The sequence below is a fragment of the Mesoplodon mirus genome (genome assembly GCF_964341445.2).
Source record: "Mesoplodon mirus genome assembly, chromosome: 19".
In the NCBI taxonomy this organism is placed as follows: domain Eukaryota; kingdom Metazoa; phylum Chordata; class Mammalia; order Artiodactyla; family Ziphiidae; genus Mesoplodon; species Mesoplodon mirus.
Window position 1 is genome coordinate 57397793 of NC_138995.1, and position 114857 is coordinate 57512649.

Genomic DNA, 114857 nt, shown 5'->3' on the forward strand with positions numbered 1-114857 from the left:
ACATCTCCTTCATGACGTCATTGGCAGGTGAGAAGGCAGCCTCTGATCCCAGCAGGTGACACGTGTACTCACTTCCTTCTGCAAAGGCTTGGGGCTTTGATGGGGGCAATGCAGACCCAGAGGTGTGGGTAGGAGGGGAATGGTGGATAGACTGAGTCACAGCAAGCCCCCGAGTAGTGGATACCTTTTCTTCAGTCGAAGGAGGCTGGAGATGTAGGATGGGCAGAGAGGATGGAGGGAGGAGCTCATGGGTGGCCAAAGGGATCCCATGCTACAGGATGATGGAACAAAGATCCGTGAACAGTTGTGCTCCACTCAGGGAAGGCTGCGGGGGGGGCAGGGTAGGAGAGGTGGATGAGGATGGGCAGACTAAAGGATCCTGGACTGACTGAGGTGGAGGGAAAGACCTACAAATGCCCAAAGCAGTGGAAAGATATGTAGATATGATGGGGCAGAGGGGAGCCTGGGCTACCAAAGGTCTTTGCTGAGGCACAGTGGTGGAAGTAAAGATCTGTGAAACAGGGACCTCCATCCCAGAAAGAGAAGAGTTCACGGATGAGGGGCTGGCTGCTGCCTGAGGGCAGAACCAGAGATCTGTGAACAGTTCAGCTTCAACTTGCAGGTGGAACCCATGAAAAGCTCAGCCATCAACACTCTCCCCCGTATTCTGCTTTATTTTTCTTCACTGTTCTTACCACTCCCTGATACTTTAATGTATTGAATGTATACTTTCTAATGGCCTGTCTTTCCCATGAGAATGTCAGCTGCATTGGGGCAGGGACTTTTACGTCTTTCGTTTACTGCTGGTCTCCATTGCCCAGATTCGTTTCTGGCACATAGAAGACACACAATAAATGCTATTATTATAGAAAACCATGGGAGACTTGCACATCAGTTAACATAACGAAACATACTGTAAACCTATAATTCTTGAAAGAGTGTGGTATTACAGAACTACTGTGTAGTACAGAACTACAAGTACATAAAGAATTTCGTGGTCCCATGAGAGCACAGAAGTTACCTATCTTCTTTACTGTTCTCTGTCGAGCCCCTTAAAAAGGCATCTGTCAGATGGATAAACAACAAGGTCTTACTGTATAGCACGGGGAACTATATACAATATCCTGTGATAAGCCATAATGGAAAAGAATATGAAAAAGAATGTGTATATATATATATATATATAACTGAGTCACTTTGCTGTACAGCAGAAATGAACACAACATTGCAAATCAACTACATTTCAATAAAAATTTTTAAAAAAGCATCTGGCACCTAGTAGGCGTGCAGTAGGAGTTGCTGAACAAGATCACAGTTCTGCTCAAAGAGGGGTGAGGAGAGGGACTGGGGCAGTGAGACACAGGAGGGTGCAAAGAGTGCGTAGCTTTATGGTGAAACCAAAGACCCAAAGACAATTTGGACACTGTCCTCTTATCCCACTTCATTTTCCCCCATCACCTGACGTTTTTATACGTTTCATAGTTTATAACCTTATTGCAACTTGAGGGTAGGGACCTTAGCTGTCTTGTTCACCGGGGTATACACCTGGCATATAGTAGGTGCTCAATAAACATTTTTACTTTAATTGGTGTGTGGGAGGATACTTGTTCTACCGGGTATGATACATATAATGGAGCTATAATAACACAGTGGAGTGTCAAGCACAAGAATGCACAGGTAGAGCATGGACATGGGAGGAGCAGCCTGTGGTGGATGGACAGCCACCGCTGTCTGCCTTGTCCAGCAGCGTTTGCCAAATGCCTAGAACAGTGCCTGGTACAAAGTAAACTCTCAAGAGTGAATGAATGAATGAATAAATGAATACTGCAGGTCTGCCCATAGCAAAGTAAGGATGGGCGCCAGAGGTAGCCAGGAGACTGGGGAGCCTGGAGGCCACTGGATGGTGGAACCTATGACCTTCGAACAGCCAGCCCTCCCTGCCCACCCACCCCAGGCGGGCCGGGGAGCGCTGCCCGGGACCCACCTGTACTCATAGTCGGAGCCGGCCTTGGCGGAGCCGTCCTCCGTGCGGTAGTCCACGTAGAAGGTGCTGTTGCCCTCGCCGCCTTGGCAGGTGACGGACAGCAGCACGGAGCCACAGTTCTCCAGGCAGTGGTAGAGGCTGGGCTCAAAGAAGATGAGGCTGGCGCCGTCGTCCTCGTCCTCGCCGGGGCCCTCGGCCGGGCTGGCCCTGCGCGAAGCGTCCACCGCGTGTCGCCGCAGCACGTTGCCCGCGCCCGTCATTAGCCGCGTGGCCTGGATGCGGTAGAAGGCGCGGCTCTTCTGCTGGTGCAGCAGCGCGTAGTAGTTGGCGATGCCCACCAGCTGCTCCAGGTCCTTGTCCGGGTGTTTCTGCTTGAGGTCCTTGAGGATCTGGATGACCTCGCGGCGGCTGGCGTCCAGCTCGCGGGCCTCGGCGGGCGCCGGGCCCAGGCCGCCCACCTCGCCCGGCGCCTCGGCGCCCAAGAACGTGCCGTCCAGCTCGATGCTCTTGGGGGGGTCGCCCTCGGCGCCGATGATGATGCCGCTGCGCGGGTCGGTGCGGTAGCGCTTGTACACGTACTTGTAGAAGAGCAGCCGCTTGTCAGCCATCCAGGCGAACACCACGCACACCGGGAAGAAGACGAGGGTCAGCAGCGCCTCCCACACCTGCGGGCGGCCCCGCGGGTCAGGACCGCCGCGCCGGGAGGGGGCGCGCTCGCAGCCGGCCCGCCGCCTCCCGGCACCCCTCTTCCCAGAGCCCCGTCCCGGCCACCACCCGGCGCTCCCCGCGTCCTTCTCTCCTGCGTCTGTCCCCATCTGGCTTTCTGTCTCTGCTTCTCTCCTGTCTCTCTTCATCTCTGACTCTCCCCCTTTCTCTTCGTGTCTCTGTCTCTCCCCTTTTCCCTTATCTCCCTCCATCTTTGTCTCTGTCTCTCTCTCTGGCTCTTGTCTCTGCTCCTCCCTGCCTCTCCCCATATCTCGCTCTCTGTTTCTCTAGGTCGTTGTCTCTTTCTCTTTCTGCCTCTGTCTCATCCTCTCTGTCAGTTGGTTTTTTATCTTTCTCCCTCTGTGTCTTCCTGTCTTGTTGCCGCTGAATCCTTGTCTCTCTTTCATATCTTTTGTAGATACCTACCTCTCTCTCTCATGAAATTCTTCACAGTTTCCCACCCCACCCTTCTTCTCTCTTTATGTCCCCCCCCCTTCCCCCGCCTTTCCTGTCTCTCTCCTGGTCTCATCCATCCATCCATCCATCCATCCATCCATCCACCTTTTGTCACACTGAGAGCCACACTTAGCTACCCCAGTGCCGGGAACCCAGACATCCTATCCCCAGACATACTAAGCCATCACCAAGCCAGAGACACGTCCCCACCGTGTGGTCCCAGCCCCTGTCCAGGGGCAGAGCTGGTGTCACTTCTTGCCTCTCCATCTTTTCTCTCCCTGCTCCATTTCCCCTCTGCCCCTCCTCACCCGGGATGCCTCCACTTCTCCAAAGCCTACCCATCACCCAGGGTCTGCCCTCTGTTCACCTCCCCAAACTGTCGTATTCCCTCCCCCCCACCCCCCCCACCAGTGCATACAGCCCTTGCCAGATTCTCCTTCCTTAGGATTTGTTTGGCCCTTAGGGACAGGACTCTGACTCTAAAAGAAGCCCACGTTTGGCTCGTTGTCTGACAGCCTCATAAAGCGAGTTCCCATATTTACATGCTACCGCCCCAGAGAGACAAGGCAATGCTGAGTTTAGATCCTGGTTCTAGAAGAGGAATGCCTGGCCCAGCCTCTTGTCTGTAAAATGGGGACATCCCCAAGATTGAATGAGCTTATGTACCCCTAGCACTTAGCCTTGTTGGTTATTGACACATGGCAAATACACAGAACATGAAATGACCATTACCATTATTATTATTACTAGCGCTATTATCTTGGGCTCATTGAGGTCTGGGACTCAGTCTGCCTGTGGTCTGGCACAGGCCCAGGCATGTGCAGGAAACATCCACCAACACCTGACAGTTCGCCTTGAAATATTCATGTAAAGACTCATATGTTACCTTTCTCATTAAAGATAAGGAAGAAAAGGTTAAAGAGTATTTACAAATCAGATGGCCCCAGAGGTATATTTAAAATGAGCCTGGTAGGGGAACGATCTTTAAGCTCCGACTGCCACAGGCCCTTGTCGCTGTGTTTACTGATGGTTCAGAGGAAAAGCAGGACTTGGAAATAGTACCACACAAAGCCACCAAGCAGGTTTGTGAAAAGAAACTGAATTTTCCACGCAAGCTGTAAAATGAACTCTTGCCTTGTGCTCATTGAACTGGCCACTGTATATGCTGTGGGCGATTCTCTCTTAATCAGAAGAGAGATCTCAAACGCCTGAGATCGGCTTTCTTCCCTGCAGGTAAACAAAAGGTGATTCTGATAGATTCACATCTGCTTTCTAGGGCATCCCCTGCAAATGGGCTCACGGGCTTGCCCACCCTGGGAGGGGAGCGAGACACACCTTCAGGTCTCAGTGGATAGAACGCCCCCAAGAAGGGTTGTCACAGATCTAGGGATATTTATGGGTTGCCACCATAATTGGGGAGGGGGATATGGTCCCAGCCTGGTGACATCCAGCGACTCATGGGACAGTCCCACACAATGCAGAATTGTCCCACGTCCTGCCTGACTTCAGAACCTCCCACTGGACGTTCACGTCGGCGAAAACCCTGCTTATGATCATTGGAGTCTACACTCCATTCTGTTTTATGTCTCTATGAAGTATTTTCCTGTGTGGTTTAATGTACGCTGAATATGCCTGATTTCAATCTCATGGCTACCCGCTCCTCTGCTGGTCTCTGTGCCTGGGAATGGTTTCTGATTTTTTTTTTCTCTTAAACCCCAACTTGTTCATTATATGTAAGTAGATGCCACCATCTGGCTCTTCGTCATGCCTTTGAAGGTAGTCATGCCCAAGCGTTTACATGTAGAAATGCAGATTGTTCTATTAGATATTACTTTCCTTTATATCACGGTCTGGGCATTATACTGACTTCTGGGAAGCCAACCAGTGTAGGGAAGTTTGTTAACGGGAAGACGAGCTCACATTTACCCTGTCCCAGGCTCGCTGCTCTAAGCCCTTCCACATGTAGCAATTCAACTGATCCTCATGCAGCCCTCTGAAGCTGGTACTAGGATGATTACAGGTGGGGAAACTGAGGCACAGAGCAGGTAAGGAACCTGCCCAAGGTCATACAGCTAGGAAACAACAGAGACGGGATTTGAACCCAGGCCTCGGGTTCCAGAGTCCAGGCACCAAACTCTGAGGCTAGAAAACCTCTCTCCTATTAGCTAAGAATTTCACACCAGCAGAATAAAGGGGATATAAAAAATTTGTTATAAAAAGGGAGGATTGGATATGAAGGGTCAGGAACCAATGGTCTACTTCAACCCCTTCTATGGTCCAGATGTGTAAACGGAGGTCCAGAGGGTACAGGCTTTGCCTGACGTCACAGAGCATTCCCGGAGAAAACCCAGAGCCAGACCCATCTCTCACTACTCCAGTTCATCACTTCTAGGAGGGACTGGCATCATCTTTAGCTCATGCTCGTTCTTTTGATTATGTCATGAAAACATCCCATAAGTTTGGCCATTTCATGAAAACATCCCAAAAGTCTGGTCTCCATTTACTCCTGAAGGGATCCTCCATAGCCACTTCTCTACCCAGAGCTGCGGCATTTTACACTGTCTTCCCTATGTCTGAGCCAGCTCCTTCTCAGGGGAAATCTCTCCCTCTCCCTATCCCATCCCTATCTCACCTCCCACCCATGGTGTCTAAAATTCCTTTCACAGTTTCGGTGTAAATCCTTGTCAGGGACCACTTTGAAAACCTAAGTCAGAATAGCAACCTTTTTTTTTTTTTTTTTTTGTGGTACGCGGGCCTCTCACTGCTGTGGCCTCTCCCGTTGCGGAGCACAGGCTCCGGACACGCAGGCTCCGGACGCGCAGGCTCCGGACACGCAGGCTCAGCGGCCATGGCTCACGGGCCACATCGCTCCGCGGCACGTGGGATCCTCCCAGACCGGGGCACGAACCCGCGTCCCCTGCATCAGCAGGCGGACTCTCAATCACTGCGCCACCAGGGAAGCCCTAGCATCCTTTTTTAATAGTGCCTGAGAACCGTGTGAAGCATCGTTCTGTACTTTTTGCCATGGCAGCCAGGAAACTCAGCATTACAGTAGTGAGTCAATCACATAACTGTCTCATCCCTGTTTTCTGGTGCTACCATCTCCCCTTTTCCTCACTGTGGCTTCTAATCCCTCGGATCTGCCTTGATATCATCTGCAAAGAATTTTTATAGCTCCAGCTTTAGATCCTTCCTGGAAAGAAACTATAACTGGCAAAACATGACAGATATGGATGAGTATATTATACGCATGTGTGAAGGAATCCTGGTTAGGCTCAAATAAATTATGCACGTGTGTGAATTAAGCCAGGCCCATGAATACATTATGCAAATGTAGGTGGTGGTCGTGGGGGCTGTGGGAAATAAATTGGGCAAATGTTTTAAAGGAAGACTAAGCAGTATGCCCGTTAAGACACTGGATAAATGAGAGGCAAATGATTATGTGAATGTGGGTGTAAATTATGCAGCTGTGGGTCTAAATTTTGTCTCACTATTGGACTAAATTATGCAAAGTGGTCTTTGCAGTGGGCTGGGTTTATACCTAGGTTGGATTGGATGTGAGTATGAATTACAGTGAAGTGGCATAAATTATCCTAACATCAGAAATCAATTATTAATAATGAATGAATTATGCAAACCACGACTGCATATCTGGCAAATACAGAGCTAGATTACGCAGATGTGGGCATGGATCTATGCAAAGTCCATGGGTAAACTACGCAAATTGCACCAAGTTACACCAAGTTACCCAAGTTAGCACTGTCAGAAGACACAAGGCTGGATTATGCAAGTGCAAGGCGAATTATGCAAATGGGGGATGTCTTACTGCCAGAGTGGAAATAAATTATGCAAAAGGCAGGGAGTATAGGAAAACATGTGTGACCATACCTGGCAAATACCTGGCTAGACTGTCGTATGCATTACACAGATCACTAGGGCTCTGTTAGCACATATGGCCCCCTTGTGAGAGTTCTGGATGGGCATATTGCAAAATGGCACCCCATACTGCGCAGGTGAGCCCTTTCCAGGACCTGCAGTGCCATCCAGACCTGGCTTGGGGGCACCCACTGGACTCCAGTCCCAACTTGCCCTCTCTGGCCCAATGCCTTTGTGCAGTGCGTGACCCGCACAACCATACCTGGCGGCCCTCTCAGATGTGAGCATGCATTTCTGCAAATACAGGCATTGACTCTCCAAGCCTGGGGAGCCACCCCTCTGGATTTTGCTGACATACATGCACCAAGGAGATGTCTGTGGGTCCTTGCTCACCTGGACCACACCCGGGGAAAAGACGGCAAGGATGAGATAGAGCCAGACGTAGGCGAAGATACTCCAAGAAGCGGTGACAAAGAAGACTCTCAGGTGCTTGATCTTGCGGCTCTCACCAGCTGGGATGACGTAGATGCACACGGCAATGACCACAAACATGTTGAAGGCAGCGCTGCCCACGATGGTGCCCGGGCCCAGCTCGCCCGCCTGGAAGTTGTGGCCGCAGACCTCAATAACAGACAGCAGGATCTCAGGGGCCGAGGAGCCCAGGGCCATGAGTGTGAGGTTGGACACGGTCTCGTTCCAGATGCGGACGGTGCCCACGCTGGTCTCGCCATTGGACTTAGTGATAGTGATCTCTTTCTCCTTGGACGTGATGACCTCGATGGATGCCATGAAGCGGTCGGCAATGATGGATACACCCAGGAACATGTAGACCATGGCCACAAAGTAGACCACAGCCCGCGCTGCTTTGTCCCCCAGCGACGGGTCATCAGGCTCCCAAACGGGCAGCAGGACCCCTGGCTGGCAGCGGTTGGAGCCCTGGCAGCCCTCCACGCTGCTGGCATCGCTGTCGTTGGCTGGGGGAGGTGGCAGGGAGGGGGTCGGGGTGGCTGCCCCTGAGCATGGGGGAGTCCCCAGGAGGAGTGCAAACCCCACCAAGGCCAGGGGAGCCATGGAGGGGGTCAGGTCCTGTGGGGGAGGAGGAAGTCTGGGTGAGGGGAGCAAACCCCTCCCTGTTGCTCAGGAGTCAAGGTTCATTGGGGTCGGAGAATGGGGGAGAAGCTGAGGACTAACAGAGGGAGGAGAGAGACTGGGGGAGCCAAAGAGAGACAGTGATTCAAAGAGACAGGGTCACAAAGAGACATAGAGAGCGCCAGGCAGAGACCAAGAGAGAAAGACACAGAAAGATAAAGACGTCATGCACTGCTGATGGGAGTCAAACCACTGCAGGAAACTATAGCTGAACATCAAGCATCCTAGGACTCAGCAATTCCACTCCCAGGTATGTACCCAAGAAAAATAAGTCAAGTGTTCGTCAAAAGACACATACACAAATGTTCACAGCAGCTTCATTTATAATGGCTCCCCTCTTGAAACAACCCAGATGCCTATCAGCAAGAACATGGAGAAGTACATGGTGGAATAGTCATGCAGTGGAATATTATACAGCACTGAAAAGGGAGCGGGCAACTGATACACCCAACAGTGCAGTTGAATCTCACAGACATGCCATGGAAGAGTGAAGTCAGGTGCAAAAGAACACAGACTGAATAAGTTAGTGGGAGAGGCAAGGGGCTGGGGGGCCCTCAACTCATTTTGTGATTCCTATGGTTTCCAACTTGGCGTCGGAGGGCTCCTGCTTGGGATTTGGGCTGTGGCAGGTGCTGGGGTGTTTGTCTGTTTGTCTCAGGTAGGGCTGGGGAGGGGCTGCTGGAGGGTCTCTCACTCACATCCTTCCCCGCAATGCTGGCAGGTGTCTCTCTCCAGCATCCCCGGGTCTCTGGCAGGTGCAGGATTCCTTAGAAGCTGAGACATGAGGTCCTAGGCTGGGCTTTTGGACCCCACACTGTGGGTGTGGGGTGAATACTTCTCTTCCTGCCTCTGGTCCTGCGTTCGAGTGGCTATTTCTGTATCTAGGTCTCCTTTAAAAATGCCAATCAGTTCACATCCTCCCCTCTGATCAGAACCTTCCATGGCTCTGGTCTCACTCAGAACATCAAAGTCCCCTCCCCGCTTCATAAGGTCTCGCACAATCTGGCCCCCTCATTCCCTCTCTGGCCTCATCTCTCTCTCTCTCTCCCCCTCCCTCACTTGGCCCCAGCTACACCACCTCCTTGCTGTTCCTCGGGCAAGTTCTTGCTTCAGGGCCTTTGCACCTGCTGTTCCCCTTTCCTGGGACACTCTTCCCCACATATCCGCTCCCTCTTCTCCTTCAGCTCTCCACTCAGATGTCACCTTCCGTGGCCACTCTGTTTGAAATGACACCATCCCACTTTGGGGAGTCCCCAGCCATTTCACAGATGAGAAGACTAAGGCTCAGAGAGGCTAAATAACTTGCCCAACGTTCCCCAGCACCCATTCTGCAGCTCCCAGTTTTTCTCTCCAAGAGTGGTCCTGACTTGCAGCTCCTCTGCCCCACCCTTGTGTTGTCATGGTAACCCCGTAGCCTATAAAATGGGACTGAGAGAGGAAGGCAGGAGTCCTCAGCGCCTCCACCCTCCCCGACCCCTCTCCTGGCCACCAGCCTCAGTTCTCCCGGTAACGTCCATTTCTGTCTGAAAAGTTCTTCTCACGGTCTAACCCACAGCCTGCCCCCAACATACACCCATGTCCTCACGGATTGGGAGCTGGCTCCTTTGGGGTATGGAGGCAAAATGTTGGCAGAACTTCCCTGAAGAGTGTGTGTGTGTGTGTGTAGGGGGGCAGGGGGCGGGGGTGATTCTTAAAGGGCCACCGCACAATTAGCCCCCTCGGCAAGGCCCCTAATGATACATCTAATTAGCAGCCCCCTAATTAGCAACGACTTAGGCATAATTACAAACCCACCAGGATCCAAGGCAAAGACTCACGCTCTCTTCTCCCTCCCTCCCCTCCCCCCAACTTTCAGGAGAAACCAGGTCCACCTGGGAGTCAAGAATTCATCTATAGCATCTCACTCCCTCTCTCAGGGAAGGGCCATGGCCTGGGAAGTCCTCCCTCAAGTCCAACCACCTGTCCCTCCCGCCTCAGTCCTCAAGCCTGGTTCAATGCCTTTTCCTGCAAAACCTGGTTTCCTCTCCCTGGGGCCTTAGGGAAGAAGGAGTCAGGGAGAGAAAGCACTAGATAAATATCTGTTAAATGAACCACCAAGAGGTCTGAGCCCTGTCACTGGGACAGCTGGGTTCCCTCTTCTTGAGGCTCCTGCCTCTGCCTCTCTCGCTCCATGAGCAGCCCTGAAACCTAATCTGGGTTTAGAATCCAGGGGCAAAAGCATCAGGTGGAGGCCAGGGTGGGACTCTGGAGGGCAGATGGCGGGCCCCATCTCCTGGGGCCATCTCTCCCCTCCCCCGTGGGCCGGTGGCCAGCTGGGTCAGTGGTGAGTGACCCAGTTCTGCCTCACCCACCTCTCGGGGCCTCGGAGACCTCAACTGTAGGGCGGGACTGCAAGCTTGAGCGGGGTGGGGCAGTCAGTCTGGCAGGCCAGGTGGGACCCCCCTCCTTCAAGTCTCTCATATCGGTAAGGGGGGTGATGGTTCCTGACTGCGCTCAGGCTGGGCGCAGGGGGTGCCTGCTGCCTGCTGTCGGTGGGGACACGGCCTTCTAAACATGCACGCTTACTGCTCCAGGGTAAGCCAGGCTCTCCCGCCTGCACACAATGTCCCAGCCTGGGGATCACACACAGACACACACAGTCTCAGTGTTCAGGCTATGGTACGCTGATGGGTAAACTGAGGTCTGGAGGGGCAAAGAGCTTGGCCAAGTCATGCAACTTCAAGTCAGGGGCAGAGAAGAGATGGAACTCAAGGTGTGGGGCTCCTAAGCTGGTGCTTCTTTTAACCCACCTGGAATCCCACGTGGGCGCTCGAGGACCTCACCCCATCACAGTGTGGGCTACATGCTCAGCCCCACACCTCTCATCTCTCCCGCCTTCTCTGGGGCCCCCTTCCCAACAGAAAAGAAGAGGATGTATCGGCCAGGGAACTCTAGACTCAGAAGGGCCCTCTCAGAGCCCCCAGGGGGCGGTGGAGAAGCTTTTGAGCTCCAGCCCCACTGGGAGACAGGTCTGGGGCTGGCACACCATGAGACGATGGAGGCGAGACTGCAGGAAGGACTGGCCTGGCCCAGTACCTAGAGCTGTGCCTGGAGCAGGAAAGGTGCTCAGTACTTGTCAAAAGAATGAATGAGTCAAGAAATGGACAAACGGCAAAAGAGGTATGGAAGTTAGACTGCAGCAGGGACTGGTCCAGTCAATATGAAGAGGAATGGGAGGTTAGATTGCAGACAGGACCGGTTCAGTCTCCTCTACAAAGGGTACAGGTTAGACTGCAAGAAGGACTGGCCTCAGGACGCCAGAGATAAGGCAGGGGAGAGCAGAGGAGCTCTGTCCTCAGGGGAGGGACGGGCGGACGCCAGCCGGGAGGATGCGGGGAGCTCGGCTGAGGAAGGAAGAGGAGTCTGGGGGACCCCCTGCCTCCTGGGGGAGCCCACTCTGCGGCGGCGGCAGGGGGCGGGGCGGGTCTTCTTCCCCCAGGTCTCCCCTTGCCAGGGGCGGAGACAAATGTGTGTAGGAGGCAGTTAACCAGGGAGAGGAAGCGGAGAGGAAAGAGAGAGAGAAACAGAGACCAGGTCCTAGAGACGGAGATGGAGATGAGAAGCAGGGAAGATTGAGGAAGATACACGGGGAGATGGACAGAGACAGAGACACGGGAAAGCTGAGACAGTAGAGACAGAGACAGAGGGACACACACAGAGACGGCGAAAGAGGAAAGCAGAGAGGAACCAGGACTTAGAGACAGAAAGCCGCAACAGACCCAGGCACAGAGAGAGACGGAGACAAGAGTGAGACTGAGGGAGACAGGGAAAGGGACTCGGAGAGGCGTCCAGACTCCGCAGGACAGAGACCCCTGAGAGATGTGGAGACACAGAAAGACGAGACCCAGACACAGGAAAGCGGGGGCGGAGAACTGGAGTGCGGGTGCTGCCCCAGACAGGGTGGGGTGTTCTCACCCCCTCAGTGCCCAGGAGGCACCCCCTCCCCAGCCCGCCATGCTCCCTGAAGCGCAGGAGGGGTTGAGGATGTTGACTGCTGGTGGCGCCCCTACCGCACGTTAGGGCCCTGGTACCCGCGCCCGGGATAGGCAGCCCCCCATCCCCTATAACGGAGCTCAGGGAGAAGCGGCTCCGGGCTCCTCAAATGCCCCCCTGCACCCACCTGGGGTAACACCATCCTTCCCCCAAGCCCCTCCTAACTGGGGGTCTCTTACCTGCAGCTACAGCCTAGAACAGGTTCCCTCAGCACTGTATTGGCAGTGGTGGGCGACTCCGCCCGACAGAGGGAGAGAGGGAGAGAGAGGGAGGGATGAGCTGGGGACTGAGAGGGAGAGCTAGGGAGGAGGGGAGGGAGAGGGGATAGAGGGAGGAGAGGAGAGGAGGAGGGGGGAGGGATTCGGGGGAGGGGGAGTCGGCTAGAGAGGGAGGAGGGGAGGCCGGCGCGGGGAGCCGGGGCGGGGCCTGGAGAGAGGAGGGACGGGGGGTGGGGTGGGGGGAGACGAAGCAGCCCAAGCCTCCCACCCACCCTCTGGGTTCAGCACCACAGGTAAGGGACAGCGGCGGAGGGCGCGCACGCGCGCGCGCGCGCACACACACACACACACACACACACACACACACACTCGCTGATCCATACAAGGGCCAACGAGACAAAACAGCTACAAATAGTCACAGGCTCCCAGAACTGGGGGGAGGGCAAGAATGTTTTTAGCCAGAGTCAGATCCAAATTCACATGCTGTGCCTGCTGACAAAGCCAGCCAGAAACAACCACAAAGGCACCCATTAATAATAATAACAACAGCTGCTATTCACAAGGGGCTTCCAGCCCTTACCACGTGCCAGGCATTGTTATAAACATTTTTAATAAGTGCTTGACACATGTTGGCACAACTGACCCTCCTAAAAACCCTGTGAGGTAAATGCTACTGGCCCCATTTTACAGATGGGGAAACTGAGGCACAGAGTGGTGAAGTGTGGCTTCAGGTTCTACCCTTAACTGCTACACTACACACTGTCCCAGACTGAGGGGCTGGCAAGAAGTTAGGCAGCGAGCTGCGAAGGACCGGGCAGGCGCCGGGAACACAAACTCATGAGTCCTGAAATGGTGAACACACACACACGTGCACACACTTCACAGACCCAGAACATCACTACTTAAATGCCCCAAATCCCACCCTAGGGTCCCACTCCTGCCCAGGACAGGAGGTGATGGAGCACTCAGCCTCTGCAGACGGGCAGCAGGAAGGAGACCCTGATGTTGCCAATGGCCCATGCCCACTGCCAGGAGAGGAGGGAGACGACCCAGCTCCGGCTCCCTGCGATTTCCCACGCTTGGGTTCTGGGAGGTGAGGTGAAGACACGGGTGGCCAAGAATTGGTGGGCTCCAGGCTCCTGAAGACCCACTGTGGGGCACTGGCAGCTCAGTCTTCACTGTTGGTGCAGATGGTCAGACTGACAGGTGGGCTTCCATGGCAGGAGGTAGACAGATGGCTAGAACGACCATGGTGCCTGCCCCTCCCCCCCAGGAAGCAGGGGTCCCACCCAAACCCTGCAGCAGCAAGGAAGGAACTCCCTCCCACAACCAGCCTGGACCCCGCTCAGGAATTGCTCCCCCACCCTCCCGACCCGATTCTATTCCTGGCAAGATTTCTTCTGTTGTCCCCGCCCTCCACTGGTCCCTGTGATGTAGGCCTCAATTCCTTCTCCTGGTGCCACGGAAGTGGCCACAGGAGGGGTGATCGCTACAGCCACAGGGCAGGGAATTAGCCTTGTCTCCCACTTCCTGGTCCCCCAATCCCCTGGGCTTTTCAACTAGGCCCACCCTTAGCCCTTTCCAGGACAGTGTAGCCTGGGGCTCATCTCAGGACCCCCCAGTTGAGATCTAAATTGATCACTTCTGCTGGGTGTTAACCTTGGCTCTTGGCACAAGGTGTAACCATAGTAATTTTTGCTAGGGTCCAACTTCAGTATTACTCACAGGGGGTCTGGCCTCAGACCCCCTGCTACAATTTGACCATGGCTTCCCGACAGTCCTTTCCACCCACATCCTCTCCTCTGAGGCTCAATTTCCTTGTTTTCCCACTGAGCCCTGACCTCAGATCTAGAGCTTTCCACTGGGGTCTAACCTCAGTTCACTTGCGGAGGTCTAACCCTGCAGACCTTTCCCTTCTATTCTACAGTCTTTCCTGTGGAGGTTTAACTTCCTGGAGTGCCTAACCTCCCTTCTTTCCTCTGAAATCTACACTACGATCCCACTTCAGTCCGCGGCTGGGTCTGACCTTGGATCCCCCGTCCCTAAAGTCCCCTCCCTCCATGCTTCCGGGTGAGTCCGGCTTCCGGGTGAGTCCGGCGCCCCACACAGAGCCTGGCAACAGTTGTTCCTCATCAGACGTGTGCCGAACAAAAGAATGGAGACAAGTGCAAGTTTGGTTCCTCTGGACACAGAAATAATCACCACTGACCGAGTCTCAAGGGGATAGAGGCGGGGTGGGGTGGGATCATCCCATTTTCAAATGGGGACACTGAGGCACAGAGAGGGGAGTGGGGGTCACAGGGCACGCTGGGGTGGAGCCAGAGCAGGACCCACTGCTCCACCACCCTGGGGTGTCTGGGGAGACCAGTGCCTCCTTCAGGATGCACCCACCCGCCATGAAGAGCTGGAGGCAGGCACCCCAAGGAACTGTGGCAGGCCTGGGGTGGGCAGCGGGTGGGCGCTCAGGAGGCCGGGGTCTCAGCAGGCCCAGCACCCACCCTGTCCCCCAGCCTCTGTGGCTGACGTCTCCTCTGCTCGACTTGGTGCCGAAGCCGGGTCAGAACCAGCTCCGAGGCCTGGATCAGGCTGTGCTGTGGGGAACGAGAGAGGAGGGCAGAGCTGAGGCAGCTGGAAGGTGCAGGTTACACGCCCCCCGCCCCAACCCCCAGAGGCTGAGAGCGCAGCCACGGTGGGAGGTCTGCGTGCGGGGTTAGAATGGGTCTCTGTGACGGGGTGAAGGTCAGACCCAGGGGGACGGGCTTCAGTGAATTTCTGGTGGAAGGGACAAAGCCCAGCCCCAGATGTGTGGGTCTGAGGTTAGAACTCGGTGGAGGAGACGGGGATGGATCAAAACATAACGGAGATAACACAACAGTGTAAAACAACTATACCCCAACAAACAAACAGAAAAACATAAAAGAGAGCTCGCATTATATGGGGGTGAGGCTTGACTACCCGAGAGAGGCTGAGGTTAGTCCACAGCAGGGGGAACAAAGGTGAGGTCCTGGCAGAAAAGGTTAGGCCCACAAGACAGAGAAGGAGCAAACCAAAGTGGAAAAGAGAGGAATATGTCACCACACAAGGGATGGAGCCAGACCCTGGCTGGAGGGTCTGAAGTTAGCCCCTGAGAGAAGGGACGGAAGGGAGATCACAGTGGAATGGCTTGACAGAGATGACAATGAGGGATGCTGGGAGGCTGAAACCACAGCAGAAGGGAAGCCCCTTCTCCCACAGATGGACCACAGCCCTGTCCACTGCGGTCTAACCTCAGACCTCTCCTCATTCCGTTTTACTCGAGGGTCTAACTTTTGTCCCACGTACTGTGGTTCAACCTCAGACTTTTCCACTGGGGTCCAACCTCTATCTCTATGAAGTCTAACCTGGACCATTCTGCTGATGACTAGACTGAAGGAAAAGGCCCCAGCAAAGCCTGCAGCGGAGACAGTAAGGTTAGACTCCAGGAGAAAGAACCCAGGTTAGACCACATGGGAAAGGGGCCTAGAGTCACACCAGAGGGAAGGGGTGGGCAAACACCAGATCAGGAAACAGAGGTACATCATAGCTGAAGGGCTGGGGCCGGGCCGTAGTGAAAAGGTCAGAGGTCAGACATATTAGTTGGAGGTTAAACAGCAACGGAAGGTTCCAGGCTGGATGCTGGGCCATTGGAATGGTTGGATATTAAACCGTAAGGGGCGGTTAAGCTGCTGTCGGAGGGTGAGAGGTCAAAGTACAGGAGAAGGCTGGACATGAGACCACAGGTCACGGGCGTGACCACAGTAGAAAGTTCAGTGGTTAGACCAAAGGAGAAGGGTTTGAGGTTAGACTATGGCAGAAAGCTGGAGAAGGAGGCTGAAGGTTAGACCACAGGCAGAATGAAGCCGGTCCCACAGGTGGAAGAAAGGGTGGATGCAGTAGGAGGGCCAAGGTTAGGGTGCAGTGGAAGAGTGCAGGCCAGGTCCCGGGGGCAGATCCAGGCTGGGCTACAGGGAAGGGACACGGTCAAAGCAGGCGGAACAAAGTAGAGACGTTTGGGAGGCTGAGGGAGGCCAGGGGGCTGGGGGTGACGGATGTTGCGGCTGAGCCCCCTTCACCCCTGGCTGTGAGTGCCCCCAGCACCTCCCTTCTCCTTGACCAACAGGAACCGCCTGCCTCCCCGAAGAGAGGGCCTGCAGCCAATGATCCCCTTGCCCGAAGGGGGGCCCAGGCTCCAGTTTCCAGAGGGATCGGGCCGAGGCCTGACTGCCCCTCTCCCGTGAGAACGTGCCCTCAATAAGGCGGGTGTTAAGGCCCCGTCTCAGGGGCCCCTGTCTACCTGCAGGATGTGCACGCCCTTCAGGGAGACCACAGCAAGCTCGCGCAGCCCATCCCTGGTCAGGTCCACGTGCGCCATGGCCAGCAGGGGGCTAGAGAAGCTCCGCTGCCACAGCAAGCGGAAGCCACGCTGGGCCCCAGGGAGCCCGCGCTCTGGGCTGCAGTACTTGTAACAGAGCAGCTCCTGCAGGGGCAGGGGATTGGGGTCACACGGGGAGAGGCAGGAGGCAGAGGACACAGGCCACGGCAGCCCCATCCCCCTGGTCCCACCTGTCCGTAGGTGGCCACCAGGACCTCCGGCCGCCCATCCAAATCGATGTCAGTGACCAGGCCACAGAGGACGCTGTCAAACTGGTCGCTGCCAGGCAGGAGAAGCTGGTCCTCGAGGCCCCGGCTCAGCAGGTCCCTGAGGGTCAGACCACGGCGGGGAGACTGAGGTCGACCGCGGTGCCTGCCACCCTTAGCACCGGACCCTCACGGGTCAGGTCTGGACGTGCTGTTCCTCCTAAAGCCTGGACACCCTCGTTTCCAAGTTAGACATCCTCATATCCACCAAGGGGAGCTCAAACTGTCTCTGATCTGGACACCCACACCGTCCCCTGGAGGTGGGACCGTCTCGCTCCCAAATGGAAACCCACACCGTTCCTTCTGGTGACCCCCTTGTCTCTAGTCTGGACACCCACGAGGCCCCCTGAAGCCTGAGAGCTCAGCCCCAGCCCGGACACCTTCACCGCCCACCAGCTGTGCACAGCTGGCTCACACTGGCTCACGGGAGCCGATTGGGAAATTTTCAGAAACTTTGTGAGCGGCTTGGCATCACATTGGTGGCTCAAAATCCACTGAGGTGGGAGTGCTGACACCACGGAAACGGGCAGATCCTATAAACCAGGGCTTTCTCCCACATGGAGCCTGTGGTTAAACACTTGCCAACATGCTCCGTCCACCTACCCCAGGGGGACTGGACATCTCGGTTCCCACCCGAGGCCTCAGCACATGCCCTACAAGTTCTAGACTTAAACACTCATGCTCCTCTCCCTGGGACACCTTTACCTGCCCAGCCCTGAACCACTGCACCCAAAGCTTTACTCTCTGTGGAGAATGACAAGGTTAGATCACCGTGCAAAGGCACGGGGTCAGCCCACACCCACGTGCCCCGTGGCCCTCACCGATACACCACCGCTGGTTCCAACATGCTGGCCACCAGCACACTGTACTCCTCCCGCTGTGGCCTGTCCTCGGTCTCTGGAGAAGGAACGTGAATGGCGGGGGAGGCGTGAGGGGCCAGGTTCCAGGCTCCTCCTCCCTCCCCCCCATCCGTCCATTCCTGAGGGGAACACACGTTAGACCCCTGAGATTGGGCTACAGGCGGAGGGTTAGAGGTTAGACCACGAGCGAATGATGGTCAGATGCCAGGAGGGGGGAGGGGTGTTGGATGACAGTTTAAAAAGCCCAAGGTTAGACCACCAGGGTAGCAGAGACAAAGGTTAGGTGACAGCAGAGAAGTCCGTGATTAGACCACAGTGAGAGCATCAGGGGATAAACCACAGCGGAAGGGGCAGCAGACAGACCGCAGAGGTCAGGCCATGAGAAACGCCAGAGAAGGACAGACCGCGGTAAGAGGAACAGATCAACATGTGGGGCGAAAGGGGAGACCCCGAGTGGGGGGACAGCGCTGAGTCCGTGAGAAAACCCTGGACTTGGATGGCAGCAAGAGACAGAGTGAAGAGGCCACAGACGGGGGGTCAGAGGAAGTCACAGTGTGAGCGGTGAAGGTCAGACCACCAAGGGAAAGGCAGAAGTTCAACTCCAGGGTAAAAGCTCAAGTCAGACCACCACGGGGGCAAGTAGCTGGAGCTGAAGTTCAGGAGCATCGGGGGAAGGGAATGGGCACACGGTAGCTCCCGGGCTGGAGTGGGGCACACAGCGGGGAGGGAGGGACGGTGGGGAGCTGGGCATGTGGGGAGAGGGGTACAAATGCGGCTGGAGGAGCCGAGTCCGCAGCCCGGCCTCCCCCTGCCCGGAGCTCACCCTCGGGGGCCGAGAGGCTGAACAGGATCACTCGGGAGATGGGGCCGTCCTGCAGGATCGTCCAAGTCTGCAGAACCTCTGTGTGGAGGGCGAGGACTCAGGGCCCAGCCCCGAGCACCCGCACCCCAGGCCGGCCTCGCCCCGCCCCGTGTCTGGGCCCCCGCCCCAGCCATCACCTCGACTCTGCTGGTCTACGTGGGCGACACGGACATAACCGCTCTGACAGCCGAGAGCTGAGAGTCGCCGGGACGTGCCAGGCAGGTTGTGCACGTCAAGCCAGAGGACGCTGGGGGTGGACGGGTGGACAGAGGGGCCTGAGGGCCGTCACCAGGCCCCAGCCCCCACCTCCACCTCCCTAGAAGCATCCACCCCACCCCACCTCCGGTAGAGCCTTGGGCCTCCGCTGGGCCTGATTTCTTTAGGGGTCAATTCCCAGCACCTGATTTCTCTGAGGCTGCCTGCCCCGGTTCCCACTGGCCTCTGTCAGGGCCTCTCCTACCTACTGGTCAGGTTCGTGAGCTCTGGGAAGAGGTTTTCCACGGGCTGTTCTTCAAACTGATGCAGGCCCTCGTTCTGGGGGAACCAAGACCCGCCCCAGCTTGGAGTCAGTGGCCAGCCTCACACACTGCGCCCCGTGCCAGCCCATGGTGGCCCCAGCAGGGCTCTGCCCACCAAGCCTCCCCCTTTGCCTCACCTCCTTGTAGAGATGAATGGCCGGGTCATTCCCACTCAGGAGAAACACGGTCTCCAGTTGATCCCCGACCTGGACCCTGAAAGCAGAAAAATCTAGAATGCCAGTGTGGTAGAGTCCGTGTGTTTTAAAACCATCCTCTTGCAGAAACTCCTGCCTGCGAGAACCCTAACATTCTGGGTTCTAGACACTGGATCCAGAGCTAGGATCTCAGGATGTAGAATTCTAGAAACTAGCCCTCACAGAATCTCAGATTTTAGAACTTTCCAGTCTCAGAATCACAGAAACTCAGCATGTTTGAACCTTCTGTTTCTAGAGCCCTCACTTGCTAGAATCTTCATTCTGGATGCGGATTCAGGAATGAACATGGAGCTCTACAATGGGCTGCAGAACCTCAGAACACTAGCACCTCTTTACCCTAGAACCCCAGTGTTCTAGAACTTCTGTTTTCTGTCTCCTTTGAAATGCTAGAACTTCTGGAAATTGCCATCATGGATATTCAGATTTATAGAATTGGTAGAATACCCAGATCATAGAACCCAGAACATTAGTGCTTTAGAAACTTCAGTTTCTAGAACTCTCATCTGCTAGACCAGAGGTTGGCAAATTATGACCTGCAGGGCATATCCAAAACCCACGGCCTGTTTTTGTGAATAAAGTTTTATTGGAACACAGCCACACCCATTCATTTACACAGTGTCAATGGCTGCCTTCCTGCTACAGTGGCCAACTTGAGTAGTTGTGATAGAGATTATTTGACCCCGAAGCTGCACCTTAAAAGAAAAAGTTTGCCAACCCCTCTCCTAGAACACTGGTGTTCTGGAATTCAGAGCTCTAGAATGGGATTCTTATACTTTGGGATTCTGGAACATCAGTATTCTAGACAATCTGTATTCTATCTCCTTGGAATATGACAATGTTAGGGCTTTAATATTACAGAATCTCAGAATCATCAAACTGTAGAACTTTCAAATCTTGGAATCCCAGAGCTTATAACTCTAGAAAAATTGGCATTTCTGGGTCTTGGAATGCCCAAATCTAGATCGTTAGAATTTGAGAATTCTACACATCTGGAGCACAGGTGCTCAATTCACTCTCAAATTATCTAGTTCAGGGATAACAAAATGGTAGCCCATCAGCCAAGTCTGGTCCATGGCTACCTTAAATGCACGATGCTCTAAAAACAAACTAGTCTGATTGTCTATAGGCAGGTTTGTGGTCTCCAGTTTGCTACAGCCTCTGCCCTCCCAACACACACACACACACACACACACTCCCTATTATATCACACCTGTGGCTTACTTACTCTGCGTGGCACAGTTGGAAAGGAGTGAACTGGAGCTCCAGGTTCAGGCAGCTCTCTGCAGGGGGAGCACAGGCAGATGGGCACAGGAGACCTGACAGCCCCCCCCAACCCCCTTCCCCATCCCTCCTTCCCTCCAGGCCACACTTACGGGCAATGGAGTCCAGGTTGTACTCAGAGCCAGGCTCGTAGTCACAGTAGATGTTAAGGAAGGGGCTGCCCTTGTCCCCTGAATCCTGGGAGAGGAAACTGGCCTCAGGGGAGAGTAGGGGCAGCAAGAGGGATATGGGTCAGACTCAGTACGGAGGAGAAAATGGGTAGGTGGAGGGCTCTGGGTACCTTGATGAATGTGATCCCCACCACCAGGCCCTGCTTTGGGGGTGACTTGTTGAAGGTGTCGATGGAGACAATCTCTGCGTCCACTGGGAGAGGATAGTTCAAAGTTCACGTTTCAGGCAGACCCGTGATCCCAATATTCCCAATCAACAGTAAGCCCTGACCTCTAGGACTCAGTCATCTCTGACCACCGCAAATTATCATGACCTCTGGGACGGTGTGAGTCCTGATCACCATCACCATCACCATGGTAGCAGGGATCCTGGTTTCTGAGTCTGAGGAATCCTGAACCCTAACTACTTCAGGCCCCTATTAGCCCTGTCCTCTGACCCCAATGCCTCCAGATTACCAGCCTTGACCCCCTTCGATCACCATCACCCTGATCCCATTCTCCCATCCTGGTGACCTGGCTCAGACAGAGCCTCAGAAGCCTTCTCAGCACTACGTTCCAAGCCCCCAGCCCCATGGCGCCACGCACCGGGAATGTAATTGAACTGCAGCTCCTTGGCCACGGGCCGGATTTTCTGTCGGAGGTCTTGGTAGCGGAAGCCTAGCACCTTGCCTTTAAGGGTGGCGGCCAGCAGCTCCCCGCGCCCGCCCGCGCCGCCCGCCAGCCCGTACACATTGCTCTGAGACGAGAAGCGTGTGAAGCTGTCCTCGCGCAGCGGGCAAGGCCCCGCGGCCACGGCCGCCTCCCCCATCACGCCCCTCAAACACTGGTCCCCTTAGCCCCCGCTGCTGCCGGCTCTACGCCATGGACCGGCGGGCACCGGCCGGTCGCGCAGACTGATTACGTAGAGAAGCTGTCGACGCTGCCCTTTACCAAGATGGCTGCCAGCCGGGCCGCTTGGGCGTCCCACCGGACTTTGCCTCAATGCGCCTGCGCGCTCCTGCCTGGTCCTTTTCAGGGCCGGGGTGACTACCGCCGGCATTTTAAGGCCTGAAGATGGGAGGTGGTGGCCCCTGCTGTGGGCGGTGCGGAAGGCGGAATAAGAACCTTAATGCTCAATATAGCCCTTACGTGCCAGGAACTGTTCTAAGCGCTTTACAACTATCAATTTTAAGTTAAAACTCACAGGCAGGCTTGAGGTAGGTACTATGATGTTTTACCGATGAAGAAACTGAGGCACAGACAGGTAAAGTAATTTGTCTAAGATCACACAGCTAGAAGCAGCAGTCAGTATTGGACCCCAAACACAATAGCTCCATAGTTTGTTTTAATCACATCACCTTTAAAATGGTGAAATGCATTCTTCTTACCCCAAGGAAAAAGTTCAAGCTATCTGTCCTGGCCAATCACCACCACCTTCTTTACTGAAAGCCTACTTTATCAGTCATGTTGGCTGATTATCTCATTGAATCTTCACAACTACGCTGCTCTTGTTACCCCGCGTTCATTTATTCAGCATTTATTGACCACTGTATGAATTTATCTCCATAAACTGTTGCAACAACTTTGGAAAGAGGTTTATTATCCGTTTCTGGAGAATGAAATTGAGGCTCGGGGAGAATAAGTCCCTTGACTGATACGATAGGAAGTGGTGGAGACAGGGTGAGGTCTTCTGGGATTCCTGTATATACTTTTTTGTCTCCAGAAGGGCATCAAGGGTTTGGGGACTCTATGTATACCTGTATGTTATTTCCAGAAGACATGAGTTGGCTGTCCTGGCCACCTTGAGTAATCTTCTGTCACCCCCTTCCATGCAGAAACACGCACACACACTGCAAGATCTGTGAAGGCAGTAACTGGATCTCCCTTGGTCACAGTCAAATCCCCGACGCCTGGCCCACAAGGCCTGACATGGAACGAGCATTTAGTAAATATGTTAAGAACCCAAAACTATGTACCGGGCCCTTTGCCAAGCACCTGGGACACTGTTGCATAAGAGACCTGAGTGGAGAGTTCTCAAAGGCAGACTGGATCTGGAGGGTGGTGAAAAGAAAGGAGTTTGTGTCCACTCCAGATCTGGTTATGCTATTTAGTGCTGTAATCCCAGGGTTTGAACCAGGGCGTGGTACACAGTAGGTGCTGAGTGGATACTTGCTGAGTAAATGGGGGTGGGGTCTGGTTCTGCCGCTTCTGAACAATGTTTTCTTCAGGCTTCTTCTACCTCCCTTGGTAACCGCGAAACCACATTCCCTTCATATTTGAGTGAATGAATAAACAAATGGGGTTGGAAAGGAAAGAACGGTCCTGTTCAGTGGTTTCCAACCCTAACTACACATTTGGATCACCTATGGAAAAAAACTCCAAAACCAAACGGGTGGGGAACCTCAATCAAATCACGATTTATCAGAGTGCAACCCAAGCTTGAGCACTTTTAATATGATTTTAAAGCACAGCCAGGGTTGAGAATCACTATTTAGGTCATGGGTGGCACAAACAGATTCTCACACTACTTACTCTTCAGCCTGTGCCATGGCAGACACTGGTAATCAATCTGAGATCTCAGGAGTCTTAACTGAGCTCTAGGCAGCCGTTATCAATCGATTAGAGCTGTGGGAAAAGCTGAAAGGGACAGAGGGGCAGGACAGGGTGTCATATAGAGGCCACTCTCTTGACACACACTGAGCCTGAACCTTTCCTGAACTCCTTCCAGGCTCTAGGCTGGAGCACCTCTCCGAGGAGCCTGCCCTGGTTTCCCAGGCAGCACCTCCTCTGCAGCCCGTTCACTTCCTGACGTCATGCCACATACTGTGACACTGAGTCTGCAACTGGGCACTGACCCTCCTCCAGCTGTTCCCCTACTCCAAAGTGGGGAGCGCCCGGCCCAGCCCAGTGCCGGGTGGAAGCACAGGCACATCAGACTGTCCACCTGACTGGCAGGCCCACGTGCTGGAGTGTGGAGGAGGTGGCTGATTCTTGCCCTCCTTTCCCGGGCAAAGGGCTCCTGCTGTTTCCTCTCCCACTCACCATACCCACTCGGTCCTCCTTGTACTCCGCCCGCCGAAGCCGCTCCCTCCCCCACCCTTCGACAGATGGAACAGTGCCACTGGGGCTTTCAGCCCTCCCTGCAGGGAAATATGGACGTGGGGTGTGAGGCTGGAAGACTTGGTGGGCCTCCTCCACCCCTTCTTATCACCAGTGATGCACCCATCCTCCCGCCAGCTCTGGGGGAGGGGCACTGGCACCCACCATCCCAGCTGAGGAAACCAAGGACCAGAAAGCCCAGAGCTCAAAGATCCCAAGCCCATGGCTCCCAAACCCACCAGCCCTGGGCCTCCCCTTCTCTAGGCCCTGACCCAGCCCATCCTCCTGGTTAAGCCTGCCCTCTTCTTTCCCACAAAGCATGCCCAGAGCCCAAGGCAGGAGGGCCAGGGAGACGGGACACAGGCCCTGAAGGGTGAGGAGGGAGCACAGGTGAGGAGGAAGAGACTCATGCACAAGTGTTGTCTTTTATTTCCTTCCTCAGGCAGCTGCAGCTTCCCACCGACAACACCGCGAAGCACAGGGTGGAGATGGAGGGGTGGGCATGGGGATGACCCTCGGAGCTCCAGGGCCTGGGACTACCTTGAGAGGTGAGGGCTGCAGGAGGCTGGGAGGCTCCCGTGCTGGGTGGGGGAGGAGCCCACCCCCAGCGGTGACAGCAAATCATGGTGGCTACGTGGGCTCAGAGCTCGGCTGGGGGACAAAGGTGGAGAGACAGACACCAACCTCACGACTCAGCTGGTTGGGAGATGGGGGGCCAGATGCTGACCCTGACCCCCGGCAGCACCCACAGCAAATAGGTCTGCATCAAAGATTCTGCGTATCGGCGGCGAGGAGAAGGGTACCTCCGGGGGCTTAAATAAAGGGGCAGGGGGGAAGGGATGCGGCGGGAACAGAGGGTGACCGTCTGGCCAGCGGGCCTGGCCTCAGGGGCCCCCGAAGCAGTGTGGAGCCTGCACTGTGGCTTGCGAGACCCCTTGGCGGGGAGGAGGGGAGGTCTCACAGCCAATGTCTCGGGCCCCTTCGCGATCCTCTGGATCCTCACTGGAGGGCCAGGCTCGGGGGAGAGCGCACGGGGCAGGGAAACGGGCGCCAGGCGGGCCTAGCGCAGGTCCTCCTCGTCGCCCTGGATCGTCTTCTTGATGCGCAGCAGCATGGTGGTGGGCCACTGGTCCAGCCGGGAGATGGCATCGTACTCCTTCACCTGCGTGCGCCGGGGAACCGGTGTCAGGAGGGGCGGCCCACCCTGCGCCTGGCCTCGGCTCCCGCCCTGTCACCAATCCCAGCCCACGGTCTCTGTTCCCAAGATCCTCCAGGTGTGTCCCTGTCAGCCTCAGTCCCGGAGGAGGAGCAAGGGGAGGCGTGGGCCCCGACCCAAGCCGGAGCGGCTCCCTTCTGTGTCTTTACTGGCCTGGGTGTGAGGCTTCCCTTGGGGGGAAGAAAGATTTTATAGCTGAAAAAAAAAAAAAGTCCAGTTTTCTTGTTTTACGGATGGGAAATTGAGGCCTGGAGACATGAAGAAGCGGCGGGGTGGACCTGACGAGTTTGGTCTCTGTCATCATTCAGAGGCCTACGATTGGTGATGGGTACCCAGGGAGAGACGTGCTTGACAGGTACAGTCTGGAGGACCTAATGTGGGCCTGAGCTGAATGTAACTGAGTTCCAGAAAGCTCAGAACAGGGTAAGGAAAAAGGGAGAAACATCTCCGTGGGGCGGTTCTACTGGAGAAGCTGCCGGAAAGGGGGACCCTCCCAATGCTGCCTCTCCGGCACCCTTTGCTCCTCCTCCCTCCTGCTTTCGGGGAGGGGAGGGGGAATGATGCGACTCATTCCCTCCCTCCCTGCACATCCAGGACCACCCAAAGTGCCCGATGGGAGACAGCCTTAACTGCTCACCCAGGGGGACTCTGAGTGGTGCAAAGACCTTGGCCTTCAGGAGCAGGCAGATATGGGCTCCAACCCCAGCTCTGGCCCCGAGAGGCCTCAGTGCCATCATCTCTAAAACGGGGAGAACACTCCCCGCACCTCTTGGGGCTACTTGTGAGGATTCTGGAGCGACTGGAGAAAGGAGTTCATGGCCTGGGGCCGGGGCTGGAGATAAAAAAGGGTGAAATTCATGGGACCACATCTGACAAGGGCAGCCACCCCTGCCAGCCACTCACCGCCTCGGTGTAGCTGTCCACATTCTGTTCCTCGTGGGCTTCTAACAATTTCTGCAAGAGAATGGCAGGCGGGGCTCAGGGGCCCAGGCTGGCCTGAGGCCTGACCTGGATGAGATTCACACACACACTATCCGGGTGAGTGACAGTCGGGGGGACCCCCACGCTGACGGGAAGAAAGGGGCTATGTTCCAACCCTGCCGTCCGCCATCAGAAATTCACTAACACAGAACATCACGTGTGCACGCGTGCCTGTGTGCGTGTGAGATCCCGCAGCCTCCCAGCTCTGCCCCCAGCTCCATCGTTGACTGAATCGTACTTGTCTCATCCAGAAACTGGTGACCCAAATGGCAGATGGGGGGAAACAAAAGACCCTTGAAAAGTACTGTACAAATCTCGACGATCGTGCTAAGCGGAGCCAAGCCTCCAGACGCCCGTCCACACGCCCTGCTCCAAGCGCACATGCAGGAAAGGGGTGGCCTGAGCCCCTGGCACTCACTTTCATCAGCTTGCACTCCCGGGAATCGGAGAACGCAGGGAATAGTTCCTCGTACTTCTGGACAGCGAGCTGAGTGTTGGCGAGGGTGTAGGGGAGGACGAAGGGGACAAGTTAATAAAGAAGGGCCCTCGGAGCAGCTGGCCCGGCAGCCGAGGGGATCGGGGGCCGCTCTGGCCCCGAGTCAGCTGTCTGTGCACCCCACAGCCTCCAGTGACACCAGGCTCTGTGCTTGGCGGCAGCTTCACAGAGCTGAGCTCAGTGCAAGCCTGGCTGCAGAGACAGCTGCAGGGAACGGGGGGCGGCGGGGGCCTGGGGGAGGGAGGAGGGTTCCCCAGGCCGGTGCTCAGTGCCTCTCCTGCACCCGGTCCACCCAGGGTAGGGGCAATGGCAACAACTGCCTGGTACCGCCTCACAGCAGCACATCCTATGTGTCAGGCCTGACGCCAGGCACTTCTCACGTTTAACCCTCACGAGGACCTGGGGAGGGTCAAACGATGGTGACCCTATTTTGAAAGTAGGAAACAGATCCAGAGGTGGTAGTGACCCGCTCAGGGCACAGGGGACGTGTTGGGGATCTGAACTGGCCTGACCCCAAAGCCCAAGCTCTCACCTGCCCTGCTGGATGCTGGCAAAGGGAGAAAGGGTGGGGCTCAGACACACCATGTGGCTGAGGATGGGGCAGCTGGAGACCCCAAGAAATCCCAGACGCCAGCAGAACCCAGCTCCTCTCCCTGGCCATTCCCCAAACCCTCACCCAGCCCTGACCCCTCTCTTGCTAAGATGCCCTGAGAACAAGCGGGGCTGGCATTTAGGCTCTGGTTCAAATCATGACACTGGGAGTCAGAAAGATCCGGAATTCTGGGGCTGCAGTTTACTAGCCACGTGCTTTGAACAAGGGACTCTGGTTTCAGCCTCAGTGTCTTCATCTGTAAAATGGGGCGACCATGGTATCAACCTCATGGGGTGCGGGAAGGACTCAAAAAGTGCTCCCACAAAAGAAAAAGCCTGGCAACTGAGCAAGTCGGGAGTTGGAAACTCAAAGGCTACAGGGACTGAGCGAGTGAAATCAGGGATAGAAACAAGCATTTCCTGCCCAAAGGCCGAATGCCAGGGGCCAGACATGAGTGAGGGGCTTACCCTCCAAAGGGGTTAAGAGGTGACTCGGCCTAGTGACAGACACTGTGCTCCAAGGGCAGTCACCCTGTGGGGGTGGGGTAAGCTCTGGGTGGGCCCCTGGGCCTGGGCTCACCTTGGCGTTGAGCATGTCGATGCAGAAGTGGCAGAGAGCCGCCTTGAAGAAGTAGTCCTTGGCGCTGTACTTGAGCAGTGGGCTGTCCATGGCATTGGTCCCCACCTGCAGGCACGAGGAGGCGGGCAGCCAGAGGGCCAGGGCCACTGCCAGGCACTTGGGGGCCAGCTGGGAAGTGGGTTTGTTCTCCAGTGGGGCCCTGTTAACCCAGGACCCCAAGGGCAGGGAGAAGAGAGACCAGCCCTGGGGCAGTCAGCAACCGGTCTGTGAGTGACCGAGGACCAGGGCATGATGGGGAGTGGGGGTGTGGCCACAGGGCTGAGGCCAGGTGTCCGTGGGCTTCCCAAGGCACCCGCGATGGTGGAGGGAGAGGCGGCCCTGCTGTCAGGCCCGACAGGAGGCTGGCACATCGGTGGGCAGAGGGGTGGCAGGCTGCGGGAACATGAGAGGCGGTGCCCGCCCCGCTCTCCTCCGAGGCCAGCTGCCTGCCTTTCTCCTGGGCAGGCTGAGCCCACCAGGGAGGCCGGGCCCCCCCGCCAGCCCTCCCCACCCAGCAGAGGGGAGCCTGCATACCCAGGGGACACTCCCTCCCGGGCCCCTTCTAGCAGGCTCCTCAGCTGCCTCTGGCTACCCCAGGCCTCGCAATTCTTTCCACTCTCTCCCTGACTCTGGTTCTTAAGAGTTGGCCTCACTCTGGGGCCGCCTGGGAAGTGCCCTGTGAGGAGTGTGGGAAGGGCCTCTCTAGGAAGAGGGCAGTGACACCGCATGGGGTCGTGGGTGGAGAGTGTTCATCCAGGCTGAGTACATGGTGAGGGCGTGGGGATGACCGAGGAAGTGCAGAGAATGGGGGCGGAGGGCAGGGCACTGGAGAGGGTGAGAGACAGATGAGGGGCACTGGCAGGCGGGATGGGGCGCCGTGCCCGCCCCAGAGAGCGGGGCTCGGAGCCCCGCCTGCCCCCACCTGTTCGTAGATGTCAATGGCCTTCTGATACTGCTCCAGCTGCGCCGCGTAACCAGCCACCTTCAGCAGACACTTGTTGGCAGAGCTGAATGGGGCAGAGAGAGGGGAGGGAGGTCGGTGGGAGCCAGGCCCGGGGCCCTCACCGAGGGGCCGGGGCGGGCAGGAGGGGTACCTGTTGGACTCCTCGCCTTTGTAGTAGTCTGCAGACTGCTCGTAGTGGGCGATGGCCTGGGGAGACACGGGCGGGGGCGGGAGGGCGAGGGGCCAATGCAGCCTTCATCACCTTCGGGCGCGATATGGCCCGGGACTCACCGGAGCCCTTTACCCAGGCTCTGGCGGTGCCCCGTGCTCCTGTCCTCGTCTCAGAGGACTGGCCGAGGCAGCCCTCCCCGGCCACTGGCTGGGTCCCACCTGCCACTGACCTTCTCGATGTCCACCAGCTCCGTCTCGTAGATCTCAGCGATGGAGATGTGGTGCTTGGCCGCGATGGTGAACCGGCCCTGGGTGAGACGTGGGAAGGAGCCCTCAGTGACGAAGGGCGTCCTGAGTGCCCCGTCCCAGCTCAACCACACCCCTCCGGGTCCCCGAAGCTGGATCCTCAGCCCTCAGCCGCCCCTGGGAGGGGAGGTGCACAGAAGGTCCCAAGAGACAGAGGGGCAGGGGGCTTAAAAGGGAGGCTCTAGCATGAGCGGCCTGGGTCCGAGTGCTGCCCTGACTGGGTGATGGCAGGCATGTCCCTCCACATCCAGTCTCCATGGGGGCCCAGGCAGATGGAGCAACACCGAGGTAACGTCTGCACAGGGACTCGCCAGAAGCTCTGGCCCAAGGAGGCATGTGACAGATGGTCCAGAGAGGCGGAAGGACCAGCCCAGAGTCACCTGGCACAGGCTCCCCGCTGCCTAAGAGACAGCCTCCCTCCCGGCCTCCCTGTCCCATGTGGCCACACAGCCCTTCTCACACGTCAACCCCTGCCCTCCAGCTTCCCCTACAGGCGCCCAGAGCTTTCCCCAAGGATGCCTTCCAGCTCCCAGAGGGGCTGAGCACCTCCTACCTGCCTCCACCCGGTGGGGGTCCAGATGCCTGGCCCATGGCTACCTCCTTGCTGAGGGCAGCAGGAAGGGGCAAGGCTCTGGGCTCAGCCAGGACTGGTTTTGGGTCTCAGCGACTCCTGTTGGTAGGTGTGGGGCCCTGAGCGAGTCAGGTCTCTTGTCTGGGACCCTCTTTCCTGACTGTCACACGGATGACAGTGCCCACCTCCCAGGGCTGCTGTAGGGGAGACTCAACCACCCAGCTCAGAGCGTCTGCTTCAACCCACGGCAGCTGCTGCCGCTGCTGCCACGACACCACTGCAGCTCGGCCCTGGACCCGGCAGGAGGCAGGGCCCATGCTCCTGCCCGAGGGAGGGCTCTGATAAAGGTAGAGGGTGAAGGGGCAAAAAGTGGAGTCGACAGGAGCCAGGGCCTGGCTTTGGTCCACTCGCCTGGCTCCCTGGCCTCAGATCAGCAGCCGCCTCTCTGGACCTCATCTGTCGACGGGGATGCTCCCTGGGGCAGGGCAGGGGCTGAGCTGACTCTGGGCCCTGCCTACCCTCCCCAAATCAGATGGGATGCTGGCGGGGGGTGTCTGGGTAAGGGGAAATGCACCGTACGCGAGGACCCCAACAGCAGTGACATCTACGAGTGAGGACAATGACAGCCTGTGGGGGGCCAGAGGCAGGACCTGGGGAGGGGCCGTCAGCCCCTGTGACATGCTGGGAGCTGCCACCAGGAGCCAGGCTGGTGAGGAGCTGCATGAGGACCCAGACAGCCCAGCCCGGCTCCGGTGACACCCCTCACCCTGCCAGTCTCCCGCCTGCTCTCAGGGCCGGAGGAGGAGAGGGGAGGCTGGGGCAATATGGTAGGACTTGGAACGGGGTGGACAGGACACGCAGTGACCCTTACCATGTCTGTGTATATCTCAATTGCTCTCATCAAGCAGTTAATGGCCTCTGGGGAGAGAAAAAGGAAGGCGGGGAGGAGAAATGAGAAGGTGAAGTCATTTCAGCAGAGGCCGAGGAGAGGAGGAAGGGGCAGGGCTACGCTCCTGAGCAGGGAGGGAAGGTGAGGGGATCCGCGAGCCGCGGGAAACCTGGTCAGGCTAATTTATTCTGCTGACTGTGACTTGCCGGGCACATGCTTTGGGGGAGCCCTGCTGATACAGCTGCCCCCTCCCTCGGGCCACCACCTTCCCAGCAACCCCTGGGACAGGGCATAGCCAGCTGGTGGTCAGACTCCCGTGGGTGTTTTGGGCCAGACCTGCCAAGGCCCTGCCCTTGAGGATGAGCTGCCGGCAGAGGTGGCAAAGGCTGACATCAGAGGAACGACCAGGTCCCACCTGGGCTCTGCCACCCTTTCATGGTGGGACCCTGAACCAGCTGCATCCCCCGGCCTCCGTCTGCGGCAGGAGGCGGCTGGGTGCCGTGATGCTGTGGCCTGTGCAGTTGGGGTCTCCACTATTCTGCCTATATCCCAGCGTGCAGCAGAGCCCTCTGAACCCTCCTCCACCTGGCACTGCTGCCTGCTGGCTCCTCAAGCCACAGGTTTCACCGACAAAACACACACACTGGGATGGCACCTGGGAGGAAGAATTGGGGTACCTTTGTTGTACCACCTTTTGCAAGTTTTTAAATTTGGAAATTTGGGAAAGGCATTTTTTTTTTTGATAAGTTATTTGGAGGAGAGAGAGAAGCATGAGTGGGTGGCATTTTCTAGCAGATAGAGATGAGCTCTCGGGTGGATTTTTTTTAAAACACCATTTTAATGCATCTCAGGAGGAAAGAGTGTTGGGGGAGATGGAGGGAGACGGACAGAGAGCCTGGACAGACCACAGCAGGTGGGCTCTGAGCTGGGGCAAGGCTGAAAATTCACCCCGCAGTCCGGCATTCGTAAGCCCCCTGGTCTGCCGTCGGGGTCTCCAAAGTCAGCAGGGCCCACTGGGCTGAGATGCTGCAAAGAAGCCGCAGGCCCGGTGTCTGCTCTCAAGGGGCTAATGGTCTCATCACGCAGGGAGACATGTGAACAGAGGCTTTTAGGCCCAGACCTGTGGCTGGCCCTTCAGGGAGTCCACAAGCCCCCTCCCCAAATTTACAGGCCAAAAGAGGGTGTCTGTGGGCACTACTCTGGGGGAGGGAGGATTGGTAGGTCGGGTCCAATTCTGAAAGGCCCCTCGGGACCCCTAAAATATTCAGAGAGCGTACACCACTGGGTCAAGGTTCTGAGGCTGATGGGGGAAGCCTGAGGCAGTAGAGAAGAGGGAAAGAAAGCAAAAAGGGGCAGAGAAGGAGAAAAGGGAGAGAACACCACAAACAAATACGGCCTGAAGCAGTGTTACTTTCACACAGACACACAGGTTTTGTGACGGAGCATTTCTGGAAGTAACTGATGAGCTGGCAACCCAGTGGTAAGGAGAAGGAACCGGGGTTACGGTTGCAGTGCGTGAGCTGTGTACACCCCACCCTGCTCCATTCTCCACCCGGGGGTGGGGGGTGGGGATGCGGCCAGCAGGTCCCCCCTGCAAGCGACTCACAGGCTCCCTCTCCTGGAACGAAGGGGCACACGAGCAGCCAGCTACAGGCAGAGTGGCAAAGGGTGCCCGGGTGAGGTTAGCAGCCCTGGAGGGGGAGAGGCCGGAAGCTCCCCTGGCAGGACGGGCTCCCCTGCAGCGGCCGCCCCGGGCCTGCTGGCACTGGCCTGGAGTGTCGTCAGCAAGACGGCCCTTGCGGTGGCAGTAGGGGAAGAAAGCTTACCCACAGGCAGCAGCGTGGATTCACAAGGCTGAGTCCCCTTGCTCCAGGACAGCTGTCCCTGAAAGCGGCAGGCTGCCAGCTGCCACCCCAGCCAGAGCACTAGAGGATTACCTGCTGACATACTGGCTACAACCAGCTTATCTCCGGTCACCAAGACCCCGGGAACGAACAGCCTGCGCACCCTGGCACACCAGCCCCCGACCAGCCACCTGCAGAAACCGGGAGCCAGAAAGGGGCTCTGGGAATGATCCAGCCCCAGAAGGTGGGCGGGGAGGGCTGAGGCCCAGAGAGGGGAAGGCGCTGGCTTAGGGAGACAGGTCTCCTCAGTACAAGGGGGCAAATCGCAGAACCCTACGAAGAAGCGGAATGGGTAGAAGGAAGACGCCACGTGTCTGGTACACAGCAGGTACCCAGTGAGGCTGGCAGTGAGGTTGGGGGAGCACACGGGGGAGGGCAAGCGGGGGTCTGGCCACTGCCCTGCCCTGGGTGCATGTGTGTGCACACACGCACCCCTGGGCCCAGCTATCAGGCGGGCAGGGTAAGAGGCCTCCCTGGCCTGAGTCTACCCATAGCGGCCGGCAGTGGCTGGGAACCAATGACAGCTGCGGTCATCGCCTCCCGCCTCTGCCCTCAGCCACCAAGGCGGGCAGCAGGCCACCCTCGGCCCACACTCAGGGAAGACGCGCAGAGGGAGAGCGGTGACAGGCGCCCGATCGCTTCCTTCCGCCCTGGCAGTCCCAGGCACAGGCACAGCTGCCTGTCGGTGGTGGAGAGGGGGGCGTTTCCAGGACTCCTGTACGAAGTGCTGACACAGGGCGAGGCCTCTGAGGCAGGTGAGGCAAGCAGCGAGGCCCCAGGGAGCTGGCCACCTGCTTGGGGAAGCCGGGCAGTGATCCACATGGGCCCTCCGGCTCTGCTTCACAAGGCAAGTGGCCGGGGGGGAGGCAGGGGGTGTCCAGGCCAGGCTCCCATCTGATGGGAGCCGAGGGCTGCCCCTTACCGGACGTTTATCACATGCCAGGGGCCATGCTGGGCACGTCTGTGCTTTATCTCACGTGTGGTCTCTGCTTTACCAGACCAGGAAATGGAGACCCAAAAGATTAGGTGTCTCCCTGAGGTCACAGGGGAGCAGGCTCCCCCGGGCCTCAGAGACCACAGTGAGCCCCACCCTCCTTGACTGGGGTGGGCAGTCGAGATGCGGTGGTGCCGGGACGCTGCCGCTCCAACACCGCTCCCGGCTCTGCCCACACTAGGCTCTCCCCTGTGCCACAGTGCCTCCTATTCCCTGAGAGCCACCGCCAGTACCAGATCCACCCCTTCCCACCCTCAGCATCCAGGGCAGAGAACCAGGCTCGCTGATCTGATCCCTAGAGAAACCAAGTTGGCCTCTGAGCCCCAAGATGGGCACGTCACCACACCTAACCACTACTGCCTTCCCACCGACGCCTCAGCCACCCTCCACGCTTCCGGAGGCCGGGCACCGGGCCACACCCCTGACCCGGGCCCTAGCACCCCCCACACACCCTGCAGAGCATCGCTGCTAGCTGAAAAGGCTCAGGTCAAAAGCTGGGGAAGGACGCGACATCACGGTGCCAGGTGGGGCCTGTCCCCCGGAAGCGCGGGGGCTTGTTTGAAGAGCAAGTGGCGCTGTGCACGTGCCATGAAGCTGGCCTCAGCTCCCGCCCCAGACATCTGTCCTTCCAGTCACTCTGGAGAAGCAGCTGAACATCACAGATGCTAGGGCAGCATCTGCAGGTCGACCAGTTCCCCAGAGAGAAGGCAGGCTGGGGGTGGGGGCCCTCTGCGGGGGACGCAGACTTCCCTGGGTGATTCGAGCTGAAAACAAACCCAAGGTCACCCCGGGTCATCATCACATCACCACATGGCCTGCCGTGGCCCAGCGCTGCCAGCCAGGCGCACTTGGCTTTGTGGAGAGCGACGACGGCCCACCCAGTCACAAGGCCTCCCCTCGGTTCTTGCTGAGCCTGAGCTCACACGTGTGAGACACCCGGCTGCACAGGAGCCACCTGTCAAGTCTGGGAACAGAGAACAGCTACTTGGTCCACACAGACGTCAAATCCTCCACTGGGAACTAGATGTCCTGATGGCGATAACGAATCTGCCACCAATTCCCCAGCGCTGGTGTGTGAACCAGTGCTCACAGATCCTTGGAGAGACCCCCGGGCACTGGTGCCAACTGCCCTCTCTTGGGAAGGATAGGCCTTTATTCCAAGGTGATGCATCTCCTTTCTTTAAAAAAAATTAATATTCATATATTTCCCATTCTCTTATGAGTGAATAGTGATAGTACATGGTCATTTAAAAAAAATGAGCTTCTTAAAATTAAAAGTTGGCAACCGATGTCTGGCACCATGGTTAAAAAATAAAATTCCGGGCTTCCCTGGTGGCGCAGGAGTTGAGAGTCCGCCTGCCGATGCAGGGGACACGGGTTCGTGCCCCGGTCCGGGAAGATCCCACATGCCGCGGAGCGGCTGGGCCCGTGAGCCATGGCCGCTGAGCCTGCGCATCCGGAGCCTGTGCTCCGCAATGGGAGAGGCCACAACAGTGAGAGCCCCGCGTACCGCAAAAAAATAAAATAAAATTCCAGCTCCACGAAATCCAAAAGTCTGGTACCCACTGGGTTGCGCTTCTACTTCAGGATGAGCTCAGGGGACAAAAAACGGTTTCCTCACAGTGAGTTAGTCCCAAACTGGGCTTCTGTCCCCAGCACACCCTCATTTTAAGGAACTTGTTCTCTGTAGCTACATCTCTGGGATCGGTTCTCTCTGACCCCATCCCCCACCCCCAGGGGGTAGGGAAGCCAGGTTAGGATAATTTCCGCTCCTTTTTCGGCAGCAACTCCTACCTGGCTGGTCTCTGAACCCCCTCCCACCCCCGCTCGCATGTTAATTCTGACAACAGAACAGACTTTCCTCTCTCCTTGGCATGCGGTGGGTCTGAAATGTAACTCCCACTCCCAAATGCTCGCAGGCTCCAGCAGGGGAGGGGAGCCATCAGCTGCAGGCACAGAGCAGAAGGGGAGGCGGAGGCTCGGAGCGGGATGCAAACGCCGCCAGAAGGGAGCCAACGCTGAAGTGAGAGCGCCAGCGCCTCCAGGCCAGCCTGTTGCCTACTACCTTGGGCCGGAAACCTGAGGCCTTCTCTGGGTTGGGGCTCAGCTGGCGCTCTGGGCCGCCAGCTCCAGTGGCCCACAGAGGCCCTCACCTTGGGGGTCGGCTTTCTTGAACGCGTTGCCGGCGTCCACGAAGCAGGTGGCCGCGTCGTGCTTGCTCTGCAGCTGCAGGTGCAGCTGGGCTGCCTGGCAGAAGGCGTTTCCGGCAGCTGGAACAGAAAAGGGGGATCCCCGTCTTAGGGGGCGCTCCACGCTTTAGGTCGCTCAGGCAGGGCCCGGGGAGGTGGTCGAGCTCTCCAGGGGCAGACAGAGTCCCCGAGAGAGGAAGAGCCTGGCCGGGGTGAGCCGAGGTGCAGGCCTAGACCTCGGGCCTCCTGACCCGGAGCTGCTGCCCGCATCCCTGGCCCAGGGGAGCCTGGAAACAGCATCCCCGGCAGAGTGCCGGCTGAACCGTGGGATGGGGCTGCTCGGGGGTGCTGGGGAAGAGAGTGGCGATCAGGATGCAGCTACCCCAGATCCCCCACTGCCTCTCCCCTTCCAAGCCTGAAGTCTCCCCGCACGGCCCCCAGCCCTTCCAATCTAACTCCCCGGCTCCCCTGCCTCCGTCCACATGCCGGTCCCTCGTCCAGAGTCGCGGCAGGTTGAGTGGCAAGGAGGCCTCACGAGGTCCACTCCCCCAGGGCTTCACGTCCAGAAGGGGAAACAGGATGGAGATGCCACGAACTTGAGAGCATGGGGACCAATGCGCATGGGTGCAGCGAGGCGGAGACCACACCTGAAGCCCAGGCTGCCCTGTACTCAGCTGCGAACTGCCACCTTCCAGGTGCCCCAAGCCATCCTGTTCCCACGTCTCCGGCTCCTCATCTATCTGACTTGTGGGAGACAGCGGGACCCCTCCTCCTCAAGGGGTAGGTAGGGGCTGTGCTAACTGGGAGCTCCAGTGGCCAACGCCAGCTCAGTCCTGAGCCCCCTGCCCTTCATCCTCCTCCAGCTGAGTCCGAGTCACAGAATTCCTGAGCTGGAAGAGGACAAGAGGGCCTGGCCCCCATCCTGTACCTTTAGAGCAGGAGGCTAGACAAAGCCACCCAGGTTTTCACTATGTATGATTTCTTTCTTGTTTTTAAGGGCTCCAAACTTGAGTGCAGAATTTCCAGAAAAGTAGTATCATTGGGAGAAAAGTTAAAAAAAAAAAAAGGACTAAGACTTTTGTTTGAATATTTGGGGGAAGGAGGGAGGTGACAAATTTTAGGAGAGAAGCACCATCTATGCGATTGAAAAAGAAATATTCTTTCTCTAATGGTACTGGTACCTTAGGAGCATACAAAAATACACATAGGATCTGGCTCTAGGCACAATACATGCTGTGAAAGCTTAGGAAAAAGCTCTTCTAATTTTCAGGACACCAAAAATATTCTCAGAAAACGATAGTCCATTTTGCCCTGTGCCTCCACACCCTGCCTTCACAGCCCCATCCCAGGTTTCATTTCCTTTGTAGTCAGAGAGTTCCTCCCTGGAACTTTCAACACTGTCTTTGCTTGATATTCTTGATCCAATCTTCCTGATGTTTGAAGCCATGTTATGAAGTCAGCCCCCAAAGGGCTCGAGCACTGGCTTTTTGAACCTCTCTTCCAGGCCTGCAGGTAGCTCCCAAACAGATCTTCGGCCCCTTGGACCTCCAGGAGCTCCTCCCTGGACTTTCCTGGCAGTCCAGTGGTTAAGACTCTGCGCTTCCACTGCAGGGGGCACAGGTTCAATCCCTGGTCTGGGAACTGAGATCCCGCACACCGCACGGTGCGGCCAAAAGATTAAAAAAAGAGCCCCTCCCTGCCCACCCACCTCTCCTTGGCGGACGCCGCCCAAGCTCCAGCCTTGCCAGGGTCTGACCATACCCCTCCTGGCCAAGTCAGAAGGGCCACTCCGCCCACCAACACAGCCTGTGAGCGTCTCAGGAGGCACGTGACCTGGGATGCCCTCTTCCGGGAAGAGGCTCTTCCAGTATACTATGATACTGTCTGTGTGTGTGTCTGTCTTGCCCCAACTGGAGTGAGAGCACACAGATGGCTGGGGACCTTGTAAGTGCTCCTGCAGTCTGCCAGTCTGTTGACTGGAGTCCTCTAAGGGCTTCCCCTCTCACTCTAGAGGGAGGGGTGCTGCTAATAGGAGTGGGAAATGGAGCTCGCAGCTGCCACTGTGCTGTGCTGACTGCCCTGCGTGGGGACGACTGATCTCCATGAACCCACATGACAGCCCCGCAGGGTCAGGACCGTTCCTTTCCCTGTTGCCGTGCTAAGGAGGAAACAGTTTTGGAGAGGCCAGGTAACCTCCCTGGGGTCACGTGGCCAGCCTGAGCTGTGACACAGATCCAAGGCACTCTGGCTCCAAAGGTCAGGAAGCCACATGGGGCAGGTTAAGCCCTCCAGCTCCAGAGTCAGAGTTCTGGTTTCTGAATTCTGCCTCAGTCACTCACTAGTCGTGGCGTGTTGGGCAAAGGGCTGGGCCAAGCCTCAGTTTCCAAATCTGTGAAATGGGGATGTTAATGGTACTGACCCTCATGGTGTTTCTGTGATGATTCAGTTAAATAATGCAAGCTTGGTGCTTAGGAGAGTGCTCAGTAAATGGAGCCATGATGAATGTTATTACTGGAACCACCTGAATGATCCCCAGCCCAGAATTCAGACTCTGATGGAAGTATTAGGGAACTGCTTCCAGGGAAACCTGAGATTCTTTCTTTCTTTTTTTTTAGTAATAGTATAGGTGATTTACAATACTGTGTTAGTTTCAGGTATACAGCACAGTGATTCAATTTTACATATATATATTCTTTTTTCCGATTCTTTTCCATTATAGGTTATTACAAGATATTGAATATAGTTCCCTGTGCTACATAGTAGGTCCTTGTTGGAAACCTGAAATTCTGAATTTAAGGAGAAACCCCTCAGAGAGCTCATCATCTACATGGGTCTATCTGAATTCAATAATCTATTTATCCTTATCCTCTAAGTTCTCATTCCAAGGCCCTGTGACCCAAGTTGTAAAATAACCCAGTGGGCTCGGAATGACCAGATGGCAGGCCAGTGGGTTTGTAAAGCTACAGATGGCATTGATGGGGGAGCTGCAAGGCTGAGGCCTCAGCCAGGCCTCTGGGACTGGAAGCTGAGGGGAAAGAGGAGAAAGAGCCATGGAGGCGCTCTAGCAGGGATCACATACCACTCCAGTTTTTGGCCATCTTGAACATGTTTGCTGCTCTGGCGTAGATTTCACATGCTTCCTCTATTTTGGATGAGCCTCTGGGAAAAAGGAAAGGAAAAACAGGTAAGAAAAAGATCTAATCTGGTATCAAAGAGAAAGCAAGCCAGGACTTCCCTGGGGGTCTGGCGGTTAATTAAGACTGAGCTTCCAATACAGGGGGCACTGGTTCGATCCCTCGTCAGGGAACTGAGATTCCACATGCTGCACAGTGAGGCCCAAAAACAAAAAGGGAAAAGCAAGCCTTCTGCCCCAGCGACAGTGGAGATGTGTCCTTACATCGCTGCTGGATGGTGGCCCCAGCCCCAGCCCCAGCATGTCCCCGTGAAGCCAGCTTCCCAAGTCCAGCTACAGCTCAGGCCTCTGCCTGGGCTCAAGGGAGATGGAGTCGGTGGCCCCCAGCCCCCAAGCAAAGGCTGGCTAGGCCCTCGCTGGGCAGGTCTGGGCTGGACCCTCATTGCGGGGGGGGGGGCCCTTCCCGACTACCCCCAGGGGCCCTGCCTCTGACAGTCTCCTCCACTTCCTGCTCAGATGCTCAGTGCTGACCACTGGATCCCAGGCTCTCTGCAAATCCCTTTTCCCCACGAGACTGCAAAGCACTCTGGGGGAAGAGTCCATCCTTGGACACCTTGTCCTTTCCTCAATGCCCTAACCCTGTCCCTTGCACACTGCAGCTGTCCTATGAAGACGTCTCAACCCTAAAAGCGTGTTGCTGCCAATTCACGACTAGGCAGACATATAATAATACAGACATATGAAGAAATATCGTTTTTAAATATGTACACCGAAAGTTCCCATTTGTTAAAACAAAACAGAAAAAGAGGGTGAGAACAGAAACATACATGTAAACATAGAAGATTTCTGGAAAAATACACACACAAAAAATAGTTACAGTATTTTTCTCTAAGGTGGGGTCTGTAAAACTGGGTGCCAGGTGTGGGAGACAGACTCATATCCCTTGTTAGTACTGTCTGGATTTTAAAATCGTCTGCATATTTTACCTATTCAAGAAAAAATATATATATATTTTAAATATTAGCATTTACATTGGATTCTGTGATCCAGCAATGAATTACATTCCTAGCAATTTATCCTAGGAAACTAAGCAGAGGGACTTCCCTGGTGGTACAGTAGTTAAGAATCCGCCTGCCAATGCAGGGGACACAGGTTCGAGCCCTGGTCCGGGAAGATCCCACATGCCGCGGAGCAACTAAGCCCGTGTGTCACAACTACTGAGCCTGCGCATCCGGAGCCTGTGCTCCGCAACAAAGAGAAGCCACCGCAATGAGATGCCCGCGTGCAGCAACAAAGACCCAACGCAGCCAAAAATAAAAATATATAAATAAACTAAAAAAAAAAAAAGAAAAAACAAAGAAAGAAACTAAGCAGAGAAGCTACGAGGGTGTTCAGCACAAGATTATTTAAAATGGCAAAATAATGGGAATTCCCTGGCGGTCCAGTGGTTAGGACTCGGTGCTTTCACTGCCAGGGCCCAGGTTCAACCCAGGTTGGGGAACTAAGATCCCGCAAGCTGTGAGGGTGCTCACCGGCCCCCCATCCCCCCCCAAAAATAAAGCCACACAAATAAATCATCTTCACTGTCCTACCCCTCAGCCCTGTGTCAAGCGACCCTGGAACCTCGCCGACACCAGTCACAGAGGGTGAGGGCCTCCGATGTAATTCTGGACACAGTATGGGGAGCACCCCTGCCCTCTGCACTGCTGGTGAGGTAGGGCCAGCTTGCCCATGCTTTGGGTGCACATCAGATGTTTGTTATAATAATCAAACCAGAGCCCCGGAGCCACCCTCCCTGGAGATCTCACTCAGCAGGTCTGGGTGGGGCCTGCAATCAAGATTTGTAACAATGGCCTCAGATGATTCAGATGATCAAGCGAGTCTGGGAGGGAAAAAGCTGACCTAGACTGACCTCTTGGGAAGCAGCCACCAGTGACTTGTCCCATGTCAGGTAACTTCGGAAGGCAATACCCCCAGGGCGGGCTGGCAGGGTGGCTGGGACTGGAATCCCGGCTTCCCGAATCCAAATCGCACCAGGTAAGCTTCTTCTTTAGATGAAAAGTCTCCCCTCTGCCTTCTGGGGCTGTGCTGACACTCTGCACCCACCCTCTGCTGTCCCCAGGAAGCAGCCCTGAGGGATGTGGTGATGCACACTTCCCACACTCACCCTGCTGGGTTCCCCCATCTTCCCACCACAGCTGCACAAGACGCCTTGGGCCTGGGGCCCCTGTTTGGAGTGACTTCCTCAGAACCCACTCCCGGCCCTGGAGAGGTGAGGGACTTTCACAAGCTTTGGGCAGAAGAGATTTCAGAAGGGTCCCTGGGGGCCAGGCTACAAAACCCCCTGGGGGATCTTCTCTGGAAGGTTCTCTGAAAGGAGTCAGGTGCATTCACAGGCCGAACCACAGATCTGCCCGCCCCACGGATCCCCTGGCTCCTCCTTCCCTTCCTCGTGGGTACAACTAAATCCTCTCCAGACCCAGACATTCTCTGAAAAAGCTCAGGTTCCCGGAGGAGCAGGAATGGCCCGCCCCCCCACGGAGAGGCCCAAAGCCCGGTGGTAACAATGAGCAGAGTCAGCCTCGGCTGGCTTGTCGCCCGCTCAGTGGGACGGGGTGGACTCAGAACACAAGGCCTGTCAGCTGCTGGGCTGAAATCCTATGATCCCAGACTAAGCTGGGCCAACCCCATGCTGGCTCACTGATTCTAACTGCGGGTGGAAAAGCCAGAGGGATTAACATCTGCTCAGGCCTCCAGGCCTGCCTTCTCCTTCCCCTCAAAGCTCGGGTCCTGGCCACTCCCATGACTAGGCGATGACAGGAGAATCTCTGGAGCTCCAGCCTCTTGCTTTAGAGATGAAAGTGGAGTCATCAAAGGGGAAAGTAATATGGCTCAGGTCCCTGGCAAATCCTGAAGCAGAAGCCATTCACATAGCCATTTATTCAACTGGGGAGCAAATATCTGAGCATTTGTTATGTGCCAGGCACTGCAGATAACAGCAGCAAACAAAGGAGAAGGACCTGACCCTCAGTAAACAGGACATCAGCAAGACAACTGCAGAGGGACTGGGGGACGAGGGGCTTCTCTGAATGGGCAGGTCAGGGGAAGCTGCTGTGACTATGTGAGATTTAAGCTTAGGCCCCAAAGATGACTAAGGAGCCATCCATGTGAAGCGGGAAGCACATTCTAGGCAGCAGTCACAGCATGTGCAAAGGCCCTGAGACAGAAACAAACTTGGCCAGTTCAAGGAAGAGAAGGGGACCAGGATGGCTATGGTCCAGGGAGTGGCAGGCACTGAGGCTGGAGAGGTGGACGGGGGACCCCACGCTGGAAGCCAGAAGGGTTTAGGCCTTATAATAAGGAGCGTTCTGCAAGGAAAGAATGGGCAGAAGGAAGAAGAGCCCAGTTCCTCTGCTTTTCCAAGCTGTCTCGCCGTGTGATAAACCTGCATGGTTTACGACAGGATTTCTCTCCTTGGTCAGGTCACTTCATGTCACTTATCTAAGAGTGGCCTCCCCAACAAACCCCACAAACTCACTGAGGGAAAGAAACCAGGCCTCCCTCGGACCCCTGCACAAGGGCCAGAGGGGCTAGCTGGCCCTGCATCTTCTGAAGAGCCCAGGTGGCAGCACCTGTGACAGCTGACTGTCCCTCCCCGCACTGATCCCCCCAAGCTGCCTCTGCTCCGCACTTCCCATCACACAGCTCCGAGCCACACCGGGAATAGAGGCAACTGGTTTGGGCCGGGCTGGTGCAGGGCTGTCTATAATTACCCCACTCAGCTTTGCTTTCTCCCCTCCGCAAGGCGGAGGAAGCAGTCTCAGGTCTCCCAGGCACAGCCACCATCCTCCAGCGGCTGCCATATGGAGGAGGGAAGGGTGCGGTGCCAGGCATGCACAGATAGCCCGGTGGGACCCGGGCCAGGGGGTCTGCAGGGCAGAGTCTCAGCCTCCCTCCTTCCTTTCTCCATCCCCTGGGCACTTCCCGGCTCCCAGAAACAAGCCTCCTGAGGGCCTCAGAAGGCAAGGCAGGTGGATTAACTCCCATGTTAGGTCCCCAACACTCCCTAAACCCCTGTCCTTCTGCGGTGCCATAGACACCTGCCCTCAGCCCCCTCTTCGGCCTGAAGGTCCCCGCCCTGATTCTCCGTCCACGCCCTGGGTGGGGAAGAATGGACCCAAGGGCTGGTCCAGCCCCGACCTCCTCTCCTTTGCTGTGCATCCTCACGACTCATTACAGTGGCCTGCCAGGTGCCACCTGAAGCAGCACAGAGAACCTCACAGTCACCCTCTAGGTATGACCCTGGCTTACAGAGAAGGAAGCTGGGGCTCACAGTGGTGAAGGGGCTGGCCCAAGCCGATGCTGCCAGGAAGATGCTGCCCAATGGGGAGAGAGAGAATGCACTTGGGGGCCAAGAGACCTGGGCTGAAGTCAGCCTTGGGCACTTTGCTAGCTGTGTGGCCTTGGGCTAGTGATCCCTGAGCCTTGGTTTCTTTATCTGTAACACAGAGACAATGAGCCTGACCTGGAAGGCGTCCTCGTGAGGATGAGAAGGTGCAGTACCTGGCACACAGCACAATGAGGCCTGAAGCAGGCGCTCGAACAGTTGCTATTATATGAAGGAGGAGAAATACACCCCAAGGGCTGCCGGCCACCCGGCAATGGGAATTCTAGAGTCGCTCGGGGTGGGTGGAAAAATCGAGGACCACAGTCAGCCAGGCCTGGATTCCAGTGCTGGCTCGTGGCGCCCCAGCCTCTGCTTCCTCAGCTGTAAGTGGGGATAAGACGCCATAGCCGGCAGGCCTGCTGGAGGCATGAGGAACACCCCCTGCCCCTGCGGGCAGCAGCCAGAAGAGCGCCTGCCACACAGCAGGTGCTCAGCCAACAGAGAGCATCACTCGCTTCAGGCGGGCGGAGAGTGCAGGTTCTGGAAATGTTCTCCTTTCGCATCTCAGTGTGGGCTTCATCGCCTTACCTCCAGATTAGCTAAGTGGCGTCCCTCCCCTGGCTTCCACAGAGCCGGGGGCCTCCCACCTACCCCACCCCCTACACACCACACTGATGGGGCTGGTTCCCAGGACATCGCCCTCCTGCCTGTGAGCTCAAAGGCAGAGGCCACGCCTGCCACATGGACCAGCAGGCCTTCCTGTGGTTCTTATACGGATGCCCTCTGCAACCCAACAGGATTCCTTCATCTCAGCCAGAGCGCCCAATGGTTCCTATTCTTTTTTTTTTTTTTTTTTTTTGCGGTACGTGGGTCTCTCACTGTCGTGGCCTCTCCCGCCGCGGAGCACAGGCTCCGGACGCGCAGGCTCAGTGGCCACGGCTCACGGGCCCTGCCGCTCCGTGGCATGTGGGATCCTCCCGGACCGGGGCACGAATCTGTGTCCCCTGCATCGGCAGGCGGACTTTCAACCACTGCGCCACCAGGGAAGCCCGGTTCCTATTCTTAAAAGATGTTTCGGAAAGACCCTTGCCTCTCAGTAGCCCCACTCCAAACAGGAGTGTCGAAACCTCTGTGTGAGCAGACAGCAGGGTTCCATCCATCAAGAGAGGCAGAATCGGGGCTTCCCTGGTGGCGCAGTGGTTGGGAGTCTGCCTGCCAATGCAGGGGACGCGGGTTCGTGCCCTGGTCTGGGAAGACCCCACATGCCGCGGAGCAGCTGGGCCCGTGAGCCATGGCTGCTGGGCCTGCGCGTCCAGAGCCCGTGCTCTGCAGCGGGAGAGGCCGCAGCAGTGAGAGGCCCGCGTACCGCAAAAACAAAAAGAGAGGCAGAACTCTCAGACTGCGGCGAGATGACGGCTGGCTTCCTTGGAAGCCTTGTGTCCCCTCAGGAAAGCCTCCACTCTGAGCCCGGGCAAGAGAGGCTGAGTTTGAAGTTGTGGATCTTGGCAGCTGGCAAGGGACAGCAAGTCACCTCGGTGCCCAGCTCACCGGCACCCCGGGGTCCTGCGTGCTCTGCAGGTGGAGGGTGGTCTGGAAGCCGGCACTCCTCAGCCGAGGGCCTGGGGGGGTCCTGGATGGGGGACACCTACCCGGAAGACCTTGGCCGCAATCTCTGCCTCAGGAAAGCCAGCCTGCAGGGCTCCCAGGGGTTGCTGGTGCCCAAGAGTGGTTCAAGCAGGAACCGTGTCAACATGTGATCTGCAGGCTGCTGTTCGTGCACAGAAAGCACCCCGTTACCTCTAGTCCTCCAGCGCCTCGGGCTCAACTTCCAATCACAATACCTAATACTAATACTGTTGGTAAAAGTAAGCACTTGACAAGCCCTCACCATGGTCAGGCACCGAGCTCGCAGCGCTTCACGTGCGTCACCTCATTCTCTCTTTAGGACAATCCTACGAAGTAGGTGTTACTATGATCTTCAGTTCACAGAAGAAAAAACTTGCTAAACACACTGGTATCTGAGTGGAAAGTTGTTTTTAGTTTGGATTTGGGGGAAGGGGTCACGGGGGAGATGTCAGGGACGAGGAAAAGCACCGGGAACAGAACCACCGTTTGGAATCTGCACAATCCCGCAGGGGTACGGCAAGAAGTCTGGATCCCTCGGGAGACAGGCAGCAGGAAGGAAGAAAAAGCGCATCTTGCATCTCCCCTCTCCTTTTCCACAACTGCATCGTCTTTGGGAAATCGCCACCTTTCTGCTTCCAGAGCAGAAGTCTGGGCTGCTCTCCCATCTCCTGAGCCCGGCTGGGGAGCTGAGGAGGGGAGGGAGGTACAGAAGCAGCTGGGATCTGCGAGCCGGCTGGTTCAGCCTCCCTCCCAGGCTGCTGGTGCACCAAAGCCCCCTAGTGTCTGGCAGCCCAGAAACAACGAAGAGCAAAGAAGGCCTTAACAGCCAAGGTGACGGGGCTGCCCCCCGATCCCGGGCGGGAGCAACCCGCCTTGGCCCTTCTGACATGAGCAGAGACCTCTCAGCTTGGGCTGCCGTCATCGCTGAGGTTCCTGAAAGGGGAAGGAGGAGCAAGAGGGACAAGCTGAGCCCCGACACTCCCCCCTCCAGTCCTTGGAAGCCACAGCGGGGTGTGAAACGCTGAACCCCAGCAACCCTGGCTCCAGAGGGAAGGGGTCAGGAATGGTTCCCGCCCATGAGGCAAGTCCTCTCGGGCTGGCCCCTCCGGCTCTGGTCAGACAGGTCTCGGTCTCCGTCTGCATCCCTGTCCTGTGTGCTAGCCTTGCACCATGGCAACCGCTCTTGGAGCTGAAGGGTCTGGGATGAATGCACCTGCTTTTTCTTTCAGATGTTTGGAGAAAACTGCCACGTGGGTGGGGAAGATGGGGGAACCAGAGGAAGGAAGCTCCCTAAGACGCCTAGTTAGTTTGCCAACATCTTCCCTAAACGGAGTGCCCAGAAATGGGCCCGAGCATCAAGAAGAAACTTCGTGTGGCAGCAAGAGGGCTTTGGGATCAGACAGGCCTGTGTGTGAACGCGATCTCCCACTCACCGGAGGACTGGGCAAATATACCAACATCTCTAAGCCCCCATTTGTCCACCTCCACGGGGATGTCGTGAGGACAACATGTGAGGACGCAGGTAAAGCGCCTGGCCCAGGCCGGACTCAGACTCAGAGTGAGCACTTAATAAACGTTATCAGCTGTTATTACTGTCACTGTCTTCACTGTCCCCAACACCAGTCGCTGCAGTCCTTTCTACAAGGCAGATGGGAACCCTCCAGCACTAGCCCTACTATGGATTGAATGTTTGGGTCCCCCACCAAAATTCATGTGTTGAAACCTTAACCTCCGAGGTGATGGTATGAGGAGATGGGGCCTTTGTGAGGTGATCAGGTCATGAGGGTGGAGCCCTCCTGATTGGGATGGGTGCCCTTATAAAAGAGACCCCAGAGAACTAGTTCACCCCTTCCACCGCCCTTTCCACAATTTGAGAACACAGTGAAACGATAGCTGTCTATGAGGAAGCAGGTCTTCAGCAGACACCAAATCTGTCAGCACCATAATCTTGAACTTCTCAGCCTCCAGAACCGTGAGAAATAAATTTCTGTTGGTTATCAGCCACCGAGCCTATGGTATTTTGTTACAGCAGCCCAAACAGACTAAGACAGGCCCCCATTAAAACCCTCAATACTCTCCAACACCTCCTCAAATCCAAGCCCTTTGTCAGAAGACCCTCCAGGAATGGGCCTGGTTCTTGTTCAGTCTCACCCCCTTCTGCCCATTCTACCTTTGTGGGCTAACACGGAACCCCCTGCATTAAACCTTCATCTGGGCCTTGCTCAAACTGTCTCCTCTGCCTGAAGCAGTGCTCCCCCGCCAGAGGGTACCCCTGGAACTCCTGTTCATCCTCCCAGATGGAGGTCTCTCCTCTGGGGAGTCATCCCTGTTCCCTTTAGATCTTGGTTCCCCATCATTTCGGGCAGAACCTCCCCTCACACTAGACCTCTGTTCACACAATTCTCTCTGCCTAGAACACCTTCCCCAGCTCCCACTCGCTTAGCATGACCTAGGGTTCCTTGGGGCCCAGCTCACACCTCACCAGAACCTCCCTTCAGCTCATGCAGCTTCCTGTCAGGTCAGGAACCTCCCACAAACGACAGAATCCAGCCCTTAGTCACATTTGACAATTCTGCTTTACTAGTGTTTCAGCAAGCGTTCATCTTCTTCCCAACCAGGTGGCAGGTGTTTCAGGGTCTCACTCAGCTGCTCCCTCCAAGCACGGCCCAACAGTACACTAACCCCCAGTCCAAAGGGACCAGACACCAAAAGCCACCCAGGAAAACCATTACCGAAAACTGAGCTCTTAGCCCCACCCCAGAACACTGCACTTGAATTTCTCCCCTTGTGAAGGAAGCAGACACACATATACCCTCTCCCCACTCTTAGCCTCCAAAATAAAACATTTCTCACCTAATCAATACAGGCCATCAGCCCCGGATGTTTCTCCACACCAGGCAATTCTCAGCCAGGTTACTCAAGTTCTTTCACTAAACATAATCCACCCTCAAATAACAACGAGCGGATCCCATCTCCTTTCCTGGAAAGAACCCTCCCCTACTTCATTTCTTACCAACCTCCTAACACCATCTCTCCCAATCCCTGGTCCTCCCCGCAAGCCCCTTCCCCAGCCTTCTGGACGACTCTCCCTGCCTCACAGCCCTCCCCAACCTCTGCCTGTCTCTGCTGCCAGGCTCCAGGCGGCCCCCTCCTCACGGTTCCCCCTAGCTCACTACAAGCTCACCCGGCCCGCTGCAGCTCTCCTCCCAGGCCGATGAGCAACACAACCCTCCTCAGTCCTCCGCGGCCTTCTTCTCCCTCCACCCGGGGCCTCAAGCCCCCTCCCCTCACCCTATTAAGTCCCCCACGGCCCGGAGTTCCGTTCCCAACCTCTTTCAGCTCCTCTCTCATCACACTGTTTCTCCCTGCTCTGAGCCCCCATCCCCACTTCTCCCATCAGACCCCTACCTTGATCCCCACCAGCCCCGTACAGGCTCCACACCTGTTTCCTTCCTGGAAGTCACACTGATGGTAGCTAGCACTCTCAGAGTGATAACCACATCCCAGGCTCAATTCTAAGCACTTTACTTGCATTCTTATTCAATACTAGTAACAAACACCTGAGACAGATTTCACTAAGCCCCCCTGTAACAGGGAAATTAAACAGCTTACCCAAGGTCATGAAATGGCAGAGACCACTTCAAACCAGGGCTTTTGATACTCCTAAGCCACTAAAATTCCTCAAAGGATGGCCAGCCAAACAACTTTTACGAGCCAACATGAACTTTATGTGAAATGTCTGCCACACTGCAGGCGTTGGTTCTGTCTCCCAGACCCCTTCAGCGGTATCCTGGGCACGCCACTCTCATCCTACTCACAATGCCCACCCAATCCTTACTCAAGGATCACAGAGCAGGCCTTCGGCCCCTTTTGGTTTTCTCATCTCACTCATCTCTCCCTTTTATCCCTCCAGTTCCCAAATCAAGCCTCATCCCACCTTAGTCTCCAGCCTCCCAGTCCAGGCTTCTTCAGAAGCTGTAACTCCATCACCCCAGGGATTCCTCTGCTCAGAACTCAGGGTGTCAGGTCCCCTTACACTACTCACCCGTGACCAAGGCCATACCCATCCCAGACACCTCACACATCTCAGACTTGGGCTCATCACTCCCAGGATCACCTTAGCCCTGAGTCCTGAGCCTGCGTTCACACAAATCCACCGCCCCAGGGCTTGGAAAGGTGAAGCCCACGGGCAGGGGTCCTCAGTCCCAGGGACCCAAGACGGCCGTCTGGGATCCTTCAAATAGGTTCTCCTAGAGCTCCAAAAGGCTTCTTGACCTGGTTGCCCTCCCAGGCTCCCTCAGTCCCCGCAGGCCAGGTCCCCTTCAAAGCCTGAGACCATACTCCCTCGGCCCAGGTTCTCCTCCAGCCCCTTGGCCCACCTTCAGCCTGGGTCCCCTTCCTGCCTCCAGATGGTGTCGCCTCGGCCTGGGTGTCCTCAGCCCAGGGCCCTTCTACCATCTTGGACAGACTCTCCTCAAACTATTCTGCCAATGCCACAACCCGGGCACCCTGGCCCTCGGCCGGTGTCACCTCTGCTGCCTTAGACCATGTCACGTAATCCCGCCGCCCCCCCCGTCCTCTAGGCTCGAGCCCTTCGTCTCTATCGCCGCCCCAGTCTATGACTCCTCTGTCCTCTCAGTCTAGGTCCCGGCCGGACCCCTCGGCGCGGTTCTTACCCAAATAAGCCCGAGAAGAAGGACTGTGAGTTCTTCACTTTGCGCTCCGCCTCGGCCAGCAGCGCCATCGCCTCCGCTTCCTTCCCGGAGTTGTCCATGGCGGCCGCAAAGGTACTCATCAAACCGCCCGACCCGGGCCCTCGGAGGACTCAGCTGCGGCCGGGCCGCAGTACACAGGTCAGGTGAGCTTAGTGGTCTCCGCTGACGTCGCACCGGCGCGCGCCTCCTGCGGCCCAGAACCACGTGATTTGCACCGGCCAACCAGAGGCGTCGTAGCGCGGCGCGCGCCCCGTCGGCCACGCCCTCGCCCACGGCCGCACGCCGCCCCGTGAGTCACGGCCTCCAATTGGCGACCCGATGCTTTAACGCATGCGTATGCATCCGCGTACGGCACCCTACTCTCTTCCTGGTGCTACCAGGACAGACCACGTGACCCCGCATAAGCCAATCGTAGCCCTCACCGCCAAGGACCCGCCTTGAGGTGCTATCTTGCTGGATCTTCCTCCACCAATCAACATCAGCCCTTGGCTCCGTCTGCACTTCCCGGCGGAATTTGGACCGTAGTCAGTTGACCGTTGATCCTCACGTGACAGGTCCATGCCGGAAGACACGGCCAATCCACGCCTGGGGTTTGACAGTTCCCCTGCGCCGAGTTTAGTCCCCGCCTTCGCTCTTTACCTCCTGATGTTCTCCTTCACTTCGAAAGGCGTTAAGTGGTAAGACGGAAAATGGTATCCCTTTTCCTGCGCCCTCTGTCGACCTATGCTGAAATTGGTTTCGGAAGGCCAGTGAAGTAGGCGAACATCATTTCATCGTGCTTTGCTTTCTTGCTTTTCGCAGAAATTATGGCTTTTACAAACTGAAGGTTTGTGGCAACCTTGTGTTGAGTAACTCTGTCCAAGCTACGCCATTTCCCAAACAGCGTCGGCTCACTTGATGTCTCACTGTCAGGTTTTGGTAATTCTTGCAATACTTTAAAGTTTTTTATTACTATATTTGTTAGGGTGACCTGTGATCGGTGATCTTTGATGTTACTGTTACGACTGGCTAAAGGCTCAGATGATGGTTAGCATTTTTTAGCAGTTTTTTTTATAATTTCATTTTTGATTTTTTCTTTGACCCATGAGTTATTTTAGAAGAGTGTTATTTAGTTTCCATATACTTGAAGACTTTTTTCTTTTATTTATTTATTTATTTTTGGCTGCTTTGGGTCTTCATTGCAGCGCGAACTTTCTCTAGTTGTGGCGAGTGGGGGCTACTCTTTGTTGTGGTGCGTGGGCTTCTAATCGCAGTGGCTTCTCTTATTGCGGGGCATGGGCTCTAGGCTCGCGGGCTTCAGTAGTTGTGGCACGCAGGCTCAGTATTTGTGGCTTGCGGGCTCTAGACCGCAGGCTCAGTAGTTGGGACGCATGAGCTTAGTTGCTCCGCGGCATGTGGGAGCTTCCTGGACCAGGGCTCGAACCTGTGTCCCCTGCATTGGCAGGCGGATTCTTAATCACCGCGCCACCAGGGAAGTCTGCAATAAAGTATTCTTAAATTAAGATATGTACTTTTGTGGGGGTGTGTGTGTGGTACGCGGGCCTCTCACTGTTGTGGCCTCTCCTGTTGCGGAGCACAGGCTCCGGACGCGCAGGCTCAGCGGCCATGGCTCACGGGCCCAGCCGCTCCGCGGTATGTGGGATCTTCCCGGACTGGGGCACGAACCCGTGTCCCCTGAATCGGCAGGCGGACTCTCAACCACTAAGCCACCAGGAAAGCCCGACTTTTTTTTTTTTTTTTTTTTTACACATAATGATACTCCACACTGAATAGACTATAGTATAGTGTAAACATAACTTATGGGCACTGGGAAAGAAACAAACAAAACTCCTATGATTGGCCTTACTGTGGTGGTCTGGAACCAGACCTGCAGTACCTCTGAGGTATGCTGATACTTGAGCAACGGGAGTCAAAACTGAGAGCAGAGGTTCTCTAACTCTGGTTTCATTAAGAAATAACTGGTGAGACTGTGTTAAAAATTCAGGTTCAAACACACCTAGTGCCCAGATCTTAGTTTTTAACACTGTTCTCCAATAAAAGTAACCAGGGCTCCTTGCATAAATGGCTGGTTCTAGGACTGGGCAGGAAATTATACAGGATGTGCTTAGAGTATCTTGTAGTTCCAGAACAGAAGTCTCTCAGCCTCCATCTCGTTGTCTCTCTCTCTCATAGACACACACACACACACACACACACACACACACACACACAAATGGAGTATGTCAAAGAGACACAGGAGCCAACTGAAAGAGCTCCCAATAGTCAAAGCTGGAACAATCTGAGCAACAAAGTAGCACTGGATAATAACCCAGTCTATAAAATCTCCGTGAGCCCATGCTGATATAAATGAATGACTGAACAAATAAATAAATGGCCGCGCACAATTCCAAATAATTTATGTGGCTCTTCTGCCCTCAAGAAGTTGAAGCATGACTCTTCACACCTTACGCATGAACTGTGCACAGTGACTTCCTTCCACAGATGACAGTATTGGGGGCGGGGACTAAGTTTACAGCGTAGAAACATGACAAACATTGTCAGCCAGGTGGTGGAGGTTAACGTCAACAGTGACAAGTCACACTGATACTGTGCACCCTTAATACCATGTGACGACAGTGGCACTTCACTTCTGTGGTCTTCCTCCCCCTCTGATCATAAGAAACATAAGACAAATCCCAGCTGAGGCACATTCTCCAAAATACCTGACCACGACTTCTCATAACTGTCATCAAAAACAAGGAAAGTCTGGGAAACTGTCACAGCCATGAGGAGCCTAAGGAGATGTGACAACTAAATGTAATGTGGTGTCCTGGGAGGACCCTGGCACAGAAGAGGGACATGAGGTAAAAACTAATGAAATCTGAATGAAGGATGGACTTTAGTTAATCATAATATAGCAATATTGGTTCATTAATGGTAACAAATGTACCATACTAATGTAAGATAATAATAGGGGAAACTGAGTGTGGGGTATATGGAAATTCTCTATACCATCTTCCCAATTTTTATGCATTTCTAAAAACTAGTCTTCTAAGAAAGTTGCTTTAAAAAAATTAAGTTCCAGGGCCCTACCTCCAATGATTCAGATTAGGAAAGTCTGTGGTGGGGTACAGGAATTTGCATTTTTTACAGTACCCCTAGATGATTACGATGCAGATAATTTGGGGTTTTCTGGGGGTGGAGTTTGGCTGGGGGGAGGTAATTCACAAGAAACCTTTGCCCAACTCTCTTCTTACATTCAGAAATTCTTCTGGACCACCCACTTGTGGTTGCCACTGTATTCTGACCGCAGATAAGATGGGGGTGAGTTTGGATAACCACAAACAGTTTGGGTTCCCTGCCCCTCTAAGGAGCACTATTGTAAAAGTTTCCATTTGTTTAGAGCCGTTAAGTTTCAGCTTAATTTCTTACGCAGCAAAAGATAACTAAATATACCACCCGACCATGAAGCCAGAGACTTTCATTTCCAGTGTCATCGGGCTTCACTTGTTATGGAGGGTGGGACCCACACGGTGACAGCAACAGCATGAGTGCTCAGGTCATACGGGGCACCTGCCAATATCCGATTTACATTTTTCTCATCAAGGCTTCCCTGGTGGCGCAGTGGTTGAGAATCTGCCTGCCAATGCAGGGGACACGGGTTCGAACCCTGGTCTGGGAAGATCCCACATGCCGCGGAGCAACTAGGCCCGTGAGCCACAACTACTGAGCCTGCGCGTCTGGAGCTTGTGCTCCGGAACGGGAGGCCGTGACGGTGAGAGGCCCGCGCACCGCGATGAAGAGTGGCCCCCGCTCGCCGCAACTAGAGAAAGCCCTCGCACAGAAACGAAGACCCGACACAGCAAAAAAAAAAAAAAAAAAAAAGTTAAAGGGCATTAAAAACAAACAAACAAACCAGATATATGGGGGGAGGCGTTTTCCATCCCAGTTACAGAATGAGAAAACTGAGACTCAAACAGGGCAAATGACTTGCCCAAGGTGGCAAAGAAGGAAGAAGAGCCAGGCTGTAGATTCTGGTTCATCTGATGCCAGAGTCCTTTCCCCAACCACAGTGCCCGCACCGCTTCCAACTCAACTTCCTCCCCTGCTCCTCCTCCCTCCCCGTCTTGTCAGATGTCCTGAGCTGAAACCTGGCCCTTCTGTGAAGCCTCCTAACACCACCGTTTGCCCTGCTCCCCTAGCCAGTCCCTCCGAAGGCAGCACACGGTTACAGACACAGTCACGCCTTTAAGCCATCAATCCTCTGATGTGTCCCTCTTCCTCATCTCAGTTAACAGCATCTACTCAGTTGCTCAAACCCCAACCTGCCATGCCAACCTCGATCTGTCCTTTTCCTTACCAGCTCTCCCCGTGACGTGTGACCCATCAGCAAGTCTGAATCTACTTCTAACGTGATCCCTAATCCTTGCGCTTCTGGCCTCTTCACTGCTACTCCAGCCCAGGCCACCATCTCCGCTGAGAGCCTTCCAGCTACTCTCCAGGATTCCCGTCTTGCCGCCCACGGCCCCCACACCGCAGCTAGAGCTTTGCACAGCCTCCCCTGGTTCCCGTGGCAGAGTCTGTGCTTTGCCACACCGTGGCCTGGAAGCGGGTCTCAGCCTCAGCAGCCTCCTCAGTGTGGCTTCCCACCCCCGCGCCATCCACCTGCCAGCGTCTGCCACTCCCTGTCACCCCCTCGGACTTGGCCCCCTGCTGTACTTTCCTCATGTCGCTTTGTGGTGGACACAAGGTCTGACTCCCCAGTGGCCATTTCTGCTTCCTCTTCTTTTCCTGGCAAATGGGATTCCAGTTTGGATCGGGTGACAACAAATTTGAGGGAACACACTGGTTCTCCCCAGTCCTGGAACTGGGGAGAACCAGGGGGGAACACAACTTATGCTTTTGTCCTGGAGACAAACTTGAGGGTCCGGGATAACGGTGGCCACTTCCCTTTCCACTGCCAGGGATCAGTTTAGAAAGAGCACGGGCTACAGTTCTGGCCGAGGAGACGTGAGGGGCGTTCTGCTGGGCGCTGCTACAAGCCTTCCTCACTTTTAAAAAGGGGAACAAGGAAGGGAGAGAGCTGCTCTCTGCCCTGCACCCTCCGAAGGTTTGGGTGCTCCGCGTACAAGAGGGGATTCTTGCTGCTGCTGCTGCAGCCGACTTGCAGACGCTGGCCACTGCTGGCAGGCCTTGACCTCACCGTGGAGCCACGGGCACCACCACGTGTCCTGAGAGCTTAAACCTACGCTGACTCCTCTGTTATTACGGCCCAAAGCATACGCACTATAGATATCTAAACTCACCTTTTTGCTGCTTTATCACTGCTACCTTCCCGCTCCTAAAATGTAAGCTCTGTGAGGGGAGGGGCCTGTCCCTCCATCACTGTGTCCCCATCACGTGGACTGGGCATTGTCTGGCACAGCTACAGCAGGTGCTTGATAAATGCTGGCTGCATTCATGTATGAGGCTCCTCCAGGGCAGGGACTCAGTCACTGTGGCTTCTGGGAGCGGCAGGGGCTCAAAAGCCTTCGCTGGATCAACAGGCAGGGAAGCCAGAAGACAGCTGCTTAACAACCCAATTTAATAAGACATACAACTCAAAACGTACAAAAACAACCTAACAAAGGAGACCCAACAGGGCTGGAGGTGCCCGTCCCAACTAGCTGCCCACGCAGAGGGCCGATGCCAGCCCCTAGCTCGCCCTCCTCCTCCTACAGTTGGAAGGGCTCCACGGGCCACCTTGCCCTGACGGTGGGATCCACGTGGTCCTGAAGCCGGTGCCACTTCATGTGGGCATTCCGACTCTTGATCTTGCCAAACACCCTGAGGAGGCACCAGAGGACACAGGGGTCAGAGCAGGGGGAGGCGGGTAGCCCTGAGGGGGGCACCCCAGGGGGCTGAGGGCAGGCAGTGTGGGAGCATCCAAGGAAAGGGCGGTACCTCTCACACTCCCGGCAGGGAAAGAAGCCCTGGCCCTTCCTGCTCCCAGGCAGCTCAGGAGTCTGCTTCGAGCTGGTGTTTGGGCTGGAGTTGGGGATGGACTTCCTCCTGTAACTCTCAGTAGTCCTCTGTATTTCGGGGGTTGGACGGTGGCTGGGTTTCCTCCGAGGGCTACGAGTGACCTGCAGAGGGGGCAGAGATGATGAAAGGGTGCTGACCGCCCCACCGCCCTTCTAAGGGAGAAGCAGGTGTCCAGAGCGTCCAGACGTCGCGGGGTGCACCCCCCCCACCGCCACCCAGCTTGGATGGGCACCGGGCATCCAGATCCGTGCTGAACTCCTGAAGCCCTACCCCGAGACCCTCTACCTTCGCTTCTGTCCTGTCTGCTTCATCCAGCTCTCTCTTGACCCTCTTTTCCGGCACTGGGGCTCGGCCGCAGTCAAACTGGACCCTCTTTTTCTGCGTGTAGTAGTACTCGACACACTGGGCTACTGTTTTTGTCTGGACCTAGTGGAGGAAGACAGAAGCCGGCTAAGGACAGTGCCTCAGGAGCAGCAGTGAGTATGGCCTTGACGCCCTAAATCCCCTCCCCATGGGGCCAGCCGCCACTTTTTGAAAGCCCTCCTGAAACGTCTCTCCCCTACGGCTTGGTATGCTCCTCTGCTACGGGGGACAGAGAATCACAAAGTCCTCCTGGGGATGAAGGAGTTCAGAGAGAAGCCACCAGAGTCAACATCATCTAAGCTCTGCACACTCTGAGCAACAAGGCTGGCCCAGGAAGGCTTCTCTCCAGGAAAACGCACACAAAGGTACACACGAGGACGCTCACCGTGACATCACGTGGAGCCACATGTCTACCGACTGGGACTAATTAAAGCAGAGTGTCCTTATGTGGTGGATACCTCATAGCCTTATGCGACAGCTAGGCAGAGCCCTCCAAAAAACTGAAGAGGAAGGAATACTTCCCAACTCAGTACGTAAGTTCAACATTTCTCTGATACCAAAGCCAGACAAAGATATTACAAGGAAACAAGGCTACAGACCAATGTCCCTCATGAACATAGATGAAAAATTTTAAACAAAACTTTAATGAACAGAATCCAACAACATACATACATATATATATATATATATATATATATATATATATATATATATATATATATATATATATATATATAAAGGACAATATACCATGACTAAGTGGAGCTCATCCCAGAAACGTGAAGTTGGTTTAACAATCTAAAATCAATGTAATTCATCATATTAAACTTAAGAAGGAGAAATCATATGAGCATCTTGATAGGTGCAGAAAAAGCATTTGATACAATCCAATGTCCATTCCTGATGTAAACTCTCAGCAAACTAGGAATAGAAGGAACTTCTCTTCAACCTGATAAATGATACCTACAAAACCCCTACAGCTAACGGTGGAGTGGTTTCCCCTCAAATATCATGAACAAGACAAGGATTTCCACTCTCACCACTTCTACTCAATACTGTACTGGTGGTTCTAGAGTGCAAAAAGGCAAGAAAAAAAGTAAAGGCATCCAGGTTGGAAAGGAAGAAATAAAAGTGTCTTTATTTGCAGATGATATGACTGTCTATGTAGAAAATTCAGTGGAATCCACAAAAAAGTTACCAAAACTAGTAAGTTAGTTTGGCAACATTTCAGAACACAAGATCAATATAAAAATCAATTTTATTTCTATACATACTAGCAACAAACCATTGGAAACTGAAATAAAAAAGAACTCTATAACATCATAAAAGACACAAGTACTGGGCTTCCCTGGTGGCACACTGGTTGAAAGTCCGCCTGCCGATGCAAGGGACACGAGTTCGTGCCCCGGTCCTGGAGGATCCCACGTGCCATGGAGCGGCGGGGCCCGTGAGCCATGGCTGCTGGGCCTGCGCGTCCGGAGCCTGTGCTCCGCGGCGGGAGAGGCCACAACGGTGAGAGGCCCGCGTACCGCAAAAAAGAAAAAACCCAACAAAAACAGAAAAATACCAAGCACTTAGGAATAAATCTGACAAAAAGTATGCAACAACCGTACACTAAAAACTTCAAAACATTGCTTAAAAATTAAAGATTGAAATAGAGAGATATACCCTGTTCACGAATCAGAAGACTTAATATTGTTAAGGTAACAACTCTCCCCAGTTGACCTATAGAGTCAAAAACAGTACCAATCAAGTTCCTAGCAGGAATTTTTATTTTGAAATTGACAAGTTATTTCTAAAATTCATAGGGAAATAAAAAGGATCTAGAATACAAAAAATAACTTTGAAAAAGAATAACAAAGTTGAAGGACTAACATTTTCTGATTTCAAGACTTAGAATAAAGCTACAGTAATAAAGACAGTATGGGAATAGCTTAATAAAAGACAAACAGATCAATGGAACAGAATACAGGGTCCAGAAGTAGATGCATATATATATGGCCAACTGATATTTAACAAAGGTACAAAAGCAACTGAGTGGAGAAAGTATGGTCTTTCCAACAAAAGGTATTGGAACAATAAATATCCATATGCAAAAAATGAACTCACCTCGCACCCCATACAAAAATAAACTTACAATGGATCATAAATCTAGAAATAAAACCTAAAACTATAAAACCTCCAGAAGAAAACATAGGGGAAAATCTTTGTGACTTTGGGTTAGGCAAAGATTTCTTAGATACAACACGAGAAGCGCAGTCTATAAAAGAGAAACTAGTAAGTTATGCTTAAGCAAAATTAAAAACTTTTCTTCAAAAGACACTGTTAGGAGACTGACAAATTGCATATTGGGAGAAAATATTTCCAAAGCATGTATCTGGATAAAGGACTGGTGTCCAGAACAAAATAAGAACTCCTACAGCTCAATAAAAACACAGACACTCCAATAAAAACAGAGGCAAAAGATATGAACACACAGCTCACCAGAGAAGGTGCACATAGAGCAAAAAAACACAAAGATGCTCAGCATCATTAGTCATTAGGAAAATGGAGTCAGATGCTACTGTACACTCATTAGAATGGCTAAAATTAAAGAGACTTAGCATACCAAGTGTCGACGAGGGTGTGGAGCAACTGGACCTTTCATAACCTGCTGGTGGGAATGGGAAGTGGTAGAGCCACTTTGGAAAACAGTTTGGCAGTTTCTTAAAAAGTTAAACATACATCTACTATAAGTTACCCTCATTCCCCTCCTAGGTATTTATAATCCCACCCCCATGTCCGCAAAAAAAAAAGAACCCAGTACATGTCCACACAGTGGTATACTCCTCAACAATAAAGGGATGAACTATGGGTACACACGACAACATGGATGAATCTCAAAATCATTAGGTTGAGTGTAAGAAGCCACACAAAGCAGATCACATGCTGTATGATTATTCCATTTATATAAACCTCTAGAAAATGCAAACTCATTTAGAGTGACAGAAAGTAGACAAGAGTTGACTAGGGACCCGGGTGGCAGGAAGGAAGGGTTGCAAAGGGGCAGGAGGGAACTTTTGGGGGTGACAGATATTTTCATTATCTTGATCATGGTGGTGGTCTTACAAGTGTATAAATATGTCAAAAACATTAAATCTTACACTTTGATTATGTGCAATTTTGCGTACATCAAGTTAAAAAAAAGAGCAAAATAATCAGCAGGATATTAAGTATATGATGTCATCCTTCTTTGAGAAAGTGCATATAGGTGTGTAAAATCCGTATGGGCAGTAAATACCTGTCAGGTTATCAATCAGAAGTAGGATTGTGGGGAGGGGTCTGGAGGGCTTTATTTGGAACATGGGATTCATTTCTGTACTGTTTGGGGTTGCTCAAAGCAATGGCATTGTAGTTGTCAACTGTTCACAGCATGAGCAGAGTATCGCCCCTGACAGGCCCTGCAGTTCTAGCGCCTTGGCCGTGTGAAGGAGCCTTGTCTACACCAGCCTGCCATGTTCGCCTTACCATCTTGTGTATCAAGTAGAAGTCCTTCTTGTAGGCACAGAACGCCTTCTTAAAGAGCCTCTTCTCCATGGAGGTCCAGATGTCCGAACCTATTGGAGAAACAGCCAAGAGGAGGAAGGATGTTTCTCCTTCTGGGACCACAGCCACGGCTGAAGTGCAGACTCCCCTCCTTTTTCAGGCAACCGAGCGCCAATTATATGCCAAGATTTCTGCTAAGCCCCTTACTTGCTTTATCTCACACAATCCTCACAAAAACCTTAGCAGGTAGGGGCTATTACCATCCCCACTTGACAGGTGCAGCAACTTGAGGCTTTCTCTGGTTAAGAGACTTGCCAAGGGCAGGCGTGGGCCCCTGGTTGCCTAACTCCAACGCTGGAGTGCTCAGCTGCGGAACCTGAGCCCACCCCAACCTGGCACCCCCCTTCTGGCCAGGAAGAGCCCACGAGGGAACCAGTGGAAAGGGGAAGGTTGGATCCAACTAGAGAACAGCACCCACTGAGTCCCCCAGAGAGGACGGGCCCTTCTGGGAGGGCAGGTGCAGGCCCCAAGAGAACTCCGGGAGGCACATGCAGAGCTTGCCATGGAAACTGACTGGCTCTCAGGGGCCTCAGCCAGGCCAAAACCACGCGGGCAGCCACGCTCGTTACCTGTGTAGTGATAGTTGGCGAGAGGGTGAGTCCTTGGCTTCTGGGGTCCTCTCAGTAAGAGGGTCTCCAGGGCAACCTGGAACGAGAGGAGTGGTGGGCAACTCTCTGAGGGAGGGAAGGTGAGGTGGAGGCCCGCCTTCATTCTTTCATCCATTCAGAAAATATGTGCAGCCCTCCCTAAAGCCACCCCTACCCCAGGGCGACTCAAAGTGTGGTCGGTCTGTGGACTGGCCACCAGCTGTGAACCACTTGGGACACACTGCCTACAGCACTAGGCGGACTGTTGAGTGCAGCTGACGTTACCTTTTTCATAGCAAGATTTACTTGATGACGAAACAGTGTGTGGACTTACTCTGGCACAAGCTCCTTACTTCTTCAGGGAGCAGCATTTGGAGCGGCACTGCCCCCGCCCTACCCCATTTCATGGTCCTCATAGCACTGATCATTACCTATCACTTTTAAAAAATGTATTTCATGTGCTCACTCTCCTAAAATGTAAGCCCTGCAAAGAGAGGGCATTTGTCTGGCTCAACAGCGTAACCCCAGTCAGGACTCGCTATGCAGTTTGCAGGACCCCGCGCAAAATGGAAACACGGGGCCCTGTGCTCAGAAACTATTAAGAATTTCAAGATGGTGGCAGCAGAGCATTCAACCAAGAATGGGCCCCTGAGCTGGCCCCAGCCTGACACCATGACATCACCAGGTATCGGGAGGACCCAGTAAATGTGTGCTGATTACTCTGCTGAGCACCCACCACGTGCCAGCCACTGCCTCTCAGCTTGAGAAAAAGCACCATGTAGCCCTGACTCTTGGGTCTCCAACTCGGGTGACGTGACTTCCTCTCCCACTACACACAGTTGGACTTCTTCATTGTCTAAACTTCAGGATTGTGAGGAGGGTCCTTGGAGGAGGCAGAGGCATTTCTGTTGCATCAGAGGTTTGTATACACCATTTTTAATCCAAAAGTTAATGTTCAGTAAATAAACCAGATTAATGCAGGCCCTGAGTTGGTTCTGCTAGGCCTCCCCAGTGCCGCGCTGAGATGAGGTAACGCTGGAGGAACCCTGGTGCTCTGCTGTCACCCCAGATAAATAACTGATCGAGCCCGTATGTGTGCATTTCCCCTACGTTCAAAAGGACACCACCAGTCCCAAAGCGACCAGGGAGAAGGGTGGGTGGCCAGCCTTTGGTTCTCGTGAGCTGCAAAGCCCCAAGTAGAAGGCACGTGTCTTGCGCCTAGAGCCCCTGGCCCTAAGAGAGCAGGGAGCTTCCCACAGCTCCTCTGAGCCCCCCCTCGCCTGCACCGCACCTGGATGTTGCCCTGGGCTTCATGCAGGCAGTGCAGAGCGAGCTCCAGGTTGGTGCCCCCGCCCGGCATCACGCTGGAGCAGGCCACGTTGCAGAGCTCAGTCACTGTTTCCAGCAGGCAGCCCGGCAGCGGGAAGGAGAGGAGACACAGAGGGTCAGCAAGTGCCAGAGAGAAAACCTCCCCAACAGCACAGATGGGGCCGGGGGCTCCTGTCACCATCTCCCTCACCTCTCTGTTACAAGCAGGCTGAGGGAAGGGAGGGACAAGGAGGACGGGCAGAAACCCTGCTCCTGGCACCTGCTCTGGATGGCCTGGCCAGCTACTGGGTGAGAGGAGAGGTGGGGCAAGGGACTGCAGCACAGCAAAGCAGTCCTGCGCTGAAGGCTAGCTCTGCCCACCCCACCCCCGCCTGGGGATCACTGCTTCTTGGTCAAGGTGAGAACTGGGAGGAGAAACCCCTTGGAGATGGAGGAGGGCCCTCGGGAACCTGGCCCCAAAGTCTCAGCCACCTCTATCCTGCGTCTTCGGGTTGGTCATCACATCTCCCCATGGCTTCCAGACCAGAGTAGCTACATGCTCGTCACTTCCAGCCAGTGATCTGTCCTGGAGCTCTGGGATCTCAGCCTGAAACCGGCTTCCTATGTTGATGTGTCTGAAATGAGGCCACACACACAGACATAAAACACATATGTGTGTGACCAAGATGGGAAATAAAAGAGAGATGTGCGGTGAGCCCTGCTCAGCAGGGCTGTGGAACCCACCCTTTGGCCATCTCTCAGACACAGGGAGTGCTCATCAGCCCAGTAGACACGCGCAGGTACTCCAGAGACCTCTTGAGGGATACTTCCTTCCTTCCTCCAATTTGCTTTATCACCAGATTTCTGGCTTCAGGCGTTTGGGGTCTAGGACAGGGGAGGTATGTGCTGATACCTGGCATTCTTCTGTATCCAAGGTAACATCCAAGCTACAAAAGAGTATCTCACTGCGCCATCACCAATTCTATCTAGAACCCCAGGGTGCTGGGCATTCTGTCCGCAGAGATCCAACTATGGTATGTCTGGACAGAAGGAATAGTGGGGAAACACCTGGAAAAATCCACCACTTCTCTCCTAGAGAGGCTCTGCGTCTAGACCTGACTTTCCCGCGATGAAGGCTCCCTTAAGAAAAACCGACACTGGAATGCAAGGAGGGTAAAAGCATCCCCACATTGGAAGGACCCTCAGGTTCTAAGTCTGTTCCAACTTACGGTTCAGTGCTGATCTTTGTGTTGTCCTTCACCACATAGATGCCAAAAGAGCCGTCCATGTGATCTGGAAAACACCCAAAGAAGAGCCTCAAGAAGACTGGCTACAACTGACCCATGAGGCCCTTTCTGCCTGCCTTTCCAGAGCAGCTAAAAGCAGGCTCTTCAAGATTGCATGGTATACACACACTACTGTATATAAAATAGATAATCAACAAGGACCTACTGTATAGCACAGGGAACTATACTCAATGCTCTGTAATAACCTATATGGGAAAAGAATCTAAAAAAGAATAGATATGTGAATATGTATAACAAAATCACTTTGCTGTATACCTGAAACTAACACATTGTAAATCAACTCTAATCCAATATAAAATTGAAAATTACAAAAAAAAGATTGCATGGTATGGAGTTTCCTCAAAAATTAAAAGTAGAACTACCATATCATGCAGCAAACCCACTTCTGGGTATTCATCCAAAAGAACTGCAGTCAAGACCTCAAAAAGATATCTGAACTCCCATGTTCACTCCAGCACTATTCATAATAGCCAAGATGTGGAAACAACCTAAATGTCCACTGACAGATGAGCACATAAAGGAAACGTGACATAAACATACAATGAAATACCATTTAGCCTTAAAAGGAAATTCTGCAATATGCAACAACATGGATGACCATTGAGGACATTATACTAAGTGACATAAGCCAGTCACAGAAAGAGAAATACTGCATGACTCCACTTATATAACGTATCTAAAGTAGTTGAATTCATATTGATAGAATCAAAGAGTGGAATAGGGGTTACCAGGGGTTGGGGGAGTGGGAAACGGGAGGTTACTAATCAATGGGCATAAAGTTTCAATTAATCAAGCTCTAGAAATCTGCTGTATAACATTGTACCTATAGTCAACAATACTGTATTGCACACTTAAATATTTGTTAAAAGGGTAGATCACAGATTACCTGTTCACATCACAATAAAATAAAATAAAAAGATTGCATGGAAGGGGGATAAGACTTCTGAAAAAGTAGAGTAAGGAACTTGGCAAAAGAACAAATTTACTGACAAAAATCATTAAAAAAAAAAAAAGAACAGTAAGCTAAAGTCTCTGCAAGTTGTCCTAAAGGCATACAGCATTTTAAGAAATACTCATTCAAGAAAATCTACTAAATCTTGGTAAGAACAGTGAGAGTCTGTGGCACTGGAGCCATGGCCCACTCCCTTACCCACCTAGCCCCCAGCTCTTTGTAATGGAAGCTCTACCCAGGTAGGTGCAGCCAAGGAGATGGGGGCTTCTTCTTCCCCTGGCTCCCATGCTTAAAGAATTAAAGTAAGATAAAATAAAAATTTCTCATCAAAGAGAAAATGCCATCAAGAGATGGAAATTATTTTTTAAAAAGAAACAAATGTGGACTTCCCTGGCGGTCCAGGAGTTAAGACTCCGCGTTTCCACTGCAGGGGGCATGGGTTTGATCCCTAGTCGAGGAACTAAGATCCTGCATGCTGTGCGATGCAGCCGAAAAAAAAAAAAAGAGAACCAAATGGAAATAATTCAGGGGTTAAAAAAGTACAATAACCAAAATAAGGCTCAACTGTAGATCTGAACTGGCAGAAGAAACGATCAGCAAACCTGAAGATAGAACAATGGAGACTATGAAATCTGAAGAACAGAGAGAAAAAAATATAGGAAAGTGAAGAGAGCCTCAGAGAAATGTGAGATGTCATTAAATGCAACAATATATATGTAGTGGGAGTATCAGAAAGAGGGGAGAAAGGGACAGAATATTTAAAGTATTAATGGCTGAAAATTTCCCAAAGTGGATGAAAAACAATATGTATATCCAGCAAACTCTACAAACTCCAAGAAAGATTAAACACAAAGAGCTCTACATCCAGACATAACATAGGCAAAATGTGGAAAGCAAAAATAAAGATAAGATCTTGAAAGCAAAAAGGGAAAAACAATTTGTTACATACAAGGGCACCACAGTAAGATTAACAGCTAACTTCTTAACAAAACGATGTAGGTTAGAAGGCAATGGGATAATATATTCAAATTACTGAGAGTAAAAAAGTGTTAACCAAGTATCTTATATTCAGCAAAGTATCTTGAAAAAATGAAGGTAAAATAAAGACACTCCCAGATAAATAAAAACTGAGGATACCTGTTGCTGGCAGACCTGTCTTACAAGAAATATTAAAGGTGAAATGTTATTCAGCCCTACAAAAAGGAACAAAGTACTGATACGTACTGCAACGTGGATGAAACCTAAAAACATCATGCTAACTAAAAGAAGGCATTCATAAAGGACCACATACTGTATGATTCCTCTCCTATGAAATATGCAGAATAGCCAAATCGATTGAGACAAAGTAGATTAGTCGTTACCCATGGCTGGGGATGGGGAGGATGGAAAGGAGGGACTGCTAATAAGTACAGGGCTTCTTTTGGGGATGATGAAAATTTCTGAAAACTGATGGTAGTGATGGTTGCACAGCTCTGTGAATATACTAAAAACCACTGAATTCTATACTTTAAAGGGATGAATTGCATGGTATGTGAATTATACATCCCTAATAAAAATAGATACTAAAGAAAGTTCTTCAGACTGAAAGCAAATGACATCAGATGGTAACTTGAATCCAAACCAAAAAAAGCGAAGCGCTAGTAAATATGGGTAACTATAAAAATCAGTATGATTACATATTTCTTTTCTTTTCTTAAGTGCCTTAAAAAATAACTGCATAAAACAATATGTATTGTGGGCCTCTAACATATAGAAATATAATATATGTGACAGTAACTGCACAAGGAGCACAGCTGCATTGGAGTAAAGGAATATCACCTCAGACAGTAACTCAAATCCACAAGAATAGATGAAGAGATCAGAAATGGTCAGTAAGAAGGTTAATATAACAACCTCTATAAATCATGCTTGCTTTCCTTTATCCGCTCAGTGTTTTTACACGAAATAAAAGTATATAAAGCAAGAAACATGACCAGTAAGGTATTACTGGGTCTCTCACGTATAATAGCAAAAGAGTTAGAAGGAAGAGAGCTAGATAGGAGCAGTGTTTCTATATTTCATTGTTAGTGAGTTATTACACATCCTAACAGATTCTGATAAGACATATATTTTAAGTCCTAGAGCAACCACTAAGAAATGACTAAGAAAAAGTGAAAAAATAACGGAATGAAAATGTTACACTAGAAAATACTCACTTAATACAAAAGAGAGCAGGAAAGGAGGAACAGAGGGAGAAAAAGACATGTAACATATAGAAAATAAAAAGCAAACTGGCAGATGTAAATCCAACCATATCAATATAACATTAAACAAGAATGGATTAAACAAACCAATCAAAAGGCAGAGTTTGTAAGACTGGATAAAAAACACAGGATCCAACTAATGGTGTCTAGAGGTAAGATGCTTTATTTTCAAAGACACAAATAGGCTGAAAGTAAAAGAAGAGAAAAATATATACCAAGCAAACAACAACCAAAAAAGAGAATGGAATGGCTATACTAATGTCAGGCACATTAGACTTTAAAACAAAACAATATTACTGAGATAATGATAAAATTATTGTAATAACGACAAATGATGTCACAATCACATCATAATGATAAAAGGTCAAGCCGTGAGGAAGATGTGACAATTACAAACATATACACACCTAAAAACAGACCTCCAAAATACACAAAGCAACAAACGACAGAACTGAAGGATGAAATAAACCATTAAAAAATAATAGTTGGAGGGCTTCCCTGGTGGCGCAATGGTTGAGAGTCCGCCTGCCGATGCAGGGGACGCGGGTTCGTGCCCCGGTATGGGAAGATCCCACACGCCGCGGAGTGGCTGGGCCCGTGAGCCATGGCCGCTGAGCCTGCGCGTCCGGAGCCTGTGCTCCGCAACGGGAGAGGCCACAACAGTGAGAGGCCCACGTATCGCAAAAAAAGAAAAAAAAAATAATAATAATAGTTGGAGATTTCAATACTTTCAACAGTGGATAGGGCAACTAGGCAGAAGATCAACAAGGAAATTGAAACTAACTAGACAAAACAGACAAAATACAGCATTCCACCAAACGTCAGTAGGATACATTCTTCTCAAATTCACATGGAACATTCTTCAAGACAGACCGGATTCTAGCCCATATAACATGCCTCAATAAATTTTAAATTTTAAAATAAATTTAAGGGAATTCCCTGGCGGTCCAGTCATTAGGACTCCACGCTTCCGCTGCAGGGGGCATGGGTTCGATCCCTGGTGGGGGAACTAAGATCCTGCAAACTGCACAGCACAGCCAAAAAAATAAAAATAAATTAAATAAATTAAACTTAAAAAGAAACAAAGTATGTTCTCTGACCACAAGAGAATTAGATTACAAATCAATAAAAGGCAGCAATTTGGAAAATTCACAAATATGTGAAAATTAAGCAACACACTTTTTAATAATCAGTGTATTAAACAAGAAGTGGAATGATTAATTAGAAAATACTTTAGCTGAATGAATATAAAAACACAACATACTAAAACTTACAAAATGTAGCTAAAGCAATGTTCAGAAGGAAATCTATAGCTGTAAAATGTCTGTATTAAAAAAGAAGAAAAATCACAGATGGTCAACTGATTTTCCACAAAGGTAGCAAGACAGGGCTTCCCTGGTGGCACAGTGGTTGAGAGTCTGCCTGCCGATGCAGGGGATATAGGTTCGTGCCCGAGTCTGGGAAGATCCAACATGCCGCAGAGCGGCTGGGCCCGTGAGCCATGGCCACTGAGCCTGCGCGTCCGGAGCCTGTGCTCCGCAACGGGCGAGGCCACAAACAGTGAGAGGCCCATGTACCACAAAACAAACAAACAAACAACCCACAATGAGCTACCACTTTACACCCACTAGGATGGGTGTAATAAAAAAGACAGCTAAGAAGTGTTAGCAAGGATGTGGAGAAACTGGAACTTTCATACAATGCTGGTGGAAATTTAAAATGACCCGGTCATTTTGGAAAACAGTCTGGCAGTAACTTAAGCGGTTAGACATAGTTACCCTTTGACCCAGCAATTCCACTCTGAGTTATATACGCAAGAGAAATGAAGACTTATGTCCAACAAAAACTTATACATAAATGTTCTTAACAGAACTATTTGCAATAGCCAAAGGACGAAAACAACCCAAATGCTCGTCAACTGATGAATGGATAATTAAAATGTTGTCTATCCAGAGAATGGAATATCATTCACCCATAAAAAGAAATGAAGCACTGATGCATGGTACAACATGGATGAACCTTGACAACATTATTCTAAGTGAACAAACTAGACACAGAATGTCACGTATTGTATGATTCCAATTATATGAAATGTCCAGAATAGGGAGACCCATAGAAAAAGTAGGTTGGTAGACTGGGGGTTGCCCAGGGCTGAGGAGTTGGGGGCTACAGGGCCTGTGTGTAACCACTCGTGGATATAATCTTCTGGGGTGATGAAAATGCTCTAGAATTAGATTGTGGGATGTGTGTACAATCCTAAGAATACACTAAAAAATCACTGTACACTTTAAGTGGGTGATTCATATGGCATGTGAATTATATCTCAATAAAGCTGTTTAAACAATTACTCGAAAGGGCAGGCAGAAGGGTGGTTAGGCTAAATGGCGTCTATTTTCTTTCTGGCTACAAAGTTATAAGCACCTAGAAGGCTGCTGGTCCCAGATGGTCCTGGGATAGTTCTGAACAGCAACGGGACCCCCAGACCAGACCCAGGCGAAGGCCAGAGAGAATGGCTGGACCAAATTTTATAGGGGGCGGGGGTCTGGCCCCCCGCAGGCCCATCATGGGGTGATCAAGCTCACTCACCAAGCATGGCGCTGATGAGCCTGTCGGGACAGGCCCGGGCAGATGTGGAACAGAGAGTGTTGAAATACAGCCCAGAGCCCTCCCGGATGGGGCTGAGCATCGGAGGCGGCGTGTAGGGAGGGCACTGGGACAGTCCCTTCAGGAGGCTGTCCACCAGGAACACGGGCGAGCGCAGGCAGCTCTGGCGGCATCCTCCCGGGCCCGGCTCCCCAGACACGGAGGGCGGAGGAGGGATGAGCAGTGCCTTGGGCCGGGGGAGCTTCTTCCGCTTCCTGTGTTGGCTGCTCTCCTTGCTGTCTCTCTCTTTCCCGTCCTTCTCCTGTCCCTGGAGAAGAAGAGACTTCAGAACCACGGGGGTCACCTGAGGCCACTGGCCCCACAGCTCAGACCTCAAGATGGCCTGAGAGTGGGAAAGGGTACTGACCAGCCAGACGCACACCCAGCATGGCCGTGCAAAGAGTCCTCAGCGCAGGAAGCCAGGCAGGGCCACCACGCCTGAGCCAGACTCCAGACCCTAAGCCGGGCGATGTTAGAGGCTGGGGCCTTCTCAGGCACCCACACCTCCCAAGGAGAGGCCCTCACTCAGACCATTTTGGAAACTCACGTCCGTTGTTAAAGTGACTGGCACTTAAAGTGTGGGGGCCAGACGGATGCAACAGCATGACAAAAGGAAAACCTGTCGCCCTCAAAATGACAGCAGCTCCTGGGAGACAAACAGTGGGCTCCATGCACCCCGTACCCGAGTCCAGCATGGACTTCTCCAGGTGGGGTCTTCCAGCACAGGCTGAAGAGACGACGGCTTGACCTTGCTATACTCTCTCTTACCTCCACGCAATCTCCCCTCCTCTCTGCCCATCTTACCCCTCCTCATCCTCCAGCTCTCAGCTGCAACACCCCCTTCCTCAGGCAGGGTCTCTGGTGCCCTCGGGGCTCCCACAGCTCACTCTCCCAGCCCGGCCCGTTCTGGGTCGTCAGTGTCCGGGGATGGGTCTATCTACTCCGCTGGGCTGGGAGCCCCAGGAGACGGGGGCAGGCCTGTTGTGGTCGCTGCAGTGTCCCCAGCCCTGGCCAGCAAAGGGCTAGACACAAAGGAAATTCACTGGAGGTTGCATGGATGAATGAACACGCAAATCAAGCTCTTCTGGAGTCAGGATTTGGGGGCTTTTCTCACAGCTCCCACTGGCAGCTGGAAAGCAGCTGGAAGGAAGTGCACCCACCTTGCTCCCCGGGGGATGGTTCGCTGGAGCCACAGGCACCAACACTGGGACCACCAAAGGGGCAGCAGTCATGTTGTCCAAGGACTTCCTGGCTCCCGGGGAACTCTGCCTGTCCCCTTCCGGCCTCAGCACCTGTCTTCGTGGCTTGCAAAACTCCATGCCACACACCTACACACAGAGCAGAGCCAGCCCTTTAAGAGACACAGTAGGTAGGGAGCAAGGGGCCCCTCCAGAGCAGCACAGCCCTGACTCCCGGCCCCCAGCCGGGCTCCCCGCAGGAGGACGGCTCCATCCTGAGATGAATGGCAGCTTCGCGCCCCTTCACCTGCGGCTCCTTCTTCCCTCGAGGTGACGGCCGCTGGTCGCTGTGAAAACACATGTGGCTGCTCAGCCCTCTCTCTGTATAAAACATCTGGCTGCAATTCTTGCAGACGTAAGTGCTCCTTGGCTCTGCCCAGTCTGTGGGACCACCATTGTGCTGGTTCCTGTGGGGAAGAAAGGGAGAATGGGACTCCGTCCCCAAACACTGATCCTCTGACAGACAGCTTTGGACGAACCCTAAAGAAATGGAGATGATGCCCCCGATTCTCCGTGGCCTGGTGCTCGCCCCTTCAGGAGTGAAGCATCTAGAGCTCGCTCACCCAGGGCCAGCACATCAAAGCCACCAGAGGACTCCCGAGGGGCTTCTGAACTTACCAGCCACCCGCCATGTTCTCCTCCTTCATTGGGTGGGGGAGCCGGTAGATATTTCCACCCTGAAGACGAAAATACATCTGAGCCAACATATCAGAAATGAGATGCAAGAGTGAAAACTATAAGACTTGGAAGAAAACACAGGTATAATTCTTGGTGACCCTGGAGTAAGCAGTGGTTTCTTGGATGACTCCAAAACCAAACAAAAGACATACGTACTGGACTTCATCAAAACTTACAACTTCTGTGCTTCAAAGGACATCATCAAGAAGTGAAAAGACAGAATAAGAGAAAAAAGTTGCAAATCGTGTATCTGATAAGGGACTATGTATATTTATGTATCTGTGATACATAATGAACTCTCACAGCTCAAAAATAAAATCACAACCCAATTTAAAAATGGGCAAAGACTCTGAATAGACACTTATCCAAAGAGGATATACAAATGGCCATTAAAAGATGCTCAGGATTATTAGCCATCGGGGAAATGCAAATTAAACCATAATGAGATTATCATTTCCCACCCACTAAGGTGAACCAACTGGACAATAACAAGTGTTGGTGAGGATGCAGAGAAACTGGAGGCCTCATACACTCTGGGTAGGGATATAAAACAGCACAGCTTTTTGGAAAAGTCTGGCACTTTCTCCAATAGAATTACCCTATAGCCCAGCAATTCCCCTCCAAGGTATTTCCCAAGAGAAATGAAAACATATGTCTAAATAATAATCTGTACACAAGTGTTCATAGCAGCATTATCACAATGACCAAGAAGGGAAAAGAACCCAAATATCTATCAGCTGATGAATGGATAAATAAAATATGGTGTATCCATACAATGGACAAGTTACCAGCGATAAAAAGGACTGAAGTTCTGACCCATGCTACAGCACAGAGGAACTCTGCGAACATCATGTGAAGTGAAAGAAGCAAAAGACACAAAAGGCCACGCAGCGTTATGATTCCAATCACATGAAGTGTCCAGAATGGGCAAATCCATGGAGACAGTAGGTAAATGCATGGTTGCCAGGGGCTGGGAGGGATGGAGAGATTGCGGGTGACAAACAAGGGTGTGGGGTTTCATTTTGCAGTGATGAAAGTGTTTTGGCAAAAGTGGCGATGGGTGCATGACCTCGTATACAGACTAAAAACCACTTATGGTGCATTTCAAAATGGCGAATTAGAAGGCATGTGAATATTAAAGCTGTTAAAAAAAAAAAAGAGAGGAGGAGGTAGCTGTGGTGTGACAGGAAGGATGCTGGACCTCGGAACATCACAAAGAGACGTGGCCGAGCTCTCTGCGCCCAGGACCTCATGGGCACAATGTGGGAGGACCCAAGCTGCTCCACAAGGGCGGACCAGCGCCAGGCCTGCAGCAGGGGCCAAGTTGGACTTGTGGACCTGTGATTCACAACCAGAAAAGACACAGCATTTCATGTACAAATATCAAGGGCAAAGGAGCTCTGCCTTTCATTCTCTGAAGAAATGAAGGAGGCAAATCCAGAAGGAAGTGAAAGGCAGAAAGAAAGCAAATAGAAAAAGTTTAGTGAAGAAACATGATGCAAAGTGTCTCTGACAACTCTAAAGCCCTGCTCTGTTTTTTGTGTGTGTGTTGCAGGGCGGAGGGTGATGGGAGGAACCATCACTCCTCTGGACTTTCATTCCCCCCTCTGTAAACAAACTGCATCTGAGGATTTGCTGAGGTTAAATACAGTGCCTGGACAAGTCAGAAACACGGACTCAGGTAAGGACGAGACTCTGCCTCCCGCATGGTCAGGTCCCGTGAGAGGGCCCTGGTACCTGGATCCTGTTGAGTATCGTCAGCTTGGACTTGGAGTCCCAGGGGGGATCTGCTGGAGGCCCGGCCGACGACGAGAAGGAGGCCATGGCTACCTGGCTTGCAGAAGCCGCACAGCACATATCCATTTTCACCTTCTCCTTCCGGAAGCCTGGAAAGCGCTGGGCCCTGGAGTTGCCAGAGAAGAGCCTGTAGCCTCCGACCTGGGAGCAGGTCGGGCCCTCTTCACCTTTTGTGGCCCCGGAAGCTGTGCCATTCTCAGCCTGGGCCTGCGTCCCTGGGAGGTGGGCTCTGGATGGCTCCTCCCCTCCTAACTGGGTCTGACGCAGGCCCCCGTGGGAGATGTCCCCCATGTACAAGGTCCCTTTCGAGGATCTCAACTGCTTGGTCAGAGAGGAGATGTCTGGCTTCCAAGGAGGGTCCAGGGACGACGCTGTGAGGGCAGGTGGAGCAGCAGCCACTTTTGGTCTTCCCTTTGTGTCCTGCCTCACGCTGCTGGGGGAGGCCTCTGTGGGGAAAGCGGGTGTGGATTTTCTCCTGCGGGCTAGGGATCCCTCTGGATCAGGGTTCACGGGGCCAGCATGGAGAGAGTCAACAGTGGGCGCCATAGGTGGGGGCTGCTGCGGCCACGGCCCCTGCAGTGACTTCGGGGCAACTTGCTTGCCGTCGGGTGTGGGAAGCTGGGAGGAGGAGGCGGCGGCCACCTGATTGTGGGAGAAGATTCGCTGGGACTTGGTGATCATCTGGAACACCTGCATCTGCTCGTGGCTCATCAGAGACTCCTGAGACTTCAGGAACAGCTGCCGGAAGAGCGGCGTGGCATCTGACGGGAGGCCGCTGGACTTCTGGCCCTCCTGGGGGCCAGGCTCACCAGGGTTCTGCCATAAGGAGTCGCAGTTGAACTTGCTCTTCTTGGAAGCCCAGGAGTCGTCTTCCCCGCTGGTGCTGGCATATCTGGGGTCACCCGAGGCCTCCCCCGGTGCCCTCAGGAGCGTTGGAGGGAAGGGCGGTGTGTCATCCAGACCGGTGCCCCGGCTGGATGAGGGCTCCCCCGCAGGGGAGACGCTGCTGAGCCCGGGGCCAGGCTCGGAGCCCTCCCGGGACGGCATTGCAGAGGGCTTGTGGACGACAAACATACTGTTTCCTTTGCTCTTAGGGCAGCCCGACAGGTTTCGGAGCCACTGGAAACTGTGGCTTGATGGCTGGGAACTGGCGGGGACCGTCTGGCCACGGAACAGAGGCAGGCAGGCGGGCAGGGGAGCGCCCTCGGGCCAGCCCTCCAGGGATGATGGGGGCTGGAGCAGCGGCAGCTCCGGCTCGGCTGTGTCGGGGCCGCTGTTCTCCGCTGCCCGCGACTGGACGGCTGTGAACACGTCCGTGGCAGGCTCCTTCCGTGGGGGCCAGGGCTCCTCGGGAACCTCAGTGCCCAGGGCTCCTGGGGCTGCCGGAGTGCTGGCTGGGCCGCAGGAGGAGGACCCTGACGAGCGCAGAGAGGAACAGGCCGTGTTCCTCCCTTTGCCGCTGTCTGAAGGCCCTCCTGGGGCTGGCCCGGGAGAAGGGATCTTCTGGCAGACGATGCTGCTCACGATACAGCGTAGGAGGTCTCGGTTGGGCAAGAGGGAGCTGGGGGATGGGGCTTCCGGGGGCACCAGGGACCACAGGCTCGCGGGTGCGGGCTGGCTGGCCACCTCGTGCGCATGGGGTGAGTTCCCGCAGGGCTCCTCCTCCGGGGGGGCCTCCTTGAGGATGCACAGGCCGTGCTGGACCTCGTAGTGCCGGCGCAGGGAGCGGTAGTCGCAGTAGCTCTTGCTGCAGCCCTGCTCAATGCACACAAAGGGTTTGGTCTTCTGGTGGGTGAGCATGTGCCCGGTCCTGGAATCACATGAGGAGGAAGTTAGCGGGTGTCTCGGCGAGGGTCACCCACTGCAGGAACCCAGGCGTGTCCCCGGGGGCAGCAGCATCGCAACTCAGAAACTGTGCTCAGACCCTATGAGGAAAGACCCCTGCTACGGCCAAAGCCGTCTGGAAGGGGGAGCTCTTGCCCTCACCCCTAAGCAAACCCCTAATCTGAGATTAAAAAAATCAGTGGGAGCCAAGTCAGAGTTCCCCAAAGTGGGTTCCTAAGGAACACCAGTCTCCAGAGTTGCTCCCTGAGGACTTGGGCTCAGCTGGCAAAGAAGTTTGGAAAAAACACTGTTTACTTCTTGGAGGTTCATAGTAGCAAACTGAAAAGCCACAGAGCAGATAAAGAGAGGTCTGTTGAACTTTCCATGTCTCTCAAACTTATTTGCCCACAAAACCATTTTTTTAAATAGACCCTTTTAGCATCCCCGAGAACCAGAGAACCAGAGTTCTGAGAACGCACTTGTGGAAATGCTAACTTGGGGATGATCCTTCCTTGAACAAAGGAGTCTTTGCCTTCCCACAGGAGTCCTCTAGACAGCTACCTGGGAGCCCCACAGCAACAACAATAAAAAGCCAAATGTGCCTATAATTTCTACAAATATAAAAGAATGCAAGTATGTATTATATTTACATCATACTTATACCTGCATTAATATATTATACATATAAACAAATGGGTAAATCACCCTTTGGATCCCAAAAATCCTACTCCGGATGGTTCTAATCAATGGGACCCAGTAAATAATGAAACCCTTTCCCAAACGTGGACCCTTGGCCTCCATCTGAGGGAAGCAGCAGAGAGGGCATCCGGAGACCCACTTTCTAGCCCTAACTGTTACCAGCTTGTGACAGGAGTAAATCATTTCCCATCCTTAATGGGGAGAGGGGAGAGGATACAATGAAAGCGGGATTCATCGAAGCCTCAGTAAAGGCTGGGCGAGCTGTAAAAATGCAAGGGATCGTCCTCTCCCACTTACGAGTCTCTCAGTTTGAAAGTCTGTCTCTCCTCCCTCGGCAGCAAGAAAAGCTTATCATTTCTAAGACATGAAGAACAAACGGAATTCTGCTCCTCTTACACTGAGCTTGCTTTTTAAAGTCAAGTTTTAAAAAAAAATCGAGTTAATAAAAGGGGGAATTAAAAAAGGAAAAAAGAGAGTGAACACTGCATTGCCACGTTCTAGAAACAGGCATTTCAGAACCCCTCACTCCCTGGTGTTATCCCAACATATATTCCTCATGGAGTGCATATCTGTTCTGCTCAGCACCTAAGGGACTCTGAAACTTTCTCTACAGTTAGCCCAACTCCCTCCATGACAAAATTGCCTCTGGAGTGTGTTTTTAAAGCACACGGGTCCTGTCTGCAAATCACAGCAGCGCTCTCCTCACTGGAGTGAATCTGGAGGCTGGGGAGGGCGGGCTGTCCGGGGCAGTGTAGGCCCTGCCCCCCCCAAACACTGGCCGTGGGAGGAGCACAGGTCGCACACACCTGGGACACCCGACGGTGGGGGGCGGTGCAGGTGGATGGGAGGGGATGCAAAAGAACCAGGAACACGCCCAGCCCCCAGCAGCCCCCTGAACAGACGTCCCGACCAGACTCCTACATACAGGTGGTCCTGACGCTTAAAGGCCTTGCTGCAGGTTTTGCACACGTGTCTCCTCTCCTGGCTGTGCGTCAGGTAGTGCTTGCTGAGAGAACTGGCGCTGCTGAACACCTTCCCGCAGAGGCTGCAGTCCAGGAGTGGGTTCTGAGGGGACCTGTGCTGCCGCTTTCCTTTCCTTGTGCTCCCAGACGTGGCCCTGCCTCCTTTGTTAGCCTCTTTGGGCACCTTGAGCACGCCTAGCCCCAGGTCTAGACAGAGGGAGAAAGCACACGTTATGACATCCGGGGACATCGGAGCCCGGGCGGAAGCACTCTACCACCCTCGGACCAACTTCAGCAGCTGAGTCCAACTCAGGGAGTTGGCCGAGAACCCCAACTTCAGCAGCTGCACTCGCAGAGAAGACCAGGCTTAGCACCAGGTGAGGGGGAGAAGGGACCCTGGTCAGGCCACCCCTCCAGGGCAGCACCCAATCTTGAAGCCACACTTGGGGGGTAAGGGAGGGGACAGCAACAGTCTGAGTGCTTCCAGGACAGAGTGACTGGACAGGCAGGACTTCATGACGGTAACATCAACAGCACACTTGCAAGTGCGATCCAGAAATGCACAATGCAAAACCTTAGAAAAGTTTAAGTCCTTTCTCCCAGCCAATTCCACGCTGGGTTTTTAATTAATGAAATTAAGGCAGATCTGTACAAATTAACGGAGATCTTGCAGTGAACTGCAAGCGAGTTAACTGCAGCATTGTTTTTCCTGGTGAAATGTGAGAAACCACCTAATAACTGACACGAGGGCAGGTGGGTGACTGTATTCTGGTCTCAATGGTCTATGGCGCAGGCATTTAAGATACAACTGTAGGAAAATATCCGATGACGTGAAAGGATGTTCATGCCGTACCACTAAGTGCTGTGCCACTTACAAGAGGATTGTTGAAAAACGGAATGATCTAGTCTTTAAAAGGGAAAAATAAATTTGAATACAAACAAACAGAATGGGATTGATTGGTAGTATCATGGATCAACTTAATTTTCCTTTCCCTGTATATCTGAATTTTTCATGTTTCTGTATTCCTTGGGTAAATGATAAAAGGTATTTCCACGAATCACGTCATCAGGGGAACAGGTGAAGAGGCTGGGAACGTCCATGTGGGAGAGGGCGATATCTTCAAGTAGCTGAAGGGCCAGGATGTGGAGGAGGGAGCACATTGCTTGTGTCTTGCTACAAGGGGCAGAGCTAGATTTGATGAATAAAAGGTAAAGGGAGGGACTTCCCTGGTGGCGCAGTGATTAAGAATCCGCCTGCCAATGCAAGGGACATGGGTTCAAGCCCTGGTCCAGGAAGATCCCACATGCTGTGGAGCAGCAAAGCCCGTGCGCCACCAACTACTGAGCCTGCGCTCTAGAGCCCACGAGCCACAACTACTGAAGCCCACACACCCAGAGCCCGTGCTCCGCAAGAGAAGCCACCTCAATGAGAAGCCTGTGAACCGCAATGAAAAGTAGCCCCCGCTTGCCGCAACTAGAGAAAGCCCACATGCAGCAACGAAGACCCAACGCAGCCAAGAATAAATAAATAAATTTATATTAAAAAGATGTATAAAAAAAAGTATAGGGAAGCTGATTTTAAATGACTAGAAACATAAGGATACAAGACCTAAGAACTCTGCAGGCTTGCTGCTGTGTTCCCAGCTCCTGGGATTCCCATTCTTGTACTCGTAGGCACACAGTAACTGTTGGATGGATGAATCCTGGAAGATTTTTCTACCCCTTAAGATGGATTAGACTGCCTCACGGGACAGCAAGTTTAGAAACTGCCCTTCATCTAGGATGCAGCAGAACCTGGACCCAAGAATCCAACAGGTCAGGGCATGGATACTGCACTAAAGGACCCCAAATGCTAATTCTCTGTGGCTGAGATGTAGCTTGAGAGACACAGCAGAAAGGAACCTCGACTCTCATCCCAACTCTGTCTCTGGCCATTTGTCACTTAACCTGTCTGGTCTACATCTTCTTCATATGAAAAGCTGCTGTGTCGAGTGGTCGAAAGATTCTAACAGTTTAAATGAGGGAAAATAGGACTCCCATGTGGGAAAGTCCTTGCCTTGCTAACTTACTTTAAAATGTTCATTAGAGGACTTCCCTGGTGGCACAGTGGATAAGACTCCGCGCTTCCAATGCAGGGGGCCCGGGTTCGATTCCTGGTCAGGGAACTAGATCCCATATGCATGTGGCAACTAAGAGTTCGCATGCCACAACTAAGGAGCCCGCCTGCCGCAACTAACACCTGGTGCAACCAAATAAATAAATAATAATAATTTTTTTTAAAAAAGATGAGTATTTAAAATAAATAAATAAAATAAAGTAAAATAAAATAAAATGCTCTTTAGGACCTCCCTGGTGGCACAGTGGTTAAGAATCCGCCTGCCAATGCAGGGGACACGGGTTCGAGCCCTGGTCCGGGAAGATCCCGTATGCCGCGGAGCAACTAAGCCCGTGCGCGACAACTACTGAGTCTGTACTCTACAGCCCGCGAGCCACAACTACTGAGCCCACGTGCCACAATTACTGAAGCCCGTGCACCTAGAGCCCGTGCTCTGCAATGAGAAGCCACCGCGATGAAGAGCCCGCGCGCCGCCAAGAAGAGTAGCCCCCACTCGCCACAAATAGAGAAAGCCCGCGTGCAGCAACGAAGACCCAACACAGCCTAAATAAATAAACAGAAGTTTTTCTCTAAAAATAAATAAATAAATAAAATGCTTATTAAAGCAACTGTTAAACTAGAAAACAAAATGTGGTTTCAAAAAAATTGGCAGGGGGCCTCCCTGGTGGCACAGTGGTTGAGAGTCCGCCTGCCAATGCAGGGGATACGGGTTCGTGCCCCGGTCTGGGAGGATCCCATATGCCGCGGAGCGGCTGGGCCCGTGAGCCATGGCCGCTGGGCCTGCGCGTCCGGAGCCTGTGCTCCGCAACGGGAGAGGCCACAACAGTGAGAGGCCCGCATACCGAAAAAAAAAAAAAAAAAAAAAAAAAAAAAAAAAAAATTGGCAGGGACACTGAAAAACAGGCACATTGAGTCACTGGCCCAGGAAGCCACTTGCTCTTCCCAGAAAGCATGTGCACAAGCTCTAAAACTGTGTGTGTTCTCCGACCAGCAAGCCTACAGGGAGGAATATGTGCGAAGAACTCATCCAAGAGAAAAGTCAATGGAAAAGTTATTCACAGATCCAGTCTATCAGGCAAGAATGGATTGTCTATCTGACAATACAATGGAATAACCATTACAATGACAACCGAATAGTCTACCTTCGTATAAGAAAGCAGACTCACTAAGTTTTAGAAACTTCAAATGAATTAGACACTTAATACATCTCTGCAAAACCATGTGTACCCTAGTGGCCTCACCTACGTTTTTTAAAAATCCACGTGTGGGAGCCATGGTGGGGATTTTTCTTGTTATTACTTTTCTTTATTTTCTAAGTTTTCTATATAAATATATATTACTTTTCTAATTAAAAAATATAAGCATATCCATTTGTATGAATCTGAATTTAAGTTAGAGAAGTGTAAAGAGTTAAAATTTAACGTTCAGTGGATTTTTTTAAATAAGGTAACCAAAAAAAAAAAATCCTCAAGTTTAAAACAAATTAGGAAAAATTGAACTAGATTAATGCTTTGTAACATTCGCTGGGGGGAACAGACCCATATGAAAATCTGGTGAAATATCACTGTTTCTCTGTCCAGCAAAACGCACACGTACTCACCCTAGTAGCATTTTTAGGTAATTTCTGTGGTTCAGGTTGAGAACCTTAATTACTGTAGCCAGGCCTGGCCCAGCACCTGCAATACCAAGGATGTCCTTGGTTTCTAGGATTTCACATTTAGCCATGGTTCCAACACGGGGACAAGGCTAACGGCTTGTCTACATTGTGTGGAGTGCGGGCCTCGGCAGTCTTTCATTCTAGCGAGTATGCAGGACATTTCTTGAGCTGCTGATCCCAATTAACACTGACATTTGTTCTGCAGGGCTGTTCCGGATGTGGCCTTCCACACGTGTGGTGTGATTATAAATATGAAGGAGCTCGAAGTCAACTCGTCTAAGCAACTTACCCAAGAACCCATGAAGTGGGTTAAAAACAAAAATCAAATTTATCCTATGGCGGAAGTCTGAAGGTAAACCAAAAGGTGATGTAACCAAGGTCTCTGACTGTTCCACTAGTTCTCCCTTTGCTCCTCCGCTGCGGAAGAGAAAGACTTAGAACTGCATCGATGGACTGTGGGAAGGTATTCTAACAGTACTGGTAAAAATCACTACCACCTGTCCAGTGCTTCCCAGCCCGCAAAGTGCTTTTACTTTCATTTCTTCTTTTGCTTCTTACTGCTGGCACTCTGGGGGGGAAGCAGAGTGGGTATTACTGTCCCCCACTTTACAGATGGAGACAATGAGGCGTAGGAAGGTTAGACAGCCAAGGAGCGGGTGGACAGGATACTGGGTCATTCTGGACACGCGAAAGGAGCCTCTGAGATGTGGTGATGGATGGGAAAGTGTCCCATCAACTCAAAGGTCTGTCCACACCACACACGAGATTAGGATACCCCCAAACCTCCAAGTTTCTCAACGTTATTCCCCAGGATCAGTGTTCAGTTCCCTTGACTAGGAAGTTGGGAACAATTTCCAAGTAGGAAAAAAGTGACTGTTCCCTATTTGCCTGTGGAAGAGAAAAATGTTCTTAACCATTCCGGGTACACTCAACCCCTCACCAGCCACAGGAATTCTCAAACAGCCCGCCAGGCCGGGGACCCGGGTGGACAGCCTCACCTTGTAAGGCAGTCTGAGATTCCGGATCTGCATACTCCACCAGCAGCTTCATGGAGTCACTGTCCTTCCCTGAATACACGGACAGGGCATCCAAGTTGTCCTCCAGCATCTCGCTGGGCGCGTCAGGCATCAGGAGGCTGGGGTCCAGGTCCAAGCGCCTCAGGCCGTCGTACAGCAGGTCTCGTGAGCTAGGCCCCAGATCCCGGTTGAGGGTGTCGCTGTATTTGAGCGCCTGGCTCTCGGGAAACGAAGGGAGGTGCATCTCAGATGGAAGGGTGCCCTTGTCCCCCAGGCTGCACTGGTCCATGGCTCTCCACTACCAGGTCTCAGCCAAGAGCTACTCTCTAAACAAGCAAGGCTGTGTAAGGAGTCAGGGAGGAGAGAGCTCTTGGTGGTGTTTATTTCCTGAGAATGAACGAGGAGGAATCACAATTATGAGATGGCAACACACATGGTGGATAGAGCGTGGACTTAGAATTCAAACAGACCTGTATGGGGGTTTGTTCTCGGCCACTTAACAGCCACATGACCTTGGGCAAGTCACTTAAGTTCCATGAGCCCTAGTTTCCTCATCTGTAAACTGAGTGTAAGAGTACCTCCATCATAAGATTGTTGTAAGGAAAAAGCAACCTAAATGTCCATCAACAGAGGAATGGATAAAGAAGATGTGGTACATATATACAATGGAATATTACTCAGCAATAAAAGAGAACAAAATAATGCCATTTGCAGCAACATGGATGGACTTAGAGATTGTCATACTGAGTGAAGTAAGTCAGACACAGAAAGACAAATATCATATGATATCACTTATATGTGGAATCTAAAAAAAGGGGGGATACAAATGAACTTATTTATAACACGGAAGTAGAGTCATGGATGTAGAAAACAAATTTATGTTTACCAGGGGATGGTGGGGGGAAGGGATAAATTGTGAGATTGGGATTGACATACACACTACTATATATAAAACAGATAACTAATAAGAACCTACTGTATAGTACAGGTAACTCTACTCAGTACTCTGTAATGGCCTATATGGGAAACGAATCTCAAAAAAAAGAGTTGATATATGTATATGTATAACTGATTCACTTTGCTGTACACCTGAAACTAACACAACATTGTAAATCAACTATACCCCTATAAAAATTTAAAAAAAAAAGATTGTTGTAAGGAATAAATGAAAGGATTTTGGCAACATGGTGGACTAAACTGACCTCTTTCTCCAACTATAAACACATAGAGATATGAGAAAAGACCATTTTTAATACAGAGTCAAGCTCAAGAGACAGGTAAGACCCCAAGTGCCAGCAACAATGAGGAAACTCAAAGCCACAGGTGAGAGCACAAGTTGGCCCAAGGGGAAAGTCAGACTCCAATACAGGGCCTGGAACTGTCATCCAATATGGTGGCCACCAGTCACATGTGGTGATGACACACTTGAAATGTGGCCCCGAATTGAGACCTGCTGTAAGTGTCAAATACACTGGATTTGGAAGACTTAGTACCCAAAATAATTCATTTTCATATTGATTACATGTTGAAATGATAATATTTTGGATCTACTGGCTTAAATGTAATATGTTATTAAAATTAATTTCATCTACCTCTTTATTTTTTAATGTGGCTATTTGCAAATTTTAAATTATATACATGGCTCAAATTATATTTCTCTTAAAGAGCACTACCCTGGAGGCTGGGACCTGAGGTTGTAACAAACACATGGAAAAGGAAACAGGGACTTGAGTTCACAGGAAAGGTAGACCTGGGACCCTGGAAGAGCCAAGCCATCCACAGGAAAACTAAATAAATGAAAGAAAAACACCGCACACAAGCCTTGAAAAGCATCACAAGGGGCTTCCCTGGTGGCGCAGTGGTTGAAAGTCCGCCTGCCGATGCAGGGGACACGGGTTCGTGCCCCGGTCCGGGAAGATCCCACGTGCCGCGGAGCGGCTGGGCCCGTGAGCCATGGCCACTGAGCCTGCACGTCCAGAGCCTGTGCTCCGCAACAGGAGAGGCCACAGCAGTGAGAGGCCCACGTACCGCCAAAAAAAAAAAAAAAAGGCATCACAAGAACTAGTTAAAAACAGGACGAGAGACAACAAAACCTAGCAGAGAAAAGAAGAAGACACAAGGGGCAAGGATATTTTTTAAAAGAAACAAATGAAACTTCTAGAAATGAAAGACTTTTAAATTTAAAACTCACTGGGAGGGTTAAACAGCAGATAGATAAACAGTGCTGAAGAGACAAATAATGAACGGGCAGAGCAATCTGAAGATAACTCCCCCCCAGAATTCAGTGCAGAGAGAGAAACAAATGGAAAATACAAATGAAGAAGCAAATGCAAAAGCCCAACATATGCCTAAAAGGGGTCCTGAAAGGGAAGAGGAGAGGATGGAGAAGACATGGTACCTCAGGATGGCGGAGGGATTTCCAGAACTGCGGAAACACAGGGCTCCAGACTTAAAGATATGATTCTTGAAGGTATATGGTTAATCATGAACAAGCACTGCAAGGCCAGAGCAGGACAAAAAAAAAAAATGAATTCACTCCTCGACACACAAGCAGAACTGCAGAACCCTAAAGACCAAGAGAAAACCCTAAAGACTACCAGGAAGACCAGGCAGAGCATTTACAACTTCTCAACAGAAACGAGGCTAGAAGACAAGGACTACCACCACCTGCGGACTGAGGAAAGGCAGGAGTCAGCGCAGAACTCAATGCACAGGGAAGCCAGTATTCAAGAGTCTACACAGACTTTTCCAGACAAGGCATAAGACTGTACCTTGTAGACTTTGGCTCAAACACTACCACAGGTTTTGAATCATTTAGTAAAAACAAAAAGAAAGATGAAGATTAACTTCATACTTTAAGTATTCACACTAACCGTAAGAATCTAACCGTAACCGCAAGAGAAAAGGAATAAACTATGTAACATGTAAACTAGTAGAATTTATCGTAAAAAGAAAAAGAGAGAAAAGATTCAAAATATTAAAATCAGAAATTAAAGAAGGGACATCACTCATGATCTTACAAAATTACAAGGATTGTAAAGGAATACTATAAACAACCGCATGCCAACAAATTAGGCAACTCAGAGAAGAACGGACAGATTTCTAGAAAGATATAAGTTACCAAAACTGACTCGAGAAAACAGACTATCTGAAAAGACCTATAAGGGTAAAAAGCTTGAATTACTAATTTAAAAACTTCCCACCCATGCCAGCATAGAAACAGTGAAAAAAATCTACCTTGTCTGAACTGTGGAAAATAGTAAGGTTTACAGCAACCAAGCAAACACTTATCAAGAGAAAGGTGAATGAACCACCCCCACTTCCCCACTCTCCAGCTCAGCAGTGATTCTGAAGACAGCACCCCCCTTCTCTTGTGGGTTCCTGGTGTGGGAGGGAGCAGACAGGACCTTGTTCTCAAAGAACTGAGGCTGTCTGTCCTGACCTGTCAAATAGCTCCTGAAGGTCTAATGAAAAGGTGTTGCCTTTGTGAGTTGCCTTCTGAGTTGTGTCTAACTCAGAATTTGCTCAGAGCAGAGAGTGGCCATAGGGAAGGCATTTGTCAAAAACATCAAGGCAGTCAACCAGTCACTGCAGCCTGGGGCAAGGGATATTAACTGAGGCCGACAACAGACAGCACTGAAAGCCAGGGAGAAAAGCTGGAGAGTGAGATGCTTTGTGGAACAAGGGCTCTGAAAGGGCTCCACACTGGCAGTTTCTTACAAAGCTAAACATAAACAGCGCCTTACCATATACCATCCAGCCATCGCACTTCTAGGTATCCACCCCAATAAGCTGAAAACTTATGTCCATACAAATGTTTATAGCAGCTTTATTCATAACTGCCAAAAACTGGAAGATGTCTCTCAACAGAAGAATGGATAAACGAACTGCGGTACATCATATAATGGGATATTATCCAGCAATAAAAAGCAAAGAGCTATTGGACTTCCCTGGTGGCGCAGTGGTTAGGAGTCCGCCTGCCAATGCAGGGGACACGGGTTCGATCCCTGGTCCGGGAAGATCTCACATGTCGCGGAGCAACTAAGCCCGTGCACCACAACTACTGAGCTCACGTGCCACAACTACTGAAGCCCGCGTGCCTGGAGCCCACGCTCCGCAACAAGAGAAGCCACCGCAATGAGAAGCCCGTGTACCGCAATGAAGAGTAGCCCCTGCTTGCCGCAACTAGAGAAAGCCTGCGCACAGCAATGAAGACCCAATGTAAGCTGTAAGCTGCCTGCTGAATGTTGAAGGCCTGTCCCAACACTCACCCAGATCTCAACTGCAGAGACTGTGAGTTGTTTGATGTGGGGTTTGTTTGTTTGTTTTGCTTTGGACATTTAAGGAAATCTCTGTCAAATGTCTCTTTGGACACTTAAGGAAATCTCTGTCAAATCTCAGAAGAGAGACTTCACTGACCACGCGTGACAAAAAATACAGTCTTTATAAAAATAGCCTAGAGAAGTCACTAAATGAACAAACAATTAGAACCCACAGTGGACAACAGCAAAGCCTGGGGTGGAGGTGTGGGGGGGAATCTGATTCCCAGAGTTACCATATTATAATATTCAAAATGTCCAGTTTTTCAACAAAAAGTTAGGACGTATGCAAAGTATGGAGAGGGCCATCCATTTCACATAAATGGCATCAAACAATATGCAGCCTTTTCTGTCTGGCTGCTTTCACTAAGCATAGCATTTTCGAGTTCGATCCCCCCCTTGGGGCACATATCATCACTTTATTCCCATTTATGGATGAACACTATTCCACTGTGTGGATAGAACACATTTTCTTCATCCATTCATCTGCTGATGAGTATTCGGGTTGTTTCCATTCTGGGTTATCACGCGTAATTCTGTCCATAGCTAGACATTTAATAAACGCTTGATGACTGACTGATAAATCGAGTGGATCCTAGAATAACTGGAGTTTGGGCTAGTTTCCTAGGCCATAGGTTTCGACTGTTTTTAAACCTTTCATGTTGCAATGGAATAGACTAGCTGCAAGTGTAACGTCTGAGTGTCACATTATGTGTCCACCTGTGTGTCTGTGTTAAGTAGCCTACTGAGGGGGCTCAAATTGAAGTTCAGTGCAGGTCTGAAATCCTGTACCAGAACTCCAGGACCCAAGTGAGTTTCAGAATTCAGAATCTGAGGGGTTCAGAAAGGTAAATCAATGCATACGCCACACTGTAAGTAACCGCCAGTGGGTCCAGGGCAGCACCTGGTGACCAAATCATTCTTTCTGCATTGAAACCCTGACAGCTCAGAGTAAACAGAATAAATAAAGACAGGAAAGAGCAATATGTGAGTTCAGGTGTGGCCACAAAGAGGTCTGAGCCACCTCAGCATTTTCAGAGCTTCTGGGGATTCTAAATTGCAGACAAGGGAACTTGGATGACAGAAGTTTATATTTTAAGGCAAAGTGAATTTCTCTGCCAATTCCAAAGTTTCTTCTACAGTGCTGCTCTAAAGTGTTCCCAGCACTCCAAGGGGAAAAGAGCCCATCTCCTTCACCTCCCAACTATAAAAACACGCAAATCATATAAAACATAAAGCATTACTTAAAAGGAACATAAAGCAACATCTTCTAAAGTAAAGCTGTAAGCGTTTTCTCCTTGTCAGGCAGCACACCAAGCGCTCTTCGGGCCTTAATTCACTCACCCCTCGCAACGACCCCGAGGTCGGTTCTATCATTACTCCCACTTTGCAGAGAAGAAAAGGGACTCTGAGAGGGTAAATCATTTGTCCACAGTCACACACCTAACAGGTAGTTGAACCAGATCTTAAACCCAGATTATTATTATTATATATTTTTAAAATATATATATTTTTTGCAGTATGCGGGCCTCTCACTGTTGTGGCCTCTCCCGTTGCGGAGCACAGGCTCTGGACGCACAGGCTCAGCGGCCATGGCTCACGGGCCCAGCCGCTCCGCGGCATGTGGGATCTTCCCAGACCGGGGCACGAACCCGTGTCCCCTGCATCGGCAGGCAGACTCTCAACCACTGCGCCACCAGGGAAGCCCAAACCCAGATATCTTGACTTTAGAGCTTGTGTTCTTACCCGCTGCACAATACTGACTCCCTATAAATTAATCTGTAGACCGCACTGCACCAATTATACTAGAAAACACAAAAGGTGCCAGTGGGGGCGGGGTGGATCACAGGATTATGTCTCGGGATTTCCCCAATGCCGAAATCGCCTTCCTTCCAACATACTCCTACAGTCCATAGAACAAACTGGTCCGGTTACAACCTCAGGCAGGCACGCCAGAAGTCCAAAGGCTGGGCTTTGACATTTACATCCTCTTCCAGATAGTAAAGCACCCCCCACCCACGCTCAACCAGTACTGAACTTGCTCTTGTTCTGTCAACAGATACATTCAATTCAACAAGTTTTAGCACCTTCTATGCACAGAGCTCCCCACTACTCCCTGTAGGGCAGGGCTTCTGGTCCCCGGGAGACATTCCCAAGCGTCCAACTACTCTTTACAAGAATTTTGTAATTTTGTGCTTTCGTTTTGAGAACAATCTCAACAAGAAAATCTGTAGATCTGGATTATTGGATTACCACTTTGTAACCCAGTAATACGACCATTTGGTTTCAATGCCCGGGCTTTGTTTGTGATTGCACTAACGCCACGACGCTGACTAGGACTACTTTAATTGCCGCAGGCTAATGAGAAGGGGATAGAGGTGGACTGAGCTCATGATAATGCTCTTGGGCTCAACTAAAGCCAGTGGACATCATGGTACAAGTGGAGGTTTTGCTGCAGTTCAAACTGAAAAAGGGATGGGAGATCTGAGATACCACAGGGCCTGCTAAACCCAAAAGGGCCTGGTGTGGCAGTCTGCAAAGTATTTGTTTCAAGGAAGCCGTTAAATTCCAGCAAAATAGCAGCCCTCTCATTAAATTAATGTTTGTAATTTGAGTTACATTAGTTTGGTTGCTTTGTTTCTATTTGATTGGCAAATTGACTTTGGCTTTATGGTGGCACGAGAGCTGTAAGCTTTAGGAACTTGTGCCTCACTTTAGCATCATTTAGGCCTTTCTTAATAGTTTAAAAAACAGTTTAAGTCAACACTGGGGATCCAAAGCAATTTTAATTTTTTTTTCTTTTAAAAAAGGCCTATCGGGGCTTCCCTGGTGGCGCAGTGGTTGAGAGTCCGCCTGCCGATGCAGGGGACATGGGTTCGTGCCCCGGTCCGGGAGGATCCCACATGCCACGGAGCGGCTGGGCCCATGAGCCATGGCCACTGAGCCTGCGCGTCCGGAGCCTGTGCTCCGCAACGGAAGAGGCCACAGCAGTGAGAGGCCCGCGTACCGCAAAAAAATAAAATAAAATAAATAAAAATAATAAAAAGGCCTATCATTCCACGACTGGTGGGGTAGGAGGAGAAAGAGATTCTCCTGTGAAATGCTACAACCTCGTGGGAAAGTAACCCACCACAGATTCTAGACCGCAGCCATAAATCCACAATTAGGTAAATAATATTTACTGAGGCCTTGTTTGGAGGGAAGGGAGAGAACAATTTCAATATCTACCTGTTCTATAAAAATGTTTTACTCAGCCGGCAGTAAATTTCAATATTTTTCAATTAGTTACCAAGTTGAAAAATCTGTCAGAGTTTCTTTGGACAGAGTATCACTGTCCAGAAGAACTTTCTGAGCTGCTGGAAATGTTCTAAATCTGCATTGTCCAATGACAGCCACTCAGCACGTGCAGTTAATGAGCAGCTAGAAATGCAGCTAGCGCAACTGACAAACTAAGTTCTTTATTTTATTTAATTTTAATTAAGTTAGCTACAAATGGCTTGTGGCTACCACCTGGGACACTGCATTGAAAATAAGGTTATCCAACTTCTATTTAAAAACCTGGGGAAAAATATCTGATGCTCTGTCAACACTGAGTCCACAAAGCAACAACTGGCTGGAGCTGAGAAGCCACAGCTGCCTTTAGACACAGCATGCACTCTCCAGTTTGCCACAGTCCTCACCACTCCCTAACCTCTCACACCTGGCCATACCGCTCATCTATATGCCCTGCCCAGCCCCTTGAGACATCTGAATTTATGACACGGATTTGTGCCGTTGCCCTTGACCACCTTCTCTTCACTCGGCTTTACCAAATGAAACGCTTCCAAATAAGACCGAAACGCCCCCTCTACTGCAGAGAATACTCCCAGCATAACTAACTCTGAGATTATTTCCCCCTCCTCTGAACTCTGATAAGCACTTGTCCGACAATCCATGTAACACTCATCCTGAATGGCTTCAAAATTTAATTATCTTTCAGGTTCTTCTATTTTCCCCTGGACTATAAGCTCTAGGATGACTTTGACTCTGCCTTATGTGTCTATACTTCTTATAGCATCTTGCTGGTCACAGAACTCTGATCAAAGAAGGCTCTCAGCATCCCTTTCCTTATGAGTGACAGGATTCCATTGGGCCACCTCTCTTCCTCTGTGAGCAGCCCTAACCTGTTGGTGTGTCAGCTTTGCCACCTCCCCCTCCCCACCAAGAGCCACCTTCTCTTCCTCTCTCTGCATCAGTGTTACCAGGGAGACAGTGATCATGTCTCAGTAACATCAGGTTGTTGGGAGCTGGGAGGTAGGAGAGACTTGCAGCTTTTACCCCGCCAATGCCAATTCTTTCCTTATTTTCCCACTCCAAACATTGTTGTAAACTACAGGCTTGTTTTGTTTAACCTACACAGTGTTTTTAAAAATTGGATCAAAAGAAAAAAGAAAAGAAAAAAAAATTGGATCAGATTGCCTGAATACCCAAAAAATAAAAAATAAATAAAAATTGGATCAGCCACCAACATTTTTTTTAATGGGGAGATTACACCTAGAGATATGAATTTCTGGCTTCTCTTGAAAATGGTTAGATTTGATATTCCCGGATAGGTAATAATAGGATAGAGTGAGGGACAACGGCCATCTCTGGATGGGGCAATGGCCTCCAGGTCCCACAGTCCCCACTTACCTTCTGGCCTGGCCCCCATAATAACCACCATCATAATACTAAGAATAGCAGCAAACATTTACCAAAGCGTTATCATGTTTCAAGCATCACTGCAATCACTTATATATCACTTCATTTAATTCCCACAACATCCCATTGAGGCATAAACTATATTATTGACCCTATTTTACGGATGAGGTGAATAAAGTCCACACAAGTTAAGTAACTTGTCCCAAATCAAGCTTAGCATTCAACCCTGGGAAGTCCGACTTCAAAGCCCTCACCCTTAACCACTCACTGTGCTGTGATTCCACGCTTGACGCTGGGATTCCTGCCCTATACTCTGCACTTACGTTCTTCAGTTGAACAACCAAGGAAAACTCCTCCTCTAGCCATGTAACCAATATATAACTTTAACCATAAGTTTAACTCATTTCCTCTGATCGCTCATTTAAAAAGCAGATATAAAGCTTATGCTGGAAAACAGAACAACATAGAGGAATCAGAAGGCTATGATTGCACTTGCCAGAGAGACTTCTTACATAGAATTAACTAAATGAGGAAAAGAGACATCAAAGTTTCTCACTCCACAAGTTCTTCCTACCAGAAAATGCAGATAATCGTTAAAATCTAGAATAGACATTTTCGTAGTGAGGACAATGAGAGGACCTCCGGGGTCCTCGAGAGTCTTTCAGGGAGCCTGTGAGGTCAAAATTATTTTCATAACAATATTTAGATGTTATCTGCCCTTCCTATTCAGTGAAACTTTCCAGGGGCTACAGGACTTATCTCAAAAGGCTGAATGCAGAAGCAGATATAAGACTCCAGATGACTCTAAAAATGTAAAACGGGACTGCCCTGGTGGCACAGTGGTTAAGAATCCGCCTAACAATGCAGGAGACACGGGTTCGAGCCCTGGTACGGGAAGATCCCACATGCCGCAGAGCAACTAAACCCGTGAGCCACAACTACTGAAGCCCGTGTGCCTAGAGCCCGTGCTCTGCCACAAGAGAAGTCACTGCAATGAGAAGCCTGTTCACTGCAATGAACAGCAGCCCCCGCTCGCCGTAACTAGAGAAAAGCCCGTGCACAGCAACAAAGACTGAACGCAGCACCCCCCCCAAAAAGTAAAACGATGCCACTATTCTTGCTAAATTTTTTATCTTCTGAAATATAGTTTTTTAATAAAAATGTCAATTATGTTAATATATAATGGGTTTACGATTGCTATTTTTTTTTAATTTTTATTTATTCATTTATTTATGGCTGTGTTGGCTCCTCGCCTCTGTGTGAGGGCTTTCCCTAGTTGCGGCAAGTGGGGGCCACTCCTCATCGCGGTGCGCGGGCCTCTCACTATCGCGGCCTCTCCTGTTGCGGAGCACAGGCTCCAGACGCGCAGGCTCAGTATTTGTGGCTCACGGGGCTAGTTGCTCCGCGGCATGTGGGATCTTCCCAGACCAGGGCTCGAACCCCTGTCCCTTGCATTGGCAGGCAGATTCTCAACCACTGCGCCACCAGGGAAGCCCCCACGATTGCTATTTTTAAATGAATTAATTTTTAAAATTTTATGTTTAAACTTTTAATACAGCAAATATCAGCAGATACAGTTCACATGCACAAAAATACCCTGAGGTCTTCAATAATTTTTAAGTGTAAAGGGGTCCTAAGATAAAAAAGTCTGAGAACTGCTGCTCTGAAGAGAAAAAGTCCAGCATGTACGCATGGGCCCAAACAGGTGTGTATATGTGTCTAACCTAAACCCCAAATTCCAAACTGGTGGCCAGTAACATGTTTTGCAAGGTCCCACACCTTGGTGTGGTCTTTAATAAGGTCTTTAAATACTTATATTTAAATACTTTAATAATTTAAAATTTAATAATTTTAATAAATATATTAAATACTTATATTTAAATAAAGGTCTTTAAATACTTATTAAATTGGTTGTCAACATTTAAAGATCAAAAAGCTTCACGTAGAGACAGTGTTCTGGTTTCTTCTGGAAAAAAAAAAAAGAAAGTAAAAGTTCTGGCAACACTGCCCCGACACTTCCACTTGGCCATTTCCACTGGCTGGCATCGCTTAGATGGGGAACACAATCTTAGGTTCGCCAGTCTGGGCCTTTACCTGCCCATCCCCTGCAGGTATCTAAGTTGCTGAGCTAGAGAAAAAAAAAGGGTTTCTTTGCAATAAATGATAAAACATACACCAATCGAATAAATGTCTGCATTCCTACAGAGCAGTCAACATGTACGAGAAATAACCCTTTTCCTCATCTGACCTCCCAAAGCAGCAACTTCTAATGGTTTCACCATTGGTACAGAGACCCTTGCATTGATGAGAAACCCTTCTGCGAAAGAAAGGAATCCATCTGACAAAGTGGATGTCCTCAGACAAACGCAAAGGGAGGAAACTCACCAGGAGAAGTGCGAGTGAATGAAAGAGCCTCGAGGGAACAGGAGGGCCCAGTTTAGGTCGCACAGTGAAGGGGGTTCAGGTGACAGACCATTAGATATTTCCTCCTGGAATGCTGGATAATCAATTCGGGACACTCATCCAACTTCTTTTGCCCTGAAAGCAGGTGGTGGAAAGGCAGGGGCAGTCAGAACTTGGGTCGCCAAAGCAAGGGCACAGGTGTAAAACTGGGGGAGATTGGCAATTTGGGGAAGAAAGAAGAAAGCAATACTGAACTGGGGAGATCTAGGTAGGAAAAGGGATTTTGTTGTTAGAGGAGTTACCTTCTTTCTTTCCTTATTTTTCCTCCCTCGGGAAGGAACCTGGAGAGCTTTGCTGGGAGAAGCCTAATAGGGGTGGAACTGGTGATGCAAAGGGGTTTTCGATGGAGAGTTGGGGTAGGCGGTTGGAAAAATAAGTATTAGACGAGAGAGAAAATGGAAGGACTGAGCTGGTTGGTTATCAGTGGAAAGATCTTCCAAACAGGGGGACTCTTGGTGGGAAGAAAGAATTTTTGCTGGAAAGTGATCCTCAATGGAGGAGAAATCTGGGAAAGAAAAAATAATTTTTTTGCTAGAGGAAGCTCCTACAAGGAGCGGGAGGGGCGTAATCAAGGAGTCTGGGAGGGCTTTTTGGTTTTGCTGGAAGATCCTAAAAGGAAACAAATCTGGGTCCCCTAAAGGGGGGGGGGTCTCTTCAGGAGGAAAGGAGATTTTAGCACCAGGGGCCTAAAAAGCAGAGGGCGAATGCAAGGCCGAGATGCAGAAAGTGCGGAGGTCGGGTAGGGCCCGCGGCGCGAGCTAGGGAGTTGTGAGGGAGCAGTTGGGGCCTGGGGGGGCGGGAGAGGAAAGAAAAGTCGGCCCGGGCCTCTAGGGAGAGTCTTCTCCAAGGGGGAAGGGGCTGAGGGGATGCAGAAGGTGCGTGACGCGGTGCGAGGGGCACCCGCCGCGCCTGCTGCGCCCCTCGAAAGGGAGATTGGGGCCGCCTGAAGAAAAAATATAAACGAATTAGATTTTAAAAAGGGGAAGGGGTTGAAGAATGAGGAAGGGGCGGGAAAGGACGGGGTAGGGAGGAAGGGGAGGGGGGCAGGGGCAGCAGCAACCGGGTTTTACCCGACCCTGGGGTCTCGCGCGCCGGGCCTCGTGCCTTGCGGGCCTCCCAGCGGCCCCCGCCTCCCCCACGCCGCCCGCCGGCCGGCCGGGCGCGCACGCGCAGCCGGGCCCGCTCCTGGGGCTGCCCGCGCCGGCCGCCTCGCACCGCCCAGAGAGGCCTCGCGCGCACGCCTCGCGCCGCCCGGGCTTCCGGCGCGTGCCGCCCGGCCGCGCATGCTCTGAGGCTATTAGGCCGCCGCCGAGGGGCGGGGCCACGCGAGGGGCGGGGCTTGACGTGGTCAGGTGACCAGTGGCGGGCGGGAAAGGAGGCGGTTGGTCGCCATTTTGGAAGGAGGGCGGTTGAAGGCGGGAGAGTGTGAAGGCGCAGCGGGAAAGGAGCTGCGGGGGGAGGGGCCGGCCCCCCACGACCCACACACCGAGGCCGAGAGTCGGGCAGCTCCGGCCATTGTTCCTTGAGAGCGTCGTTCGGACGCAGCATGGGGAGCTCCGGCTCCCCGCGGGCCGCTCTGAGCTGCAGCCTCCCAAGATGGAGGGGAGGGGGTTGAGAGTAGGGGCCGCCCTCGCATTGTCGTGGGGCCTAGCGAGGCAGTCCCCCGTGCTCCCGAGGGGCCACCGAGGCCTTCCTGGCAGTGGGTTGGGAAGATGTGGGGCTGCAGAAGCACAAAGCGGGACGCGATCTGCTCCGCCTTTCTTTAAGCAAACCCTGAACCATCTGTGGGTCAGGCTATGTCCTGAGCTGTGCTGCCGGACAGAAGGAAACCGGGAAGAGCAATCGCCCGGGGTGGAAGGTGGGGGCGTGCTGATCGGCCAAGAAGTCTGAACCGTGGAACGACTTAGAAGGGGAATTCATTCCTTAGAAATTGCGCACTGAAAACCTATGGAGACAGCAGATTCGTGGTTGCCTGGGGGCGGGGATGGGTATCGACTAGTAAACAAACTCGAGGGAATCTGATTGGGGTGATGGAAATATTCTGAAAGTGGGTTGTAGCAATGGCTGCACAACGTGGTGACTTTACTAAAAATCCTTGTATTTTACACTTCAAATGGGTGACTTTCATGTAACTTATATCCCAATAAAGTTTTGATGTTTTAAAAAATTGATCCCTGGGGTAGGTAGAGCAGAGAGGAGAGGAAAAGGACTGGCATTCCACTTTTGGATTCCTTCATTCAACAACTATTGTTTATTGAGTTTCCGTTTTGTTCTGAAATACCGCAGTATATGAGTCAAACATCCCTGCTCTGGTTTATGTTCTAGAGCAACACTGTCTGGTAGAAATATAATACAAGCCCCAAGTGCCAGTCACAAAGTTTTACATTTCCTAGTAGGCATATTTTTTATAGGTTAAAAAAAAAGTGAAATTAACTTTAATAATACAATTTAACCCTAAATGTTATTTCAACAGGTAATCAATACAAAATTTTTTAATGAGATAATTTACTTTGGGGGAGACTTTAAAATCTGGTGTATATTTTACATTTACAGGACATCTCAGTTCAGACCAGCCACATTTCAAAGGCTCCATAGCCCAATGCAGCTAATGGCTTTGGTACTGAACAGCAAGCATACCTTTAGTGGGGGACAGGCAAATACATTTAGAATGCAATGTGGTTATCCTTTTTGAAAAATGTAAGGAAAGAAGGTAGAGACTGTCCGAGGATTCTATTTTATATAGGTCAATAAAAGCCTCTCTGGCAAAGTTACACTGAGCAGAGACTGGAAAGCCATGAGGAAGGGAGCTATAAAAATATCTGGGGGAGGAGCAAGTGCAAAGGCCCTGAGGCAGGAAGATGTGGGATCCATTTGAACAGCAGTGACCAGTGTGGTTAGAACGATGTGAGTAAAGGAAAGCGTAAACTAGGGGCAGATTATGTAGGGCCTTGTAGGTTATGCAAAGACAGGGATTAAAAACCTGCCTTCGTTTTAGGAGGGATTCTTCATTTATATAGCAAACACTAAAAAATACTGAGTTTCAGCAGTGGTGGAAGAAATGAGGACCCTGGCCAACGGGTAGATGAGAGTTTAAAGAACAGGACTTAAGCTCTTGAAGGAAACTGACATTTTCCTGTCCTTTGACAAACATTGATCACTTTATGGACAGAGACAAGATCCTTGCAACACATAACACAAAGAAGTAGCATTCAGAAATTATTTTAGAAGACTACAAGTTAATGCGACAGCCCAATAAACAAATAAAAGATATGAAGAGGCACTTCATACAAGAGGAAACATAGGAAAAGGGGCCTAATTATAGCGAGATTTTAATGCAAATTAAAACCACAGATATTAGGTCACACCCACCAGTTTGGCAAATTTTTACATTTTTTCTATCACGGGGAACTCACAGTACTGGTCATGGGTAAACTTGGTACAGTCACAGTGGAGTACAAATTGAAGATATTGAATAAAATTAAAGATGTGATGTGTCCCATGCCCCAGCAATCCAGGGATTTATGGTAGAGAAACTTGCTCATATGCACTAGGAGATGTGCACAAGAATAGTCATAAGCAGCAAGGTTTGTAATAAACAAAAACAAACAAAAAAACCAACTTGGATTGGATGATTCTGGAACAGAAAAAGGACATTAGTGGAAAAACTAGTGAAATCTTAAAGACTGAAATTCAATGCAGGGGACACTGGTTTGAGCCCTGGTCTAGGAGGATCCCACATGCCGTGGAGCAACTAAGCCTGTGTGCCACAACTACTAAGCCTGCGCTCTAGAGCCCGCGAGCCACAACTACTGAGCCCACGTGCCACAACTACTGAAGCCCACACACCTAGAGACTGTGCTTTGCAACAAAAGAAGCCACCGCAATGAGAAGCCTGCGCGCCGCAACCAAGAGTAGCCCCCGCTCACTACAACTAGAGAAAAGTCCGCGTGCAGCGACGAAGACTCAACGCAGCCAAAAAAGAAAAAAAAATTAAATTATTGATGAAAGTTAAACTAAAATTCGGTAGTCACATTAAACTTAAATGTTAGTGATTAGATTATACTTTTTTACTAAATTTTGATTAAAATGTAGTAAATAAAAGTAAACAGTGAATTAAAATTAAATTTTAAATTATAAAATTACATTTTCTGCAGATGATGTTTTACAATTTTAATTCTACAATGAAAGGAATTCATGCAACATGTGTGTGACGGTACCAAACGCAGGGCCTGGTGCATGGGAGATGTTCTGATGGGTGAGTTTCGAGGTAGGACGTGAGCTCAGGCTTAGAAGCTGGGGATGCTAACCTCTTGCCAGAGACCACATGCCATGGTGGAAGGGGCATGAGCTCTGAATCAAATGTTTATCAGAAGCAGCAGCATCCCTGCCATGTGCCAGGCACTGTTTGAAGCCCTTTACATATATGAACTCACTTGAATCCTTATAAGAACCCTATGAGGCAGATACTATTCTTATCCCCGTTTTCCAGATGAGTAAACTGAGGCACAGAGACACTCATCGAATCAATGGAGGAGTCAGGATCCAAAGACCTGGATTTGAACCCAGCCTAACCCACAAGCTATATGGCCTCAGTCGAACCTCAGTTTCTGCCCCACAGATTGAGGACAGCGGCCCACTGTGTTGGAGGTCACAAAGAGAAAATGGGAATACTTGGAAGAAAGCCCTCACTGAATCAACATATGCTGAACATATGTGAATGATTAAACAGCCAGGAGGGAGGCTGGCAGTCCTGGCAGGGAAAAAGGCAGGAGCAAAGGTACTGAGGCCTCACCTTGAAGGCCGGGCCAGTATGGCTGTGTGGAAGTTGCTATAGGAGATGGGGAGTGAGGTGTGTTTGTGCCTGAATCTTGGATGCCTCCTGGAGCAGGCTTTTTCCTTCTGGTGCTTAGTGAATGTGCCACTTGGTGGCCACAGGGCAGGGCACTTTTCTGGTAATGCTGGTTCCCATGGGTGGGGGCAGTGTGACTCTGAGGGGGTCAGCTCCTTGGGTCAGGGCCTCCCACCCTGAAGACATGTCCCATTATCTCTGGTGGAGTCTCAGAATTCCCCCCAAACCCCCAGAGAAAACTCACCTCAATTTAGGAAAGTGAAATAGGTTGTAGAACTGGAAAGGACCAGAGATGTCATCTGGTCCAACCCTTTCAATATACGCAGATCAGGAGATTGAGGCCCAGAGAGGGCAAGGGACTTGCCTAAAGTTACACAGCAAGTCAGTGGCAGAAACAGGGCCAGATGCAGCTATCTTGACTCCTGGACCTGTGCTTTTTCCTCTCCCCCAGGTTTGTGTATGGGAGTATCTGGGTATTCACATGAATTGAACAGATGGGAGCAGGGGAGGGGAGCTGCCAGCCGTATTGCACTAAAGGAGAATTGGGTGGTGCTTGCCTTGACAATAAACAACAACCGCCATGCTATTAAATTTTTTTTAAGTTTGACATTCAGCCATTTTACTGAATAAATGATTCAACCAGGTATTTCCTAAGTCTCTACTATATCTCCAGTAAGCTAAGCACCAAAGGAGATTATTGACAAAGACCCAAGGAATTGTCCCACCTTGTTAGGTCTTAATGTTTTTGTCCCCCCTAAATTCATATGCTGAAACCTAACCCCCAATGTGATGGTATTAGGAGGTGGGCCTTTGAGATATGATTAGATCATGGGGGTAGAGCCCTCATGAATGGGATTAGTGCCCTTTTAATTTATTTTTTATTAAAAAAATTTTTTATTGAAGTATAGTTGATTTACAATGTTGTGTTAGTTTCAGGTGTACAACAAAATGATTCAGATATACATACATATATATGTATATATATGTGTATATATATATATATATATATATATATATATATATATATACATATATATATAAAATGTTCTTCTTCAGATTCTTTTCCCTTGTAGGTTATTACAAAATATTGAGTATAGCTCCCTGTGCTATACAGTAGGTCCTTGTTCATTATCTATTTTATATATAGTAGTGTGTACATGTTAATCCCAAACTCCTGATTTATCCCTCTCCTTTCCTCTTTGGTAACCATAAGTTTGTTTTCTATGTCTGTGGGTCTCTTTCTGTTTTGTATACAAGTTCATTTGTATCTTTTTATTGACCCCACATATAAGCAGTATCGTATATTTGTCTTTCTCTGTCTGGCTTACTTCACTTAGTATGATAATCTCTAGACTCATCCATGTTTGGAGGCGATTAGATCATGGGGGTGGAGCCCTCATGAATGGGATTAGTACCCTTTTAAAAGAGACCCTAGAGAGCTCCCTCACCCCTTCCGCCATGCAATGTTATAGCAAAAAAAACCCCAGCTGTCTATGAGGAAGCAATATCACCAGACATTGAATCTGCCAGCACCATGATCTTGGACTTTCCAGCCTCTAGAACTATGAAAAATACATGTTTATTGTTTATAAGCCACCAGTTTGTAGTATATTTGCTATAGCAGCCTGAATGGACTAAGACACACCCTTACCAGCTTCACAATTGTTGTCAGATAAGGTTGAAGAAGTAAAAAGAGACACATAAAATAATAACAATGATCAAGGTTAGGATTGGCCATGATTAAAAATAACACTAGGCAAGTCTTTGCTGTACTCTACCACACCTCCATCATCTTATAAGTGCATTTGCCCTTCAGTATCTTCTAGATGGACACCATCTCTTTTTATCTTTGAGTCTCCTGCAGTCAAACATTTAACAAATATTGAACACCTGCTCTGTGCCAGAATACCGCAGTAAACAAGCAGACAATCTCCCTGGTCTCATGGAATTTATGTTCTTGTGCAGAAGACAAGCAATAAACAAGGAAAGAGATAACAAGTTAACTCCAAAATGAGATGAGAGCTATGAAAGAAATGAACACGACAGTGTGATAGAGAAGGTCTGGGTGCTTTAGAACCTGGCTATTCAAAGCATGGTACCCAGACCAGCAGCATCAACAGCCTGTTAGAAATGCAGAAGCTCAGGCTCTATCCCAGACCTCCTAAGGCAGGAGGTCTTGCATTTTAGCAAAATTCCCATGGGATTCATGTGTACCTTGAATTTTGAGAAGAACTGCCTTAGACGCATGATCCACGAAGACTTTTCGGAGGAGGTGGCATTTGAATTGAGACCTGAAGGTTAAGAGTCGGGCTGTCAAGCAGAGGTCTGGAGCAAGAATTCCAGGCAAAGGGAACTTCAAGTACAAAGGTCATTATAACAAGTAGAGGTCTGAGGAGCTCAAAGAGGACCCGTGTGGCTATGGAAAGCAAGTTGAGGATACTGATGTGGTTAAAGAAGTGGATGAGGGCCAACCAGAGCCTGGTGGGCCCTGAGAAGGAGTTTGGATAGCATGTGAAATCAACAGAATCCACTGAAGAGCTATATGTGAAGAGAGACACAATTTGATGGGCATTTACAAAAATGTCCCTCTGGGCCTGAGGGACTTCATACTGTGACAACTTAGCTAAGCTGGAACCACATTTCTCAGAATGCCCTTCCATATATGGTCTGGGTTAGGCTTGGCCAGAGGAGAAATCCACACAACATTAAGATTCATTCAGTGATTTTTTTTTTTTTTTTTTTTTTTTGCGGTACGCGGGTCTCTCACCGTTGTGGCCTCTCCCGTTGCGGAGCACAGGCTCCGGACGCGCAGGCTCAACAGCCATGGCTCACGGGCCCAGCTGCTCTGCGGCACGTGGGATCTTCCTGGACCGGGGCACGAACCCGTGTCCCCTGCATCGGCAGGTGGACTCTCAACCACTGCGCCACCAGGGAAGCCCCTCATTCAGTGACTTTTATCTAATGTTAATCCATATTCAGATTTCCCAATCATCGTCCAAATATCTCACCTTAATAATATTAATATGAATAATATTCCCGGTGACAATTAGAGCTGTCCTAAGGTTGATCATACATAATTGCAAAAAAAAAAAAATCTGTTAGGGGTGGCAAACAGCATCTTCCAATGGTTTCTCCCCTTGGAGTGACCAAGTTTTACACAACCAGCCCTAAATGGAATGGTGTGATGGGAAATGCACGTCTCATGCCTGGAGATTGTGAATGAATTGACAAGCCCGTGACCAGGGCATTGTTTGGTTTTAAAGCTTCCCCAGGTGATCCCAGGGTACATCCTGGTTTGGGAATCACTGCTGTGGCTGCAGGAAAACTTGCCTGTCTCAGAAGTCAAATCCTCACCATGCTCTCCCTGGGATGTTGGTGGATAAAGCTGCCCCTGGGGTCCTCTCCACCTCCCACCACTGCCTGACCTGCATGCAGACCACCTGCTCTTTTCAACAGGTCATGACAGTGCTTCTGATACTGGGATCAGGAAGGTTATCTGGTCACTGAAACTTTGGAAGGCGTGAGAATGCTTAGGAAGCCCAGGCAGAAAAGGAGAGTCAAGGGGTTGGGGGGGGGAGATGAGGGTGGGGTGCCCGGATTTGCACTCGGAAAAGTGCAGGCATTTGAAGAGAAGTCAATCAGTGAGGACACTGAAAAAGAAGAACCAGAGAAGTGGAAGGAAAACCATGAAAAATTAAGCCCTGGTGAAGCAAAGGAAAAAGATGCTCTCCAGAAGGAATGAGGGGTCCACCCTGGCCACCGGTTTCTCCTCTCCACCCCGCTTTCCTTTCCTCACATTCATCCCTTGAATCACTCCCTTCAAGCATCCTCAAAGCCCATGCCCCTCACAATCTGCAGTAGGCACGTGGCCAAACTCTGCCATCTGCCTCTCCAAGCCAGCTGAACACAGCGAAAGGAAACCACCCAGCCAGCCTGGCATGTTTTACCTGAATCACAGAAATCACAGACCTCAAGGGGGCACAGGGCACTCTCTCTCTGTGTGTCTCTGGGGAGCTTGCTTTCGCTCCATCACAATAGGACTGTTTCCTTCCAGGCCTCCCACCCACCCACCCCTGCCATCCAGCTGATGGCCATGTCCCGTGCTTCTCTGTGCAAACTGAAGCCGACAGTAGGGAACCCCCTCATTGCCTAGCCCGAGAGCACAAGCCCCCTCATTTTCCCGTTGGTTACCAGTCCCGCAACCCTTGGGTTCCATCCTGTTTCTCAAGGACTGAGGTTATTTCCTTTCTTCTGTCTTTTTTATTTTCTTTCCTTCCTTCCCCATTTCCTCTTCTGCTGCTGCTTCTACTTCTCCTCCTTCTAATTCTCCTCCTCCTCCTCGCTTCCTGTACAATCTGGCCCCATGCCAGCTGCTGCAATCCTTTCTAAAAGGCAGATGGGGACCCTCCGCCTCTTGGTGGGAAGAAGGGTCACAGTACTGCGGACAGATTTAGCTACTACTCTCTTGTCTAAAGGTGTTTAGGTGGTGACTGTGGTGACTCCCTCCGTAGTAAAGGAATCTCTTCTCCTTTGCGAACCGCAATCTGAGACGTGATGCTTTGAGACTGTGTGAGCATCCTGCACCCCACCAACCTTTCCCCAGGGATGTTGGCATCTCATTCTGCCCTTCGCCTGGAACAACGTTTCCCAGCAGTTGACCACATCAGAGATGATAGCAGCCTGAACTCAAGTAGTCAGAATGGAGATGGTCAAAGATGATGACTCTGGGTTTAATTGCAATGAAATCAATCCCTCACCGTGTAACTAATGACTAAGTACGCATCTCCTTTGCTCGTTCCATGAGGATGGGAGCCATGCGGGTCTTGGTCACTGTGTCTCCAGTACCTAAGAGGACCTTCCAGTAACAATAATATAAAAGCACCAGGTAGTGTTCTAGCACGTCACATCCACTCCCTCATTGAACAAGGAGGGTTGCTGCTATGCCCATTGTACAGATGAGGAAACTGAGGCACAGAGAGGAAACTAACTTGCTCAAGGCACAGAGCCAGTAGGTGGCAGAGCTGGGATATGAACCTGGAGGTCTCATTCCAGAGCCTGCACTCTTCAATATCATACTCCCTGGCTTCAGAATGAAGCTGCAGGGCTTCCCTGGTGGCGCAGTGGTTAAGAATCTGCCTTCCAATGCAGAGGACACGGGTTCGAGCCCTGGTCTGGGAAGATCCCACGTGCCACAGGGCAACTAAGCCCGTGCGCCACAACTGCGGGGCCTGCGCTCTAGAGCCCACGAGCCACAACTACTGAAGACCACGTGCTTAGAGCCCGTGCTCTGCAACAAGAGAAGCCACCACAGGGCTGTTCACCACAACGAGGAGTAGCCCCTGCTCGCTGCAACTAGAGAAAGCCCGCGCACAGCAGCAAAGACCCAACGCAACCAAAAAATATATAAATAAAATAAATAAATTCAAAAAGAAGAAAGAAAGAAGCCGCAGTGCCACTCTGGAAAACAGTATGGAGGTTCCTCAGAAAACTAAAAGTAGAATTGCCATATGTTCCTGCAATCTCTTTCCTGGGCATATATTAGGAGAAAACCATAATCGAGAAGATACATGCACCCCAGTGTTCATAGCAGCACTATTTATAATAGCCAAGACATGGAAGCAACCTAAATGTCCATCGACAGGTGAATGGATAAAGAAGAGGTGGTATCAATACATATACACGATGGAGTACTACTCAGCCATAAAAAGAATGAAATAATGCCATTTGCAGCAACATGGATGGACCTAAAAGTGATCATACCAAATGAAGTCAGACAGAGAAAGGCAAATACCATAAGATATCACTTATGTGTGGAATCTAAAATATGACCCAAATGAACCTATCAACAAAACAGAAACAGATGCACAGACATAGAGAACAGACCTGTGGTCACCAAAGGGGAGGGGGAGTGGGGGACGGAAGGATTGGGAGTTTGGAATTAGCAGATGCAAACTATTATATAGGGGATGGATAAACAACAAGGCCCTACTGCAGAGCACAGGGAGCTATAGTCAATACCCTGTGATAAACCATGAGAGTTTATCACAAAAGAATGTGCAAAAGAATGTATATATGACTGAATCACTTTGCTGTACAGCAGAAATTAACACAACACTGTAAATCAACTATACTTCAATAAAAACAGAAATCCTTTGAGACTATAATAATAAAGATATTCTCCTTAAACAAAACAAAACAAATAACAGAAGAAGCTGCAGTAAAAATTTATTGAATGAGTTAACGCTGCAGGGTGTGGAGAGGATTGGGGGTGGGGAGTTTGGGAAATGTGTTCCAGGTCATTTCAGCTCCCTCTACTTAAAATCCTTTAAAGGGGGATTTTTGTCTTGTTTGCTGGGTTTTTTTTCAATGATGGGAAACGACCAGCCTTCACAGAATGCGTTTTCTGAGCACGAGTAGCACTGGGCCAGCCTGACAGATGGGTCCCTGCTCTGCCATGCCAGGTCCTTTAGGGCACAAGGCTCCAAGATTCCAAAGTGCAGCTCCTTCCATGAAGAAAAAAATTCAAGTGTGTCCTATGTCTGAAGCCACCCAGGATATTCATTTTCCTAACAGAAAAATCCAGATTCACAGATACTGTCCCTTCCTTACCAAAGTCGTTGAAGTTTCCCTGTGTGGGGTCCAGAAAAGAGGAAAGGGTGTAACAAAGGCAATTTGGCCAAAGCCATCTTTGCGCAGGTGACGTGGGTGGCTGAAGAACCGTGCTTCTCTCCCTTCCACTAGTACCTCTCACCTTATTTCCTGAGATTCAGCAAGATCATCAACTGCTCTGAAATCAAGACCATTGTTCCTTGATTTCAATGATAATAATAGCTCTCACCAAAACATGGTCCAAGTTTCAAAGCTGTTATTCTTTGGCCGTGCCATTCTCTCTTGAAATGTTAACTCAGCATCCCTGGAAGGGACATATTTTGTATTATTAGCAGCAAGCTACGAGCTGAATATCGGAATAAGAGTTTCAAGAGGAAGTTGTTGAGGGAAAGGTGAGAGATAATTTTGGATTTCTTTTGTCATTCAATAAATACTAAAATACTGGGTGTTGGGGATGCCCACACGTTTATCCTAGTGCTTAGCCTCTCCTTTGTATCAGTTAGCTACAGCTGTGTAAGAAACCATCTTGAAATTTAGTAGCTTAAAACAACAACTTTTTCTTTTTCTCTCACGTGTGTTTGGGTCGTCTAGACAGTTCTGCTAATCTGGGCCAGGCTTGGCTGACCTTGGCTGGTTTCACTCGTGAATCTGCCATCATCCTCTTGGCAGGTTAACTAGAGGCTGGCTGGTTTCAAATTACTTCAGCTGGGATGACTCAATTCTTCTTTACCTCTCCCCCACATCCCTCCAGCAAGCTAGCCCAGGCATGTTCTCATGGCAAAGGTGGAGAAGAAGAGAGAGAAGAGAAATAATCTGAGCCTCTTAAGGCTTAGCCTTGGAATTTGTACACTCCTGCTGTATTCTACCGGCTAAAGCAAGTTGTAAATTTCAGTTCAGGGGATGGGAAAAGAGACTCCATCTCTCTTTTTATTAATATTTTAAAAATATTTATTTATTTATTTTGGCCCTGCTGGGTCTTAGTTGCGGCAAGCAGGATCTTCGCTGCAGCATGCGGGATCTTTAGTTGCGGCATGCATTTGGGATCTAGTTCCCCCATCAGGGATTGGACCTGGGCTCCCTGCATTGGGAGCGCGAAGTCCTGCCCACTGGACCACAAGGGGAGTCCCAAGAGACTCCATGTCTTGATGGGAGGAGCTGCGAAAGCACACCACAAAGCGCCCGGATAAAGGGAGGGGTGGAGAAGGGCAGCCTCAAGGCAGGGAAGAGTGGTCCTTCTCATTTCTGCTTCTCCCATGAGCCAATGAAAGTCTGATTCCCATTGTCCACAGTTGCCTCATCTGCCCCACAGTCCTGTTTTCTGACTTTAACCTTCACTTCTTTCTGTGAGTCCCTTAGGTCTCTTTTGGGGCAGCTCTAACCCATTCCTTACTCTCCAAGCCCCCAACCCCACCTCCACCCATCATTGGAGGCTGATGAATCGCCCTCCTACTTCAGGATAAGGCCGATTCCAGCTTCCCTGCCTTTTGTTTATTTCTTCCATCTCCTGTGGGAGGTGTTTGTTCTCGAATGCTCATGAGGGAGGGGTTCAAACTGGACTCCTCCCACTTTCTCAGATTTCCCCCCCCCCCCCCGAGTTAGTCACCCTTCTACCTCCCTGTGGGTCAGTCCTCTTGTTTCCATCCCCACGTTTCCACCCCGGTCCAGGCCCCACCATTATCTCTTGCCCTAGACTAACATCACTGTTGCGGCCATTCCCGTTGCGGAGCACAGGCTCCGGACGCGCAGGCTCAGCGACCATGGCTCACGGGCCCAGCCGCTCTGCGGCATGTGGGATCTTCCCGGAGCCGGGCACGAACCCGTGTCCCCTGCATCGGCAGGCGGACTCTCAACCACTGCGCCACCAGGGAAGCCCGGTGTCTGGTTTTTAATCCTGGTTCTGCTGTTGATCTGCTGGGTGACCTCAGGGAACTGACTTTGCCTCTCTGTGCTTCAGTTTCCTCCTGCTGGAGACTGAATGTTTATTTCCCCCCCAGCCCTCAAACTCTATATGTTGAAACCTAATCCCCAATGTGATGGTATTTGTAGATGGGGCCTTTAGGAGGTGATTAGGTCATGAGGGTGGCATTCTCATGTATGAGATTAGTTTCCTTAGAAAAGAGACCCCAGAGAGCTCCCTCACCCTTTCTGCCACTCGAGGACGTGCAAGAAGATGGCTGTCTGTGAACCAGGAAGCACCTTGATCTTGGACTTCCCAGCCTCTAGAACAGTAAGAAATAAATTTCTGTTGTTTATAAGCCACCCAGTCTATGGTATTGTGTTCCAGCAGCCTGAACAGACTAAAATACCTCTTCTATAAAACACCTCACTTCTAGGGCCTCCCTGGTGGCGCAGTGGTTGAGGGTCCGCCTGCCGGTGCAGGGGATACGGGTTCGTGCCCCGGTCTGGGAGGGTCCCATATGCCGCGGAGCGGCTGGGCCCGTGAGCCATGGCCGCTGGGCCTGCGCATCCGGAGCCTGTGCTCCGCAACGGGAGAGGCCACAGCAGTGAGAGGCCCGCGTACGGAAAAAAAAAAAAAACAAAAAAAAAAAACACCTCACTTCTATAGATTAGTGATGATAATAGTATCTGCTTATAAGGTTGTTTGCTGTAAGGATCCGAAAAGCAACCTCATCTGAAGATCTGAAGCACTTGGGACTGTTCTAGTCCTGGAAATTGACAGGGATAAATGGCGATGATAGGATGGGGGTGGGGGGATTGATTCCATCCGATGTGCTAGGTCTCTGCTCAGTATGTCACTGGTCCTCCCAGTGAGCCTAGGGGTTAGTTCCATTTTCCTGATGAGACAACTGAGGCTCAGAGAGCCTCAAGGTCACGGTTGCCCAAGGTCACGGTTACTGAATAACTGGGTCATGATTTGAACTGAGATCCATCTGATTCCTAAGTTTCTCTTTCTGACTGTGAGCACCGGCTTCTCCCTTGTCTCCCCACTTCCCCTCTGACCCCCCAGTCTCTGCTCCCCAGTCAGCCAAAGGGAGGCAAAGAAGGGGTCAAGCTAATCAAGTCTCCCCCTTCCTAAGATTTTTCAGCAACATGACTCAGTCCAATGCATGATCCAAGATTGGATCCTATACTGGCGAAAACATGGCTATAAAGGACATTACTGAAGGGAAGCGAGAGATTTGAATTTGTGGATTAAACAACAGTATTACTGTATCAGTGTTACAGTTCCTGATTTTGATAACTGTCCTGGGGTTTTTGAAGAGAATGTCTTTGTTCTGTAGCTCCATGCTGAAGTATTTATAGGGATCAAGGGACAGGATGTCTGCCGCTGCCTCTCAAATGTTCCGAAAAGAGTGAGATAAAACACATGTGGTTAAATATTATTGACTGATGAACTTGGGAGAATGGAGTTCTTGTTACTCTTCTTGTTTGAGAAGAGTAAACTGTAAAAGAGTTTTCTGTAGTTTGATCTTATTTCAGGTGAAAAACAAATCAGCAAAAACACTCTTCATTCTGCTCCTCAGTAGGTACCCATGAGAAAGGAAAATCTATGTCCACACAGACACTTGTACCCGAAGGTTCAAAGCAGCATTATTCACAGCAACCAAAAAGCAGAAACAACCCAAATGTCTATCAACTGATGACTGGATAAACCAAATGTGGTGTATCCCAACAGTAGAAATATTTTTTATTGAAGTATAGTTGATTTACAATGTTGTGTCAGTTCCAGGTGCACAGCAAAGTGATTCAGTTTTATATATATATATATCCTTTTCCATCATAGGTTATTACAAGATATTGAATATAGTTCCCTGTGCTATACAGTAAGACCTTGTTGTTTATCTATTTTATGTTTAAAAATTTTTTATTGCAGTAGAGTTGATTTACAATATTATGTTACTTTCTGCTGTACAGCAAAGTGAACCAGTTATACATATACATATACCACTCTTTTTAAGATTCTTTTCCCATATAGGTCATTACAGAGTATTGAGTAGAGTTCCCTGTGCTATACAGTAGGCCTTTATTAGTTATCTATTTTATATATAGTAGTGTGTATATATCAATCCCAATCTCCTGATTTATACCTCCCCCCTTGTAACCATAAGATTGTTTTCTACATCTGCGACCCTATTTGTGTTTTGTGAATAAGTTCATTTGTACCATTTTTTTAGATTCCACATATAAGCAATATCATACGATATTCGTCCTTCTCTGTCTGACTTACTTCACTCAGTATGACAGTCTCTAGGTCCATCCAGGTCATTGCTGCAAATGACATTATTTCATTCTTTTTTATGGCTGAGTAATATTCCATTGTATATATGTACCACATCTTCTTTATTCATTCCTCTGTCAATGGACATTTAGGTTGCTTCCATGTCCTGGCTATTGTAAACAGCACTGCAATTAACATTGGGGTGTATGTATCTTTTCGAATTACAGTTTTCTCTGGATATATGCCCAGGAGTGGGATTGCTGGATCATATGGTAGCTCTATTTTTAGTTTTTTATGGAACTACCATACTGTTCTCCATAATGCTTGTACTAATTTACATTTCCACCAACAGCGTAGAAGGATTCCCTTTTCTCCACACCCTCTCCAACACTTATTATTTGTAGACTTTTTAATGTCGGCCATTCTGACCAGTGTGAAGTGATACCTCATTGTAGTTTTTTTTTTTTTTTTTTTTTTTTGGCTGCACCATGTGGCATGTGGGATCTTAGTTCCCCAACCAGGGGTCGAACCTACGCCCCCTGCATTGGAAGTGTGGAGTCTTAACCACTGGACTGCCAGGAAAGTCCCCTACCTCACTGTAGTTTTGATTTGTATTTCACTAATAATGAGCAATGTTGAACATCATTTCATGTGCCTATTGGCCATATGTATGTCTTCTTTGGAGAAATGTCTATTTAGGTCTTCTGTCCATTTTTTGATTGGGTTGTTTGTTTTTTTGTTATCAAGTTGTATGAGCTATTTGTATATTTTAGAAATTAAGCCCTTGTCAGCTGCATCATTTACAAATATTTTCTCCCAATCTATAGGTTGTCTTTTTGTTTTGTTTATGGTTTCCTTTGCTGTGCAAAAGCTCATAAGTTTGATTAGGTTCCATTTGTTTATTTTTGCTTTTATCTCTATTGCCTTGGGAGACCCAACAGTGGAATATTATTCAGCCATAAAAAGGAATGAAGTTCTGATTCATGCTACAGCATGGGTGAACTTTGAAAACATTATGCTGGGAATTCCCTGGCAGTCCAACAGTTAGGACTCTGTGCTCTCACTGCAAAGGGCCTGGGATCAATCCCTGGTTGGGGAAATAAGATCCCACAAGCCATGAGGGGTGGCCAAAAAGAAAACATCATGCTAAGTGAAAGAAGCCAGACACAGAGGCCATATATTGTAGGATTCCATTAACATGAAATGTCTGGAATAGACAAATCCATAGAGATAGAAAGCAGATTCGTGGTTGCCTAGAGTTGGTGGGGAGGGGGACATGGGAAGGACTGCTAATGGTACAGGATTTCTTGTTGGGGTGATGAAAATGTTCTGGAACTAGATAGTGGTGATGGTTGCACAGCCTTGTGAATATACAGTAAACCATGGAACGGTCCACTTTACATGAATAAGTTTTATGGTATGTGAATTGCATAGCAATTAAAAGTAATAACGACAGTGACAACAAACCCTTCAATGACTGTGTATGGCTTTTGGGATCAAACCCCAAATCCCCGGTGTAAGGTCACCCAGTGCCTAAGCCTCTCTCAGCCAAGCTCTCAAGACTCCAGCAGCCCAACCTGACTTCTTTCCCTGCCGCTGCCACCTCTGGGGCTTTGCACCTGCCCTTCCCCTCCAACCTTGTCTGACTAACTCTATTTATCTTGCAAGTCTTAGCTTACAATTGACTTCCTTCACGATGTTGTCCCTGAATCCCCAGAGTCTAAGTCACCAGGTTCCCAAAGTAGCATTTGGGATGATTTCCAGGTGACTTTTTTTTTTTTTTGCTGTACGCGGGCCTCTCACTGTTGTGGCCTCTCCCGTTGCGGAGCACAGGCTCCGGACGTGCAGGCTCAGCGGCCATGGCTCACGGGCCCAGCCGCTCCATGGCACGTGGGATCTTCCCAGACCGGGGCACGAACCCATGTCCCCTGCATCCGCAGGCGGACTCTCAACCACTGAGCCACCAGGGAAGCCCTCCAGGTGACATTTTAATTGTTATGCATTTATTTTAAAGCACGTTGGGGAAAAAAGGAACTGGCCCTTCACACCTGTGACTTCATGACTATTGTTCCCTGGGATCAGCCTAAGGTAGCCCCAGGGGAACCCATCAAAGGAAGAAAAAAAGTTGATTGAAAGAACAAATTTTATTTTATTTTATTGAAGTATAGTTGATTTACAATGTTGTGTTGATTTCTACTGTACAGCAAAGTGATTTGGTGATACATATATATTTTTTTCATATTCTTTTCCATTATGGTTTATCACAGGATACTGAATATAGTTCCCTGTGCTATACAGGAGGACCTTGTTGTTTATGAGAGAACACATTTTCAAGGTACAGACAATAGAGGCAGTACTCGGCAAAAGTTGTGAAATAGACCTTTAGGAATAATAGAAGTGGGGAAACCCCGGGGAGCTGAGTTAACTCCACCTGACCTCCCATAGCAGCCGTCAGGCTAATATCTGTCACACTGCAAAATGATTTGTTTTATGTCTGTCTCTCGCACTGGGGTGTGAGTCCCATGAAGGCAGGGCTGTGCCTGACTCTTCCCCGCTGTTCCCCTAGCACTGCCCGCGCAGGGCGGGGCACGGAGCAGGTGCTCAGAGAGGGTGTGCTGAATAAACTGAGGCCAAGCTGTTCTGGACTGTGGACTACCCCCAAGGGCACTAGGGAGCCTTAGGAGGGTTTCAATCAGGAGAGTGTCAAGGTTGATCTGTGCTTTAGAAATTCCAGGCCCCCTTTCTACTTTGGACCTGGAAAATCCACATTCCTCCCCCTCTGACCTTTCCTATCAGACTCCTCTTTACCCTTCTCCTCCTCCAGGAAGACTTCCTGAACTGCAGGCTGGGTCAGGTGCCTGCTCTGGGCTTCCACAATCCCCCACCTTCCCCCATCCCAGCCCTGTCTACCCTGGGGGTGGGTCTGTAACCTCCAGAGACTTGTGAGATCTCCACAAGTTCTGCCCTAGGCTCTCAGGAACCACTCCAGAGCAGGTGCATTGACTGGACCTCTCTCCACTGCCATGTCCCCAGATCTCCCTCCATTATTTTCCTCCACCAGCCCCTCCCTAGCTGTTTTTGGATCCTCTCCTCATATACACTGCCATGTGTATTATTTTTAAAATCGTGTGCTTAACACCACTGCTTTCTCACCATTTAAAATTTAAAAACAATTTTTGTGTCATGAAATTGACTGTTGTCACCATTTAAAATGTACAATTCAGTGGCATTAAGCACATTCACAGTGTTGTACCACCATTACCACTATCTAATTCTCGAAATTTCCCATCACCCCCAAAGGAAACCCTATGCCCATGTAGCAGTTAATAGCCACTCCCCCCTCCCCCCAGGCCCTGGCCACCTCTGCTTTCTGTCTCTATGGATTAGCCTCTTCTGGACAGTTCATATAATGGACTCACCCAATATGTGGCCTTTTGGATCTAACTTCTTACACTTAGCATCATGTTTTCAAGGTTCCATGTCATAGCATGGATCCGTTCCTTTTTGTGGCTGAATAATATTCCATTGTGTGGATAGACCACACTATTGATTCATTCATCTGCTGGTGAACATCTGGGTTGTTTCCACCTTCTGGCTATTGTGCATAATGCTGCTGGGAACATTCATGTACAAGTTATTGTTTGAACACCTGTTTTCAACTATTCTGGGTATACACATAGGTGTGGCCATGTAGTAATTCCAGGTGCAACTTATGGAGGAAACAGCAAACTGTTGTCCATATTGGTGGCCCCTTTACCCACCAGCAGTGTGTGAGGATTCTGATTTCCCCACATCCTTCCTAACACTTGGTATTGTCCCTTTTTTGGATTATGGCCATTCTAGCAAGGGCGAAGTGGCCTCTCATGGTTTTGACTTGCGTTTCCCTAACGACTAATAATCTTGAACATCTTTTTATGTGCTTTTTGATCACTTTCTCACTACCTTTTGCAAACTGACCTCAGCTCCCACCACCTTGCTAAAGCCATTTTCTCCATATTCACCAGCCCACTGGCTTCCCTTTAAAAAAATTTTTTTTTAAATTTATTTTATTGAAGAATAGTTGATTTACAATGTTGTATTAATTTCTGCTGTACAGCAAAGTGATAAAGTGATATATATATATATATATATATATATATATATATATATATATATACTCTTTTTCATATTTGTTTCCATTATGGTTTATTACAGAATATTGAATATAGTTCCTTCGGCTATACAGTAGGACCTTGTTGTTTATCCACTGGCTTATCTTAATTCCCATTTTTTCCTGTCTCTCAGCAACTCTGGATGCCTTCCTCTCTCTCCCACCATGACCTACCCATTCTTGGTCTTCCTCTTCTTTTTCTGGAGAAAGATGTGGGACCTTGGGCCAGTTATTTAACTTCTCTGTGCCTCGGTTTTTTCATCTGTGAAATGAGACCGCTAACTATTTCGACTTCTTGGTTGTTGTAACAATTCAATGAGCTTAGAAGTGTGCCTGATGATTACATAGTAATGATCAGGGAATTATTTAATGGTGAGAGGAGTAGGAGGGCTGAGGGCAGAACATTTCCTCGTGAAAGGTACTTAAAAAAATTAAAAAGCTGGAGGGTGAAAAAAATAAAATAAAATTTAAAAGCTTGCCCTGATACAGAATTTTAGGAAAAACCATCAGAAATTCTTTTATTAAAAAAAGCCCACAAGAACATTACTCAGCTATAAAAAAGAATGAAATAATGCCATTTGCAGCAACATGGATGGACCTGGAGATTATCATACTAAGTGAAGTAAGTCAGACAAAGACAAATATCATATGATATCGCTTATATGTGGAATCTAAAAAGAAAAAAAGAAATACAAATGAACTTATTTACAAAACAGAAAGAGATTCACGGACATAGAAAACAAACTTATGGTTACCAAAGGAGAAAGGGGAGGGGGGTAGGGATAAATTAGTAGTCTGGGATTAACATATACACACTACTATATATAAAATAGATAACCAACAAGGACCTACTGTATAGCACAGGGAACTATACTCAATATTTTGTAATAACCTACAAGGGAAAAAAATCTGAAAAAGAATATATATATATATATATATATATATATATATATGGACTGAATCACTTTGCTGTACACCTGAAACTAACATGACATTGCAAATCAACTATACTTCAATTTAAAAAAGTAAAAAAAAAGAAAAACCCACAAAACTCCTCTACGACAGAAAGCATACAAAATAGTTCACCTTCATTAAGAATCTGCGTTAAGAAATAGAGACACAGATGTAGAGAACAAACGTATGGACACCAAGGGGGGAAAGAGGCACGGGGCGGGGGCGGTGATGAATTGGGAGACTGGGATTGACATATATACACTAATATGTATAAAATAGATAACTAATAAGAACCTGCTGTATAAAAAAATAAATAAGATTCAAAAAAAATTTGCATTAAGCTTCTTATAGCTTTTAAAACAATGCATCAAAAGACAAAAAAGTTTTTAGGGGCAAGTGTAATATGGTGGTTAAAAGTATGAACTTTGGGACTTCCCTGGTGGCGCAGTGGTTGAGAGTCCGCCTGCCGATGCAGGGGATGCGGGTTCGTGCCCCGGTCTGGGAGGATCCCACATGCCGCGGAGCGGCTGGGCCCGTGAGCCATGGCCGCTGAGCCTGCGCGTCCGGAGCCTGTGCTCCGCGGCGGGAGAGGCCACAACAGTGAGAGGCCCGCGTACCGAAAAAAAAAAAAAAAAAAGTATGAACTTTGGAGAAGGGCTGCCTGGGTCCGAATCCCTGTGACGCCTGATGTGGGCAATTCTATAACTCTCTGTGCCTCAGTTTCCACGGGCGTAAAACGGGATGCTGTTAGAACCTGCTAGGATCTTTCTGGGCATTCACCGAGTTTATCTATGTACCTGGGCCGGCAGCGCCAGCTCTGGTAGGCGTTAACTTAGAACTACATCATCTCGTAGCCGGTCAAGTTTTCACTCCAGGCCTGGGTGACTTTCCCAGCCATCTAAAAACAATGTTTCACAAACCCTGTAGCGAACTTATACAGAGGAAGTCTTGACAAGTAAGATCCATAACAGGTCACATCTCAGCTGCAGGAAGTCGTTCTCATTCTCTGCTCCAGATCTCCTGGAACAGAGAGTAATAATAAGTCAAAACCCGGACAACTCTCCCTTCTGCAGGTCAATTCCGCCAGCGTCGTTTTCCGGAGGAGGCAGGCTTCCCTTCTTAAAGGGGCCTCTCCTAGTTTTGACTTTCTCTTCTCCTAAGAGGGCCTGGCTGGTTTCTCCTCCTCATCCCCCACTTAGCATCTCTCAGGAAGCGGCCCCTCCCTCTCCGTTGGGATGTTAAATCCTGCAGTGATTACTAATAAATAAAGCCACTCTTCATTGAATCTGGATTTCTGTTGGTCCTGAGTACGTGAAGCAGCTCAATTCCCCAAATACCATTGTGGGTTGTAGGGGGCGCAGGCCGGGGTCCATGGCCTCTATAGCCAAGTCAAGAATTTTCCTAGGGGCTGTTGCTTCGAGATATGTGGATGAAAAGGGAGAGTTCTCAGAACTTAATATTTGTTTACAAGTTTCTAACTTTACAGAGGTCCAAATAGATCTACCCTCCACGCACCCCGGTCTCCCTCCCCACAGACGCTGCAGTTACCAGTTTGCTTCTGCTTTCGAAGATATTCTGTGCATTTAACAAGCAGAAGCTTATATTTTCTCACCTCCCCCTTAAATTATTATACACTCTTCTTCCTTCATTGCCTTTTCCCCTTAACTGAATTCATAGCTTATTCCGCGTCGGTTCATGTATTACTTCCTCATTTTACGGTTATTTCATGTCCCCCTGTGGGCCAGACCACAGCTTATTTAATGAGTCCCCTATCCATGGACAGCTAGGTTGTTTTCGGGTTTGTTTATCCTTACTACTTTTTTATGAAAACAAAAACAATGTCCCCTACCCCCTTGGTTAGCATTTATCAAGAAACCTGCGGAA

The 114857-nt window shown here is 50.8% G+C and overlaps 4 protein-coding genes and 1 long non-coding RNA gene across 8 annotated transcripts in view; 1 reads left to right on the top strand and 4 right to left on the bottom strand.

Annotated features, from left to right (window-relative positions):
• The window catches only part of SLC8A2 (solute carrier family 8 member A2), a gene marked incomplete at its 5' end in the record, with an annotated part of 25934 nt that extends 17842 nt beyond the window's left edge, over window positions 1-8092 (bottom strand). For 2 of the 3 annotated variants that reach the window (XM_082605778.1, XM_082605777.1), the window contains 2 exons: window positions 1985-2649; window positions 7415-8092. In XM_082605778.1, the coding sequence (XP_082461904.1) occupies window positions 1985-2649; window positions 7415-8092 (1343 nt within the window). Of the gene's footprint in view, window positions 1-1984; window positions 2665-7414 lie in introns of all 3 variants that reach the window. The other variant, XM_082605776.1, reaches the window with a different exon arrangement.
• Window positions 8093-14592: 6500 nt separating this feature from the next.
• Window positions 14593-21850, bottom strand: KPTN (kaptin, actin binding protein). The gene is made up of 12 exons (XM_082606766.1): window positions 21568-21850; window positions 21093-21175; window positions 20905-20989; window positions 20757-20811; window positions 19454-19529; window positions 19259-19332; window positions 18936-19045; window positions 18760-18837; window positions 17898-17973; window positions 17002-17137; window positions 16733-16915; window positions 14593-15011 (listed from the first exon to the last, which is right to left on the bottom strand). The coding sequence occupies exons 1-12, from the start codon at window positions 21788-21790 to the stop codon at window positions 14883-14885; spliced, it is 1308 nt and encodes a 435-aa protein (XP_082462892.1). The 5' UTR covers window positions 21791-21850; the 3' UTR covers window positions 14593-14882.
• A 2616-nt stretch (window positions 21851-24466) lies between these two features.
• On the bottom strand, window positions 24467-49990 carry NAPA (NSF attachment protein alpha). The gene is made up of 11 exons (XM_082606012.1): window positions 49753-49990; window positions 39010-39089; window positions 35895-36011; window positions 30826-30872; window positions 29308-29385; window positions 29058-29113; window positions 28886-28970; window positions 27925-28029; window positions 26676-26744; window positions 26180-26230; window positions 24467-25222 (listed from the first exon to the last, which is right to left on the bottom strand). Exons 1-11 carry the CDS (start codon window positions 49869-49871, stop codon window positions 25121-25123), a joined length of 909 nt encoding a protein of 302 aa, XP_082462138.1. The 5' UTR covers window positions 49872-49990; the 3' UTR covers window positions 24467-25120.
• A 3999-nt stretch (window positions 49991-53989) lies between these two features.
• ZNF541 (zinc finger protein 541) lies at window positions 53990-81058 on the bottom strand (the record flags this gene model as incomplete). 2 transcript variants are annotated; one of them, XM_082607098.1, is made up of 15 exons in its annotated part: window positions 53990-55596; window positions 55714-55895; window positions 56080-56220; window positions 59665-59753; window positions 60312-60387; window positions 61621-61724; window positions 62130-62272; window positions 62867-62930; window positions 68726-69050; window positions 69943-70110; window positions 70268-70427; window positions 70639-70697; window positions 72436-74305; window positions 75944-76187; window positions 80752-81058. In XM_082607098.1, 15 exons carry the CDS (start codon window positions 81056-81058, stop codon window positions 55485-55487), a joined length of 4044 nt encoding a protein of 1347 aa, XP_082463224.1. In that variant the 3' UTR covers window positions 53990-55484. The 2 variants fall into 2 exon arrangements, with proteins under 2 accessions (XP_082463224.1, XP_082463225.1); XM_082607099.1 differs by lacking the exon at window positions 69943-70110.
• On the top strand, window positions 62885-66430 carry LOC309795062. Its single transcript, XR_014292210.1, has 2 exons — window positions 62885-64276; window positions 66042-66430. It is a non-coding gene; the product is annotated as an uncharacterized lncRNA (long non-coding RNA).
• Window positions 81059-114857: the final 33799 nt, after the last annotated feature.

Coding starts and splice junctions, on each gene's coding strand:
- KPTN (XM_082606766.1), bottom strand. CDS start 21,790: ATGGGGGAGGCGGCCGTGGCCGCGGGGCCTTGCCCGCTGCGCGAGGAC. Junction 18,838..18,935: donor CGTAGACCAGCAGAGTCGAG/GTGATGGCTGGG, acceptor CCCTCCACACAG/AGGTTCTGCAGACTTGGACG. Junction 17,138..17,897: donor GAACCAGCGGTGGTGTATCG/GTGAGGGCCACG, acceptor TCTGACCCTCAG/GGACCTGCTGAGCCGGGGCC.
- NAPA (XM_082606012.1), bottom strand. CDS start 49,871: ATGAGTACCTTTGCGGCCGCCATGGACAACTCCGGGAAGGAAGCGGAG. Junction 29,114..29,307: donor AGCTGGTGGACATCGAGAAG/GTCAGTGGCAGG, acceptor GTGTCTCCCCAG/GCCATCGCCCACTACGAGCA. Junction 28,971..29,057: donor AAAGGCGAGGAGTCCAACAG/GTACCCCTCCTG, acceptor TGCCCCATTCAG/CTCTGCCAACAAGTGTCTGC.